This window comes from Pempheris klunzingeri, chromosome 13 (genome assembly GCF_042242105.1).
Source record: "Pempheris klunzingeri isolate RE-2024b chromosome 13, fPemKlu1.hap1, whole genome shotgun sequence".
Lineage (NCBI taxonomy): Eukaryota > Metazoa > Chordata > Actinopteri > Acropomatiformes > Pempheridae > Pempheris > Pempheris klunzingeri.
In genome coordinates this window covers 23132403-23254298 of record NC_092024.1, presented here as the reverse complement: position 1 = coordinate 23254298, position 121896 = coordinate 23132403, and the positions used below count along the sequence as shown (strand labels likewise).

General features: G+C 43.2%; 3 protein-coding genes across 5 annotated transcripts; all 3 read right to left on the bottom strand.

Annotated features, from left to right (window-relative positions):
- Nucleotides 1-322: 322 nt before the first annotated feature.
- Nucleotides 323-51228, bottom strand: LOC139211612 (protein jagged-2-like). 2 transcript variants are annotated; one of them, XM_070841883.1, is made up of 26 exons: nucleotides 51103-51228; nucleotides 49755-50078; nucleotides 34184-34241; nucleotides 27340-27600; nucleotides 26484-26544; nucleotides 20682-20812; nucleotides 19770-19889; nucleotides 19520-19633; nucleotides 19249-19362; nucleotides 17715-17828; nucleotides 16705-16751; nucleotides 16081-16254; nucleotides 15816-15966; nucleotides 15525-15689; nucleotides 14835-14948; nucleotides 14134-14247; nucleotides 13622-13735; nucleotides 13325-13441; nucleotides 12861-12888; nucleotides 10650-10735; nucleotides 9928-10041; nucleotides 9187-9302; nucleotides 8779-9042; nucleotides 7487-7618; nucleotides 4184-4343; nucleotides 323-3694 (listed from the first exon to the last, which is right to left on the bottom strand). In XM_070841883.1, exons 1-26 carry the CDS (start codon nucleotides 51169-51171, stop codon nucleotides 3183-3185), a joined length of 3774 nt encoding a protein of 1257 aa, XP_070697984.1. In that variant the 5' UTR covers nucleotides 51172-51228; the 3' UTR covers nucleotides 323-3182. The 2 variants fall into 2 exon arrangements, with proteins under 2 accessions (XP_070697984.1, XP_070697985.1); XM_070841884.1 differs by lacking the exon at nucleotides 17715-17828.
- A 28069-nt stretch (nucleotides 51229-79297) lies between these two features.
- On the bottom strand, nucleotides 79298-81643 carry LOC139211886 (E3 ubiquitin-protein ligase TRIM21-like). The gene is made up of 2 exons (XM_070842306.1): nucleotides 81554-81643; nucleotides 79298-81318 (listed from the first exon to the last, which is right to left on the bottom strand). The coding sequence occupies exon 2, from the start codon at nucleotides 81311-81313 to the stop codon at nucleotides 79733-79735; it is 1581 nt and encodes a 526-aa protein (XP_070698407.1). The 5' UTR covers nucleotides 81314-81318; nucleotides 81554-81643; the 3' UTR covers nucleotides 79298-79732.
- A 1655-nt stretch (nucleotides 81644-83298) lies between these two features.
- LOC139212210 (E3 ubiquitin-protein ligase TRIM21-like) lies at nucleotides 83299-85284 on the bottom strand. Of its 2 annotated transcripts, XM_070842702.1 has the most exons (3): nucleotides 84646-85284; nucleotides 84331-84528; nucleotides 83299-84282 (listed from the first exon to the last, which is right to left on the bottom strand). In XM_070842702.1, exons 1-3 carry the CDS (start codon nucleotides 85282-85284, stop codon nucleotides 83704-83706), a joined length of 1416 nt encoding a protein of 471 aa, XP_070698803.1. In that variant the 3' UTR covers nucleotides 83299-83703. The 2 variants fall into 2 exon arrangements, with proteins under 2 accessions (XP_070698803.1, XP_070698802.1); XM_070842701.1 differs by having other exon boundaries at nucleotides 83299-85284.
- Nucleotides 85285-121896: the final 36612 nt, after the last annotated feature.

The following is a 121896-nucleotide window of genomic DNA, read 5'->3' as shown; positions in this document are numbered from 1 at the left end:
GCCTTTCAGAAACCTAAAATATAATCATGCTACTATATTGGATTAGACTAATGTTAGCAGAGCTTCCTGATCTTTATTGGACTAATGACTCACACAGAAGTGTCAGTAACACTTTGTTTGAAAGTACTTATAGAAGAGTAAATCAATGTAACCTCTGTCCTGCTTGTCCAAGTTAGTGTAAGTTTTACATCTTTCATGATCTTATAATACTGTTCTGTAATGCTAGCACTAAGGGGGGGGGGGGGGTTAGTGAAGAGTCAGTTAATACCAACAACCAATAAAAACCTTTGCATCCACTGTACTAACATAGAAAAGACATAAACTTTGGTATAAAATACTTTAATAAATAATAGGATTGTTCTAAGAACAAACAAAAAAAAAAATTCCACTAACAAACCAAGACTTTTACCAAATTTTGTACAAAATAATTACAATGTTCTGCACATTCAGGCCCTCCTTTGGGACTAACACAATGTAAAATTTACTGACAGAATATGAATTTGGGTTTTACATGATTTGCATCAGAATTATTAACAAAAACATAAAATATTGAAAACATAATGTTCATCCACAAATAGTGACAATATTCAACTCTTTTTTTTTTATTTCACTACCGCTGTGGAGGTAATGCTGAACGTTTCTCTTCTCCTGTGTGTTCTTAGTGCAGAAACAGACTCTTTACAAACACTGGACAACAACCACGACAGTCAACATCAACAACAACAATACGACTTGTTCCCTTCATTACACCAGAATAGATACACGAGGAGAGGCGGGGCTAAACGGGGACAAAGCTTAGGATACACACTCATCCACCGCGCGTCCATTCCCATTCAAACCACACACTTTTTGATTCGTCTCTGATGGGGATTCAGTGTCTTGCATTAGGGCACTTCAGCAGAGGGGGAGGCGACTGCCATCATTAAAGCCGCTCCTGCAGCACAAGAAGGGTTTTCATACTCACAACGCACCCCGCTGCCCTGCGAGGCATCTCCACTGCTGACAGAAATTAAAATTTTAAATGTTTAAGGTACGAACAGGATAAAGAAAGGCTGGCAGCAGTGCTTTTAGCTTGTTTGGACCCTGTGACCCGTAAGTGTGTATTGAAAATAGAAATCAGAGGCATCAGCGCTGGTTTGCGACCTGACTCGACCTCTAATTAGGAGCCAGTTATGGATTAGGCAGCATGCAGCAGAACTTCTCAGAAAGTTTTGATCAGAAATTTGTATTTTTAACCGACTGAGATCTGAGAATTTAGAAAGGATAACAAACTATGAAAAAAGGAAGGAGAGAAAATGGTGATGCCGTGAAATCATATATTCAAACGTCAAAAAGCGGCGTCTAAATCTCTTCAATTTGCACCCTGATGCAGTCATGCTTCCCACAGTCTTATTTAAGTGCAGCATTAGTCCTGTAATAATTAAATGTTTTCTTAATTTAAAAATAATAATAATAATCCTGCTGGCTGCTGCCGGTCGCCCAGTGTTACCTGCCTGAGCACTGATGCTCTGCTGCTTTCCAACAGGATGCTAACAGGGTACAGCTAGTAGGATGTGAAACACCAGCATAAAATATTGAAAAAGAGGAAAAGATACACTGTCTATGCCAAAGAATTATCAGTGAACTGAGCTAAAACACAAGTGAGAGCCTGTCTTGCTAAAAACAGATTGCTTTTTGCAGGATTGGCCCACATCAGTTGAATATGTGGGTAGGATGGGTTGAGACGGTGGCCCATAAGACTTGGACTTGTAGGTGTGAAGGGTATTTTTTCCCAAAATACTTGAAATCCTGCAGCCCTCCAAATAGTTTTTTTTTTTTTTTAATGGGATCAAAAGTCCCTAAAACATGTGAACTTTCACTCTGATGAAATGAACAGGACCGTTGGAAAGGAGGCTGCCTCGGCTGTAGCACCGGCGGCTGAGCTGTACGAGCTCTCAGTCGACACTCCTCACATCCTGACGACCTCTCACAATGATTGACAGGCCTTACAAACAAAAAAAAAAAATTTTAAAAATCCTGACACAAAGACAAAACATATCATGATTTGCTTTCTTTTTAAACCAATGATCATGACTCAGTGGGACCCTGGACACAGTCCGAAAAATCAGTATAAAACCATAGTGTCATAGTGTCAACAGACACTAATAAACGGAATGACATCATTAAAAAAAAAAAAAACCAACCACAAAAACAGTCTTATTCTTTAGAATAACTATGATACAAAGCATCACTTAAGTTACTAAATTCAAATATACACAGCCATTTTTTCATATTTACATATGTACATCGCAAAGAAAATAACCTTTACTGTTGTAGAGTTGTTACTAGGACATCTTTCCCTTTATATGTATTTAAATTCTGCATAAACTCTATAGCAGTAGAGAAAAGGAGAAAAAATAAGGGCTGAAGGCACTTTTCTACCAAAGCAAATACTGAAAAATCATCATGTAGACTTGCAGGAAGCAGTAACACAATTATTTTAAAAGAATATACGTAAGAACCGTTTAGCCTCAACACAAAATGGAAAAGATGCTTATGAATGTAAACAAAAAAATGCTCATGCCAGGTATCATACAGTGGATTCTCTGTGCCAACTTTCGAGGACTTAAATGTATATAAAATCTTTTTTTGTTTGTTTTTTTTCCATAAAAAGACATCGAGATATCAAGACAGTGTAGAAAAGGCCCGTATGTTTGGGCTAAGGCAGACAGGAACCGAATGCACCAAACAGTAGAAACATTGTTAACAGCTGCCAGCCAATGACGCTCAGTTAGATCTCCAAGGTCAGAAGAAAAACAGGGAAGCGTTAGTTCTGATGAAGCAAAGTGGAAAAACAGCGACGGTTTGTAAACAGGAAAAAAAATCAGGAGCAGTAAAAAATAAAATCTTGATTCCAAAAGTGTGACGAGTAACTGAAGTCCAGAGATCCAGAAGCTGTGGTGTTTATTTTCCATGTTTTTTTTTTTTTGTTGGTTTTTCTGTATTTTTTTTTTGTTGGTTTTTGGTAAAATAAGCCTCTGCTGCAGGCGAAGAAGTTAAATACAGTGTGACAAACAAAAAATTAAAGAATTAAAGCATCTGTAATCTTCACTTTTGGTGCTTTTAAGAGTTGAAAAGTCAGTGACATTGAAGACATTGCAGTTTTTTTCTTTGACTCAGGAAGGTCCCTCCTCCTCTCGTGTTCATACATAGTGGTCTTTAATATCCTCGCTGAGCTTGGCGGCGTTCAGGTTTTTACACCGGTTGTCTTTGGGGCTGTACGCTGTCCGGTGCGGCGCCTTGACCGGACCGCTGTGCGACGTGCAGATGACCCCTCCCTTACCCATCATCCCCCTGTCCTGAACCCCCGCCATGGGGCACTTTTGTGGCGGACACTTCTCCCCCACGCCCAGCGCCTTCTCCTCGTCTTCCTCCTGCTCCCCCTCCTGCTCCCCATCCTGCTCGCCCTCGGCCCCATCGCACGTCCTGTCGGAGGGGCCCATCAGTTTCTGGCATTCGTACTGAATGTCTTTGTCGCGGTTGTCCTTGAGGGCGTTGCTCCGCAGCGGCTCCAGCTGGTTGTTGACCGTTGTGTCCTCGGATCGGGCCGCTCTCTCGCGCTCTTTCTTCCTCTTGCGGGTCCACCAAACGCAAACAACGATGCAGAAGATCCAGAGGACGCTAAAGACGACGCAGAGCACCGGCACCAGGTAACCTGGAAGAGACATTAGATGGGAATTTCCCTTTAAGAAAATAAACATCACTTGAAAAACTTGCAACATCCAGAACCCCCATCCACCACTTTAAAGATTTTCTTTCGGTCTGGACGACAGTAGATTTTCCCGAAGCCGGCGGTACTTGGTTTTCTTTCTTCTTCTCCAAGAGTCAGCGGGGTTGTTTTTAAAACTGTGTAAAAGCAGCAGCTTCTCTCCAAAGACACGACTTCACAGATGCTGCCTGCTGTCACTAAATCCTACTTTTGTTGGTCAGTCAATCGCTTCAATGGATCAGCTAATATCTGATTAACCTGCCACGTCTCTTTTTTCCTTCCACATGTGACACACACACACTAACCAGCTAGAAGTCCTCAATTACTTCTGGTCTTTTTTCTGATCTATGCTAAACACATCACCTCTGCACTCCAAGCAGCAAATAAACTAATTTGAATTTCTTTCCAAACATACGTGAGGAGCATGTGACTCACCTACAGCCGTCGGATCCACGTTTGTCTCCACTTTGACCTCCACCACGGCCAGCATGACCGTGCTGTTGTGGCGTTTGGACAGGGCTCCGATGATGGCGCTGGCCGCCTTCTGGATCTGTCCACGGTCGCCGTCTTTCGACCGACCATCTTGCTCGAAGGACTGCACAGAGAGAGAGAGAGAGACAGACGGACGGACATGGAGGACGAAGGTTGAATTGTTTTGCATCAATACTTGTTGCACTTCACGTGTTGAAAGAACCAGCTTGAGTGTTTTTCACATTTGAAATTGGGAGAAGTTGCAGGTCTGCACTGGGCAGGCAAGACTTCTCAGTGATCTTTGCTGTTTCTTGCCCACTACTTCAATCACAACATAACACTTTTTATTTTACACAAGCTTCCTACTTTCCAGGGAGATATTTGTTGCAGTGTCATTGTTTGCATTTCATTTATGGTACAAAAATCAACTTTATTGTCTTAATTGTCTAGTTAAAGTCACATTAACGCTGTGTGGTGATGTCGCTGCCTTAGGGGACCATTTTGTAAACTGCCCTTAAGATTATTAATATAATATATTGAACACTGACTGATGAGGAACTGAAAAACAGTGTGAATTTGGTGGTTTGCTGTCTGAGGATCCATAAACATACAGAAAAGAGTCCCTGTTCTCAAATGCACTGCTTGTTTTAAGCATGAAGGTTGATTTTTCTTACAGTGAATCCAAATGCTACCTAAAAACCTTGTCGTGCACTTTGAAAAAAGGTCTGAAATAATGTAAAGAAGAGCCGATCTACTGAGGAAACGGACAGCACGGATTCAATCAGTACAGTAGGGAAGGAAAACAAGACCCATTTGCCAAATAGTTAGATTCTTGCTTGAGGCAGGACAACAAAAAAGAGAAGAAGAAAAAACACACATTCATCAGTCGGAATAAAAGAGATTCTCATCCTAACATCTGGCAGGCTGCGGACCCCCCCCCCACTGAGACCACAGAGGGTGGAGTTAATTGCCTAATAAGGTGCTGAGGGTGAGGGCAGGGGGGTGGGGGTGGGGGGGGCAGAGGGGGATTAGCTGTGTGCTGTGCAGTTCAATTAGGACAAACAATAGAGAACAGGCCAGCTGTGCTCCCTGCCCGGCCGGGGACAAACACTCCTCTTTTCTTCTCCCGAGGAAATCAGCGGCTCATTCACACACGTCTAACCCCGCCCCCAACGTGACTGACAGGTCACATCACAGCGACGTACGGATCCAGATCAGATCACTGAAATTGTTGATTCAGATCACTGAAATCATTTATCGTTGAGGAAAGGTCGGCCGAACGTGGTGACGCTGACGTACGTCATAAACTGATAGTCGTTCCCCTTTGATGAGGACAAATAACAGAGTCTGAACTCTCTAAAGCGCTCTGTGTTTCATTCATCATCTTATCATTCACACCCCGTTACTCTTTGCACAAACTGCTGGCTACTGTGGTTTTCAGCAAACGGTCCTCAAACAGGGGAAATAGTGCGTTTGTTCAGGACTATTTTTAGTGGCGGATTCATCTAAATTTGGTGCTGTAGTGAGTATTTTGGACAGCAGGGCAGTGTGTGTGGGATTCTGTCTAAATAAAGTTCAGTGTGGCTCACTGATGTGTTTTGTTTTTTTTATAGTTTTTGGACAACAGTGGAGCTCTGTGGGTCTGAGGCAGAAGATTTATCAGGCTTTAGACACACACACACACACACACACACACTACTGATTAGCAGATATGTTAGCATTCAATTCATTGTTGCTCTTGTTTATTATATGGGATTTGTTGGCAGTGAGAAGAATACAGGATATCACCAGATTACAGATGCGTTCGGACTGAGGATGTGTTTTATTGCCTTAATTAAATCTGTACCAGGCCTTGCTCTGTTTAAAGAACTTCATGACTCATCTGCCTGATGAAAAATATTCAAACTTGGCACTCCGGGCTTCGAGCAGCACGTCTGAATGTTGCTTCCAAATATTTTGCTAAAACTACTTGAAGATCTCTTGATTTGCCCTCCAGCACACTCGACGCAGCCTCAGCATGACAAGATAAATCAGGGACGCCTCGCTCTCTCACACACGCTGAAACATATTGAACCACTTGTTTCTTGCTCAGGTTGGAGGCCTCGCAGCAGAGCCGAACACTTTCCGGGGTTAACAATCACACCCACAGACTTTGGAAGACAATAAATCGTCACAACTCGGCGGCTGAGAGCCGGCCGCGCTCCGCAAGCCTCGCTGACATTATAAAGATTTCACCCACACTTGGAAACGAGCGCTGACATTTTGCTGCAACACGAGTCAGCAACAAGTGGGAGTGAGTTTTTTTTATGAAAGCCTTGTTGTTGGGGGTTTGGTTGGATGTCAGGTTCGCCACTCCTTTTCCTGTATCTGTCGCTCAAAACAGGCCTGCAAACATCAGAGGAACAAGAACTAATCCCCTCCATTAAGAGCTTACAGCCCCAAAGTGACTGATTCCCCCTGAGTCTGGGTGGCCGAGAGAGAGAGAGAGAGAAGGAAGGAAGAGAGAGAAAAGAGGAGAGAGGAGCACAGAAAATGAAATAGATGGGTAGAAAGCATAGAAACAACGAAATGGGGTAAGGGGGGAAAAAGTTGGAGTGGTAAAAGAGACAGAGGGAACGAGAAAGAGAAAAAGAGAAAAGAGGAGATGAAGCAAACAGAGCATGGAGGAGGAGAAAAAGAGGAGAAGGAAGAAGAGGGAGAGCAGAGACAAGGATCAGCAAGGTGTTCCAACAGAACGGCTAAATATCATCCAGATGTTGTTAAAAGCTTCAAACGCCTCTCCCTCTTGTCTTCTCCCTTTTTCTTTCTTGTTTCTTTTTTAACACAAACAGAGAAGAAAAACGCTCAGATTCTGCTGAACTCCTCTGGAAACGATTTGAGTGTGACAAATTAAGTGTGATTTGATAAATTGGGAAGAGAAAAGAGGGACTATGAGGTGGAGAGAGGGAGAGAGGAGACGGCAGCTTCCAGCTCTGTAGGCACGTGTTGTTTTCTCCATATACTAATAAACCTCTGCTGGATGTGCCAAAGACTTTCTTAAGGTATTTGACTATATCAAACTCATTGATGTTCATTATTAATTGAAATTTCAGGTGTGTGAACCCTCAGTTCTGTCTCGAAATAAAATTAATCTAACTTTATAATTGTTAGACTCAATGAGGGACAAACCTACGAGACCAAAGTCAAATATAACTGTAAATGAAATGACGTGTGTGTGTGTGTGTGTGTGTGTGGACAGGTATGTGTGTGTTTGTGTGTAATAATCACCATGGCAACCTCCACGGCATCACTATTGGTGTAGGACAGGTCACAGAGGATGAGCAGCGGCCGCTCCTCAGCCAGCGTCTGAGTCACAGGGAGGTACCTCAGCTCGGAGCAGATGTTCTCTACAGTGGTGCCCTGTTGCACGCACACACACACACACACACACACACACACACACACACACACACACACAAACACACAGATAAGACAGATTAGTATCTGCACTGCTGGCGAGGAACAATCGGCTTTTAATTCCTCCTAAGTCTGTTTCAGATGCAGCCAATCACAAAGCCTTGCCCAGCGGGGGAGACTGCGGCTCAGATCTCAGATCAGTATCTTGTCACACGAATAGATTCATTTCCATTCATAAAACTTTATTCAGACCTGCTGCGGGGGGCCGGTTAAGGTTTCATGAGACAGTAGTAAACAACAAAAATACCATCTGGACTAACAAGAGAGGGGAGTTTCGTTAAGGACGGAGCTCGTCTGTCACTTTAACCGGAGGTTTAAGAACTTTATTTCTCACTGCATTTAAAGTCTTCCCTCCATAAAACGGCCCGTAAAACTAGTCCCTACTAACAATATATACATTTTTAAGACAACTGTCAAAGCTTTAAGACCCTCCATGGTTTGTTTTCACTGAGTCTTCATGGAGAAGTTACACGATGTGTGCTGGGGATATACAGTAAATACCACGAGCCACCGTGCCAACTGTAACCTGACGCTCATCTGTGCACAGTGAAGCTGCATCACTCCCCTCCCACCCTGGACGCTCCAGCAATTATCAAATGTTAACAATCCAGGGTGGGAGGAAAATGACTTAAATGCTTTGTTATGACATGAAGCATCAACTCGATCGGATAAAAGAGGCTTGCTGTTGGTTTTCAAGTGTCTCTTCAGCCTCAGACTTTTCTCACAGTCAGAATTCACACACTCTGGTCACAGCAGAGCTCCCGAGGCTGATAAAATCTTTGTCTCATTCCCAACAATGCTGCTCCCTCTGCATTAAGATTCTTGCTTTGACATAAAATGTCAAAACCACAAAGCATCATGTCTTGAATGGGATATTTTTAAAGAATGGTCTTGTTAAACAAGTCTCTTAAATGTTTTATCACTGCGGCCATTTTGACAGTTTTTTCCTCTTTTAAATTTCCTGCATTTCCTTTTTCATTACTGAGCATGAGGAAGAATTAAAAACACTTTTTTGCTTAATAACTTTTAATTGAGCCGTGATCTATTAATATTTTATTTCTGCACAACACACCATTAACAGCAGCACTTCTCCTGCCCCTCACCTGTGGCACTTTGTCTTTTTTGAAGATGAGGGTAATGCGAGCACAGCTGTTGTCAAAGTTGGCACTGTTGGGCTCACACTGAGTGTGCAGGGGTGTTGGGGGGTCCGGCGTTGAACACACCCCCCACTGGTGACATGGCGGCGAGAAGCAGGTGAGGAACTGATGCTCCACACACTCGTGACCTCCAGGGCAAGACGGAGGGTTTGTGTCTGCAGGAGGAGGCAGAGCCTTGGGGAGGAGGCAGGGCCGCCGACCACACCTCACCTGGAAGAACGCGGCTTAAGTCATTTACCAGCGTTAACTTGTACTTGTTATGCAAGCGCTCTTGTTAACCTAACAATGGTGAACAGATTAATTGTTGGATTGTTGGGTCATAATTATATATTGGTGCTTTTAGTAAAGCCTGACCTTGGAGCAGCGAACGTATCCGTTGACACACTGACAGGCGTTACACTCCTCCTCCCACCGGCTGCCGTGAGGAAACTGCAAGCCGGCATGACGACACGACTTCCCAAGTCCGATGACTGGAGAGAAGAAAAGAGAGAATAAGGACAAACAGAAGTGGTTCAGTTGGCAACCTTTCCATTTACATAACCAGTGCACTGCAGGAAATCCACCAAACCTCCTACAATATCACTAAATTAAAGTCGGGCTGATTTTGCCATCTACTCATTTGAAATGCCAACTCTAAAAAATGGCAAAAATGGATCTTGACATGCAAAAAAAGAATCATGTATGTAGGGATCTCAGAGTCTGGTCCTTCAGGATCACAGTGCTGCAGCTCTTTGTCCCATCCCTTCTTAAAGCTCCTGAAATCTACACTTTCCTGCCATTTTGCCCACTTTGCCTCAGTTTGTCATTGACTTCACAGCCAGAAACATTAAAAGTGGGAGCTGAGGAGGAGAAAGTGGAGCTAATATATCATGTGATCATGATCAGATCATGTGTGAAACAAAGAAGAAGACAGTCCCTAACATTACAAAATGTTAGGGACTGTCTATCTATTCACTAGATTCATTAAAGCAGAAAACACAAGCTGCAGATCAGCTGCCATTAAATAAGACTTGTTATTCTTCCCCCATACCTGACATGACATCATTCATAAACACGGCTGCAAATCCAAACCTCTGAACCACTTTACACACTCACACTCTTGACAGCGAGGTCCAGCGTGTCCTGGAGGACAAACACAGCGGTAGCCGTTGATTTCATCCATGCAGGTGGAACCTTCAGCACAAGGAGACGACTGACACTCATCTATGTCTGTAAAAGGAAACCACAGAGCTGTTTAACACTTCCCACCACAGACCGTAGGTAGGTACTCTAAGGAAACAACTATGATCCTATACAAAATAAATAATGCGGTTACAAAATGTGTCTAAGCACATGCAGAAAAAACATGGACTTAATTCAAACATTTCTCACAAGTCTTACTGGCATTGTTGATTGCTCCTTCGAGTCTTTCTGAAGCTTAACTTTAGCTGAGAAGAAAAACTGAGCTTTGAGAGGTTTGAATGTTACATTCAAACATCTTCAATCAGTGATGGAATCCAGAGAATCGCTCTTTGCACAATGGGTTTATAGCAGTTTGGTTTGAAGCGCTTGAATTGGATAACACTCTGGTTCTGAAAAGGCTTTTCTGAAGAGATTTCTCCCAGCAGGCCGCGGGAGAGCGCACTGACCCGTCTGACGAACCTCAGCTCTGACCTCGGCTCAGCGCAGAGGGGAGAGGTTAAGACCGTCTTCCTAAAAGGCTTCCTAATCTGTCGCCCTGAAACAATCGGCTCACGCTCCCCCGCCGCGGCCTTTCACCTCTGAACCCCCGCCCACCTGACCCCTGCACACGCCCCCTCCGGTTCCCAGGGACTCACTGATGCGGCAGTCGGGTCCAGCGAATCCTGGGGCGCATTCACAGCGGAACCAATTCACCCCATCGACGCAGATGCCGCCGTTGTAGCTGCAGAAAGGAAACAGAAGGAAACACGTGATATCACACCTGACAGAGGTTCAGAGACATAGTTTCTTCAAACTTCTTCCTGAATCTTCAAATCACGTCTAAGAAAGTCACAGTAATCTATTAAATCTGTAACAGAACAAGTATCACTACACCACCATTTCTGCGATATCTAGTGGCCTCTTAAACCAAAGGTCCTGCAGAAATTGATCCGTCTGTCTCATCCTGCTGCTAATCATGTCAACTCATACTGTCGACTATAACGCTTCAGCTTCCCTCACTGTCACACAATTCCTTAAAAGGAGTTCATATAGAACAAGAAGGTTTCATTTTAAGATCAACATCACAAATTCACCAACATAACTTCCTTTGTCTTTATGACAGCGAGCTAATTTTACATCGTAAATATATTAATATTATTTGATCAGAAAGAAGTTGCTTATAATATGTGTCAATAGAACTGTTCCAATTCACTACAATAACTAGTGAATACAATAACATAATGGTGCTTTCACAAAAACTTCTCAAGAAATGACCAGTTATATTCAGATCTTTGTGGGAAAATACCACCATTTTGCTGGTGACTTGCAGGTTCTGGATCAGTTCTTTAGTATCTTATGTTTTTAACACAGTAAAGATGACTTTCATGTCTTTAAGTTGTTGTTTTTTGCCTCTGCACTACTAAATAAGAGCCGTGTTAACACACTGAGCTCAGTCAGTGCGTAATGTCTGTCCAACGTTCGGCTCTTTGAGCTGCAGACAAACTATCAGACTTTTTTCCCGCAGAGTTTCCAGAGACTCTGAGCGTCAGCAGGCTGAAGCTGATCCCTGATCAATGTCCAGACTTCATATGTAAATCCCTGCTGACCACATACTGAGCCACCCCCACCCCTCCAACACCTCCACTTCTCACAACTACCCCCAGGTCGAGGCCGGTGAATGGTGAGAGGGGCGTCTCTTCACACTCTTGTGCCCCCTTCTCTCACCACCCCCTCTTCTAAAAACCAAAACCACCACTAATCCACCTGTCACTCATTGTAAAGGAGGGTGAGGAGGGAAAAAGGGGGGGAGGAAAGGGAAGGCTTTTGTCTAGGGTAGCTTCTCTGATCCAGAGAAGCTGTCAGGACTCCCTGCTTGTTCTCCACTTGTGTGTTGTTGTCAAAAAATACTATATTCTAAAACTTAAAAGTTGATGGCTTTAAATGCCTCATTTTGTTCAACCGAATGTTCAAAACTCTACGACAAAATTACATAAATATAAATCTGAGGAAAAGTAGCTCATTCTCACATGTGAGAAGCCAAAATCTGAGAATGTCTCACACCCAAATTCATAGAATACAAAAAGTGAGCACATGGCAGAAAAGAGAAATGGCACAAAAGCCTAAATCCACCAACAGACATATAAAAACACATATACCATTCTACTCGTATGCAAGCTCAAGTACATACACCTGGATGCACACGTCCACATCCTCAGTCTTTAGTGTGAAAATCCAGAGCATAAAATTGGATTTGCCGGATGAGAGCAAAGTGTGAGAATCGCTGGGAAATCCTGTAGCTGCTCCAACATCTCATATTCTCAAGTGGAAAGAATGCACCGCAGGTTGTTGGAGTCGGTCCAGCGAAGGTGAGGAACAAAAGTGCCGCACCGGCAGAGATTAATAGTCACTAAAGTTTAGTTAAAATCAGTTGAATCCCGAGGTCACATTCGGTCGAGTATATAAGGACTTAATTTAGAGTGATATTTAAAAGTAAATAAAAAGTTAATATGAAGAAGACACCATACAGAAGTTTCTGCAGGTGAAATCTGTGCTTCTGCACTTTGCTGCACTGGTCAGAAATATTCCCATTAAACCATAACAGTACCATTACCATAGCAGAAGAACAAAAGAACTCCAGTAAAAGCTATTTTCAAGAGATGAAATACAGATATTAAGAGGCCCTCACAGGCATGGTGAAAGTGTTGAGAGATTTTTGAAACCAGGCCAGAAAACTGCAGCCTTCAATAACTGTTAACTGTTGGACGTCTCCTGAACCAGCACTGGACTTTCTACACAGCCATGAAAGTAATACACAACCAATGCTAAGTGCATTTCAGTATGATAATGATAAAAGTAATCTGTCTTACCAGGGGTGTGGATTGCAGTCATCGACATCTGCAAGAGAGAAAAGGAGGATCGTAACTTTACATTTTTCAGTTCCCACCAAAACCTGAAACCTGGTTGGAGTGAGTGAGTGCAGTCTTAGTTACTTTATTTACTACTGTTAAAAAAGTAGACCTATTTAATGCTGTGTTCAGCCCTCACTACAATAGCCAAGTCATACTGATAACACAGAAACCAAACTTTTCAGGAAGCTGTATCTAACTTGGCTCTGAACGGTAGGGAGCTAAAGTCAGCCAAAGTTCTACCGTCACGGTGATTAATTATACAGCGCTATATTGTCGGTCGTATCTTTAACACTCATACGTCCAACTCCCCTATGCAACTGCCTCGACTTGTCCAATGACTTGAAAGTCCCTTAAGTAGTAAATACTGCATTCTATCCATCTATGGATCTATGGACATGACATGTGCTCCAGCAGTGACCTACTCTGTGCACAGGTGGGTCCCTCCCAGCCGTCCCGGCAGATGCAGGTGAAGGCGTCACCCCCTCCAACGCACGTCCCTCCATTCTCACATGGACCCGAGTCGCAAGTGCTGTTCTTGGCTACAAAATAAAAACCCAAGAGGTGGCCCTTTTATTAAAAAAAACCGTCTGACTGGCCCAACGTGAGAGCGGCTCTGTGATCACAGTCGAAAGGATGTAACAACGTAATATCACATCGTATTATTACACTATTATTACCAGAGCCGGGACAGTGTAATTACAGTGCGGTGAGTGCCTAACCTGTGTTGCAGGTGCTGCCACCCCAGCCTGAGGGGCAGCTACACAGGAAGGAGTCTCCGTGGTCGTAACACGTCCCTCCATTACTGCAGGTGGTGGAGTCACACTGGCTCTCACCTGGACCAAGAAAGCATGGGAAAAAGATTTCAAACATTTGACTGTGTGCCATTGTTGAATAGTGACTGACTCAGCTCCAATGCACAGTTCAGAGATGCCGTCAGAGGGCAAAAGCAAGCCTGCACAGCACCCAGTGAAGACATCATAGCTCAGGGAGAAGATTACGAGGCTGAGGTAGTCAAAGAAAATTTAAGACCTGACATGAAGGACACCATAGAAACTGAAGATAAAGATGCTGCTCTTTTCTCTACTTGAATTTTTGTTATTTCACTTATTTGTTCCACTAAAACAACTGAAATAATATTTTTATGACCATTGCAACACTCTACACATCTACGGACGCACATCATATGGTGACAGATGTCTTAAGACACACCCACACACATGTATTAACTTACGTGAGTGGCAGGTCTTTCCTTTCCAGTTGTCCACACAGTTGCAGTAGAAGTCATTAAGCAGATCGACACACTGGCCCCCATTCTGACAGGGATTTCTGTTGCACTCATTCACATCTGGAACAAAGTCAAACAAAAGGGTCGGCGCGGTTATTTTAGTGATTGATTCTATATCGCCTTCACGTCTGGTAACACAAACATAACACGATTATGTACGGATATTTGTTTGATATAGTTTTAATAATTAAATGCATCAAATGTTTCACGTAGTGTATTTATGTATAATTGTGTAAATGTATATGTATGTATTATACTAATTATTTCTGGTTTTGGATGAGGTCTAATATAAACAACAGTGTCATCTACAAATGTGCAAACTAACCAATGTAAGCAACAGTAGGCAAAGACTAGTTACAGATTTAGTATCGGTCTGCTGGATAAGTTGTTACATTCTCCCCTTTGGTTTAATCTCCAAAACAAATCCTCTACTGTTTTGTGTTCCATGAGCTTCTCAGACTGCTGATCTTTCCTCTGCTGTGATGGATTCTCCCTGCATATCTGACTCACAGACAGCAGGACTTGGCAAGGCTCTTCCCTAAAACTTGCATACCTATGCTGCTGCTCACATGGACTCCAGAAACCCAGTTTTCTCCGACATGAACACTCACACAGTTACACACACACACACACACACACACACTCACCGACATCGCATAGACGACCCTCCCAGCCGTCTGGGCAGAAACACTGGAAGGAGTTGATGCCATCGATGCAAGTGCCTCCGTTCTTACAGGGGGATGACGCACAGTCATTAATGTCTGCAGGCAGAGAGAGGAGAGATATTAACAGACATCAGATTATTACATTTTTTGGATATGATTATTCAAGTTTAGAAAAGAATCCGATCCAAAGAATTCCAAATAATTGCCCAAGAAATTTCTTTTCTAATTCCAAATTGCCTTTTTTGTTTTGTTTGTTCATGGATACATGTGCATTGTTATGTTTCTCGACATATTCAATATTGTAAATCTGTTTTTTGTCAGATTAACTCTGACCTGCAACACCTCATAGCACCAGCTTTGTGTCGAAAATGTGAATATGTCAAAATTACAACCACTCTGATTGGGTCTTTTAGACATTTACAAAACCTTAAAAATTCCAAGCAATCGGATGTGAAAGATTTTTTTGCCTGACAATGATCTCTGAGTGCTTCTTCCTGCTCACGTTTTCCTCTGGATTTCTTTTTTTTTTTCACTTCTGCAGCAAACTAAACTAAAAGAGTGATGACTATTGAAACTGGAGTCTCAATTACGGTAAGAATCATGCGGTTCCCAGTGTGGGTAACTGATGATAAATATAGTCTGTGTGTTGTGTATTGAGCTATAGTGACTCACTCTCGTGGCAGTAGGTGCCGGTGAACCCCGGCTCACAGGAACAGCTGAAGTTCCCGGCAGGCAGGCTGATGCAGCGACCGTGTGGTCCGCACACATTGGATGAGATGTGCCAAACCCGCTTTTGAGTGTCATTGGTTGCAACGGCAACAGTGCAACTGTCAATCACTTGGGGTGTAAGAAGAGAAAAAACAGTAATCAGCAGGGCAGATATTTGGAAGAGAAAGTTTGTGCCTCTTACGGCCGGCTGGTTAATTAAAACATATCTTGATATGGATTCTCTGGTGCTGTTACCCTGACAGTGGTTGGTCTTGCAGTGGTCTTTGAGCTCTGAACAGGTTTTGCCCTCGTAGTCGTCAGGGCAGCTGCAGTAGAAATCCCCCATCACACTGTGGCACTGGGCCTTATTGTGACATGGGTTTGGGCTGCATGGGTCATTCTGCACCTACAGATGGAAAACAGGGAGGTGGATGTGTGTGTGTTCTCACCGACAATGAAATGCAGTGTAAGCACCAAGCTGTTCTGACAGTGTATTCTTCCAGCTGGATCTAGTCCTCACCTCACAGGTTGTACCAGCGAAGCCCTGGGGGCATTCACACATGAATCCATCCAGCAGGGCGTGGCAGCGGCCACCGTTCCTACATGGACTGCTGGCACAGCGGTTTCTCTGCACCTCACAGTGCCGACCGACGAATCCTGCCTGGCAAACACACTGGTAGCCTCTGGCCACCTCCTGGAACATAAGCAAGAAGTTATGAAAAACTGCTGTCACTTTTCACCCTGCAGATGCAGATGATAAATGTGTCAGAGTTTTCACTTTATATTTAGAAACATCCTCCCAGCTAAGTGCAGTGGCATTTTCAAATTTACCTGAACATCTGTGAAAAGTCTGTGGAAACCTGACAGTCTCTCTCAATTAGTATTCTATTTTGTTCTTATTCACAAATGTTAGAAAAATAAACCCCCCTTTCAGGCAGTACAAGTCGATAATGATTCAAAAGAACCGAAAACACCCTTGAGTGTATTCTTTTATGTTCTGACAGGTACTTTGATCGGCAACAGTCTCGTTCCAACTCCATTACTGTGTCATGTTAAATCAAATAAAATGTGGATTCAACAAGGACGTCAGTGTTTTTTGAAAACCACAAATAACATCTCCACATGCGGCAGGTCTGAATCTTACCTTGCACGTCCCTCCATTCTGACACTGACCGTGGCAGCTGTTCACATCTGAGACGACAACAAACACAAAGAGAACATCAGATTTGACTTTGAAAAATTGGGAAGTGGAACATGCAGCTTCTACGGGAAAGTGGTCGATACAGCCAAAGCGAAGGAGCCTAGATGAAATGTCAGATGCAGATTCAGAGGTGCAGTGAAGAACATGCAATGAAACCAAACCGCAGAAGCCAAAATTACCCCTCAAGGTTTTCTCTAAAAGGTTTACAACAGTTGGGAAAAACTCATATTTTAGTTTCATAGCTTAGAAGAGTTAGGGTAAGCAGGTACAACCAGGCACCTTGGAGTCAAGAGAAAGGGGAATGAATGGAGAACCAGCGAGCCTCTGCCCCACCAGCATCTGTAACCTAACAGACTTCTTTCATCACTATCATGCTTAGCATGCCACCAATAAAGATATCTTCTGTCCATATTCTAAGATAAATTCGTTTATATGACTGTACTAGATGGTAAACTTGGGCACTGAGAGGACTTTATCTTTATCTATTTTACCCGTTTCATGCTTTACGATCATTTTATGGGTTGGATATTGCCCATCTGTTTGTTTAATGTATCATGTGCTTTATATGAGTGGGTGGTTTTACTATTTCTGTCTTTCTGTTTTTGAGATCTAACTAAGATGAAGTGCAATCAATCATGTTAGGCAATAAAGTATTAAATCTTGAATTTGGTCTGTTAAAACAAAGGTGTTCACTGCTAAAGATGTAAAGGTTGTTTGTCCTGGTTGAATTGAATGTACAAGTATACAAATGTAGAAACATAATTTATCTTAGGATACAGACCGATAACTCCAAAAACAAGTCTTTACCTTTTCAGAAAGACAAACATAAACAGATGAGTGAGGGCTACAGAAGCTACTGGAGCAGAGGCTAGCCAGAAAAGAGGACGTGAGCTCTAACAGGGCTACAGGTAGGAAGAGGCTGAAGACTAATGATCTGCTGGATTGATACTAACTGATGTCACAGCTCTGGCCCACCCATCCACGAAAGCAGGTACAGTGATATCCACCAATCAAGTTTTTGCAAGCGTAAGCATTGAGGCAAGGCCTCCCCGCACACTCATTAACGTCTGCAAAATGGAGACGAGAGACACAGAGAATGAATGAGAGAGCGAAGAACCTGCTCAAAGCACCGTCACCAAGTGTAGCTTCACGTCGTATAACAAACATTAGCGGTCGTCCAGTTATTTTCTGCTCCCTTTCAGACATCAAATCTATAATATAGCTGTTAAACAAACGGCTTTTGGGCTTTCACAGAACTCTCTGCTGCAGAAATGTTTCATAATGACTGTTATGGAAACAGCTTGCACAGTATTTGACTTTTGGCATTTTAAAATGAATAAAGGAATTCATATTTTCAAACTATGTCATGAGTTATTAATTGGTTTTATTTCCTTGTGCTTTAGGAATCATAATTAACAAATACATGCATTATAGTATAGAACATTTAAAGCCTCTGAAATGCATATCTAACCCGCTCCTCTGTACTATGTGGTCAGATTGCTTTCACAACTTTTATGGGTAAACGACTCGGGTCTTTTTCAAATGTGTAAAATTGCCAGAACATTTACAGGGTGAAGTTCATGTCTGACAGGGTTTCATTTCTTCCCCTGCTTTCGCCTTCCCAGGGTTAATGTCTCTCTGTTGCATTCCCTCAAGGCCAACCTGCGGCATTCTAAGTGGTCAGTTTCAGACGCAGCTATCGCCGCCCCGCCTCGCTCACTATATACCGACACAGTGCATTAATACTACTCCCAGGAGGTAAGTGGCACCTGTTGGCCTGCTGAAACTAAACACCCCCAACCCCTTCCCAAAAACCCAACCTCCACTGACTGGCACTGCCCCACCTCCTCACCCTCCTTCCTCACAGGTACCTCCCCGCTCCCTGAAAGGGGAAGTGCTCTGAAAATAACAGAATCTGTAACACAAACCGAAGCGTTACAGTTGCTCCCCGCACATGTTTACAGGTTATAAAGTGCTTCCTGATTGAAGTGGAAGGGGCTGAGAGCTCCGCTATGCCGGGCGCCGCCTCACCGTAGCATACATACTCGCCTGATACGCCCAGTCTGGAGCCAAAGATAACCCCCCGGTGGAGTATATTTGGTCCCAAGGCTAGCAGTTGCCAGGCGGGAGGTTATTTTTAGCTTTACTCAAGTCACCTGGCTCAAGTTGCAGATGATACCACGCAAGTGTCACCGTCGGGCGAGTGTATACACAAACACGTACACGCAAATGAAATTAGTGTCCCTCCTGCAGTAATACTACTGGTTAAACTACACGGCAGGATAAACATACAGACAGATACGCTGCAACTCTGCAAGCAAATGGGATTCTTGGAATGAATTTGGACGCATGGCATTTACTGTAGGTGCAAAACACACACAAACACATCTGCTTCATCACAGCACAATATCATCCAACATGCAACAATGCTTTGAATCAGGGTGTAAAAGGCATCTTATGCAATTATCTTTGTGCAGTGAGACGTACCTATCTGGCAGGTCTTGCCCGTCCACTGTGGAGGGCAGAGGCATTCGAAGCCGTTCTCCATGTCGATGCAGGTTCCCCCCTGAGCACAGGGGCTGGAGGCACATTCATCTGTGTCTGAAATAAACACGACTGATGTTAAAGCTAGTATCACTTGGAAAAAGGGAATCAGACTGACTCTCTCTGGAGTCTTCTCTATGCTCTGGATCTATGGTAGGTCTTCTCATCAGTGGAAGAGTTAATTAGGCTTTAGACTAGTTTGGACCCCCGTCACCTTTAGCACAGGTTGGCCCAGACCAGCCTGACGGACAGTGACACTCAAAGCCCGATGGGACTTCATGGCACGTCCCTCCGTTGGCACAGGGGTTGGACACACAGGCGTGCTCCGCTAGAGAGAACAACCAGGAGAAGCGTAAGCATAAATCAGATTTATCAAATTCCTCAGTACTTTTCCCTGAATGTTTTGTGGCACGAAAACCTGGATTCTGAATCTGATTTATGGTGCATCTGATTTAGAGACTCACCAATCTCACAGTTTTTGCCAGAGTAGCCGTCTGGACAGGCGCAGTTATACTCGTCTGGCTCTGTGTTCATACACGTTCCTCCATTCGTACAGGGCCGGTTGGTCCCACAGTAGTTCAGATCTGCACAGCAAACAACACTCATGTGACCTCCTGCGTGTGTGTCCATGGAAAAGACATGATTAACACATGATACACAACTTGCCACAGGGACATTTAGGAGTGAGGATACCTGACCGCTGAGTTAAGAGATGCAGCTTTGTGCTGTTTGACCTCTAAAATATAACAATAACTTGTTGTTACAGGCTCCATTTCATTCTTTTTCATCTAAAAACAACCGATTGTGGGTTACAAGGAGCACAATGAAAGAACATATTTAAAGAAAATGTAATTTCTACTTAAGTTTCCTGCATCTTGACCAATCACATTGTGTCCTCAAGTGACTTGTGTTGTGCAAGGCAGTAAAAGCTTAGAAAGGCCACATCGGTGATTCAGCATGTTTCAGCCCACATACTGGAAATCAAAAATACGTGACTGGTTTTGCAAGTCATGCTGTAGTGTTTCAGATGTGTGACCGTGCTTCCCTTACAGGACGCCACTGGCTTCCATTCAATCCCATTCAGCATGATAGTCTAACAGAAGTGACGTTCTTACACATCAGAACAACTCAAGCTGATTTCTACTCATTGATTTTCAGACTGCGTGGACAAGAAGTGAAATCTGAGAATAGAATATTAATGATATAAGAGCTAAGCTTTTAAACACAGAGTGAATAATCTTTATAGCAGAATGAACTTTTAGATTAGAGAGTCTAAAGGAAGTCCAGCTGCACAGATAATACGTGGATATCTCAGATGTCACTTTGTTTTCTCACGTAAACACTGTGCAGTAGAATAAGAGCTTAAAACATCTGACCTTTGTCGCAGAGCAGACCCCCCCAGTTCTTCTCACAGGTGCACTGCCAGGGCTCGTTGCAGGTTCCGTGAACACAGCCGGGATACGGCAGGCACTCGTCACAGAGCGGTCCCTGCCAGCCGTAGCTGCACCTGCAACACACAGCGGGGAGGCTCGTTGGTTTTTAAGCTTCAAACAGCAATACATACTGTACACCTGGGGGGCACTGGGCGATGCTGGTGGTCCCATGTTCCATCTTTGTCCCTTTCTTTCCTACTATATGTCATATTTTCCTTCCTTCTTTTCAATCGCTCTTCTCCACTTCCTTCCCTCTTGGCGTGGGGTGAAACCCTTGAGTGCCCCCCCCGCCCCCCGAGGGCAAAACTAAATGTGCGTCTTCATCTGTATTCGTATTCTCAAGAACTAAAAGTCATCTACGTTTAATTATGGGGTAATTTTAAGATACCTGAATACACATGTGCCACCACTGGCAACCAAACAGCACGCAAGAGTTCAGCAGGTGAAAAAGTGGCTGAGTCGATCTTTTGGTAAAGTAAGTGCCTCTTATTTCACAACCACACTCTTCTTATTTACCTCTCAGGCCTGAGAGAATATCAGGCACTCGCATGCAGTTCATAACGCAGAGGGAGTTGGCCATGAAAAAACATAATTACATAGCGATAACAAGTACGTTATTTCATACATTTACAATGTGTGAAAACACAGAGGAAGCGCGCCACTTAAACATCTCAGTTCTTCATGTCAGGACACATGCTGTGTGGAAAGCTCCAGAAAACACAGGAGTGTTGATTGAGCTACAGCAGTAATTTGCTAGATGAAAGGTCTTCATTAAGGTGAATGACACTTTTACTGCTGTGTGTGTGTGTGTGTGTGTGTGTGTGTGTGTGTGTGTGTGTGTGTGTGTGTGTGTGTGTGTGTGTGTGTGTGTGTGTGTGTGTGTGTGTGTATGTGTGTGTGTCCTACCATGCTGCTTACAACACATGCAAGCATTCAGGTTCATGTGTCTTTTATTGTAGAGTTGCTGCCTTGCAATTATTCATTTCTTTCCCAAACTGAGTTCCAACAACTGTTTTCTCATGATTTTCTTTTTTCAATAAAAAAAAAAAAAGATCCAATCCATCAGTCCAGTAAGAACATTTCAACATGTAGTAGAAGTCAACTTTCTTCAAGAATACCTAGAAATGAATGTTACAATCATGGAAAATTAAGCTTGAAACAGGCTGCAGTGGGATATTTCTTATTCCTACATGAAACGGGGCAGCTGCTAAAGATTGTTCTCATTATTGATTACTATTATTTTTCATGTAATCTCAGGTTTTCATCCAAGATCAACATCTTTAAATGACTTAGTTTGTCTCATAATGATAAACAAACAGTAATATGATATAAAACAGCAAATCATTTTTGCTTCATAAATGACTTAAACAATTAACTGATTATCAAGAATATTGTAATCTCCTAATTGTTTCAGCACTATTCACAAAACATTAGACATTCGGCAGATTCGTTTAGTTGCTCAAAGCCATTTTTTGCACATGCATTTCTTCCCGTGTCATGTGTTGCGTGTCTTCTCCTGGCCCTCTTCCTGTGTCGTGAGCTCGCTCGAGGTCAAACTCGGAATGAGCGGCGGGTTTGTGGAACGAGGGCTAGTCGTCTCGAAGGAGAGGCCAGTGAAGGGTTAGCTAATCTGTTGGTTTATGGCAGCACTCTGTTATTCCAAGGCCAGTGGTAACCTTGCCCCACCTGTCCTGTCATTTCTCTGTCGGGGCTATTTTAGGGAGCAACCCACCCCCTCCCTCCACTCCGACTCACAAACACTTCAAAATGGATGCCGACCAAACACTTCTCTTACTGGCAGTGATATACTGCTCTGTAGTGAGCTGTAATGTGCTGTAGTACGCTGGGTAGCTGAGGACAGCCACAGACTGGAGGCACCACGCTGGTGGGGCTGAGTATTGAACCTCGGTCCTTTTTTGGACTCAACCAATATGTGTCTGTGGCACAGAGTCAAACAGTAAAAGTGTCTGATCACTTTTGTGATCTTGTTTACTCATTCTTTGATCAGCTTCAGGTTTAAATCAAGATTTTACCAGTTTCAGACTCAGCAAAAGTCCTTTCATTGGTATTCTGGTTCCTTCAGGTAAATAAAAAAAGGGTTTTATAGAAAAAAAAGTTTCTTGAAAAAAGATATGTTGCTAAATATATTGTTTTGGTATTGGTACCAACACTGGGATGTTATATCTGCACCTTCTATAACAAGACTCAAAGACCAGAGCCATGCTAGAGGCTCTGTGAGGCTGTACTTTCAGCTAAATGCAAACATCTGCATGCCAACATGTTTAGCATTATATCCCTGATTAGGCTCACCTTAGCCTTTGAGCATGCTTACATTTACCAAGTTGCTCTAAAAGTGCAGCTCAGGCTCATCAGATTGTCATTAGTTTTGCAGGCAAAGTGACCAGACTGATTAGGATTTGTAACTTGGGTGAACTGACCCTTTAAAGGGGGTGCTACATGCATGAAAAGCCCAGGAATGAGTTTGTGCGTCAGATGGCTAAAAGGTCTGTAATGTATATATAATTCTATGATTAGACAAATATGTAGAGTTCATGCATCACATGCTGATAATCAAAGATCCACATGATACAAATGCAGCCAGGAATAAGTTCAGGTTGTGTTCAAACATTAACAGCAAGTTTTGTTTCATGCACAGTGTGTAAGCTGAAACGTCTTTCTGTGCAGGCACGACCACAATAACTTTAATCTGACCTCGCTCTGTGAGAGAAACCCAGTCCTGTGCATGTGTTTGTGTGTGTGTGTGTGTGTGTGTGTGTGTGTGTGTGACAGTGCTGTGTATTGTTTACTACAGTATGTGGTGCTGTCCAGCGCTGCGGTCGGCGGCGGTGCCCTGCACACTGTCAGCCATGCAGCAGCGGCGGCAGCGCGGACAGTCTGTCTGGCTGCAGTGTGGGAGAGCAGGGAAATGGTTTCGAGCAGCCACAGGCCAAGGGTGGCATTACCCACAAGCCCCATCGCCAGGCTGCTGCCGTCCCATCAATGGAAGGGGCCGCAGGGGCCAGCCGGAGCCGAAAATATCATGCCTGCCCACAACCCCCGCTCCGCCGCTGCCCCTCAGACAAACCACACCCAGAGGACGGGACGGTGGGCAGGGGTAGAGATAGAGGGGGCTGTGTGTGTGTGTGTGTGTGTGTGTGTGTGTGGGACCACTGAATTATTTACAGGCAAGCCTCGCGCCCAAATCCAGCGGACGGACTTAGCCCGCTGTTGCCTAGCTACATGTTTAGTAGAGTCACATGAGGGAGCGTAGGTTGTGAATGCGCCGTGTGTAAGAAACAAGATACCAAACACACATTTTTAGTTGAGGCTGAGACACTTTTTTTTTCCTGTTTCTCTCTCTCTTTCTTTTTCTCAGTGCCTTTTCTTTGTCCTTAACCCTTCAGCCTCCTTTTCATTCTCTGTCATTCCCTGTTTATTTCTCTCTTTCACTTTTTCTGACGCCAAATTCACCTATTGGCCATCAACATCCATCACTTTATATATTTAATCTTGACAGAAACGAGGTCGGTTCTTTGACAAAATAATCGTCACTTAAGGTCCACTTACTGGCTTTTACTGGAGTTACTAAGGTGTAACAATCTTGCCTCCTTATTTGACTAACTGTTGTCACATGGCTGAAGTTGGATACTTAGGTCACATGATAACACCCTGGCCATCTCCATGACAACTGAGCAAACTCCATCTGCTGATGAAATGCAGTTGAAAGCTTCAAAAACTCCAGAGGGAAGACTTTGAATCCAGATTATTGCAGCTATTTGAGGGAAATTTGATCTTCATGACCATAGTTATATAATCCATAGTCCAGTCCAGTCCAGTCCACATTTGATTACTTTAAGACTTTCCATTGGCAACACTTATTCCAATAAGAGGGTCTTCTTTTTGTCCATCAGCTAAACCACTTTATTTGGAGGTAAAACCCAAAGTGGGAGCACCTGACATGCGGCTTTGACACGGACCATTTAGTCCGGTTTGATTCATGTGGACTTCCCTCTTTTTAAACTGATGACAAAAAAGCTTTTATTCTCTCCGTATCCACCTCCCTGTTGCTTGGATGTTATTCATCGTCTCCCTCTTTCTCAGCGGCGGGTGTACGTATGTGTGTGCGTGTGTGCCCCTGATTGCGATGAAGCTCCAAATCACATGTTGAGGCACATTCCAGGGTGTTCCTCTCTTCCAATCCTCCGGCCATTTCCAATGAGAAATGTCAGCTTTTTTTTACTTTTCTTCAGTGCCATGAGATCTTCACCAAGTCAGACCTGCCTCAGTATAAAACCCTCACCTCCCTCCCCTGTGCCACCTCCCCTCGACTCCCCTTCTGTTTCCAAAAACATCCCACTCTGTGTGTGTGTGTGTGTGTGCGTGTGTGTGTGTGCAGAGTTTGGCTTTTTAAAGCTCTCGTGCTCCACTGTGTCTGAATGTACAGTTTAGTTCCACATGTAATCAAATCTAAATTTCCCTCTGCTGCCTCCTCTCCTGTTCACATAGCTGCTGCAGCAAACGCCTGGTCAGCCTTTTTCTGTGAAGTGCTCACAGTCCACCATGTTACAGTTCTGTGTGCGACTGTGCTGCCACTTCAGCTCCTCAGTGCTGTGAAATCCAAAGACTGAGCTCCATTCACCTCCGTTGCCCTGAGGTGGCAGCACAAGTTTTGGAATTAAATACCTCCAAAGTGTTGCACATAAAACCTGAATTATCTGCGAGGCCAGAGGTGAACTTTGGGTGAAGATCTGGAGCTAAATGAGAGATGATTTGTGTCCTACTTCATATGTTTTGGCAAGTTCTCTTCTCTTTGGCTTTTATTATTACTTAAAACTTAAAATTACTCTGTCTGTGCATATGCACGTTTATGGTCCTTATGATTAATAGTTCTATTGATCTGAACATAGCTGCAGCACACATACTGATGCATCTTTTGATTTGATTTCCTGGTATTATAAGAATATGTTTCACCCTCATTCCACCCATTCATCAGGATTTATGATGTCCAGTTGCCACATTACTTGCTGTCAGTCACCAGATTTCTCCACATGGAGAAATATCGTGCTGCTGAAGCGGGATGATGATGTTCCATATATGTCGGTCCCTTAACATGACTGCCTTCTTGTGTTCGTTAGTATTCATTTACAGTTGATGTATTAACTTTCAGACTTTTCTGTCAGTTTTTCTTTTTGTTGAATATTCAAAAGGTGTCAGTTTATCTGGGTCTGCCCCCCCCCACCCACCCACCCCACCTCCACACTTCCCAACAGTCGAGTGGCAGCCATAACAAAGCCCAGGATAGGAAGAGGTGATGTGGGCTGCAGACATAAGAGAGGGGGGCACAGTGCCCCTCTGCTGCTGGGGAAAAACAAGGGAGGAAACTTCAGGCCCCTCTATCGGTGTGTGTGTGTGTGTGTGTGTGTGTGTGTGTGTGTGTGTGGGCAGGAGCAGGCCAGCTTTAGAACAGGAAGCAGAACAATGGCTTCTGGATCAGAGTGGAGCTGAGGGCTGGAGGTGGAGGGATGGGGGGGCATTACACAGAGCTAGGATGAGGGGAGGCAGGGGGTTAGGCTGCTTGGTATGTTATCAACAACACCCCATCACTCTGTTGTGTCACCACTGTTATCCTCATTAGACTCTTACAGTGGGGGGGGGCATGGCATATTTTACATCACGTGTCCTGTGAGGAGCAACAAAGTGGAAGAAACAAACAACACAACATTAAGAACAGGGGAGGAGACTCACTTGCATTCCCCCGGCACGCTGCACGTCCCATGCTGGGGGCTGCATCCTTGTTTGCAGATGGCTTTTGAGAAACAAGAAGAAAAGCGACAAATTTTGTGTTAGTTCCTGTCCTGAAACTCAGCGACTGAATCATCAGCATTTTTAAACTTTAAACATCACTTCCAAACTCTCGTCTGGCACCGCGTTTCGCAGACGGTCAAACCATTAAAATCTCATTTCCTGTGTTTTCATGTTTGCGAAAAAGGCAGAGAATTGCTGCCGCGGTAACAATGGATGGTAAAGTCATTGTTGGAAAATTAAAGGTGTCTCCACAAGAGAGGAGACTTTCCAAACATTCTTTGAATTCTTGCAGAGTGACACTTGACACGAACTTCAACCGACTTCCAAACATTATCCCAAAAGAGCAGTACGGGGTTAAAAACTGAGGAAGCTATCGTGATCACAGATATAAAGGTGAAAATGAGATACACTGAGTAAGAATTATGAATATCTGAGAGAAATTCTGACTTTTAAAACCACTATTTACAGCACAAGTGGTCTGTAGTTTAAATTTCTATTACTTTCATTTCCTTTTTTACTTTTACTTTATTAGAGAAAATCTGTTCCATAATGAGCAGCTCATTTGTGCTGTCTGAACTGAAAGGTTATTAGATTAGAGAGTCAAAAATATAACTCAACCTTAATAAATAATCTTGTTAGTTAACTAAGAAACAGAAAAGTAAACTGAGACAGTAAAGAACAAGTACAATACTAAAAGAAAAACTATTATTATTGTTGGAAGGACAGGAACAGTGTTTCCTCAACACTCACTGTGTGTCACTGTGTATTCGTGCATGTGTTCACGTCTTCTCTGTACCTGATTTGCAGCTCAGCGACAGGTTTGTCCAGCCCTCCATGCATTCTCTGTTCCCAAACTGGTCACACACGTAATGGCCGAAGTAGTCGTCGCGTGGGCGGCAGACTTTGTTGCACTTGCTGCCGTAGTAGTGTTCGTCGCAGCGCACACGGATGGTGAACTCCAGGCTGGCGACCGAGCTCTTATACTCCACCGTCTGCTTCTCCTCTCCGGGGTTGATCATCCCTTTGTAGATGCTGCGCTCTATCAGCAGCTCATCATCTGGACAGGTGACACACAGATCAATACAAAGCGGTTAAGGAAGTGATATTTTCAATTAGCTCTCCTATTAATATACAAGCAAACAATGGCTGCAGCGACATATTATGTTCCATGAATCCAGTTCTGAGTGGGGCAGTTTGCAATGTAGAAATATGCTAGTTGGCTAATGACGCCTTGGAAATAAGAGGCAGTGGTGTTACTACTGAGGCATTAAGCCAGCTAACCTGATATGCTAAAGTTTGCAGCTAACATGAGAGCAGACAAACACATTGTTTCATCCAGTTCTTAGATTTTCACTTAGATCCATTTCTTCGAGGACACCCAGGATCAGTCTGACTGCAGCCCAGCGTGCACCACCTGACGACGTGCCTGACGGCTGTGTGGTGCTGGTTATGGTTGCTAAGCTATGATTCAACAGTCAACCTTCTGGAGAGGACTTTTATTACTTTAGTCAACTGACTAATCAACTGCTTTTTCGGCATTACAGGAAAAAGAAAAATTCTTTGACGGGTCAAGTATTTGGGTCAGTTAGATAGGAAAGTCTAAACAACAGAAATTCTGAATGACATTCCAAGGAGCGGGGCTGATTCCGGTTACGGGATTTGACCCAACAACCCGGTGTTTAGTGAGATAAGACAGTCCATGAGGCTTCGGCGAATGCCTGTGGTTAACACACATCAGAGGGAAGGTGGAAGCTCCACTCAGCCCTCACTCTGCTCCACCAAGAATGTGGAAGAAGAAAAAAAAAAGAGAAGAGGAAAAAGGGGGAAAGAATAGGAAAATTAAGCAAGCACAAACAGAAGTCTGCCAGGGCTTGATAACCCGAATGCTTTTTCAGTTTTCCTGCTTAGTGAAATGCTTTTCTGTCCCCTCCTCCCTCGCTTCCCCCTCTCAGGATATCCAGCCCCGACTCCATCGGAGCCAGGCCGGAAATAATAAGAGACGGGGAACAGACGAGGAAGGGCGACATAGGAAAGACCCTTTAGCTTGTTCTCAAGGAACAGCAGAACCGTGACCCAGCAGGCTTCGCTGCTGTGGCTCGCAGAGCCGAGCGTGACCCGGACAGAGAGACAGAGCTGGAAGGAAGAACGCATCCTCACAGCTCAGCGTCGCTGTTGTTGTTGTGATGGTTTCAATCCACAGAGAAGAACGAGGGAACGCTGCACTGGCCACAGTTTGACAACCAGGGTCGACTACAAGGAGACAGAGCCCAGTTTTCAGCCTCATGGCAAAGCATTTTAAATGGTTTATTTAGCTTAAGAGGTATTTAGAATTTTGTCAACCCATTAACAAACTGGACATCAATGGTTTACGCTCGACAGGGACACAGTGTGACAATCATTCGGCAGACCGGGAATGTTGTAGATTCATTGAAGTTCAATTTTATCCATTTATCTTTTACATTTAGTTAAAAAATACTTGGCAACAATTTCACACAGTAGCCTTTTTGGAGATTTAACACACATCCCTTTGAATTATCTCTTATCATCATCATCATCATAACTGCCAAAGTTTGACACTGTGGAGAAGAATCCATTTTCACGCTGTCCTAATTTACTGAGTCTCTTTGCGAGCTAACACACTGCCACAGATTTCAGTCCCACACCCACCACCTGAAACACCCAGGCACTCACTCACTGCTGTTCATCTCCAGCAATTAGATATAAAAATATAGACCAATCATGAGCGCTCTCTGTACTAGAGGAGACACGCTAAGAGAGGCCGTTGTTACTAGGGAGAGCAGGAGAGAGTGGGCCATATAAAACCAGCTTACATAAACAACGAGGGGCTTCAGATCTGAGCAGCTGATCGTGTCAAGAGCAGCATGATTGTGTGAAGAGAAGATTCATTTTAAAGCGTGACCGTTTTGGGGTTTTTTTTTGGCTCCATGCAACAAGCTGCTTGTAAATGGAGCGTTGTGTCGGCGGTCTGTGGGACTTGTGCTTTGACCTCTGACCTCTTTACAGCTTGTCGCTTATAACAGTGGTGATCTTTGAACTGAAGTCAAAGCTGCGTTCATGCCGCCAGTTAATCTTGTTTTGGTTCACCTGACATCTGATGGCTTTCAGAAAGATGCACAGTCACATTTTGTCTAGTTCCCATCTGGACCACATGGATGAGTTAAAAAAAGAAAAAAAAAAAATCTACAAAAGAGCTTCACTTAAATGCTCAAATTAAAACTTGCCAGCATTTCAACACCCGTGACTTATTCTGAGGAAGAAAGCAACATTTTAAAATGTGACATGTTGGCTGAACACAAGCAGCAAAATAAATATATATATATATAAAATTATATCAAACTGGTATAAAGTTTTATTTAAATCAGGAACAATCTGACAATAATATAAGACAAGTTTACAAATCCAAGCAGATATTCAGCTGCAGCTTTCTGTACTTGCTAGTTTTCAATATTCAGTGCTGCAGACACATTTAGGAAGACATTTTTTCTCCAATAATCATCTGATCTTTCACAAAAATTGTCAAAACTGCAACCAGAAATAAAAAAAGTGCAACACTATAGATTTTTGAATGAGTAAATTTAATAACTAAGAGGAAATATCAAATATTGAAAGTGGTTCCCAAACTTTGTAGTTTAAAACCCCATGAAATCAACCAAAAGCCGAGCGTGACCCCATTACAGGGTGGGAATAATATATTAAAACTCATAAGTAGTAACTTTATGTCCCCTAAGACTTCCTGGTTATAAATAATGGAAGCACGGAAGGATAAAGCACACCTGACATAAAGAAGTGTGCCAGAACATGTCACACTAACAGTGATTCAGCAACAATAACCTCAAGGACGTCTTCTGATTTGGGAAGCATCTTCTTCCAGGTGGCTCTAAGCCACCTGCACAAACAAGGCCAAGGTAGTAAACTCAGCATTTGATAAATGGTTAGATATAAAATATATCAAAGAGGCCAAAATGGCCAACAGTTCCCATCTTCTCTCTGTGGATTTGTTTTAACCTGCTCGGCGTTCCAATCAGGTACATTCATGACGCCTCCGATAACGTTACACACACACACACACACACACACACACACACACACACACACACACACACACACAGTACCAGAGCGATGGTGCCAATCACTTCGTTTAACTACATATATCGAATCTGTCCGTGCATGAGTGTTTATCATGTGTTTTGACATCCCGACGCTGCCTTTGGCTCCATTGGTTCCACCTGAAGACCGAAATCTTTAAAAATGGCTGACAGATGTTTTGTTTCACCTTTAAAGAAACTAAATCGTCTCCTAAAATCATCCCTGGTCATGCTAGTTTTTTGCAAACGCTACTCAAAGAGGAGGACGTTTCTTGGGGACTATTTTCAGCCGCAGCTTAATACACATTCGCATGAGGGATTGAGTCAAAATAAACTACAGTTTGTGTGTTAATGGTGGTGAAGAAACATTTGACATGTTTTCATAGATCACAATGGAGCTCTATGGCTCAGAGGAAGACATTGATAGACACACAATACTGATTAGTTGGATACATTCTATGCTGGTTATGTCTTTTTCATGGGATTTGTTAAGAAAACATAAAGTATGAGCAGACTGTAACCCCTGGTTTATAATGGGGGGGTCTAAAGCACAACATGTGACACACATACCCAGTATTGGTATATCTCTACCCTCCACTGAGGCTCCACACCAGCCAACAATCAACCAGCCCACAGAGTCAACAACAGCTCCCTCCTCTTTTCTCCTGCCATGTCTGTTTTGTTTTTAAACAGGCGGGGGCTTCCTGAAGCATAAACAGCCTTCACAAAGCCTTCTTTTTTCCTGAGGCCTCTCCAACCTGCTCACAGACCTGTTCACACTGGGCTCCAGCAGCACAGACTATTATATTCCTTAGTGGGATGTCCCAAGCTCCATTTTTTAAATGGATCACTATTTGTTGGATCGTTTAATCTAGAAAAAGTCACAAAATTGCGCCCCCAGCCCGACCAACTGTACAGCATGTACGGCATCCTCAATACAGCAAGCACTTCTAGAGAAATCTGCAATACCAGAGGCCAAGCAATCGGCCCGTTCAGCAATCGGCCCGTTCAGCAATCGGCCCGTTCCTAGTAGGGACATTTCGAAAAGGCACTGCAGTTAATTAACTGTCAATGTTGATGTCAAATGAATTTTCTGCCGACTGACTAACAAATTACAAACTTCAAAGAATGTATGACACTGCTTGATCGCTGTCCAACTTGGTTTTACTAACTTTAATTAACTGTAGGTGTACTTTGGATTAAATGTGCGCGGTGCAGCTGTATTACATAGAAAAATAAAGGGCAGACTACTGAGGGCTTTTGTTGGCAGACAATCAGAGGACTCATGTGGGCTCTCAGGCAAACCACCACTTGATTGGAACATCCCTAGATTGTTATTCGTGTGCACACCTGTAACAGATAACAACTGTCTCTCTCTCTCTCTCTCTCTCTCTAATTATGCTACAGTATCACTAATGCTCGCTCCTCCTGAATGTAACACCCACAGCTGAATGCAACAGGTTGGTGCCTGCTTTCTGATGTTTTCTTAGAGTAATTCCCAAAAAATGTAGGAAATCCCAAAGTGAGGCAAAAACAGATGAGTGAAAGTAGATGCCTATTATATACCTAGTAGATGCCCATAATTTTAGCGTATCCAGTATGATTTATAATGAAGCTCACAGGTAAGGTTTCACGTTGACAGGACACTTGGCTGCTGATAGACTTACTGACAGATTCCGGGATCAAACTTGTGATCACGGAATGAGAAAATACGCAGTCCAAGTCTACAAGACAGGACACGGCGGTCGAGACGTCAGCGGCTCCTGCCAGCCTGTCACTGCCGACCAGCTTTGCCCCAACGAGGATTAACAAAGCATTGCTCCAGCCAGCACATCTACAGCTGGTTGAACAAGCAAAGACTTAAGTGTCCCACCACCAGATCTGCCGTGCGGGCCGAGGCACGGCAGTCTGAATGCCAGCCTGTCACACTGTTTCAGGATAATGAAGAGGCGTGCGGTAGCCCAACAGCTGCTGGGATGCTAATTAGGAGACAGATATCAGAGGAAAGAGGGGGGACAAAAAAAGAGAGCCCCGGTCCGTAATTAATGGCTTAACGATGCAATGCTCTCACAGGCTTATTATAGAGGAGAGCTGAAAACAGTCTGAGTGACCCTGAAGAGGGTGAGAAAAGGGGAGATGGAGGAGGAGGAGCTCAAATAAGCTACCAGTAAGACATCTGCACGGGAAAGTCCAAGCCTCAACTCATAGGTGACTTTCTGGATGGTTGTTGGTTGGTTGTCTGTATGAACGTGATATATAAAGAAAAACATGGCAAACATGTCCCATTCCTTTTATTTGAGTGTTTAGAGAGAAGTGATTGGCTTCCTTTTCATCGTTGATTCTTACCGCTGCTGTAAGTTCCTACTGTTCCCAGTTATCCACATTTGTAAACTAGATCCTTGAGGCGTTTAAGATGTGACGAAATGTAAAAAGGGGAGTAGCGGTGCACACCTCTGTATATTGTTTGGGATTTATCTGAAAGGGAAAGTCAGATGCAAAGGGAAGCCGAGAAGATGAAAAAAAAAAAACAGCCTCAGAAGAGTTATTGTTGGAGGCCTTTTTTTTTTAAAGGTAAAAAAACAACACAGGAGGTGCAATCAAAAACAAGATAGCTTACGTTAGATTATGTTTTTAACGATCTGGGCCTGAAATCGGCTTGTGCAGAAGGTGTGCCAACACCTAAGAAAGTGAATCTTGCATCGTTTAATCACGTAGATTTCACCGCTCAATTAACCTTTCTTCCTCCCAGTGGTGTTGGACAACATAGCCAAACAGGGCCGGGACGAGAAGAGCATGTATAAACAGGATACAGCTGTATGCTAGGCAGCAGGCAGGTTGGAACCAAACTTATTGGCCTCACAAATTGATCCAACACTCGTTCACACGCTCAACACTGGTGACGACAGGCAACAGAAAATGTTACTGACTCTGTGATTGGTCGGCTGTGTGGAGGTGAGACAGGAGCCACAGTCTGAACTCGACTTTCTAGCTCGTTTTTTATTTGTTGTACAACTTTTTTTTCTGTCAGCTGAACCGAGTGCAACGCGTAGAATGTCCTCCAGGAGATCCTGAATATGTGCACAAACAATTTGCATCTCCCCCGTCTCTATGACAGCCGGCTTTTCACGCCGCCTTCAAGTACGGCAAAGGTGTGTTGACATCCATGAACACTTTTGATTTTAAACTTGGACAGAAAAGATGCTTCTGGTCTCATGTAGCCTTGGTCTTGATGGACGATCTAACCAATTTAGAATTTGCAAGCTAGGTCTGGTTAACTCATCACCGTCACCAGTATAATGGCAAATAAACGGGACTCTTGAGAAATAAAGCAACCTACTGGTGCTGTGCACAAGTCAAGGCCAAAGTCACCTGCCAGGCAAGTCAGAATGTGAAACAAATGCTGTGAGCTGAGCATAATCACATTAGATAGAGCTCTGACATGAGGATGCATTGTAAAGCAGGATGAGAGTGTGAGAAAGAATATTAACTTTCTATATCACTGCGTTTAAAACAGTACAGAGGGGTGATCCTTACCACTGCTGTGTGTGCCATTGTCCCTGTCCCACGCCTCCACTATCACAGTGTACGCTCGCTGAAACAGAGAGAGAGAAAGGGGGGCGAAGGTTATCATAGTGCACGCTAATACAGAAACACAGCGCCCACACACACACAAACACTAAAAAAAAAAAACCCACATACACAGAAACTCAGGCATGCCCAAGACGTGCACATGCACATGATGTGGAGTTTGCACAGAAACTCAGATAGGAGCTGCCATGAACAGTCACTCATAAACAGACACATGAGTGCTTTCAAACACACGCACAGGTATTTTGCATAAAAGGTGAGTAACGATGGGAGAGTGAGTTCTGTTCCCACACTGCTGTCACTGATTAGTTTCCATCTGCCTGAGGCTTGTTAACTAATGCAGCCGCTGTTCTGTTCGAAGAGCAGAGCATTCACCTGGAGACCAACACAACACATTTTTCATATTTCACCAGGCTGCTTCGCTTTATTATGATAATCGGATTTCAGAGCCAAAAAAACTAAATCATTTTTTTTTTTTCTTTTGTCATTTCTGGATCAGACAGGGATTTCTTCTCTCCATCACCTTTTCTGTGACACTGCATTGATCCCAGAGGGCAGGCGCTCGTCTTTTGCTCGGTTCCACGGGGAGGTCAGCGCCCCTGGAACTGGAGCAGGGATTTGATGACTTGCCTAAGGGCACTTTGTGTGGTAATGTATTGATTCACGATGGGGAAATTCATTTTCTCTGCAGAGATCTGGTAGGGACTCAACGTGCCTTTTAATTCAAGTGGCAGAAAAAACACTTAGGATGATGGAATCAATAATGTTCAGGGTTTCTAGTGATCTCACCTAATACCCAAGTAATACTATGAAATCTAAAAATACTTGCATTTAACTGTGTGTTTGCGTGTGCATGATGACACTTTGGTTGTATGCACCCCCCAGAAATTATCACCACATGCTCACTAGATGAATGTAGGTATGCCAGAATGTGACGTAAGCTCTGCAGCAGAGTTACTACAACTACAACAGTCTTTTCCAGTGTGATTGTTTACGACGCGTCCAAACTGACCACTCAACAAAGAATGTAGGCGTCGGCCAGGCCACGATCTGCCCTCCTCAGGTCATATGTTCAATAAGTGAGGAGATAAATTAATATACCTCAATTATCACACAGCAGCAATTCTTTCTTCAATACACTTTCAATGGATTGTCTTTATTGTTTCACTTAAATATCACGTGTGCTGTATTCTTTGTATCTCTACAGTTAAATGTGAATTGCCTCATTCAACAAAATATGCCAAATTGCTCTAATAAACCACAAAACTATTCATCTGTCTATGCCAACTATATATGCTTGGCACCTTTTGGTATCAGTCGATCATGTGCGGTGCCGCTGGTCAAAAGCCAGGCTGGGATTTGATCGTTTTTCCAGTTTGACCGTCATCTGTTTGGCACACATTCTGCATAAAGCATTGACCTGAAACACAATTAAAGTCGACCAGATGTGTCTTAGTGTCAATACGTCCATTTGTTGTCTTAAATACCGATGTTAAATAAATTACGGTATGTTATTCAGTGCAATAATGCAGCATTTTGTGGATATTGTGCGTAAAAGCCCAGCATGCCTGCACACTATGCCCTACTTTCCAGAGGAGACCGACTCGGCCATCCCACAGCAACAAACTCAAACTCTGGATTGTTTCAGGTGCAGGGCTATTTTTTTCCTTTTTTCACGGGCATCAGCAAACAAACCAAAATGGAGCTCGCTGTCCGTCAACTGCATGGGGTCGGACGAGCAGCTGTGAGTTCCCATGACCCAAGTCTGACTCAGAGGGACTGAGGGCTGCAGGGAAGATTACAGGGGAGGTTACAAAGTGGTGCTGGGAGAGATTAGAGACACGGAGAGGACGGGACATGAAACAAAAAGGTAGAGAGCCAAAGTGCTTTATGGTCCTTTAAAGGCCATTTTATGATACTCAGATTTTTGAGGGGTTGTTCAGAGTTTGGAGAGACAGAAAAGACGGAGGAGAGAGAAAATCACGAGTTATATGTGAGACCATGTTGTTACAAGTATTTGGTGGTTGCCTCTGGCTGTGTTCGCAACAAGCAGGTTTGGAGCTGTTGATTCACATGAGGCAGTATTTGGCTATGATCAGGTGGGAACCATGACATTCAAAGCTTCATAAAACTGTAGAAACAGAGCTCCAAAAGGCCTCTGTCCAACCAAATGTAAATTACATCATCTACAAGAAACAGAGCCACAGTAAAACAGCTGTGACTAATGATCAGTCTCGCTTTCAAACCAATTGTTTAACGTATAAACTGTCAGAACATAGTAGAACCTCCCAGAGTGCAGGGTGACATCTGTAAACTGCTCGATCAACAGTTCAACATCCAAAGACATGATGAAAACCAGGGAAGAGCATTAAAAAGCTCACAATCCAGAAACTTTAACCAAAGAAGCTCAAAATGTTCTCGGATGTGTTGTTCCTAATTAAGTCATATTCAGCTGGTTCTTTGATTTTCCTCAGATGTGACTTTTGTTCAGAAGCTCTGGGTCACAGACCAGTTACACTAACTTTTTAGTCCATTAAACAACATGGACAAATGTACCATAATGTGGATTTAAAGTATTTAATAACAGTTTACTTAACAGTGGAGAGCGAGCTATACCCAAATCATATTGTCTCATTGCTTTGTCTTTTGAACTGACATCAACTTGTATTTTACACATTTCTGTCAGATGCTATGTATAAAATCCATACATAGTTTATTTCTTTGATTTATTCATAATGTCTCATAGATTTGCCACACTGGGAGATACAGTATACCAGCATCAATCAACCTCACAGCACAGAGGTGCTTCCTTAAAGTGACTGAATTAGATTAAACGTCAAAACTACTAAAAGACACCAAAAGAGAACTAATATATCTGTGTAGAAAAGTGACACATGATGAACAAAACAGAGGGATATAAAGCAGCAGGTAATTTACAAAGGAACAAAGAGAAAGTGTGTCGATGGACGAGGATTTGGTGTCAAAGCTATTTGGAAATATTTGAAATTTAAAAAGGAGGATCTACAGGTCTAACGTTGAAGATCAGAGGAAGTGATCTACAGATATTCAGCGTCATACGCAAATTTCTCTTCTTGTGAAATTCGTGAATCTCTACACTGTGCTCATATCATTAATAACCCAAAAATCACAACGTCAGCCTGAGGACGATCTTGCTGACAACACAAACGACATCACGCTCCTCGTGACCAGGCTCCATCAGTTGGAGGTGACGGAGCAGTGATTTATGAGCCCAGCGAGCAGCCACAACCCTGTAATGAGTGAGAATAAGTGGATATCATCATAATCAATCTTTCCTTTTGTAATCAATTTTAAATGTCATAGCCACCGGCTCCCAGACAGATGGGGCTGTCCCACGGCCTCAGAGGAACCTAAACATGAGTATGAGTGTGTGTGTGTGTGCGTGCATGTACGTATCTGAGGGTGTGTGACTGAACTCAAGTGTAGGTTTGCATGCAGGATGAACGTCCTTGGAGCTGGAGGATCGAAGTGTCACGTCCCTGCTGTCTGCGGAGAGACGACCTTATGAGTCAACTCGGCGTGCATGTGTGTGTGTGTGTGTGTGTGTGCTCTTTAAGCAAGTGTGTGTGTGTGTGTGTGTGTGCGAGACGGGGGGTTTGCTGGGAGGGAGGGGAGGGTGGGGATGTGTTAGGAGACACTTGACACCTCCTAACCAATTTACAGGAGTCAGAGGGATTTGAGTTTTCATTAGGCAAGGAGAAACCAGTGCACTCCTCACCGCCTTCACCTGTTCAATGAATAAATTACTGCTTCACTGTGGCAGGAACAGCCGCCAGCAACACACAACTCTACTGAGAATATACTGTACAGTCTGGAGCTGCTCCTGTGCACCTCATTCTTCTACACGTGCTCCTAAGATTTATTATAAATAGGATCCATTCTTCTCTTCAGCTTTACTTGACTTTGAAGTCTAGTTTCTGGCCTTTTCTTTCTTAACATGTCATCATTAATACAAATACAAATCTAAGCTAGCAGCACATACAGTATACGCTGCATACAATAATTGGTAAAGTAATTAATAAAGAAATAACCATTAGTTGCAGCTCTGGCACTCACATGTGTTCGCTAAGTGTTTATGTACAACAGCAGCAGTACACACATGTTCTCACATGTGAAGTGCATATGGTTCATTTCTTTCTGTCCTCGCAGCCACACAGTCATGGAAAGTTTAAATTTGTAATGACTGATGATTATTTTGGCTTCCTGGCAGCACAAACTAGTGACAAACCCTCACTTTTAAAGTTGGAAAACTTTTTTACACACCCAGCAGTCATAGAGAAACACGATCACTAAGTTGGGGGGGTCGTGTTAGTGTCGACCAATATTCCCTGGTTTTGTTTTCTTTGAGCTAAATGACCCACTATAGTTTGTCCGCTGCTAGGTGCTGAGCAGGTAGGGTACATTAGGTCTGAGCAGCTGTTTCTCCGGAAACAATGCTGTGAGAGCAGTGAGAGTGAAACAGCAACACAGTTAAGGCCAAGACAGATCAACAACGCTGCATCAGGCTTCAGGTGATTCATCACTATCAGCGTCATTTGATACGTAGTCAGAATAACATGTATTATAGCGGCTTTAAGTCAAAGTATAAAGTGAACAGAGTCATTTTACCCCCCAGAAAACTCAGTGTGGAGGTGGTATAAGGACATCTTAAGGTTTAACTGATCAGTTCAACATTGGAATATATGTGTATCTGACAGTTTAAATAAAAAGGCAGTGGCGCTTCGGAAGAATCAAAGAAATGAGCATCACTTCCAGATACTGAACTCCCACAGTAAGAAGCAGTTCCAGTATTAAACACACTGCCGACTAAATAAAAGTCAATGTGTGCAAAAATATCAGCCACATTTTAAGGTGGATTAAAATTAAGAGGAACGATCCTTTAATTGAAAATTCACAACAGCAGGGAATTGTTAATGAAAAAAAAAGAAAAAGCCTGAGACCCAATTAACAACTTTTCTAGAGTTGTGATCAGAGGATGAAAAAAAAAAAAAAAAAAGCAGCGACAACACCTGTCACGTCACACCTGTTAGTCTGTTGACATGAATAAAACATGTCGCTCCCGGCAGAGAAGAGCTGGGATGGTTAATTTAGCACATTATTAACAGAACAAGCCCACCGCCGCTCCACCCCTCCACCCACCACCACCACCTCTTCCCTCTAAGGAGGCCTCACTGCACCAACCCCACCCCAGGAGGCCTCGTTCAGACAGCAAATCTAATCAAAGCTAATCTAATCAGGTCTTTATACTGAGCTGCAGAATGGAAAAATGACCCAATTCACTTTTCCCACACCAAACACATGAAAAGCTATTTCTGTCGCTCCGGGTTACGCCGGCTCCTCCAGCGACGAAGAGGAATTCTGGGAATTTTTCTTCTATAGTAAATCGATGCCATGTATGCTCTGTAAAGGGAGCAGTGGGGTGAAATACCACCTTAAATCCATTAGTTAGCCCTCAGATTCAGTGACAGAACCGAAAAGACACACGATGATTTGCACTGCATGATGGACTTGTTTCATTTGATCTTTTTTTAAACGAAGACTCCAAACAATAAATCTGAGTAAGTCACAGTATGTACAGCTCAGAGATAAAATCTGAGTACAACGTTGTGTTCACTTCTTTATTACCTCCTCGTCAAATCGTCTGTAATCAGATGCTGCCACTGGGAATCTGGCTGCACTGGCTCAGCCTACACTCCCACTGTTACACTCTCTCCACCACTGCACATATACTGTGCAGCACACTGTGGCGGGATGTCGGGATGTCTTGTCCTTTGGTACTTTACTTTGTATCGTAACCACAATCGCTTATCGCTCATCTCCTCACTCATAAACGTAGACTCTTTGTTTTATGATCTACATGCGGTACAAGAGGTAACATGCTTTCATGTGTTTGGTTCTTGCATCTGTGCTTCATAAGAAGGTGATAGGGCACGTAAAGATAGTAAAGAAACCCTGCGAGGTTGTCAGAAAGGAGACAGAAAATTACTTGCTACCAAAGATATGAGCAATTACACTCATTATTTAACAAAAACATCAGCCCACTGCAGCACTAATTCTAAGAATAGGCTAACTTTATTGCCTTTATTAGAGCAAAATCCTGTCAACATCACGGTAATCCTCGTGATCCAAGTGTCTTGTAGATATTTAAGGCTAAACGTGGACCGTCTGACAGATTTTCTACAAACTCATGCACATGTAATACTGGGAATGAAGTCTGTGACCAGTTCAAATGTTTGGCTCAAGCTACTGATTCGATAACAGGCTATAAACAGAGTGAAGTGGAAGAAAGAGACCAGAGAGGGAGAGTGGAAAGCCAGAGACGGCCAATTTCAGACCAACCATGACCGTAAAAGTCCACAGTGGCTCACTGAGGAAATTTAGTAGGTTTTCACAACCTGGGTGAGACTGATTTCAAAAGTTTGACATGTTGTGATTGAGAAGATGTGGACATGTGCTAGTGGGTAGAATGGTGAGTGAGTGTGTATTCAAACAGCGGCTCAAGGCGACACATCAATGGTGTACAACTTAAAACAAGCATTGATCTATCAGGAGTGTATGATGGCTCATGTCTGACAATTGACTGACGGGAGTTTTAACCAAGAAGGTTTAGCTGTCTAAATTTAACTAGACGGCCAAAACACTCCCAGAAGGAGCACGTATGAGTCGTTCTTGGACAAGTCCAGATGTGAGGACTGGTCAGTTTATCTTTATCCTACGAATGACCAATCAGCTGATGAATATGTAAAAAGCACTTCCATCTTCTCCGGTGTGAGGATATGGAGCTTTTCTATACTATCAAATTAATTAAATCCCTTTAGGGTTTGTGACTGGAGGTCACATAAAATGATTGGAAGATGACACATTGGGCTCAGGGAAGAGAAATGAAATGTCACCACAAAGCTAGTGGGACTCATCATTTGATCCCTGATGCTGTGGATGTTATTACATTTTCCCCTGACTGCTCTAGTTTCTTTAAAGTTTGGAAAGATCAGCAAATCAGGTGGACGGGGCACTCTGGGAGGTCCAGCGGGGAATAGAAGAATACCATCAGTTCCTGAGATGAATCCTAAATATGACTGTTCATCCTCGTCCTCTAACAACTGGATGCAGCTCTGAGTTCGGAGCTCCGTGTGAAAGCGAGGAGCCAACACCTGAAGCAGGCGTGAATACCAGATTCAGCATGTTGCACTCCAGAGAGCAGCACAAGAGAGGCCTTATGTAAACGCTCTCAAATCCACTCCTGACATTTTGCCCGGTGCAGCTGCCCTCCTCTATCTCCGTTTCTCTCTGTTTCCATCTCTCCCTTAAAGCTCTCCGTTTTCCCCTTCCTACACTCGCCTTGATAACTCAATATCTGGGCACAAAAGATGAGGTATAAAGTCATTGTTCCCGCTGAAAGGTGCGGTGACAAAGAGGTTAAGGCAGCCCTCGTTTCCACAGTGCCGCCGGGAAAGTGATATTCACGCCGTGGGAAAGCCCCGGACGGCTCCTGCATCACACATCCACCTGAGCACAGACGTGACGAATACATGGCCCGACGGCACCCAACGGCAAACATAATAACAGTCTTTAATGTCAATACGAGGTGGAAGGGGAGAAACGAGTTTGCTGTTTGCAACTCTGACTGTTGTTTTTAAGCTAAACTCCTCAGTGGGAGGAGAAACTTTTTCTGTCTACAGGAGACTGTAGACAGAAAAACACAAACAAGACCCGAGTTGTAATAAACTAAAACTGCAGAATGACCCTTTAACATTGACCTAACTGCCATATATCACCCTAGAACACAAACAACACATCTCACAGACGTCATTTTCGACATGTTGTGAATTCAGAAATGTGTGAGAGTGTTACAGGGGTGTCTCCATGAAGTGGGAGGTTGGGTAACTGAGGTTACTGACAGAGATTTTGGCCCCAGATTTGTTGAGAAACCCTGGTGAACCTTCACCGAATCCCTCTGGAGAGGACGGTTACAACAGGCTGCACGACATCCATGTTGCAGCAGCATTCAGAGGACGAAGAGGAAAGTTGTAGTAACTCTCGTCAGGGACAGTTTCCATCAGATTTGTCCCGTTTGATTTCTTCGGCATACTTGTGGACGGCCAAATGATGAGTCAGGGTGTGTTCATACCAAGCGTGTTTGCAGCGGTTTACTTGAACTCTTGAGCGTTTACTCCTTTAAAGCGGTTTATTTGTCCATGAAAAGAATGACAGTCATGTCAGAAAGTCATTCTTTCCCAGCAGCTACTTCGTGTGCTCTTTACTTTGATGAACACCAGAGAAGAAAGATTTGCAAGAAGCCTGTCATTCTTAGCTGAAAGCACACTGCAAGAAATCTCCCTCAAACACAGATCTGCCAGTTGGATTAGCAGAAATGGCTTTCGTGAAAACGGCCATACAAATGTTAGAAATCAGGCCATGACTTAGAAATCCTCAAACCTCCGTGTAACTTTGGTTTCCAAAGGTTGGTGCACAGTGTGAGCCCCAGTGAGCAAAATACAAAAATACAGCACCAATGATCTTTTCCCACTCTGTTTCGGACCAAAGAAAGCAAACTGTAGGTGTGATCACACCCTCAAAGCTAGCAAAACAAGCTAACAAAAATGGAACACAGAGGCCAAATGATTTCTAATGCACAAAATATGTAGCTACAGGGTTTTCTCCCGGTGGGTACCCTGAGAGAGAGAGAGGGAAAGATGGACAAGATAAACACAGGATTCATCGTGAGACATTAGCAGATAAACAAATACAGCAGTAATGGATGATTTGGTCATTTACGACCTCCTCCTCCCTTTTTCTATTTCCCATCCTGCCCTCCTTCTCTTTCAGCCTTTCATAGCCTCTCTCTCGTCTCTCAGTGAGGCCCAGCTGAGCTCCATTAGCCCTGTGAATGGCTACAGGGAGTCAAGTGGGAAATTAAGCTCTATGTGTGTGTTTCATGCTTTAATCACCACTGTTCACTTCAGGGCTCATGATGCATGTATTTTATCACCTTTGCCTCCCCTAAAAACACACACACACACACACACACACACACACACGGGTGAAAAAGTGTGTTTATACAAGGTATAAGTGCAGGCAGAGTGCATTGTAACTAAGCCTCCATTGGTGGACTGACTTGCACTGTGATCAGATCTCACTAAGACATTTGGAACCAAACATTTTTTAGCTCAACCTCCCTAATTTGCTCATTGAGGTCCATCCATAATGACACATTTCCAAAATCACAGCATGAACGGGATTGAGAGCGGCTCGGAACAGCACATGGCTACGTCTAACACTTATTTCTGATTGCCGGGCTCAAACATGGTTCAATAACCTACAGGCAACCATAGCAACCACACCAATGCTTCACACTAGATTAGCAGTTGTCCCGATAGAAGCGTGGTGGTCTAGTCTGAGGTTTTCTACGTTCCCAGAACCAACTTGACAAAACAATCTCAAGTCAACTTCCACTTCCAACTTTTTCATAGTTCTCAATCATATCTCATGGTCTTCAACATGCACGCTTAGGAGCCGTTACAATTCTCTTCTTTATCCCTTTTAGGGATTCTCCTCTGCTCACAAGCTAATGTCAGGAAAAAGCTAGTAAGTGGGCCTTTAGCACAGACTGTTCTGTGTGACTACTAGGGATAATTCTCATCGACCAGAGAATAGCTGGTGTTACTGTCATAACAATAAAAACCTTCTTAATCCATTGTTTCTGTGCATTTATTATGCTGCAATACTGTAATTCACCACTAGTGGAGGACTGGTGCTGAATCAAAGGGAGCGATTGATAGGAGAGGGTGGAAGGAGAACATGGAGCAGAAGAAGAAAACACGAGTTCCTCGTAACATTTACTTCTCAGCGTAGTGGTGAAATAATCGAGGGACAGTGGGACGACTGTTCCTCTGTCATGCTAATTCACTGCGCTGTCACCACACACACACACACACACACACGTTCTTCTTCTGCTACGTGTACGTCTTCATGCACCTCTCGTGCTTCTTCAGTGAATGAATTAGTAGAACGGTGGAATAATCAGAACCAGAACTAATCTGTCCGACACGGTGCAATCGACCAATCGATTGGTTGAAGAGTTGGCAGAATATATCATATCACTATCATGCACACACACAATCAACTTGCATTCATTCTCTTCCTAAAACCAAGTTTTAACCCTGAAATCAACTTTTTGTCCCCATGATGTAACCGTGAGAACAGATTTGCGTCCCCAAGATGTGATTAATACATGCACACAAAGCCGCCACTATAAACACATCAGTCACACATAAAACCAAAACCAGCAGCAGCACTGACAATCGATCAAGCCGGACAGATGGAGCAGCTAATCACATATTTACACGCCTCAGAACCAGGTCAGCTGACATGGAACCAGCGGCAGCGTGGGAAAGATGAGCAGGCCCATCCTGACCGCAGTTAACCGAGCAGAGCGCTTTCAAACCGCCTTGCCTGGCCAGCACACGCCACGTAACAGAGCCCTGCTGTGGCCATCCTGCAGGCTTTTAGGCTTATTAAAGACACACAGAGCAGAGAGGGGCTGCGGAGGGAGCGCCGGGGTGCACTATGTGGTCTGAGTTTGTTATTTTACTAAGAGAAACATGTTGCAGGTCAACGTGTATAATTGATGAGACGTAACTTTTAGTTTTGATGTTCCAGAGCCGTGTACGCATGAAGAAAAGGAAAACCTCGCTCTTCAGTCTCAACGCTCTGCACTGCAGTTCACCGCTTTCCTGGCTGACAGTGCCAATAAAGTCTGTTCAAACTAGAACCGTTGCACACAAAGTGAAGTAAACATGACAGCAAGTAATTAACTATGGAGGATCTGGTCGTTGGGAGACTGTGTAACTGAGTTACCTAGCTGGCTGTTCGCAGCGACAGACAATGTCTCATTTGTATCTTTGGATGCTTCATCTGTGTTACAGCTTCAACATGACCTCAGGCACTTCACACCAGCAGCATGCAGAGAATTATGAATTTCAGCTTTATGTAAAAACAATCACTAGCCTCTTGTGTCATTGCATAATCATTGCATTCCAGTCACAGAGAAAATCATCTGATATCCTGAAAGATAAACTCTTGATGATCTTTCATAGTCCAGAAGATTGTCTAACAATATATTATACGACAAGTACCGAGCTTATTGGTGACATATTAGCTGTGACACAAGAGGTGGAGCAGCAGGAGTGGACTCTTCTCGGCTCAGTCTGTACCTACCTGCCACATAGCTGGGTAGCTAATGCTAAGTAGCTGTCTGCAGATATCAGGCTGCAGGCTCAGGAGCGGGTACACTGGAGAGCAGACTTTATCAAACCAGATATCAGGGTTTTGTTTGGTGGCAGCATCTGGTACTGATGGTGCATAACTAGGACTTTTAAAAAAAAAAATTTATAGTTTTACACATGTAGGTCTAGAAATTTTGATATTTTAGGCTTTTAAAATGATGCAGGATCATCCCTGGACCCAAAAAATAATACCTCACCCAAACACCTCCATCAACATGAGCATCACACCCTCTTTTTCCCCCAAAACTAATCAACCATAAAGCATCACCAAACGGAGAAGAGCTCCTGATGGAAGAGTAGGCGAGCGTGCCAGGGACGCACTCGGCAAATGAGCCAAATGAGCCAACCGCCGGCAGTGACTTCATCGAGAAAACAAGCGAAGAAGACGACGACAACTCGCCATCATCCAACATTGCACTTTGTGATTGCTCACTGATACTGCTCCGAGAGAGGTGATCTTACGCTGGGCGCGCTGTAATCATAGCCTGTTTTCCTAATGCTATTTCACTAAAACATTTATTCTAGGAGGAGGAGGTCTCTAAACAACAGCTGTTCCACCTCTGTCCCCTCAGATCTGCCAGGCTGAGGGGGAAATTCTGGCAAGAGTGGGGGCTGAGGGGAGGGGAAAAGGGGCTATGAAACTGAAGGAGTACGCACCCTTGATCCTTGATTTACTCATAGAGGGGTGAGGGGAGGACAGCAGCTCTAAAAATACCCCATAAGGAGAGAGGGAGAGGGAGATGGAGAGACGAGGGAAGCTTTAGTTGAGAGGGGGGCAGCAGAGGAGGAAGAGGAGAAGAAGTAAATGCTTGTTTTTGCTCCAGTCGCTACTGTAAAAAAAAAAAAACAACACGACATCTGGGTGGAGGGTTTTTTATTTTTAAAAGAGGGGGCTTAAACTCTCTTCCCCATCATCCCGTCTTCCTTCGCCTCATGGGTCAATCCCTTCCCCCTCCACCCCCACCCATCCCATTCATGGAAAAAGATGCCAATAAAGACCAAAACAGCCCGAGGGGTTAACATGAAGGGGAAGTGATCATTGAAGGGCAGAACAATGTCCCTCTTTTTTTATTTTTTTTTCAGCAGCTAATTCATGTCAGGACCAGTGGCCCAGATACTGGGGCCGACCGAAGGAGTCCACTATAGCAGCACCAGAGGCTACAGGCCACCGCTTCGTACAAACACACTCTGTTAGTGACTGTCAGAGCACAAGCTGCAGTCTGTGGGAGAAGGAGGACATGGTTTGGCCCTGCAAAATATGAGGAGGGTGAGACATCTGTCAAAAATCTTAATTCCACTTTCTTATTCTCCATGACAACAGAGCCAACGATATCCACAGAGACCAACTGTGAGATGTTATAAAGCTCTTGAAAAAGCTATAAGTTCCCTTTTGGTTTTTGTGCAAACACAATTAATGTCTGATAATAGATGAAAAAGGATGCCATGCCTCTGAAAAGAAAATATTGGACTCATTATTTTAATCATTATTATTTAATTAACGGTCATTTCTTTCACTTCAAAATATCCTAGAAGTGGACAAAAGCTCAGAGGTCACACTGAAACACTGAAACTAATCTGCTTACCAGCATCTTTAGAATTACAAGTCAAGATCACTCAATTACATAAAATCATTTAATTCATGAATTTGTTAGAGAGGGCTTTGTAATACATAACACCCTCGGTCCTTAGACACTTGATTTGGAGACAGAAAACCTCAGAATGAGCAACAGAGGAGGAATCGCTCTCCCAGGATAAGAAGCCGTACGTACACAGGAGACACAACAGTGGTACAATTACAATATTCTGACTATTTAAGTCATTTATCATGCAAAAATACCAAACATTCACCTTCTCAGACGTGATGCTCCTCATTAGTATATCATTTTAAATCAAACATACTATAACAAGACATGTTATAGATTAATAGATGACTTAATTGACCAAAACATAGTGGTTAGACCCTGAGTCACAGCCTACAGCAGGTATGCAGAGGTGCTGCTGCACAGAGAGCTTAACACCACAGAAATTAAACAGCCCATGAAAACTGAGACGTCAGGAGGCCTGATTAAAGAATATGATGTCTAATGGCATTTCTGAAAAGCTCTCAACTGCTTCGACCTTGACAGCCTCATCAGGAGAAACTGCTGAACACTGATACCCCCCTTCCTTTGTGCCCCCCCTCACACACACACACTCATACACTCCCTCCCGGGTGGATAGTGGAAAATACTGACCCCACACACGCCGAGTGAGACAATGACCCAATAACGGATAGAGCGTGAACCTGAGAGGCGGCGAGGTAAAGGCATCCCCCGGCCCAGATTGACCGGGGATCTTCACTTGTTTGAGTAGTTGGTGACACTGATATCCACCGCCTGTGTCACACACAACTTAGTGGTAACCGTATCCGCCCGCAGGGCCCCAACTTACTACTTCCATCTTCCCCTCTGCTGACAGCTGACCATGGGGAGTGATGAATGGAGAGGTCACATAGCCAGCCGAGCACACAAAGCACCAGATATGTACGATATGTATCTGACATGGACACACAGATGGGCTTTCTGCCATTTCACACCAAGTATGTCTGAAATTTGTAGAATGATTGTCAATTGTTTTAGCAAACTTGGAGCATTTTGGATGTACACATTCACTGATATCAAACAGCAATGAAATGTTTTGCTGTTACAGGTCTGCAGTAAGTATCAGGGTTGCAGCTACTGCTTATTTTATATTTCTATACTGGTTATATTGTATTTTTCTATTAATAAATTCTGATCATTTTTACATTTCACAGACTAAAAAGTGTCCATCACACATTCCCAGCATCCAGCTGAAGTCTTCCACCTGTTTATTTTATTACAATATTCAAATTACAAGAACAAATCTTTAAATTAAGAGAGCTGCAGGCACATTTCTTCTTCATGCACACCTCAAGCACGTGTCTCCAAGTCATCACTGAGCCCTAAAAGTCTTATTTTCTTCAAACATGTAAAAGAATCTTCCACTGCAATGACATTATTTCAACCTAGTTCCATTAAAAACAAATCTCATTCACGATTTGTCTGAAAACTAGTTACAGTGTCAGGAAACAACAGCACATTTAGACATGCAGACACAACATGTCATTCTAGTTAAGCCTTTAAACAAGCCTCTTTTATTCTGAAAAATGTTACCGTGCCCCTTGTATTACAGAAAATCTGACTTTTACCACTCCATTTTAACTGGCAATCACTGAAAACTCTTATTTTGACAGCTCACTCAGCTGTTGCAGGAATCAAACCTGTGACGTTTCCTCCACGGGACGTCACTCTCACCATTAACCTCCCTGATACAGATCTCTCAGTGTAACAGCAGCTCCTTCAGCCTAACAGAAGCTGTCATAAAGCACTGATTGCCAGCACTGTTCCTGTTTCCCACGCTGGCTCTCTAAATAAGGAGCAGGGGCGTGTTCTGATTGGCTCCTCTGCTGTGTTTAGATTAGATAATAAGTTACCTGCCACTTCTTAATCAACACTGGCTTGGAAATCCTTATTTTTCCCCCTTGATACACTGGGCGCCACACCCCCTGCTCTCCCCTCCACACTGTAACTGAAGCCACAAACAGCAGCTTGTTTGGTAACTGAACAAACCGAGACACAACTGCACCTCCACTGTGCGTAAAAGTCATGCGTCATGCGCGCACAGAGCTCTGGCTTGTGCAAAAAAAACACACATACATCCACTCAAGAGCTCAAAGACAGGAATTTAACGTCCCTCTTAAGTTGTTTTGATTTAACAAAAAAGCTGCCAGCTGGACACGCGAAGGGAGGAATGAGCAGCACGCACAGACATAAATAGGATGAGAGACTTGTTTAAGAAAACTGTGCCAAAATGTGCCAAATTACTCTTTGTGCGAGCTGGGAAAACAGATTTAAGGCCGTGGCATGATTCACCACCAATACATCCAAACTCCCTTTCATAAGTCTACATTTTTGAGATTATTAACATGAAATCATGCTTTATTATGTGGTGAAATGATGAAGATCTGGACGGATCAGAGTCGGCTCTGCTTCCAGGATGACGCATCCAGGTAAATATTTCAAAATGTTTAACGCAATCTTTCCTCTGAATACAATTTTTAACAACAGTTACCCATCAAATCTAAAAGATTTCCACATAAAACTGATGACAAAGCGACCCCACGATCCACTTACCGGCCACGCAAACTGGAAGGGGATGATGATCTTCCCGGCGTCGTTGTTCCGGTTCTGTCCGGTTTTCTGGCCGCCTTTGAACTGAAAAGTATTCCCACCGATAACCTTAGTAGTTTCCGAGCCGTAGGTGCACGGTCCATTGGTCGTGACCTCCGTTTGGTATTCCTTTAAACACACTCTGAAGTAGGTGTCACACTCGTCCGCGCCACAGTGGCCCTCCGCCGCGCTCTTCTCTGCGTCGCAGCAGTCGCCGTTCAGGAGCTGACCTTTGGGGTTTTCCACCGAAATCAGCTGCAGCTCAAAGTAACCCGTGGACTGAGACACCTGGGGAGAACATGAGAGAGTGAGAAGGGCTGAAAAACGCACGCAGGAGGTGGCTCCACTACGATAATGTCCATTTTCAGCTTCTAAAGTATCATTCAGTGTCAATTTATGCCATAAAGTGGCTATTTGCTTCTCTAGTGCAGATTGTGTGAGTGGGCGCCGCATGGTTTTCACAACCGGTTCAACAAAATGCCACTTGGTTACTGAAATTGTGCATTTCTGTTGGAAACAAGTGGGATTATCTCACGCCATGAGCAGATTTAAGGGGAAAGTAGGACATAATCTTATTTTTTGCAGTGGACAGTCACTCAGCAGCCCACACTACTGTACATTTTGGCACAGCTGAAGTTCAGAGCTGGATAACAGGACCCACTACTCCAATTTAGCTCACTCTGCATAACAAGACCTGGAGTCTGAGTTTGAGCCAGAATCAGTTTTTTCTCCAAAATAGTGGGAAAAACGGGCAGGAAATATCGATCAAAGTGCTAAAATATTGAAGATCTGACCTCTACGACTTCTTTTTGGTCAGAGTGTTCCCATGCAGGTGAAGCTGCATGGGAACACTCTACAGCAAACAGTTTTTTTTCCAAGCCAAGCTCCCAAGAGTCCGCGTGAAACATTAATCAGCGCACTAAATACTGACATCGACCCTTCAGTGATGAAACTTTATGGATAAATACAAAACTTTCACCAAACAATGTCATAACTTTTGGGTTCATATCCCTGAGAAGCAGCTGATTCCAACATTTGCACACAAACTCACACCTCATGACACAGCAGATGTTTTTTTTAAAAATGCATGCAAGCTGCAAACTTCGTTTATCTCCTCTGAAGGACGCGCACATTTGGACATTTCGACATCACATGATTCAACTGTCGCACAGACAATTCAATTAAGGCTGGAATTTAATCTCCTCCAAAAAAACAACAACAAAAAAAAAGCCCAAACGTCCAGTCGACTAATAAGTGAACCCCCCATTAGCACATCACCAGCCCCTCCTGAGCAGCACAATAAAGTTCTCACCTCAGCCCGCAGCGTCAGGAGAAGACACACTAGTGAGAAGCGCTGCAGTTTCCCCAGATAATTCCACATGTCTCCGGCTGCTCAGTGTTGGTTACCATGAGGGAAATGAAAAAATATCTATGTCTCAATCAGTCAAAATAAGAATGAAGAGTGCAGTATCCTCCTCCTCCTGGTGTCCGCGGCATGCACGGCGTGGCTGCTCCCCGGGATGCCTGCGGCTCTGGAGGAGGAAAAGCGCACCGCTGCTGCTGCTGCTGCTGCTGTTTGGTCCACGGACGCACAACAAGACGCGCGAACTCCACTTCCCTCCGCCGCTCAACGCACTAAACAGCAGAGGAGAGGAGCAGCGGCGCGTCTCTGCTTCCCAAAGCCAGAGCCGGGCGCACCCGGGCTGACGGACAGCTGCGTGGACCAATCACAGGCCGCGGGGACGGAACGTTTGTTGGCCGAGAGCCAATCAGGGAGAGGGGCGGGAGAAGGAGTAAGGGGAGGACCGCTGATGGATTTATTACTGAAGTTTGCTCAACTGGGAGCTTGTATTTGTATTTTTTTTACTACTTTACTGCACGTTATCGAAAAACACGTCTCTCTACGATGAAATAAGAGTTTTTTTCTCGATTAAATCCAAGTCTGTACATTTTTCAGCCGCATGCTTCATGCATAATTGTAATTCAGAAGATTTAGATAAACACAATAACACAAAATGCAGTTAAGCTGCAAGTGTGAGCCGTGAATAAAAAGCTAGAGCATGCAGGATGCAGAGCATGGGGTGTTTGCTGAGGGACACCGGAGCTGCTGCTCACTGACCTGCAGGCAGAGGAAACATGGCTGTCAGCGCCCTCTACTGACCGGATACAGGGAAGTGGAGAGAGGCCTGAGATCAGAGCCACTAAGGGTGATCACATCCTGCACAACACCTTCAGACTTTTTCTCCACTAGATTTCAGATAAGACATTTATTTCTATACTTTTGAATCACAATAAATTTGTAGTTTCTTTGCATTATTTCTTTCTTTAGATTTCTATTAAAACTCTATAATTTTACTTGTCTTTGGTGCGTCTGCAGCTGTGAACTGGTGTCTGCAGTTTCAGAAAAACAGCTGCTTGCTCTGTCCCTTCACTGTCTGTCAGTCAGAGCAATTTAAATCAAAGAATAGCCTTTTTATTAGTAGATAAAGATATTCGAGGTATTCGAAATCTGTATGGGTTTGAGAATACAAGGTTGCAGCACTTTCCTCTGCCAGATGAGCTCCTTAACTTGTTGATGAGGTTATATTTTTGGAATTGATACCACGTTGGGAAATCTAACTTATGGCAGCAACCCTAGAATTGACAGAAATTTTGAAATTACGATAGAAGACACAATCATGCTAACATGCTAATGTTTAGCAGGTTTAGTACGCTCACCATCTTAGTGAAGCGTGTTAGCATGCTAACATTCGGTTAGCACTGAAATCAAAGTAGAACTGACGTTAAAACCCACTAATCTTAACCTGATAGCGGCGCTAGAGGAAAAGTCAGGGCATCACGTCAAGGTATCAAGTCAGTAGGATTCATCCTCTGGGCGCCATGAATACATGTACGAAATGTGGTGCCAATGCATCTGAGAGATGTTGAGATATTTTAGTATGACTGATATAACCATTCAACAACACAGAGCCCAGCGTTCAAATAAGTGAATCAAAAACCCTTTACGTAATAGTCTGGAATCGGTCTCATTGTTCTCAAGTGAGCTGTGAGAATTTTTGGCAATTTCGCCACATTTCAGACCATTTCAATTTCAGTTTCAGCAGTCCAGCATGCATGAAAACCCTGTCAATCTGTTACTTCCAGCGTGCAGGGAGGATTTCCTGTCGCTTCCATATTCCACAGACCACGCTTTCATTTGGGCAAATCCACACTTTCTCAGATGGCGGGCCACGGGACGGTCTGATAAGACAGCTGTTTCTCCTCACACACATCTTCCTGCTGCAGCTTTAGCTCGTGCAGACAGTAGATCAGTTCTGCAGGCGGGTCAGTCAGCGGCTGCTGTGTTTCTGCAGGACGGAGTCAGACAGGTGGCCTCTGACACCCTGCAGCAGATGTTTCCTTCCAGGGAAGCAGGTGCAGACACACACACACACACACACACTTTGTCATTTGCACATACTTGTGTACATATGACTAATTCACATGCCTCCACACAGACACAAATGTCTTGTGTTCATCTCTTTACGGCGGCTCTTATCAGCAGCGATAAGGAAGTATGGGAAACTCTGCTCAGACAGATAAACTGGGGAAGCAATGAGGCTAATTAGAGGCATAAAACCTACCCGACTGTTTGCAGCAGAGATATTTGTATTTTATGCAAGTATTTCTCTTTTGGGAGACTTCTGTCACTCCACAACATTTCACATCAAGTATTGCACCATTTATCCCACTGACGGTTGCAGTAAAACAAACATCAGCTTTGCAGACTGAGTGGGTTAATTTGCTAATGTTTAGTGCATACCCTCAAGCGTAACATTAGCTTTGCTCTAAAAGAACAGCTGAGGCCACCAGGACCAAGTCTTTGACACAAGGGATAACCCAGGTTACTGCAGTTCATCCAGAGGGGAGCATGAATGTTTGCACCAAATTTCATGCGGGTCCATCTAATAGATAGTTAGACAGACGAAGGTTAGTCTCAGGGTGGAGCTGGAGGAAAAGTTACCAAAGTCAGTAAGGTTTATTCTACAAATGTCTGCGCCAGATCGTGTGCCAATGCATGCAGCAGATACGGAGATATTTCACCGGATAAGTGAAAATTCATCTGATCTGAAGGTGAAAAATCGTTGCCTAAGTCAACAGAATTCATCATCTGAGGATCACGAATGTCTGTACATAAATGTCATGCCACTCCATCAAATAGTTGGTGTGACATTTCACTCTGGAACCACCACGGTTTGGCAGCGTGTGCTGTACAGTATGTGAAGACCTACTGTACATGTTGACTTGTCACATGGAGATGGACACAAACAAAAGCCTGTTTTCATATTCGGCAGCTGAACGTTTGAAGGATTAAGACATTCAGCGGGAGATAAAGTCCCATCTTGCATTGCTGGGGCCTCTAATGCGGAACAAAGACTAAACAAGAGCGCTGCTGAAGTCTCCACACGCTGATCTGATATGTCCTGCAGCGTAGATATGATGCTGCTGTTTACCAGCACCGTGCCACTCAAATAACACTTCTCCAAGGATATGCAAATTTAAAAAAAAAAAAAAAACTATAAATGTTTCAATACAGAAACTCTCACTTCTCTCTCTCACAGCGTGCAGTCTATATATAGCTATATTCACTATTTACTGTCTATTTATGTATTCTGTCTCCATGTCTTCCGTAACACACACTAAACAAGCTCAGGACTGTCCCTGCACGGCTCCTAAAGACTCAGATTCCTGCACATTTATCACACCTGGTGGTTAAGGTAATTGTGCTGCTGATGGCTGTTTTTTATGATCTGAGAGGACATGAAATATTCAGACTTATCTCTCCGTCACTGTCAGCGTGTGCCAACCTGCACAGGAGTCACTCCGTCTCACTTTTTATTGCTCCTTTTTTTTCCTATCTGATGGCTTCATTTGAATACTGTACTAATTCCCACATGTGAAGGCATTTCTTTCGGAAGTGGCTTCATGCTTACATTCCTGAATCAAACATGCAATCTGAGATCCACAAGCAAATAAGCACACCACTGAAACATGATTGTACAGTTGGAGCCAGTTATTAGGTCTTCATCTTTTTGACAGAGCATGAAACTCAGATATCAATGAATCAATAATACAGTTATCAAAACATTTCTGAATGGGCCTGTACTGTTTCCATGAACACACACACACACACACACACACACGAGGGTAAAGACTTATTCTGCTTGTATGATTAAAACTGAGATGTTCTGACAGCAAAGAATGAAATGTTATTTATCAGAGCTGCAGATTTCTAATCTTACAGCCAAAAATTATTTAATCGTTACCTGCAAATCACAGACGACCACCGAAACCAGCTGAATGAACTTTTCAGTGAAGATCATCAGTTCCACAGATTAGTAAAGTAAAGGCCTTGATTGAACTTCTGAACACAACAGAGGTCTTTAACTTACAGCCGAGGGACAGAAACAGATTTATAGAGTAACGAAGGTATCAGAATCTCATATGTACACAATCAAACTTCCAGTCTGGACAGACGGCTGCTTTCAGTAATCTGGTTTTAGTGTCTTGGCAGAACGTCTGTTTTCTCCTTCTGATCTCTTCCCCTCTTTCTTTATGACTCACGAGCTACTGTTTTTCAATGATCTTGTTGAAAATCAAAGACTGATGTGTTCTTAGGGAGGAATATGCCCACAAACATAATCACTTTCACCTCCACACACATCTCCTGCACACAATGTCGAGCGCAGCAGCACACAAACAGGCCGAGGGCGGAGGGAGCTGCCATAGAAACGTTTACAAGTCCCGTCCTGAAGAATGCAAACAGAACTGAGTAGAGCTCTTATCTGACAAAAGAGTAAACTTTAGACAGTCTTGTTTCGGCTTGCCTGTGTGGTCTTTCGACTACAATACGGCACACAGGAGGATCACCTCCTCAGACTGGATGATTGTCTTCGTTCCTCAGTCCCTGTATAACCAAGCAACTTGCATTCACGCTCTCACAGCAGCAGCTCCTGAGGGGGTCATTCCTGGAGGGGGATTACACACAATCAAGAGCACGTGAAGGCGGTTATGATGTAGTTCAGGGAGTGGAGAGAGTTAGTGATTCATTCTCCTGCTTCCCAGCAGGGATTTGAACTTGTGGTGTTCAATTCCCAAAGCAGTGACTACCTCTCTGACGGATCACTGTTGCTCATCGCAGGGTGGGGCGAGGGTGACGGTCTGGGTCACACAGGAGCTGTGAGCCGATTGGAGGAGCACGCAGGTTTTCACAGATCAGGAATCCTCAGGTTGGGTCGGGTAAGTTATCAGGCAGCGTGGGACAAACGTGTCAGATGTGGATCAGTGTCTGGAAGCTTTACTGTCTGCTCTGCATCCCTGTCTGTGGTGCATTTATGTGTAAGCGCAAACCCCCTGAGCACCTGAGTGTTGTGGCTAAGAGCATTACACCCACAAGCTGCATAGTCAGAAAATCAAAGCAGGATATCAAACAGTAAGCAAGCAGAGGCAGGCACGAGTGCAGATAACCAAGAACACAACACAACTTATCATGAATTCATATCCCATCAGTACCTGAGGCCACTTTGTTATCCATCAGCTGCAAAATCTGTTGATGATGGCAACTAATTGAGCTCCATAACTTCAGTTACACCTCCTTCCCATCCCAGCCTACATGGGTGTATCTAACCCTTCCTCCTCCATCTTTGATAAACCAAACATTAAACTTCCCAATGGTGTGGTTATTTTAACCATGGAGCGACTGGAGCGAGGATATATATACGAGGACAACATGACAGACTGCCTGACATGCCGATCACGTATCTGATTTATTATCAGATCAGATTATCAGATGATGATGATTTAGAGATCATTTTAGAAAGAAAAAAAGAATTCAAAGCAGTAATGTTAGGTAATGACAGCTAATGCTAGCTGCATCAAAAATACTTCACAAAATTATTACCAAATTTTAGTTTTTAAAAGAACATATTGATGCACACACACGAGTCAGTGTGTGGTACAAAGCTCTGTCTGTCTGTATTAATACATCCACCACAAATGGTCCACAAAGAACTTATTGGAGTCACTGGAGTCTCCCTGAATCACATGATGATCGAGCGCTTTGACAGCTCTTAACTTGAAGGGGTCTGGTTGCACCCAGATAAACAGTGCATGAGAACGGCAGAAGAGGCTAAATGAATTGGCCGACATCCAATCCAAACCCAGTGGTTATCATCTGAAGCCAAAGCTTTGCAGAAACTTCTTTATTTATTTATCTGCATTCATATGTAGGCATCTGTTTACAGCGATAAGCCAAAAAGTCTTAGCTCAGATATCAGTTATCCGGATATCCGCTAGCCCTGAAACGTTGGCCTTTGAGGCTAAATTGTCGTCAGACGACATCCGATGAGCTCCAAGACTGAGAAAGTACAAACCCTCTTTGACCTTAATCTGCAGCTCCTCTCCTCTCCGCTTTAAAAGTTCACACCTTCAGACCTGTCAGACCACCTGACAGCTCGCCGACGGGCTGGAGGCCCAAACTGTGCCTCTGTACATACTGACCACCACCCACACACACACACACACACACACACACACACACACACTCTCTCTCTTATCTCTTTACTTTAGTGGAGCAGGTTTTTCCAGATTAAGCATTATTCACCACTTTAACCTTCTTCCTCTTACCTCTTGTGTGTTTGAATCACACCCCCGCCCAACACTCATATTTCCCCTGTTCTCATGCAGACTGCAGAAACGTTCCTCATAATGCACTACACTGGGATTATGTGTCATTTTTTAATGATTATGGCCTGATCCACCAGCTCCAGCCTGGTGTGGATCTACCTTCAAAATGCAGGTTTAAGTGGATTAAATCTGTTTACACTGAATATAACACATTCAGTCTGGAGCAGAGCTGCTTTGTGGGAAATGCGGCGTCATTGTATCAGCGTGTTAAATGATCTTAATGCTCCGTATGTAACGGTCAGGAAACAAAAGGGACGGTTGTGATGGACGTCTTCAGCGGAGGATTTATAGTTAGGATGGGCTCAATGCAAGCACAGCGACATGAAATCACTTTTAAAACAAATGTTTTCAAATGCAGGAGGGGAAAAGGTGGAGAAAATATCACAGCATGATTGAGCTCCATCCAATAAACTCTCCAATAACTGAGTCCCCAATCCTTATTCTATTCTAACATACTAACTTTGGAATATCACTGCTGAGTAAACTTTAAAAACCATCACTAATTTATTCTGATTCTTATTTCTCCTCCATTTCCTTTGCACATGGCATCAACAGCCCACTCGTGTCCAACATGTTGTCTGCATGCACGATGAGTGTGGCCTCATGTCGGTCGTAGTGTCGACATAGAAGAGACACATCATGCACTTTATCAGCAGGTGTCTTTAAAATCTATCGACAATCTACCAAAATGACACACATTTACATTTATAACTAGCAGGCGCTGATCAGCTGATCAGATAACACCCGCATTGATCAACTTAACAAAATAAACCCAGAGTTTAATCAGCTCTGATGGATGTGACAAATATTTATCCATCTATAAAAGTGATAGTTCCACAGAAAGAGCCTTGAAAGGCAGGAATCAAATGTTCATGATTTTGCAGTTGCTGGGCTGAGGAGCTTTGTGATTATGAGAGAAAGAAAACCCGCCATGGTAACGAGGAGCATTCGGCCAAGCTCTGCTGATACACTACACAGAAAGTATCACACTTCTACCGAGCTGCTCATCATGTTGAGGCACAGGTCATTTCTCTATGTTGTGTTTTTAATATAAAGTGTCCAAAATAAAGCACGAATTAGATCACCTCAAAAAAAGATGCTAACTAATGGAACGTAGCACAAACCACGTTTCCCACAGTTACCTGCAGGACTATCATTAATCTGTTGATGTTATGACAGCCAATCAGAATGCGCTCCATTTCTGTGTGTACAAGTTTTCTGACATTCACAGGAATTGTTGATTACAGCAATGGTACAGTATGATTTTACAATTACTGTGTGGTTTGCGATACCAGTTTTGCATAAGAGCCCCAATGATCCAACACGAATGTAAATTAAGGGAGATGTGACTCCGTGACAAAGTGGGTGTGTGGGGGGGGGTGTTTTTCCACTGAACAGCGTCACTCTGCAGAAATCTGGAAGCACTCCTGACAACCACAATTTAACCTCAAATCAATCACAATACTTCTCCTCGTTTAACACGTCCACACACACACACCCCAAAATATCTTCACACAAACATACAAACACAGACGCTCCCGCCCATCTCCACCCACACGCCTTCACACGCCTTCACACACACATACTTAACACAGATGCCCTTACAGAGCAGGTGGCAGGTGAGCAGGTGCTCACAGACGGGCGGATTCAGTTCCTCTGATCTGAGGTCAGTGTGTGTGAGCAGCAGCAGCAGCAGCAGCAGCAGGTGCAGCCGCTCTAATCCAAAGGTGTGTGTCTGATAACGCTGGAGCCGTGATGCTTTACTGCCCTTATCAGCAGCAGCAAGCAGGAGGACTGAAACCTTTACACCTGTCTGTCTGTCTGTCTGTCTGTCTGTCTGTCTACATGTTCTAACCAGGTGAATTTAAAAGTAGCGACACCAAAGTGGGTGAATTCACCACCTGAAATGTCCTGCACTCAGCTCATTGCTTTGTCAGCCACTTCATGCAGTGAAGAATCTAAGCACAGGTTATACGAACCACTTCTTGTCAAGAATAACTCGGCCCTTGCACATCCCACCCTCTCCTAGTGAGAGGGATGCATGGGCTACCTCAGCATGACCCATGACTGCTTTTTGCATGGGTGAGTCTGTCTATTGTGGTTGGAGAAGTATCAACTAAACTGTGTCCTCAGCACTGAGTGTCAAAACTGTCTAGAGAAATCAGATTCTAACATTTGTCTGCATAACCTGTGATCAAACTTTTCCACTTCAAAATCCGTGCTGGCGTCCTTTGCCGCTGCGCAAAAATGCCCCCGGATATTGTGGCTGCAGTCTAGATTAGAAGAGGAATATACAAGATGGGTAATACAAATGTCTGGACAAGAAAGAAAAGAGCTAGTCAGATCATCAGGAACAAACCACATGTGAAGAGGCTTCGTCTGGGTTTGAATCCAGCCTAAAGCTCTTTGCACCTTTCTTACAGCTGTATTGAAAATGCAAAAAAACAACTATTTTGTTCAACCATAACTATAAATGGTAAATGCATGAAGGCCAAGAAGGATCATATTATGTAACACATGTGTAGCATCATCTCCGACAGCAGCACTGTACATCACATCGCTGTATCTGTAATTTCTGGTACAACTTCATTCTTATTTCCCCTCTAAGAGAGAGAAGACCACTGTGAGTCTAATTTTGATGCACAGATTTGTACATTAGCAGGAACATAGTACAACACTGAAGAGCAATAAATATATTGGCCCCTAAAATCAATGAATAATTGTGATAAAAAATTTATTTTGCCATCAGTCTAAAGTTCAGGTAGTGTATTGAGTGTGTCCCAGAGTCAGCCTACATACTAGAAGCCAGATCCTAATCTGTCTCTGACGTGGGCTTTACCTGGATTTTCATAAGGGGACACCTTTTCTTCTATTGTGCTTTGGCACTTTGACCGACAGCAGATGTTACGTGAGTGTCTCTCACCTCGCTGCAGCTCGGTGGCGGCCGAAGGCTCTGATTTCAGCACTAAAACCTCTTAACAAGGCCAAAAACACAAAGCAGGTCCCTGTCATCTTACATAGCAGCATATGGGCCCCTGTTCCCACACCCAGCTCCATGTAAACATCTCATTAAGCTCTGCAGGGCGGGGAGCCCTCAGCTCCAAAAAAAAAAAAAAAAAGAAGGAACAAAAAGACAGAACCCCCCCCCCAAACACACACACACACACACACACACACAGTGTCAATTAGGCCCCTGTCTGAGATTGCTGGCTGAAGGTGCTGCAGCTCCTGTGAAGCTCCAGGTAATCACTGCAAATGAATACCTGCGCAGGCTCAAGGGCCTTTCTGTGAACTCTGTGAGAGCTTTCAAAAAGGACTGAGTGAGACTCCCTCCTGCGTCCTGCACACCTGAGAGCGGAGATCAGTGAGCATGTGGAGCAAACGTACAGAAATCTGTCTCATCAAGTGTTTTCTAATGAGTAAACAGCTGCACACATGAAGATGTTAGAGACAACGGCAAGTACCAACAAGACCTGAGAGGGTAATAAATGTGTTTTGTCCCTTTTCTAAGCAGGCTTGGGTGTCACGATGGGTCAAAGGTTCAACAGAGGGGGCGGACAGATCAGGACTTTGGTCTCTGTGACCCATAGAGCGTCTCTCTGCTGGGATCTCAGAGGAGACACAACACTGAGCACAAAGACCTGCAGGTCTGAGAATGGGGGGGGGGGTCCAACCTTCATCGTTACCACCAGGAATATTACAGAGGTGTTAACATGTACCCTTCAAAATAAAGGTCTCTGTTTAATCCACGTCCCAGTGGAAGGCACGCATGGTCCGTATCTCAGTCACATCTCTGCCTTTGTGTTCTTCACCTGACGGCACACACTGGTGGAGGGGAGCAGCACTTTCTCTGCTTTATCAACACGCTGCCATGGAGTGTGAGTGTGAATGAACGCTTTGCATTCTTTGATGCAAGGATGAACATCTCAGTGGGGCTGAGGGAAAACCTCACAGGTGGAGAAGAATTCAAAAAGAATTTAAAAAATGGGCTGAGGCTTTATTATCTGTGGTCATTTTAAATGGATTTGGGAATCATTTAAATCATTTTAATCATTCAAGGCCAGTTGTTTTCAGCCTCTATTCATTTTTACAGGAAAATACCTAAACAATCAAGATACATTTACACAGTCCACAGTAAATTAGGTCCTTTGGAGAAAGTCAGAGAGAAAAGTGGGTAGAAAATACAAACAAGCTCGTCATTGCAACGACGCGTTTCAGTTTTATGGTTAAGATTACAATTGTTCTGCGATAAATCTGTACTGAAGTATCACAAGTAAACTACTCATGGTTAAAACGATCTCTTTTGGAGTGTTTAAAGTTCACCAAAGTTAAGAGGTAATGATCAGTAACTTTCTACACAATATCAGCATCGTTGTGAAGCTAAACTGAGACTTTTACCTGACGACAATATTCATATTTTAGGAGTTTATCTCGTGGTTAATGCAAAAATCTGAATCTGAAAAGTGCAATAAATAAAACATGACATATATTTCCGAAAAGAAAATTATCAGCTAAAATATAATTACTGTCCTTTCCATCTCCGAGCTGAGGCAACAGCAGAGGCACCAGCATGTTGGAGCTTAATAAAGACCGACTTCCTGACCTAAAGAATGCCATTCGGTCTAAACATGTTAGTTTTCTGACAAACACTCGCATTGGCCTACATTCTGCCTTGATTTCTTTTTCTTTTTTTGCACAACATCCTCGGGTGGGAGGCGGCTGGGATGCGGGAGAGGCTTCACTCTCACCGCCATCACCACAACCTCAACCAGGAGCGACATGTGTGTGCTTGACTGCATATTTGTGGAGGTGGGCATGTTTGTCCTGGCTCACACGAATATTTCTGGTTAAGTACAGTAGGTGATATCCCACACTGGCTGAATTCACAGGAATACACGCAGGCCTCTCTTCACACTGAAACTATACGCTGTGGCCTGCAGTATCTTTGAGAAGATCTCTCTTTTTTTTGCTTTTATCAGCAGAAATGGGAGGGGTTTAGAAACATGGCGCCCTGTTGCTTGATGGGGAACACTGTGAATGCCACTTGCAGTTCACTGTATTGTATTCAGATGAAAAAGCGGGGGCTATGCTCATATCTAAATTATGATTCATTACGTGGACTGTCGGCTCAGGCTGCGATCAAGTGACAGCGCAGGGGGAAAAATACATATTGTCTCAGGACAACAGAGCTGTATGCGTCTGCGTTTACAGCCTAGTGGTAAATGATTGAGGTGTCCTTTCAAAGCGAAACACACCATTGTTTCGCTAACAATCCACAATCTGACGCAGGAAGTGATACACAGGACACAAATACAATGACCAGCTCGGCTGCTGGTTCACGACAACAGAACGGCGGCTCCATGGAGCAGTGGGAAAATGTTCCTGTGTGCTCTCTGGAGCACCCAAAAACACACTAATACACAAACACATAGAGTACAGATGTGGAAAGGACAAGCAAGCAAGCAGACACTGAACAAAAAGACATCTCATTTCCAAACCTGCAGTCTTTATGCTCAGACAAAATAAAGATGATTGCATGCTGAGTCTCTGTGTTTGGTGCTGCCAGGTAACATGTGGGGCTAATTGGAGAAAACAAAAAGCCAAAGCCAAGATGATTTAAGGCTGCAGAGATAGACATCACAGGTATTGTAGGAAAAGACCTGAAGCTCTGGAGTTGATCCAAGCAAATGCTTTCTTCTCAAAACACTTGACATTTCCCTCTGAACAACCTTCCTCCTGAACTTGGACCTGATCCGACTGTTGTCTTAAAAAAAAAAAAACTCTTTTCCTGCCAGCTTATTATGGCTTCATTTAGTTTTTCTCTATCCTGGTGGTCTAGGATTTGCATCACAGTTTACTAGAAGTTATCTGGTGCAGTCAGTTTCTCTGGTGAAATCTTGTCATGTCTAATTGTGGATGCAGGATAGTTGTGGGCTTTTTTTTTTAAGCCAAAACTGTTCTTGATTTGAATCAACTTACAACAGGTTAAAATGAATCACATCAGCAGAAGAGAAGGAAGAGGAGACTTTTATTCTTCCTGTACTGACACACTGCTTACCTGAGCAGCGTGCATGTATTGTAGAATCTGTTGGGTTTTTTTTTTTGCCTATCTTGACAAGTTAGAGCAGCCGCATAACCTGTGTGAGCAGTGTGGTTCACACACACCTCAGCTGCCAATCATCTACCGAGTCAGAGTCTCCGTTTTTTGTTTTTTTTTTTACACCCAACACGAGGAAATGAACGTGATAATCATATTTACAAAAGCAGCATTACATATCTTTCACTACAGTTTCAGTGTCTGTACCTGTACAATATGATACAAACATGAAAAACCTTTTTTTTTTTTTTATTTCATGGACATTATCAAAGGAAAGCCTAATGTAGAAAGACAAGCAGCTCAGCGAGGTAGCCGCCACACACAGGTAGAGGGAGACACTCTGGGTCAAAGTCATATTTGTAGTCCCGCAAAAGTCTTTCTCCTTTCCTGGTTTCCTGTCACAATAATGCACACATGAAGAGCTACAGAGAAGTCGCCTGTGGATAATATCAAAAAGATGTGCTGAATGTAGGTTAGCTATATTAGCTCCCTCAGGATGGGGCATCTGATTCTCTTTTATCACAGTTCATTTGGCTGTCACTTGGAAAAGTAAGTGACATTTATCTATATCCGTAGCTTCAACGCTATCACTATCCTGTAGTACTTGTGTCTGTGACTGATGATTTGGTAAATGGGAGGATGGTTGGATGATCAGAAGCAGTGACAGACAGCTGGATTTGGCTTTTGAGTCTTTTGAGTCAAACCAAGCAGCGCCGGGTAAACACAGCGACCTCCTCCATCATCGGACCAACGGCACTGAACCCGACCCGGCGTCGCTGCTCCTCCATTACCGCACGCTCTCTGTTCTCTGTTTACTGTCAACACACATGAGAGGCCTTTTCAAACTGTGATTCTGTTTGTTCTTTTGTCTCCTTTTCCTTCTTTGGATAATGAGATCTCCAACAGAGAAGTGGTATTATTTGTAGGCACTTTGTTGGAGGATTTTTGTTCAAATCGCTCTGAAACTCGATGCCGGCAGGTTCTCTCATGGCTGCATGATCCTCTGAAAATACTTGAAGTGTTTAGGGTTTGTACTTAAAGTGTGTGTTTGGGAAAACAGAAGCATAAAGAGTCCTTTCCTAAGTACTGCTCCCGTTCCTTTTACATTTTAAATCAATTAAAGAAAATGTTCCACTCGGGTGAAATCTATTTATATCAAACTAGTTTTTCACATTTGCAGTTTTGCTGTTTAAATACTTTGATTTACTTCTTCTGATCCTTCTTTATTTAGATGCTCATCAAACCGCCAAAATGTGCAAGTTCCTGTTAATATCGTGTGTCGAGCGCAGATATCTGGCATGGCCTTGACACCGCGGAGGTGCACTGATTATGCTGACAGAAAAAAAGAAAGAGCGAGGAAGGCAATCTGATAGGAATGCCGCTGGAATTCCCCGGAATCTCCCCCTTTCCCTCCCTCCACGTTCCCCCATCACTGTTCACGAATCCATAAGGAGTCTTAATGTGCAGCACAATGGACAAGGGGAGCTATTCTGCGACCATAATGCAAGGAAACGTTACCTCAGTGCAAAAAATGTCAGGACTATAGAGGCCCCCCGGTCCTGGAAACAATCAGTGAGGAAGCTGAGGCAGGTGCCCACCTCCTGTGAAAATATCCTACTGCAACGTGCAGAGGGAAGGGCCGGGCGTGTCGCTGTCGACAGCAGCAAGAGTAGCGGGGCAGAGGAGCAATTAAACCATAAAGTCAGAACTGCATTGCACCATAAATCACTGCACTGAACATCACGCTGTGGATCACAAAACACAGGCGCTCACATGCCAAGAAACACTGATGCGTGGACAGGCTCACAGTTCACAGCAGGGGTTCAGCACTAGAATGCACATTGTTATACTCCTGGATAGATCAGTTATGCAGACTGATGCAGCAGATGCCATCAGAGGTGGGAAAAGTATACAAGATCAATGTGTGAGCCCTGATCCAGGAGCATCATACCACGATTTATAATCATGCAAGCTGTTTGATGGAATCATCTGAGTCTGAGGAGAATGAGGAGAATATTCCTCTCGTCTGAAATGTCAGGATGAAGAAAAGTCTTATTACCTGAACCAGTTGGATTTCTATGTCAGTCCTGGGCCACTTCATGGTCCCTGGGATGAAAACACTCTATTAATAAATAGGTAAAGTGTGTAGTCACCAGCATATGGAGTCAGCAGGTGTTTGGAACCATTATAAGATACTGTACCTGCATAAATACATATTTTCTCACTAATGATATCCAGCATGTACTATGGAGCGTTACTAGGTTTCACGTCTTTGAGGTCTGGAGATCTACTTCTCTAAGACTTCTGCTACGACCTCAGTACCACAGAGATCAATGGAATTTAATTTCTGATGCTCAAAGCATTGGACATTTAAACAGCTTTATCTCCTGAGGCCTGTCTCAGTCTGTCCTGTTCTTGGGTTCTTTTGGAAACGTGAAACTTGGTCTTGAAAAAACAGTCCAAAGTCATTCTTGACTCATTTCAGAGGAGAACTTGGGGTATAAAATTGAAATTGGGTTATAAAAGCATCCCAGCATGCATTTAACATCAACCAGAGGCAACTGTCATAATTATTATCCATCACCTTATTATTAAAGCGTCTGCAGCAGCTGCTGTGTCGTGTTATTCAAACCCACCAGACTCCATTGACAAAAACTGTAATTTTACCCGACAGTAGCTGATCTGCTGCTGCCTCAAACACTTACAAACAAATACAGAGTAGGATCTGAAGTACCCCTTTACATCACCACAGTCACACAATAACGCAAACTAACTAATAAAAACCGAGTTTAGCAGCTTTGAACCCAGTTAGTTAGAGAAAAAGGATCTTATTTCTGTAGGGATCCTTCCCGTGATGTTGTCAGACACTTTGAATAATAAACTGAGTGTCAGTGGCCGACATACTCTGATCTGGCACAATTGCCCGTCAGGTTACATGACAGCCATTGGAGCTTCTTCAGTGCCGGCTGAGCCGATCTACTGGACTGATTCCACAAGGTTTAGTATTTTTTTTAAAATAGTTTTTCTGTTAACATTAATCACTATCACAGTACAAACAATGTATATCAGCAGAATCCAGCTGAGCCGGTGTGCAACACACAGACACACTCCCTCCACGCTGCCTGTCTGAGACACGATACTTGATGACGATCTCGACTCCATGCCATGTGTGTCTTTCAATAAATTACAGGACGTTAAAAGCGCAGTATAGTGTATTTTCTTCTTTCTCGTCCTGGTTTTTTATCTGCCATAATGAGCGGCCGGCCATCCCATGAGAGGCGGCGGGGATCAAAACTCTGTGGCCTCCCGGAGGACTTCCTTTAATGTCTTTGTGCGCGTGGATTTGATACCCTCCCTCCTTTAAATTAGATCCCACTACATCCATTAGTCACAGAAGCCAGTTAATATGTCTCTACAGAGGGAGGAGAAGCCCACATAAAGGTCTATACCAACCTATTGTGCTGGATTGAATCTCCATTAGGTTGTGATAGACAGTGGGCAGGCCCAGAAATAAAACAGTAAGTAAACGGACGAGTATTTTTCCTTTTCTTTCTTTATTTCTCCTCATGTTTTACTGTGAAAGGATCATTTCGCTGTATGTCTCTTACTGAAAAACCTTCCCATTAATAAAGATACACGCCAGAACATGTGCGTACCTAATCATTTACATATCTGTGACCTATTTGGTTGCCTAATCATCTCCTCACAGAGTTGTGACTTCATTCGTGAGCCCTTATTGGTTCATGTTTAAATGTGTTATGAGTGAGTGTGGTCAGTGGTTATCCATCTAAATGGGTGATGAAAGAATCTATCATTTCTGTCTCACCTCCTCCCTCCTCTCGTCTTCCTGGGTGCGTTACTAATCCTCAACTGTATTTTTGGAGTTGCTTACTCGCCACACCTTAAATGAGTCACCCCTTTTCTCTCTTTTTTTTCACAGCAGGTCATTTCATCCCTTTGGTGAAATGGTGACATCATGCAGGGTTATTCAGGGTGTTAATCAGAACAGTTCGTACGGCGGCACTCCCTTCTCCACCTCACAGTCTCATGGCAGGTGCTTATCAGGACCGCCAGCCGGACCACTCCTTCGGCTCGGAACCGGGCCGGCCGTGGGAGGATAACGTGTCCCGCTCCCATTTTCAACACGGCATTGTTGTGGCTGGCAGCGTGCTGTGCCAGATTGAGATCTTACGGGAGAAAATGTTTCCTCAAGCTAAGCCCACCCGAGCGCGGCCCGCTGCCACCTTCCTAAGAAAGCCGGGAACGCACATTTCCAGCCCGTCTGTCACTCAATGCAACACAAAATGACCATGTATTAACAATACTGCTGCAACCTCTTGAGATCCTGGCCAGAGATAAACACACATGTACACACCCATGAACACATGCAGTCACAGTTTTGGCTTTTTGACCTTCAGCTCCCACAAGTTCTTCTCAAATGCTGAGTGAAGTTATTTTTGACTTTTTATCTGTTCTGAGTGACAAAAGAGAACAGGACCGAAATGCTTCATGATAACTGGTTGAATTAAATGCGGACAACAAATGTGGACACATTGACGACCAAATGTGAGCCAGCTTAGGCCCGTACATGAAAACTGGACCTCCTGAGGCTTTGAGGGTGTGGACTTGCGTGGGTGTGGATATTCAGCTACAGTCGGGAGCACTCAGGCCACCTTTGGGCCACCGTCCACATCCAGAATCCAACCAGTGCCCTTTATGACTGGTAACTTGTACACTATCTGTATCTTTTTTCCCTCAGCAATGAAACTAAACTCTGCAGGTCATGTAACGTCAAAGATGGCAGAGGATTAGGAGCGCTTCTAAGCAGCAACTTGACCTTCTCCAAACTTCACAGTCACACTCGCAGTGTGATGTGATCCCTTGAAGCTCAGAGCAAACAAACACAGCAATGGTTCGATTCATATCACATTAAGTTATTGTAATTATCATTTTTTAACGAAAACAGTCACGTAAACTTATAATAGGTAAAGACTGTCACACTTCAATCAGTGTCTGAAAAGCAAACAAATAAGATCATCTTATGGTCCAGCATCTCACAGACCGGCATCAAGCTTAAACCCCATTTTAATTCCACCTCCAACATTCATGTAACACCCAAAATCATCCAGAGTTCCTGCCTTCAAAGACAACGCATGAGGATAAAATCTAACGTGGGGAAATGAACCGACAATATGCCTGGACAATGACAAGACGATGCAAAGTTGAATTAAATCAACGAACACCTTAATACCTTAAAAACACAACTAGTGAATCAGAAAACCTCTAAGACGTATAGCACAGCTGTGGGTCGTTCACATAAGGGGCCATCAGTAACATCTGCAATCGCTGTTCCCGTCACCGCCTTCAGCTTATGTCACATGCTGTCACCACAACAAACCAAACCATTAAACCTGAACACGACGGCTTGTTGATCCTGATGTTCTCACCATTACTTATTGTGCGAGTGGACTTCATCAGCATCTGGAGGCAACTTTATCCTCCACATGTCAGAACTGTGGAGGGAGTGTGTTGGACGGTGGAGCAGAGGGACTTTACCCTCTCAGGTCCTAATTACAGAGGCAGACTGTGGCACACACAGAGCAGGAGACGTGCCTGGACATGTGGACCCAGTCCAAAGCTTGGGCCCCCTCACACACACACACACACACACACACACACACACACATAACTGGGCATCCTACACTCAGTCGCTGCAGTGAGTCTCTGTCAGTCACTCTGCCTTTGAGAGCGCAAAAAGCATTTCATGGTTTATTTAAGCCTTTTGAATAACTAAATGGGTGTGGTTCACCACATTAGAGAATACAATGAGCAGTGAAGTGTTCTTTCACAGGAAAATATTGTTTCAGTTCACCTTCCTGTGAGTGACAACACACTTTCAAAACTGTAAACCCCCACCCATGTGGTTTTAAGCTACATGATCGATCTAACTGTGAATATTCTGCAGGATTTGGTCGCTTGCAGGTGATTTTTACTTTCAGCGTGAAGCTGCTCAGAACCTGTGAGGTGACAAAATGTACTTGCAAGGTCCAAAATGTTTCCTCAAGAATGGAGCATAGCTGAGAACATAACGTTTGTCGGTCCACCGAAAAAGAAAACCTACAGACGCTGGTGATTCCCAGACAGTTTACACAGGCATCCAGTGAAACATGGATAATATTGCAGGTGTGCAGTCATAAACCAACGTATTATACAACATAAAATTCTGCCCTGATGATGGCGCTACAGGAGAAGTCAGCCGATCACCAAAGTCAATCAATTCATCCGGAGGGGAACGTAATGTTTGTACCAAATGTTATTACAATCCATCCAACAGTTGCTGGGACGTCTCAGTCTAAGCCGCAAATGTCCTCCTCTAATGCTACCATGAGGTTAAGTCGGGGGATCACCAAAGTCTGCAGCATTTGTTCTCTGAGGACCACGAATGTCGGAGCAACATTTCGTAGTAATCCGTCCAACAGTTTTTCAGCTATTTCAGTCTGAACCAGCAAAGTGGTGCAGCAACGGACTCATGTGAGCCATCCTGCCAGCCTGGTTAGTAGAAATAATAAGATAATGAAATAATGTGAAAGTGGCCTTTTCCTTGTCTCCTGCAGCCTAACATGATATGATCTGTTGTGATCTTATTTATGATTTTATTATATTTATTGTTTTTATTTTACCCAGTAAAGCTCTTTGTTCTGTGAAAAGTGCTCCACTACATAAACTTTGTTTTACTTCTCTCATAAATGGTTACAGCTTAAGTCAGGATCAGGATGAATTGGGAAATGAATAAAAGTCCTCACAAGTAGACTTCTATAAAGTTTTAGTGCACGTGTTTGTCTGGGTGTGTGTGTGTATGTGTGTGTGTGTGTGTGTGTGTGTGTGTGCCGTCCTGCTGCCTGCGTGCCTCACATGAGCCATGCAGGCTGGACACAGACGAGCGGCTTCTGACAGGCATTTCAAGCCCCTCCTGCCCTCTCCACCGTGTGGCCTCGCCGATAATGGGAACCTGATCGGAGGGAGAGCAGCGCAGGCAGCGGAGGTGGGGCGGGAGGCATGGGGGAGGAGGGGGGGGAGTGTGTGGTCCGTCTTTTGTGAGAAACTCTTCAAAGCGCTGGCCCTCCTATTTGTCCACTGGAGCTCTTTGTAACGGTATCTTCCACTGTCATTTTGTCCCTTTTATTTTTAGGCAGGGCTATTATTGCTCCCATACCCCTCACATACCCCGAGGCTTTGTGTGCAGGGACAGGGTCAGGTTTTAACTTTTTTTTTTTTTCTCCACCCTGTTCAGAACCGTCTTTTCTCCCCCTCCCCCACATGTTGTGCACACAGAGTAATGGATCACACTGACAACAAGCGCTCGGCTAATTCCAGATCTCACTGGGAGCTCAGGAGGGTTTGGTCTGGTCGGACCTGTTATTGGTCTCCAGTCCGCTGCTAAATACTGTGACACTAATACAATGATAATGATAATGGCCCTCTCTTCTCTGGTCGCCTGCTGACCACATCGCATTGAAATGCACGCGAGAATGGAAGTGCACAGTGTTTTTCTGTATAGCTTGGTCTTGGCATCTTCATTTTTAAAGGCAAAATCTAGTGATTTATCTTTACCATTTGATAAAGCTGGTGCCATGACCTTGGAGAATAATTACAGCAGACTTGCATGATTTAAAAAAAAACAATGTTCACGTTATTTAACTAGATTATCAGCATTATTGGGTAAAAATGAAGTAGCCACCTTAGGGCCCCTCACTACTTCTGTGACTGCCAAAAAGGGAACCTCATGCCTTCATGGTAGGTAAATAAATGCAGAATAATGAGACCTGATTAAGAACACCAACACTGGCAGCAGCGTGATGCTCTATAAATAAACAGCCAGCTCTGGATAAACAGCAGCAGAGATGGAGATGATGTGATCAGAAGTGATACCAGCCACTCAGATATCAGACATACTGACACACAGGCCTGCAGCACTACACTTGGATCTGGCCCGACTCTTAGCTGGGGTAACTGGACTGGAGAGACCTGTAGCACAGAGAAAATGACCCTTGTCTTTGATATGTGGAAGTTCTCATTGTATATGCCTCAGGGATTTAGTGTTTAATGAACTTACAGTGAAGGTTACAGCCTGAGAGCAACAACAGGGAACAGATGGGACGACAGTGTTGTCAGGGACACTGTGACAGATGCGTCGGAAGGCACAGAGGCCTACAGTCCCTCCCTGGCTGCCTGTTGGTCGATCCGGTTGCCAGCCTGCTCACTTGCCAGTCCGTCTGTGTCCACTTCCTGACCCTGTGGTGCAGCGGTGCATGCCGCCCCCTCCCCACGTCACCCTGTTCCCCTGTAATATCTGACATGAGTAGATGAATAATAGATCAGAGGCTTTAGCTGCCCAGTAACTCTACCCGAGTCCCAGGACAGGAGGCAGGCCGGCAGCTTCAGCCAACAGAGGACACGTGACCGCAGCAGAATAGCCATTCAGTGTGACCGCTGATGAGTAGAAGCCGTATTATTACCGCCAGTCAAACACCATGTGGTCGATATGAACGCTTAACTGGCTAGTGCCTACAAGTGAAGCCTGTGTGTGCGTCCAGCTGCTCTGGTGCACACAGCTGTGGAGGGCCAGCGATGTGTGTGATCTGCTGGACTGCCAGTTTGGACTTTATATGAGGTATCTGTTGTTTGACCTTGTGTTTCAATAAATGTCTGTGACTATATAGGTCTGGACAAATGTTTATAATGCTATTTATCCCCTGGCAGGACTATGGCAGCATTTATCTGGTCGGGCTTCCACACAATTTGTTTGAATTATGTCTAAACCAAATTATTTCTAAACTGCATTCCACATGTTACTTTACAGTGCAGCCCTTTGACTTTTCAAAAGGACTTCACAGGAAGTTTATACTCTCGCTGAAGCATCTCTGTGAGATTCTCTCTTTCCGTTTAGTTTTGATCTCTGGTGCTCATCAGCGATGGCTCTGTGACTGTGAGGCTTTAATCTTTGAAAATATTCTACCAATACTACAGTTTGACTTTCTGTACGTGGGACTATGGTTGTTATCATGCACAGACATTGAGCAGAACATATATACTGTATATATAGAAATGTTCTGTAGAACACAATGTGTGTATCCTTGAGCTCTAACAAATGTGCTGAATGGATTTCCTTCTAAAACATTTGCATAGCTGATTTTTGCAGCATTTTAATCCTGTATTGTGTACATCCATGTGTACCTGCCACAAGTCTTCTTCCTCTCTGCTGGTGCTGGTGCACTGCTGCATATCTTAGCATGTTTCCACCACCTGTGGATCAGGGGAAGAACTGTGACTACTCTGGTACAATAAAAGCTCCACAGCGAACCTTTAAGGATGTCATGTCTTCAACACCTTTCACACCCTCGCTGAACAGCTCACATACAACCACATACCTGTGGTCACATGACTAAAGTTCCATATTTAGGACATAAGTTCACTTCTGAAGACCTCGAGGTGCAACTGAAAGCACCAGAGAAAGCTACTGTCTTCACGGTCAACAATGAACTTTGCATTCTCTGCTGAGAAAATTATTTCAAGTAATCTAATGTGGATAAGAATGGTGCACCGTGCTACTGTGTGAGAGTCTAGCTACTGTATTTAGCTACCAACAGCATGGTGTTACGTTTAGTGATTCTGCCAATGCTAAAGAAGCCCAAGGCTGAGAAACTTACTGAAGATTTGAAAGCAGCCATTTTTACTGCAAACAAATAAAAAGGAGGTGCAGACAGATCCAAAGGAGGGGATATGATTCATTTGAGAAGGACCCTGCGGCAGGAGAGGGGAAGCAAATGTCTTTCAACTGGCATGAGAGGGTTGTTCCACTGATGAGGATGAAACAATAAAAGAGGATTCCATGAATTATAAAAAGGGGGGCTGTGATGAATGGTAAAACCATAAACGCGATGAGTCAACCTGCAGCTGCTGGAAATCAGTTTTCAGTTTTCACTGGCAGGATGGAAGTCAGCTCTTAACGAGTTAGGCAGCCAAACGTCATTTATTCCTGTTTTTATTTTCATTTGAAGTCATAAAAGTAATGAAAGTTCCTCTGCAGATTACTTTTATTTTTATTGCGCACTAAAGGACGTGGCGCCAACATGTTTTTGGCCACTAGGGGGCAAAAGAACCTCAAATCCAGCAGACAGACAGCCCTGAAACATTGGATAACACATTAGCATTAACAGATTATTATTCATTATTCATTCATCAGCCTGCTTTGCATGTGGCCAGGGAAAGAAGGACTGGAATCCTATTTGTGATCTGGCAAACAGAGATGTTAAAAGTGGCTAAATGTAGAACACCTCATTTAGGTTTCATCCGAACATGAGACACTTGACATGACAACCGAGGCTGTAGGTGACCTTTCCTTGGACAGATGTCATGTATATATCTGGGTAAGATCCAGTCACAATACCAACCAGACCACCTCCAGATGTGGTCTGCCCAAACCATTACCATTCTGATGCTGCTGCACTCACACCTCTCATTAAAGCTCTTCATCCAGATATGGACTGTATGTTAACAGCAGGTGTCAATGGGGTCTTACATGTGCAGTAAAGCTAAAAGAGCTGCCGAGTTAGTGATCACTTACTGCAGGTTAATCAAAACAAGCTTTCGCTGTCATTTGATGTCACGTTCATAAAAATATCAACCACCGAGCTTTAAAAAGACAAAAAGAGAAAGGAGTTTCGTGCTTTGTCAGGAGCTGTGAGGAGAAACACTAGCCGGCCTCCAGTTGAATAAAGAGTCGATTACAACGGAGCCCAATCAACACAGTGCATGTGATTCACACATTGACCAGAGAATAATACAGCACGCCTGGATACTCACACAACAAATGCAAGGAGAGGGCACACACACACATACACAAACACAAAAACACACACACACACGCCACCCTCTCTGGAGGGGATCGGGTTTCCTTCTGTGTCCAGTGGCTTATTAAACATTAAGCTCAACAGCTTCCCTACAGGAGGGGAAAAAGGCCTCCCCCCCCATCCCTGCCTCCCCTCTCTCATTACAGCTGTTGAGGTATGAGACAACAGAAGCGCGGCCACAACAATGGAGCCGGAGGCCGATAGCCAATCAGTACGTTCGCCGTTGCGCTCGCCCGGCGACAGCAGGTAGGCCTGAGTGGGTGAGATTAACTCTGTTGTCCTTTTTTCACAAAAGAACAGAAATTCAGCTTTTCATGTGCTGGTCAACAGTAGAAAAGTGAATGACACTCCACAGCACACTCTCTAATTCACTCAAACAGGAAGTGTACTGCAAACACAGATACACACATGCACTGATCAATAACAGGTGGAATTTCAAAATAAAGTCCTGTGCACCACAGGACGTTACAATAACTTTCTTAGTGAGCGAGTTAGTTGTATCATTATGCTTTATACTTCTACATGCATACGTTACTGAGCAGCCTCTACAGTGTTTTCAGGTGTAACAGGTATTTCCATTATTTCACATCAAACAACTAATAATGATGACAGAAAATAAGAGTTGCAGCATCTCTAACCTCTTCGAGCCCCTCTGGCCCACCGCTGCATCAGTACAAACTCATCCGCTGCAGCCAAAACTTGTTCAAACCCATAACGTGAGATGGAACAAGATTATTTGACTTTAAACGGGGCTTTAAATGTTTGATTTACTATCACATGGGCTATGATTCAGCCCACATTAATGAGCACGTTAACTGTTATATATGTTGTGGTGAACCCTAAAATGAATCTGGCAACATTCGTTTCTAAACAATAAAGAGAAGAAGTGAGCTTTAAACTGATGAGAGCAGAAAACAGACAGAGGAAGACTTCTGAGCAGCTCTAACAGTGACTGACAGGTGAACACAAACATGGGTGTAAAACTGAATGAAGCGACTCAATCACGAAAAATAAATCTCAAGGAAGTTTCTTCAAAATGTTCTGCGAAAAATAATCTCAAATATGTTTTATTCTAATATCTAATTCCTCTCTGATATAGTTTCTCATCCAGTTTGGACTTTTCTCAACTTATTATTGTGATTGTGTTTTTAAAAAAGGCCTAAATAAGTAAAGTTTATTCTTCTGGGTCCTGTTCTCCTCTCTGAGGGGGTTTCTCAGCTTCTCAGGTGTTGTGGCGACACTCCCTCAAGTGTGTGTGGTTGGTAGTTTGACACCTGATACCTGACAACAAGCAAGCTGTGTGTGTGTGTGTGTGTGTGTGTGTGCAATAGATGGATTCACACAGGCTGAATAAAGTAAAAAACTAATCAGCTCCACATGATCAGACAACAGTGCCACCTGCTGCTGCACAATGAAATGTACAATCACCACCAACTACATTAACAATGACCATAATTGATGTATATATATGGTACCAGTGGTGGAACTGAGCTAAATGTACTGAAGTATTGTATTTAAGTACAGTTCTCAGGTACAGGTCTATACATATCTGAGTATTTCCACTTCCACTGCAGAAGGTAAAGACTGTACTGTTTACTTCACTCTGTTTCATACGTTCACATCAGAAATGATAAGTAAGAGTATTTGTAGACTATCAAAATGATAAATCATAATCAATTCAAGGGAGTTCAATTTTTAAAATAAACTTCACGCAAGTTAAACTTCACCCGAACGTGAGAGACACAGCAGAGAAGCTCTGACGTACCTCAGAGCGTCAAAAACCTTCAAGCCCTCCACTGCACGTGTTTGTCTTCTGGCCAAATGAATCACCAGCCTGCATCTAAGTATTCTCACTGTTCAAGCACCAATATCCAGAATACCAATAAGATCTGTAGCTGCTGTGCAGCCAAAGCCACCGAACTTTAAAGTAACTTTATATAACTTTTAAGACACCAAACATGTCTGTCAGGCTGAATTTGGGGGAAACGTGTATAAAAATCATGAACAAGAAACCAACAATGTTTTCATATGATAGAATGGTGCAGCTATAAAAAGAAACATGGAGCTTTGGATTTGAATGTTTCACTTGGTGTAACCGTCATTTAGCTTCACTGTACAGTTGGAACGAGGCGATAAGACCATATATAGAGTGTGTGATCCAGTCAGCCATGTCAGTCATGAGAGGATTAAGGTGGTTTGTCCAATCTTAAGGCTGGAAGAGGAGGAAGAGGGGAGAAAACTGTATGTCAGGGGGTTAAAACCACATATCAACGAAGCCCTAAAGCTGGAGAAAGAGCATGCACAATCACAAGCACTGCCAGGATTAGAGAGAGAGCGACACGTCACCCTGATATGAAACCTCAGGTCTTCCCCCGGCCTCTGAAGATATCACAGACACTTCAGGGCTCACTCTCTGACAGCTGCACGGCTGCTTAAGACCCTCGGCTTCACTTAAAATCTCTCAGCCATCATGTGACTCTGATCTTCATCTTCGCTACATCTAATTCCAGGAAACCTCTTCCTCCTCCTCCTCCCCCCCTCTTCCGCAGCTCCTGACATGTTTCAAAGAGACCCGTCATCTCTCCCGTTTCCTGTCGTCACAGAGGCGCTCCTTCATCCCATCAGGCGAGACAGGTATGGGTAATGCATTAGCAGGCCGCAGACACTCCAATTATCTAATTAGCAGTCATATTTGATTAGTCTGACTCGGAAGAGACGAGACAAGCCTCCTTGAGGGCCCCTCGTCGTCCTCTTCGAGTCTTTGGGGGGATATTCAAGATTAACCGACCACTTCCTTTCTCTGAAGAGCACTAACAAGAGTGAAGGGGGGGAGGGGGGGGAGGAAAAAGTAACCTAACATTGCATCCATCAGGGAAATACGTATGCTAATTAAATATGTGATACAGTTTGTGAATTATTCTGAAGTTATATGAGTTTGCCTCTCTTCCACAGAGAAATCTGAGCAGTGGGACATTAAAAACAACCAAAAAAACTAGATTAAATCTTCTAATCAGTGGCACTTCAGTGAAGGAGCATCCACAGCACGTTCCTTTGTGGCCGTACTCACACACTAAAGAGTATCATTGCCTGTATTACACCACTGATACAGTAGGACTGTACTGAATGTCCAGTCGTGAGGTTAAAACTGAACTGCTTCCCTGACACTACCTGCCCCGCTGGGTCGTTGTTCTGTAACGCTCCACTCAGATGCTAGCTGGTTAATTCAGTGACATCCATTCTTTTGAGTTTCCTAAAGTCTGTGTGTTGTGTCAGACGTGATCACGGAGAGATGAATTTCAAGTTAACTTAACTGAAGGGTGCTGGGGTCGTTCTCATTGGTTTAAACAGAACAAACAGAAAAAAGAAACATTCAAATGCTGATTTTAAATACCAACAGGCTGCTTGGTACAGCCCTCCAATCTGTATGCTTGGTGAAAACAAAACAGCTTTCAATACCTGAAGTATATTAGTAACGCTAATGATTCACTAACTCTACAGTTTAGAGAAATTAGCTTAAAAACAACACAACAATGAGGGGATTCTCTCAAACACCTGCAGACCTGCTGCACAGAGCAACCAATTCTTTAAAGTCCAGGTGATATAATGCAAATTATTTACAATTATAGCTTACAATCTACTCCTGTGTCAATAGTGTGTAGAATAATCTGCATTACTTTACATTTCTGACTACTTATTACTGACTTCATGAGATGAAACATGAGGAAACACTTTGACTTTTAGAGAAGAACTGTAGAAATGTGTCCCCACACTGAACTCTGAGCTGAAAGCTGAGACAGGAGGACCTCTGGCGGCTCTACAGCTCACAGCAGCTGGGTTTCCACTGGACATCAGGGAAGTGTAAACCTCAACAGTGGGGTTAAGAATCCAAATCTATCTGCAGGAGGAAACACTCCATATTCAATCAGCATTAACCCATTTTTAAAAATGCATTTTCTAATCTTGATTAGAATGAGCACTGTGGGAAGAATAAGCTAGTTTGAGAGCTTTGCTGTGAAATTGTGGGGACATTTTATTTACTTTAATTTCTAATTAAACATGTTATATTATATATTGTATAAAATGCTTCATGGTGTTTTTGCAAACTTACACTGAAGCAAAGACATTTGCTTGAGAAAGTTTCTGAAATGTTTTGTTTCACAGCCAAAGAGAAATGTTACCATCAGGAGAGAAACCAGTGAGCAGACAGACAGGCAGGCAGACAGGCAGACAGACAGACAGACAGACATAAGATATATTCCACTCACATTATTAGATGTCTGAGTCCAGTCTCCTCTCTGCCAGGAGGTAAAGTGTCCTCAGCTCATAGCTAACAGCTGCCATCTTCCCCCACAGATAATATCTAATAAAACAGCACTGAAACAAGCTCCTCTGCAGTTTCTTTCATGTAAACACACTTACTGTTACTCTCTCCTGTTGGTTGGCAGTCTGAGCACCCACCTACTCATGTTTGACCCGGAGATACAAACACCACCTGTTCACCTCTGGGTGCTCTGCGCGGGTGCAGCGCCATGTTTGACCGCACACACCGGATAACATGTAGGAGCCGCTGCATCCCAGAGGGGCGCTGTTTCCCCCATTTGAGGAAAAGTGGGGGAGACATTAAGGGAAAAACAGATGAACCCTGTCATCTTGCTTCATGTGTTCATCCATGTTCCTACTAAATGTGTATTCATCTCACTCTATGTTTACTGCTATCAGATTCAGATCCTTGTTTTCTCTATTATTGTCTGATTAAAAGACAACACGACAGAAAGTGAAACCAAAGTCTTTATTTCAGTATGAGCACAGTATCAACATTATTTAGAGGCACAATAATCCCACTTTTCCCACTCAAGAACATTTTCTTTTGTACATGCATACTAGTAATGAGAGAACCAGAGTGTCCAGTAGATATTTAGAGGCAGAACACACACACGTATTCACCACAAATGAACAGACTGATGTACATGGTTGTTGCACGGTTGATGAGCCCACTGCATGCTTAGTTTGAATTTTTGCACTTAAAATGTTAAAATTAGAAGTCAGACGCCCGCCGCATTTAAGAGATGTTACCTACAGAAGTTTGTATTTAAAAAAACCAAACAATTGAATCCTTAAATTGTATGTAATTAAATATAATCTGAAGAACACAAGTACACACCGTGCAGACAAAAACAGTGAGTCTTTTCCCAGAAAATCACACGGTGGTTCTACTCAGTCTGGTCGACAGGACAGATGATCAGAGGGGCAGAGTTTTTACCTCCATCATTAAGACCAGGGCTGAAGAATGGAAAGAGTCTCTCAGTGAAGGAGCAGTTAGAAAAGCAAAACATAAGAGTAGCAGCATCCACATCATAAAACCAAACCAGGCCCTCCTCATAATCCACAAACACCCCCACCTTCTCAGGCTTTGACTTCAGACTGTGACACACAGTCCAGTAACCGTTCTGTGGGTTAATAGCGGATGTTCCTTTTCTATTGACTGACTCGTTGGCAACTCCTACAATCCAAGTAGATTTCCCTTTAACCTGAACCTCAAAGTAAAATCTTCCAGAGGAAACCATCTGCTTCCCTAAGACACGGGCACAGGCAGAAAATCTCTCAGGGTTGTCTGGGAGATTCCTGTTCGTGGCACCATGATGCACTTGCTTCCCATCATCAGACAAGATGAGTTGGGGATGTGCTGTATGAGGATCAAGTGTCACATCCACTGCAAACTGCCGGACTGTCTTGAGCTCGTCCTCTGTGAACGACATCTTCTTAATCACATTTGTGAGTGTCTTCCACAACTGAGCATAAGCTGCCTTCACAGTGCCCCCATATAACGGAGGATAGACTCTGACGCCTGTCCAGTCTTTGGTGGGTGGTGTAACATTCAGGGACGAGAAGTTTTGGAGGAGGTGGAGGTGATCTTCTGACTGTGACATCTGCTCCAGCTCAGCACTTCTCCTCTGCAGCTCAGAGATTTCCTGTTCCATTTCTCTGATGAAGTCTTCAGCCTTTGTCTTTATCCTTCTGTGCTTTTCTCTAATCATCTCAATAACTTCAGCCTGTTGTCTCTCAATACTCTCCTTCAGCTTCATGTACATTTCAACACTAGCTGCTATCTCTCTGTCTGCACTTTCTCTGCTGACCTCGACTGACTGTTGGACCTCTTTAATCTTCAGTTGTCTCTGCTGGATCATCTGCTGAAGTTCAGCCTCTGTTTTCCCAAGCTCAGCCTTCTTCCCTTCATACTCTTCTTGAAGACAAACAACATCGTGTGCCTTGTGGTCTGAAATAGTGCAGAGGATGCAGATACATGTCTGGTCAGCCTTGCAGAACAGCTCCAGAGGTTTATTGTGCTTCGTACACATCCTGCCTTCCAGGTTCTCCACAGGGTCGATCAGCTGGTGTCTCTTCAGGCTTGACACGGTCAGATGAGTCTCCAGGTGAGTCTCACAGTAGGAGACAAAACACACCAGGCAGGACTTCAGGGCCTTCAGTTTGGTTCCTGTGCAGACGTCACAGGGAACCTCTCCTGGTTTGGCAGCTTGTGGCTCTGAGCTGCTGCTGGCTCGAAAGTGAGAAACCATCTCAGACACTAAAGTATTGACCTGCATCTCAGGTCTCGTGTTGTAAATCTTGTTACAGTTGGGACACTTGCAAAGGACATTATCCTCCCAGTGTTTGTTGATGCAGCTTTTGCAGAAGTTGTGTCCACACGGTGTGCTGACTGGATCAGTGAACACGTCCAGACAGATGGGGCACAGAAACTGGTCTTCAGACAGCAAACTGCTGGCAGCCCACATTTTCACTGAGAACAAAAGTGAAAGTGTGAAGAAGCAACACTATAACTAAGAATCACTATTTCTTTAGAAAAAGCAGACTATGATTACTAGAATGTTAGGAGGTCATTTTGTGTTACATATCTACATTACAAATATGTGGAAGTGGTTTTTCTAATGACCAAAGCAGCAGACATACGTAATACATAAGCATGTGTCCACGCTGGATGTTCAAACACAGTAGATATGATCTGCTGTACTCACCAGGGTTTGTCAGAGACTGCTGTGTAGCTAAGAAAGACTCAGTGAACTTAGTTTAGGTCTCACTATGTAGAGAGAAACAACGACGACTCCTCTCAACTGCAGAACTCTCCTCACTTTCACTTTCATTTCAGGAGTCTGGAGTCGAGGATGTGGAAATGTGTCTCCACACTGAACTCTGAGCTGAAAGCTGAGACAGGAGGACCTCTGGTGGTTCCTACAGCTCACAGCAGCTGGGTTTCCACTGACCATCAGGGAAGTTTAAACCACAACAGTGGGGTTAAGAATCCAAATCTATCTGCAGGAGGAAACACTCCATATTTAATGAGCATTAACCCGGCCAGCAGCGCTGCAACATAACTGCTGCTCACTAGAACAGACAGAAATGTTTTTATCTAATGTCACAGTACTGTAAATTATGGTTTCATGTTATTTGATTTGTAGTACAGAAAAATGACACCACTGCAGCTTATAGTATTTTAGAAAATTGAAATTACAAGTTATTCAAAGATTTCAAATTTGGTTTCTTGAATTAAAAAAAACTACTTTGTTGTCAGATAGACGCCATTTTGTCTTGTATGAATGAATGTTGGACTCTAGACCCCATTTTCAGCTATAACACTGACTCCTGCAATCAATCAATCAATCAATCAATTTTTAAAAATGTATTCTCTTCATTTTTAGAATCTTGATTCAAATGAGCACTGTGATAAGAATAAGCTAGCTGGAGAGCTGTGCTGTCTACCTGTGGGTACGGTTTATTCACTTAACTTGTCATTTCTAATTAAACATGTTATATTATATGTTGTATAAAATGCTTCATGGTGTTTTTGCAAACTTACACTGAAGCAAAGACATTTGCTTGAGAAAGTTTCTGAAATGTTTTGTTTCACAGCCAAAGAGAAATGTTACCATCAGGAGAGAAACCAGTGAGCAGACAGACAGGCAGACAGACAGGCAGACAGACAGAAGATATATTCCACTCACTTCATTAGATGTCTGAGTCCAGTCTCCTCTCTGTCAGGAGGTGAAGTGTCTTTAGACTTTAGACTTTTCTTTATTTGATCCCCCATAGGGGGAAATTCTCATGTTACAGCAGCAACAATAGAACAGGGAGAGTGAAAAGAAGCAATAGTAAAAGAAAAAATAGCAACAGCAAAATAAATATAAATATAAATATATGGCTGTGATGAAATAAATATTTACACTATGGGATATTTACACTTTGGTTCAGAAATGTACAGGTATGGACAGGAATGAAGGAATGGAATGACATGGATGGAAAAACAGTCCTAATCTAATCTAATAAAACAGCACTGAAACAAGCTCCTCTGCAGTTTCTTTCATGTAAACACACTTACTGTTACTCTCTCCTGTTGGTTGGCAGTCTGAGCACCCACCTACTCATGTTTGACCCGGAGATACAAACACCACCTGTTCACCTCTGGGTGCTCTGCGCGGGTGCAGCGCCATGTTTGACCGCACACACCGGATAACATGTAGGAGCCGCTGCATCCCAGAGGGGCGCTGTTTCCCCCATTTGAGGAAAAGTGGGGGAGACATTAAGGAAGAAACAGATGAACCCTGTCATCTTGCTTCATGTGTTCATCCATGTTCCTACTAAATGTGTATTCATCTCACTCTATGTTTACTGCTATCAGATTCAGATCCTTGTTTTCTCTATTATTGTCTGATTAAAAGACAACACGACAGAAAGTGAAACCAAAGTCTTTATTTCAGTATGAGCACAGTATCAACATTATTTAGAGGCACAATAATCCCACTTTTCCCACTCAAGAACATTTTCTTTTGTACATGCATACTAGTAATGAGAGAACCAGAGTGTCCAGCAGATATTTAGAGGCAGAACACACACACGTATTCACCACAAATGAACAGACTGATGTACATGGTTGTTGCACGGTTGATGAGCCCACTGCATGCTTAGTTTGAATTTTTGCACCTAAAATGTTAAAATTAGAAGTCAGACGCCCGCCGCATTTAAGAGATGTTACCTACAGAAGTTTGCATTTTAAAAAAACCAAACAATTGAATCCTTAAATTGTATGTAATTAAATATAATCTGAAGAACACAAGTACACACCGTGCAGACAAAAACAGTGAGTCTTTTCCCAGAAAATCACACGGTGGTTCTACTCAGTCTGGTCGACAGGACAGATGATCAGAGGGGCAGAGTTTTTACCTCCATCATTAAGACCAGGGCTGAAGAATGGAAAGAGTCTCTCAGTGAAGGAGCAGTTAGAAAAGCCAAACATAAGAGTAGCAGCATCCACATCATAAAAGCAAACCAGGCCCTCCTCATAATCCACAAACACCCCCACCTTCTCAAGCTTTGACTTCAGACTGTGACACACAGTCCAGTAACCGTTCTGTGGGTTAATTACGGATGTTCCTTTTCTATTGACTGACTCGTTGGCAACTCCTACAATCCAAGCAGATTTCCCTTTAACCTGAACCTCAAAGTAAAATCTTCCAGAGGAAACCATCTGCTTCCCAAAGACACTGCCATAGGCAGAAAATCTCTCAGGGTTGTCTGGGTGATTCCTCTTTACGCCACCATGATGCACTTGCTTCCCATCATCAGACAAGATGAGTTGGGGATGTGCTGTATGAGGATCAAGTGTCACATCCACTGCAAACTGCCGGACTGTCTTGAGCTCGGCCTCTGTGAACAACATCTTCTTAATGGCCTTTCTGAGTGCCTTCCCCAACTGAGCAAAAGCTGCCTTCACAGCCACCCCATGTAACGGAGGATAGACTCTGACGCCTGTCCAGTCTTTGGTGGGTGGTGTAACATTCAGGGACGAGAAGTTTTGGAGGAGGTGGAGTTGATCTTCTGACTGTGACATCTGCTCCAGCTCAGCACTTCTCCTCTGCAGCTCAGAGATTTCCTGTTCCATTTCTCTGATGAAGTCTTCAGCCTTTGTCTTTATCCCTCTGTGCTTTTCTCTAATGATCTCAATAACTTCAGCCTGTTGTCTCTCAATACTCTCCTTCAGCTTCATCCACGTTGCAACACTAGCTGCTATCTGTCTGTCTGCACTTTCTCTGCTGACCTCGACTGACTGTTGGACCTCTTCAATCTTCAGTTGTCTCTGCTGGATCATCTGCTGAAGTTCAGCCTCTGTTTTCCCAAGCTCAGCCTTCTTCCCTTCATACTCTTCTTGAAGACAAACAACATTGTGTGCCTTGTGGTCTGAAATAGAGCAGAGGATGCAGATACATGTCTGGTCAGCCTTGCAGAACAGCTCCAGAGGTTTATTGTGCTTCGTACACATCCTGCCTTCCAGGTTCTCCACAGGGTCGATCAGCTGGTGTCTCTTCAGGCTTGACACGGTCAGATGAGGCTCCAGGTGAGTCTCACAGTAGGAGACCAAACACACCAGGCAGGACTTCAGGGCCTTCAGTTTGGTTCCTGTGCAGACGTCACAGGGAACCTCTCCTGGTTTGGCAGCTTGTGGCTCTGAGCTGCTGCTGGCTCGAAAGTGAGAAACCATCTCAGACACTAAAGTATTGACCTGCATCTCAGGTCTCGTGTTGTAAATCTTGTCACAGTTGGGACACTTGCAAAGGACATTATCCTCCCAGTGTTTGTTGATGCAGCTTTTGCAGAAGTTGTGTCCACACGGTGTGCTGACTGGATCAGTGAACACGTCCAGACAGATGGGGCACAGAAACTGGTCTTCAGACAGCAAACAGCTGGCAGCCGACATTTTCACTGAGAACAAAGGTGAAAGTGTGAAGAAGCAACACCATAACTAAGAATCACTGTTTCTTTTGAAAAAGCAGACTATGATTACTAGAATGTTAGGAGGTCATTTTGTGTTACATATCTACATTACAAATATGTGGAAGTGGTTTTTTTAATGACCAAAGCAGCAGACATACGTAATACATAAGCATGTGTCCACGCTGGATGTTCAAACACAGTAGATATGATCTGCTGTACTCACCAGGGTTTGTCAGAGACTGCTGTGTAGCTAAGAAAGACTCAGTGAACTTAGTTTAGGTCTCACTATGTAGAGAGAAACAACGACGACTCCTCTCAACTGCAGCACTCCAGGAGTCTGGAGTCGAAGTCTTTCCACTGTTGCTCCACCTCCTCTTTCAGCTTCCTTCAGGTTGATCATAGTGACATATTTTTGGCACAAGATACAAGTATATTATCGGAGCGAAGCACCAAAGCTTTATATGTGCACCATGAAGCTATTGGACACTTTTTTAGGCTAATTCTAAATGAGCAATGAGCATCTCTAGCAGCCAACAGAACAGAAATGTATAAAACAGCCAGTCTAAGACATACAACGCCATATTGCATCTTTGTGTTAACAGGGTACAACTAACTAATTAACTTACAACTTTAACTAATAATGTGACTAAAAGCAATTTCCTAATTATCCAAAGGAGGCAAACTGTTACCACCCTCCACTGAGGTCTCACAGTCGGGGTGGACGTGAGAGGTACAATGTTTTCTACTGGTATTTACATCCTGAAACCCCCATGTGGTTTATCTACGGCTACAAAACGTCAGGAGGTCACATGCTGCGTAACCTTGTCCCAGGTTAACAACAGTGTTAAACGATTCTTGCTGCTTCTGGTTGTAACTTCAGTATCTTTGGGGTTTGGACTGTCGAGCTGACAAAACTGGCAAATTGAAAACGACAGAGCGTCGGCTGTGTTAACGATCAGATTCCATGGAGGTTGATTACGAAAGTTAATTCACTGCTTCCCAGAAGAGGAATGTGTGTGAACAGGCTGCTTCCTGAATGACTGGTTTTACATGTCCAACTATGCTCTAAAGGTGTTCTAAAGGGTGTCTTCTGATCACACCACAAAGAGATTCAACAAATGAGTTCATTCCCTGAGTCAAAAAGTAGATTTATTTAGGAGCTGTCTTCACTGACACATTTTCGATCTTGTGTTTGCTGTGATGTGCTTGTGTGTGTTTCGGTGTATCACACGGTGCATGACTGGGCTTTTTTTTTAGATTTTTCAAAGAAAGCATGAAAACATTAGAGAGAAACTGTAGGAAACAGAAAACCTGTTAACTTCATTTCTTCCTCAGTGAGTGTGAGTGGCCCCAAGGTCCACTCAGCCAGCACTTAGCAAGAGCTCCAAATGAGCTACACACACACACACACACACACACACACACACACACACACACACACACACACACACACCTCTTACCATGCAAATGACATGAACTACAATACACACTCAGACCATCTCACTCACTTAATCACTCTCAGTTGGTCAGCTCTTAATGAGCACCGCAGAGTGTAAATCACTATCACGCACAAAATATGTTCAACGAGACACTTGTTAAGCTGGGACACACACACACACACACACACACACACACACACACACACACACACACACACACACACACACACACACACACACACACACATTACCTGCAAATGATCATACAGAGCTACATTAATAATGTATGAGGGAGAAAATGCTCTCTCTCCCAGCAGAGAAAGGGTTATTAGTGCTTTTAATTAATTGGTCTTCCTGCAGCCTGAGGAGGTGCTTGAGTGCTCCTGATGTGTGTGTATATATATATATATATATATATATATATATGTATGTATACACACACACCGAGAGAGGAGGAGGAGGAGGAGGAGGAAGAGGAGGAGGCTGGGAAGGTCAAGTGCGAAAAGAAAGAAAAGGAGAAGTACAGTTTACAGGGAGGAGGGGGAGGAGGAACAAAGAGGAAGAGGTGTGTGAGGGATATAGAGAGGAAAAGCAAAGAAAGAAAGAAAGAGGGGCGAAGGAGGGGAGGAGTGTGAGGAAAAGAGAGAGGGCGGGAGACAAAGGGAGAATATATCACTTTTCCTTTGACACAATGTCTGTCACCCAAACCTTGTTCTAATTGAGATGAATTATTGGAAAGTAAGAAGGAGGCAAAGGGACCAGACGGGGTGCAGTCTTGTCTTTGCACCACTGGATGGCGCTGGTTGACCATCCATGTTATATTACTGGGGGGGTGTGTAGGTCGACCATCTCTCTGATTCTCCCCACAAAGATACACTGAGGATTTATCATTCATAAATAATGGGTTAGTTCTCACTTTCACTGATATGATGCAGAGAAATGTGTCACTTTTTATCAGTTATTTAAGGACGAAGTAGTAAAAAAAGAAAAGCTTCCACTTGTGTTCGTGGCTCAGCTTTGACCAGTGTGACGTTTTGCTTCGGTCATTTTGGACCGATGCTGTAGGTAGATCTGATAGATTTGTTGTGTTGATGTTCAGCTTTTGCTCATTTGAATGTTTCCACAGCAAATAACACCATAAAATAACATGTTTCCTGGGTTTTGTCTCATGAACTGAATCCTGAAGAGGCTCATGATCGTGACCACGTCGGCGGACACAGATTCCCTCGTGTGCTTTTATACCACATCTGCTGAAGGTGCTATTAAGCGTCACAAGTACATAAGTGTGATTACAATTACTCCTCCTGCTGCAGCTTCTGCTTTTACTGCAGGACCAGCCGGGGGCCTCTTTAGGGCCTTTGGCAAGACGTGACAACCCCGAGTAAAGTAGTGTCCCATAACCGCAACTTAAGAAATATATAATATGCATTTTATAGGCTGATTCGAGTTTAAACAGACAAAATACTTAAACATAACGACAAAAAAACCAAAAGCGGTCAGGTTTGAGGGGACTGGTGGCTGAGCAGCCTCCTGCATCATAACTGCTGCTACCACTAATAGTAGTATTTCTACATCTGGCACCACCAGTACGAATGTAATTGTCTGAGACACAAGAAGTAGGCTGTGGGTGTAAAGTCTATTTCAACCAGAGTCTTCCTCCCTTCCCCCACATGTGTGTTTCAAAGTCCCCGTCACTACATGAAACAACAGCATCAGCATCTGAGGGAGCATCGTACACGGTGAAAATGTTAAGTTGGGACTTGGATGGTGCAATAAGGCAAAGATATATAAAGAATATCTGACATGAGTTGATTTGACTTGACCAACGTACAGATCGACTCACTTCACATGAGCTTCTGCGATGTCTCTTTTAAGACTAAGATTAATAAATCCACTGAGTTTCTCCAGAGCGAAGTCCAGACAGTCTGTCCTCATGGGCTCCACACACACAGAACAAGACACACACTTTACCTTTAGGGCTATGATGGCCAAGTCGACATACATCTTTTACTGTGTTGTGTTCTGTTTTCTCAATACCACCTCCCCACACACAAAAACCAAAAACATGTCCCCCACCCAACAGCTACAACAGCACCGTTGCTGCATCCTGGGCTTCGTGCCACCCAAGAAGACAGGGATTGGTTTAAAGAAACACAAAACTGTTTTTTTCCCCCTCTATGCCAGAATGCTAATGGGTTCAGGCAGACGTTTGTCCAACGCTGGCAAATCGCTCAAATGAAGTGTAGCGACAGACCTGGCTATGGAAGAGCACTGTGAAATAAAATACAGCTACACAATAAGGCTGCCTCGCTATGATGCTCCTCATACAGGTATTCATTCATTCTCTTTCATCCAACCAAATAAATGCTCGCTTTTATATGCTTAATAGCTGTATGGTTCAAGGAGAAGGTGAGCTCAGTCACTGGTTTGTGCACTTCCACCTGTTCTTCATTACTGTATTGACCACTTCAGCCCTACACTGTTGTAGAGACCCACTATTATAGATGATCAAACGTATAGAAACTCTCTATGTTCACCTTATTGCTCCACTTCCTCCCTCTCCACCAGCACTGGAGTCCAGGACCTGGTCTGGATCAGGGATCAGATCAAGTCCTTCGTCCCATCTACGTGACCTCACCTGCACCATCACTCACTTATTACATGTAGAACATTTAAACCTGTATGACAACTAAAATCATGAATAAATCAATATAAATGAATCTATGTGGCCTATATTTCAATAATTGCAATAACAGCTCAAACTAAATCATCTTTCCTGTATTGTGCAGGATAATATTTGATTTTAATCAAAACTCCCAGTATCCAGTTTCCCCTGAATGTGACACAAAGACTAGATTTCTTCTTTTTTGTTGCCTTCCCTGAGGTATAAAAACTGTGAAGTGAGCTGTTTGTCTCCACTTTTTGATCATAAGACCACTGTGGTATCATTATAAAATAAAAACATATATACTGTGATATAACTTGGCCTCTTGGGATTCAAGTTTCCATGGTAACAAAACATAATCTGTGTTAACATTTGGACGGGTCTGAAAATTTAATTACAGCCGTGCGTTATCATTAAATAATACCAGTGTAGAACTGACTCTTGGTCCATCAAGGGCAACTCCTTCCTCCATCGTTGTTGTCTCAAAGAGGAAAGATTGAATCTCTGATTCATTCTGTGGGATACAAAAAAAAACCTTAATGCAGCCTTTCACAGTCCCTCCTCCTCCTCCTCCTCCTCCTCCCCTCTCCATCTTCATCATGACACCTCGCTCTCATGTTCCAGGTTAACTCAATTACACAGAATAATCCCCCTCCTCCCCGGCTCCTCACGTGTGAGCTGCCGAGGCCATTCCTCTAATCGCTGCCATTAGAAAGTAAAACCCAGATCCTGGAAGTCCAGCCTGAAACCTGAACGCTCAAGTGGTCCTTCCAGCACCATGGGTCTTTATTCTTAGTTTAACAAATTACTACAGTTTCCCAAAGAATTACCACCAAACCTGCAGCAGTGAAGAGCTTTTAGCTTCCCGAGTACAGAAAGCTTTGTTAAAGGTGTTTTGTTCCCTCATTGTAGGAATTGTTCAGACTGTTTTAATACAACAGTGTTGATTGGCATTGAGGACTCGTATCTGCTGCTTTTGAATTCCCTGCAGACATGCTCCACCGTTGGGCCACAGCCACAAGGACAAGCAGCCCATCTCTCTTCCACCAAAGAGTCGGACAAATTTCACATTTTTACCCGACGATGCCCGTTAAAAAGCTGAGGGATCACCAAAGTTATAGCAAGTGACTGTGAGCGGAACATGAATGTGCTTCATGGAAATCAATACTTGTTGAGACAAGTTATTCAACACTACAGATGTCAACCTGCGAGTGGCACTGGAGGAAAAGTCAGGGGCACCAAAATGAATAGCATTCATCCTCTGAAGGCCACGAACGTCTGTACAAAATATAAAACAGTCCGTCCCTTTGTTGTTCAGGTATTTCTGGACTGAAGCGGTTGATTGAACAACAGACTGTCAGGCCACGTTTCCTTCATATCTGAGGTTTGTTTGTCGTGTTGTTGCAGCTTCTTCTTCTGCAGTTACTCATGGTGCGATGAAGGCCGCCAGCTGTTTGTGTCGACACAACCAACTCCTGCTATTCACATAACAGCTGTAGATGGTACATCTTCTATCAGATTACATTTGGATGGACATGTGACTACCGAGGCAGCGTGCGCAATAGCTGTCTTCTTATTTATATCTGTGCTTTTCTTATTGCGATATGTCAAGTGAAAAAGGCCTGTTTGAAGCAATTCCACTGAAATGTTGTTGATAGAAAGGTCTGAACAGACCAAACACCACTTGTCCAAAGTCTCCTCTTAGTGTTCAGCAGGATGATGACCTCCTCAGCATTTCTATACATGTCACACAACAGCAGAGGATGAGAACAATAGCATCATCTGTGCTTGATGTGTTTTTTTAATTCATTTAATCAGATTTTTCCTTTAATTCGGCACTGTGTGAACTGAGCAGGATCCTTCATCACATTGGAGAGAGAAAACAGCAAACCATAATCAGTCCATCCCTAGTTTAGTGGAGGAAAACTTTTAATATGGCCCTAGAATCGTCTTGAGAATAATGAGATAGCAGAACGTCCTAGCTTAATGTAGCATTTAGCATAATAAAACATGTGAGTGATGACCAGGTCTGCACACGAGACCACGTGACTAATGAGACCCCCCCCCCCTCCACTGCTGGAGAGCACTGTGAAGTGGCAGATGAAATATTAATCTTTCTGAATTTATGATGGAGGACAGCAGGAGGGGGGAGAGAGGAAGAAGAGGGAGATTGGCTGATGAACAGAGAGATATTAAACCAAGAGATCACGAGCAGAGGTAGAGGTGAAGGAGGAAGAGGAAGAGGAGAGGAAAGACGAGTAGAAAGAGCGAGAGGCTACTCCTTTACCTGTTTAATGGACTAAAATCTCCATCTTATCATTTTTATCTACTCTTTACTCCTTTTCTTGAAACATGTGACAAAGTCAGTCGGTAAAATTAGAATCAAGAGCAAAATAAAGGGTGAACTAATTCAAACAGCTGGATGATTTCATGAATGAGTACCTTTTAACACTTTTGTGCTTTGTAATAGGATGTTTCTCATTCAAATGTCCTTTGGGAATCTTACCACAGTAACTTCTCTGTGTAGAGTTTTATGTGCCCAGACATCTTTGATTTTTTTTCATTAAAAGATTCAGATATTTTCAGCACAGCTAATCTTTTATACTAACAATTCAATTTGGAGAGTTTCATAGCCAGCCAGGCTTTGAAGCGCTCCGTCAGTCACCTATAACACTTTCTTATTGTTCGAGACATGATTCGTACAAAAGGCCTGAGCCACTGGAGAAAACTATTGAACTGCAAATTAGTGGCACGTACGGGTGATTTAAATCTGCAGACACAGAAGATGATCATCAGGGTTGAACTCAGGCGGAGGAGGCTCATGCTACACTTTCTCTGCAGCAAGGAATATACAGGAGGAGATTTGTTTTACATCTACTGGCCTTGAAAAGTGAAGCGACTCAGATGAACCGGCTCGTGTCCATATTGTACCCTTCTGGTTAGCAGGCAGGGTGGAGTTGTGATCATGAGGCAAAGAGGAGACAAAGAGAAGCACCTGAACCCCATTAATCGCCTCCCACAGTGTAGATTTCTCTTGGTTTGTGTCAGCGGGAGCAGCAGAGTGGAAAGAGAGGACACGGGGAGGAAGTGTTGGAGTCCAAGTCTTGACAGGACGGAGGGAGTATTACAGTGACCAGGGCAAACAAAGGAGCACAGAGCAGACTCACTGTGTGTAAAAAAAAAAAAGGCTGAGGTGTAGAGACATTGTCAGATTTGTTAATTCGTCGTCTCTGTATAACTGTGAAAAGCTCCATATCAGACAGTAGCTGATTCAATGTGAAATAAAGCAAATACTCAACACGTTTTGAGCCCTGTGGCTGACTGGTGTACCCCGACTCTCGTCCAATGGCAGCTGGGATTGGCTCCCCGCGTTGATCTCTTGGTTCGAATTTAAATCTAAGTTTTGGTCACCAAAAGGTAGACAGACAAAGTTAGCAATTAGCTGGTGGACACAGGAGAGCTATTTAGCAGCTAAGCAGCCAGATTTTCCCCACAGGAGCTGGTGGAGACCAAAGACAGAGCTAAAAGAGAGTGAGTTTTGGACATGCATTCATCAGGGAGACACAAACATGACTTCAAGTGAATGATAATTTTGCTCCGTAACTGCTGGATATGTATATATTGCAGGTAATTCTATGTTAACATGTCGACCTTATCAACTCTAGCTTTACTAGCTGCCTTCAAGAGGCCACAACACCTCCAACAGCAAAAGAAAAATCATTAATGGATCTTTAACAAACAATTGTAGTCGTTCTGTGAGTCAAACAAGATTCATTGTTTTAATGAAACATGAGTGTAAGTGTACATGTTTGCATGAGAAAGTGTGTTTTGTGCATGCGTCATTGTATTGTGTGTGAGGATGTCATGGTGAAAATACACAGGTGTCCATCTATCTATCTATCTATCTATCTATCTATCTATCTATCTTAATGTGAATATATGCAGTTATATGACTGACGCTAAGTGCTGGTTCCCCAGTCAATCAGCAACAACTGATTATTGCCCTATCGAGTAATGCATTAATACATATTTCCCACGAGTCAAACTGAAAGTAAAATGGCTTGTAGTATTGTATATGTGTAGTATTGTCTGTGTGTAGTATTGTATATGTGTAGTATTGTATGTGTAGTATTGTATGTGTGTAGTATTGTGTGTGTGTAGTATTGTATGTGTGTAGTATTGTATGTGTGTAGTATTGTATGTGTGTAGTACTGTATGTGTGTAGTATTGTATGTGTGTAGTACTGTATGTGTGTAGTATTGTCTGTGTGTAGTATTGTCTGTGTGTAGTATTGTGTGTGTGTAGTACTGTATGTGTGTAGTATTGTATATGTGAGACTATCTGTGTGCTTCCTGACAGTGTGTACATTTTATGAGCTCATTTACAGCCTGCGGATGGGAATGATTTCTGTGATGTTGTTGCTCATTAGAGTAATTTATACACAAACGCCTACATCTGGGATCTGCCCGGTGCAGCCAGAGTTGTGTGCTGTTGACCACTGAGCAGATGCACAGCAGCAGTGGGGGGTTAAGCACCTTGCTCAAGGGCACCTTGATGGTAGTTAATTGGAGGGGGTAAATGCTTCAGTCTCCTGTTGTGGACTGAAAGCCTGTTCAGGCCAGTTAAAATCCTATTTCTCAATCATAAATGTGTGTAAAAGTTGCTATTTTGGTGAGTTACAAGTAATAATCCATGCTGTTCTGCTCAAAAGGCACCGTTATTATTTCAGAATAACTATAATTATCCATCAGTGGCTTTGTTTTACCTTTTAACTCAGTTGAGGCTGTGCAGGAAAGTCCTATTAACGACAACAACGATGGAAGAAATTAATAAAAAAAGCAAATAAATATACAGCAGAGACAAAGAAACACAGCCATCTTGTTAGACGCCTCTTTGGAGGGATGCTGAGAAAGGAGGGGGGTCATAAATTAAAAGGGTTAACTCGAGGTTTTCCAGCAAAAAAGTGAATCCTGGCTCGACGTTCATTCTCTTGTAATGCACTGCTTTGGCCAAACACACACAAATACCTTTCCATTTCCACTGCAAGCACTGAGATGAGACGTTACGTCAGAGTAAAATACTGCAAAACGCTGCATCTTTGTGTCTGATAGCTTTCAAACTGAAATCCTTGGTGCATATTCAATGCTCTCACCTGTACCTCATTTCACCAGGTTTCCAGCCCTTAAAGGTTACATAAATGTTTTGAGTCAAAACTAAAAATGGACGTTTATACATTGAGATTCTATTCAGCAGCAACACTGGTTCAGGAAAATACCAATACAAGAATCCTCACACATTTAAATCGAACCCAAACAACAAATCAGGCCATTTGGCACAGCAGACTGTTCCAACAAGTGTGAATGATGCGTTTCCCGACCTGCTGCCTCTGAAGTTTAGCTGGTTTACCGTGAGTGACTGAAAATACTTGGTTTCCTCAAACACCGAAGGCAGTCTTTCTCCGACCTTAACCAACATTGGCTTGGAGACGGACAGAAGAATCAGCCTTCAGTCCCAGGAAGAACATGATGTACAGCAAACCGAGCCCCACAGCCTCCCCCATCCGAGGTTTGGCGGTGATGTAACGACATCAGGCCGCTTCAGGCTTTGCTACTTGGAGACGGCGGTAAGACATAAACCTATGTAGGTCATTATCAGCACTTGAACAAAATGCCAGTGCTGTACAGTATTCACAGAGCGGCTCAGCTGCAGAGACCACCGGATAATAATGGGTGATGGATTGAGGATTGATCCAAAGAGAGTGTGGGAGGGAGAAAATGAAGACTGTTTAAATGGTTCATTCTGTGTGCTGCACTATGTACGCAGAGAAGTGTTTTTGTGACTAAAACAGACCCCGAAGCAGCACCTCCTCCTGTTCAATCAATAAAAACAATAAATGTTAACAATGTAAATCGTACTATAGTGCAGGTGCAGCTCCCTGTGGGTCGCTGCCCTCCCCCTCGGCCCCCTAACGTACCCTCCCACGCGCCTTGCCTTCTGGGTCACTGCTACAAGGCGGGTCACCAGAAATTGATTTGCTCCGTATCCCTGCCACATTAATCACCCATTCATCACTTCACACGGTGAGAGCTGACGTCTGGTGAAAATCAATTCATCAAAAAAGAAAAAAGAAAAGAGACCATTGGCTCTGGTGCACACACTTCCTAGTTTGTAGTTGCCTACTGTTGTCTGGATGCATGTTTTTAGGCCTTTGTTGCCTATAAGCTCGCTTACACATTAACTGTCAGGCTGTCAGAGTCGATCACGAGGGACGGCGGTGAATGAAGGCTGGCGTGGTCGTGCGGCTGGGAGGCGGATGGTGTTTTGACAGATGAAGCCGGCGGTGAAGTCCTGAAAACGACAGCGTGCTTCCCAACACTAAACAGGACGGTGCCGCTCTGTCAGGAAATTCTACGCCGTGATTAAGTGATGAAAGTGTTTTCGTAGCACAATATGCTTTTTGCTATGCTTGTGCACTTTTACATCACAGCCCTTTAGCTCACACTCTCATAATTGAGCCGACTTTAAAGCTGCATTACAGCTGTTAACGTAATAGAGTCATAATAGTGTAATGAACCATGAAGGTAATGGGAATCGACATCTAATATTGTCTTAATCAAATTAATGCGATGAATTCCCCATCGGTATACCAAGACTAAGTGTTTCAAATGTCTATTGTTGAGCCACCATCTGTAAACAGAGACAGACGACACACTATTATGTGGTCATACAGTGTAAAAGCTTATTTTCAAGTAGCAACAATAAATACACTTGATATTTGGGTGAAATGTCTCAACGACCATGAAATTCAGCACACAGATTCATGGTTTCTAACTTATTTTAGATGATTCTCTGTTTCTCTTTCCTCACGCACCATTAAAACTGTAATGTGGGACAATAGCAAGTGTTTTAATATGTAAAGTGAGTTTACTTTTCCAGCATCAGTGTTCCACATACTGAAAACCTGAGAAGAACTGATGTGTAGCATACTGACTTCTGTCCAGTAAAGAAGTTGTGTGTGAATTCATGTGATTTTGCTGCCAAACTCTGGTTGACTGCAAAAGTTCATACAGAAAAATGCCTGAAAGACTTAAAACACACACACACACACACTCCCACAGATGTGTAACCATCATCCCATCAGCTGCCGGTTCAGATTTGGGACAAACAATGAAGTTCTTACCGAGGCTGTGTGCTTTTCTCCCTCAGCTGATTAAATTAGAGGGGTGGAGGGGTGAGGACGGTGGCTGCCAGCACGGGGGAGGCTGAGCAGGGCGAGCACAAAGAAATTCCTGGTGCCATTCCACTGATGCCGATGTGGTCATTCCTACGAACCGGAGGGGCGAACGGAGGCATCTGGGCTGTGGGGGGAGACAAAAGAGCAGACTGTCGGGCCACCGGGGGCTCGTCTTAACCTCGGACACGCTTGTTACCCCGAAAGCTTTTTTAAAAAGGGAGATGTGGAGAAGAGAAAGAGAGTCGGGATAAAGTAGACAGAGGAAGGTATAATGAGGCTTTGAGGGGGGGGGGCAGAGAAGCAGAAGACAGATTGGGCAAAGCCAGTGACTGTTGAAGCTAGACTAATCAATGGCTTTTAGAATTAGCAATGGATCAAAGTGTGTAAGGTGACAGGGGCTCTTAATTGTGATAAACCCACAGAAAATGACCAGCAGCTCCTTCATTGTTTCCTGTTATCCAGAACACTGTCTTCACAGTAGTTAACCAAAACACACATTTAAGGTAAATAATTATACAAGATGACAGCAAGAGAGCTTGTTTATCATGATTACCGATGGTTGTTATTGGTTTTGGTCTAAAAGTGCTGTTTAACTCGTGCACTGATGTCACTCGTGGCTCGTGAGCAGCTCTGCCTCTGAGGAAAGGTTTTATATGAGCTGGTTTTACGATGGAAAGGCTGAAGAACGGTCGCTGGAAAAGGGGAAAAAAAGTTCATGGAGATTAAGAAGAGGAATAAGGGAGCAGTTATTGAATGAAGATAGAGGAAAAGATGGAGTGAACCGACAGAAAAGTGACGTGAGAAGATTGAAGATCAGCAATTATTCCAGGCGAGAGCTCCAGAACAGCTGAGGGCCAAAACTGACTGAGTCTCAGTCATTTAACAGCCTGTTGAAACCGAACATGAACTTTATGAAACACACTCTGATAAACATCCAGACGCACGCATGCCAACACTGGAGGGGGGGCAAGACACAACAGCTGTCCTTTTTGAGAGGGACCCACAATGGAGAAGCTCTGCAGGGGTTGGGGGGTGGTTCGCACCTGCCTCTGCTCCCTCCTTCCCCCTCCATACTCACCCACAGGACACGACTGGCGGGGAGAGCGAAGGCGTGCGTGCCTCCAGTTGGGAGTCGTCTATTCAGCCCGTTCAGCTGCCTCATCTGCATACTGTTTGACTTGCTGCTTCTAATTTGGGTGCCTTCCCCTTTGAAGGCAGATGTATGTAAACAATGTCTCTTTTCATCTCAACGAGGATTAGAAGATGACGAATTCTAGGTCATTAACCTCCCCCCCCGAGGACCGACGGCTAACAAAGGCAAACCTGACGTGGGTTCGCAACTCGGCCGCATAATCACCCACAACAGTTGAGACTGGCTGTTCAAAGTATGTAGAGATATGCAGGGCGGCGTGCAACCAGGCTAATGAACGCCGCACGGCTGAGATGTTTGACCAGTAACTGGTTTCAGACGGCAGATACCAAGGTTGTGAGGATTTGTTCGAGGATCTTATTCTCAGTTTTGGTAATTACAACATAGACTAGGATTTTAACACTGAGGTTTGTTCTAAAAGTCTATATTCAAGTAAAAAGCACTTTTATTACTCTTTATTAATCTTTTATTAGTATTAAAAAAAACTACCTGGTTAATAAATCAGTTACTTTCTATTCTAATATAATGGAAAAATAGAAAACTGTTTGATTAAATAGTGCAGGTAGGCCATAGCGCGCTGCAGCATTACTTTCACACACCATTCACACCCTGACGACAGGGCGAGCACCGTGCAAAGGGCTCATCAGAGATGAAACATGCAGTACATTAGTCTAACCTGATGTAGTGTTAGGAAAACCAGGAACTTAGTGTTGTTTTATTTATCAAACGGTGATCAGTCCACTGCTTCCTCTGAGTCTGAGCTACAGTATGTACAGTGTATGCTGTGCTTCTGGTGGCAGAGATTGTTTGCCTTGTGGCGATCCCACAAGATAAAACTTCATAGTTCACCAGTGAGTACATCACTACACACACACACACACACACACACACACACATACACACACCTCTATTTCACACTATCACTTGCGCTGTGACCCTGCGTATTCCCCCGCAGCGATACTCTGCATATTTATAGGCAACACGTGTATGTGGGTATTTCTGATGTAGTATTTATGAGTACTCTTCTGTGTGAAATGAGTACCTCTTCACACAGGCGTGTGTGTGTGTGTGTGTGTGAGAGAGAGAGAGAGAGAATGATGAAAAAAGAATAGAGAAAAAGCATGCCTATGTACAGTATGATATAAGTTGTGTATTCATACATGTATGTGTGCATATCTGAGATGTTTCACTACAAAACACCAAACATGTTCACCTGATCATGTTTAAACTAATAATAATAATGATCCATCACATGTAATACATATAATCTACACGTGTGGATGAACTGCATCTACAGCCATGCAGATGGATCTGTGATGCTTTACTTCACTTTGAACTAAATGCTAACGTTAGCATGCTAACATTTGCATAGTAACAATCCTGACATGCAGCTGTTTAGCCAGTATAATTTTGTTATCATCATTATTAGCATATTTACATTTGCTGATTAGCACTAAACAAAGTCGAGGCTGATGGGAATGCCATTAGTTTTGCAGGTATTTGCTCATAAATCAAAGTATTGAGGAACCAACTGGCCGACTGACCAACGGTGAGCCTGAATTTGTATTCAGCAAGCAGGTTGAAACAGGAAAGTTGTTGTTTTGGCACCTTTATGACAGCTGAGTGAAGTTTTAGCAATTAAACTCATCCTGACAGCCTTGGTTTGACGGAATCGAACTGCACGAATATGAAGCAGCAGAGCATGCAGGCTCAGTTCAGCACCTGGCAAACGAGGTCTAAAAATAAACGACACACACTCATCACTGTGAAATCCAAATGAAAGAGTTGGTTGAACCTTCAACAAGAATCCAGTTAGGCTCTACCGACCCAAACAGGAGGCAGAGAAACACAAAGCATCATGGGGTGGCTGGCTTTTGTGTGAGGGTGTGTCATTGAGGTTAGCCGGGGTTACAGGGGGTGAAAGTGTGTGTGTTTGCAGGGTGTGTGCTTGAGTCAGAGGGCAACACACACACACACACACACACACAGCATATAAATAGACATCTGCAGCCTGAACTCTCTTTTTGAGGTCGTGTGTGTGCATGTGGACACGTGCATGCATGGGAGGGTGCATGAGCATGTATAAAAACTCAGAGTGCATGTGTGTGTGTGTGTGTGTGTGTGTGTGTGTGTGTACCAAGTGTGCCGTCATGAACAAGGCCTGAGGGGGCGTCTCCTGAATTTATGACCCATTGTGAGACACACAACAGAGCACTTACACCCAGTGTCCACACAGAACACACACACCTTTATATATATATCAGACAGGAGTCTCCCGAATCCTCCCCAACATGCCTAAATATGCCTGAATCTTTAGTTGCCATGGACACGGACCAAATGCCCGGCGCCTCCACTGAGCGTGTGCTGGCCGATCAGACCCAGAGCTGAAGACCGTTTGGCTGAACCTGCCACAACTTTTAGTAAGCAGTCAAACTACATTTGTGCGGCAGGATTCGTGCAAAAAGTCGGCCCTGTGATCTGTTCTGCAACACAAACCTCCCTCCCAGGAAACATTAAGATAAGAATGTTCCCATTTGATCAGGAGCTGAAGCTGCGAGGCAGATTAAAGTCAGTTTTGAAACATAAAGAACACCTGCTCTTCTCGTGAAACACAACTGACCAGGGGAATCTGAGTGAAAGCTGTGATCTCCCATTGATTCCAGAGGAGGAGTGCATCCACGGCTGCCATTTAGGACAGAGGAAAGACGGGGAGGAGTTAAAGAAGACTTCTGTTCTGCTTTGATGCTTCTCAGACGTGGGTTGCAAAGGTTAGCAAACTTATGAGCTACACCTTAAAAAAAAAAAGAGCTTAAAGCAGTACTGAAAGGGAACAGGGGAAAAATCTTCCTCTTCTAACAATCCTACTCTGACTCTAGATGTACTCCATGCAGTACACAACATTTATGTCTTTCTAGATAGTCACGACAACCCCATTTGTACCTTTTATGAACAAGTCTGTGGATATTAATGCTGGCATAGATGCCCTCAGAACACACTGCAGTTGGAAGGTGATCCTTGTGAGGTGTCCTGAACATTAAATTATCTCCCGCTATGACACACGTCACGGGATAAAACGATTAACTGTCATGCCAGACACTCGTTTTCTTTCCCAGTGCCCTGCATCTGATGGGCCATCTTCAGGCTGATATTAGCTGACATTTAGACATTAAGCTTTCTCGTCTTGTTTTGAGATGTAGTTTGAAAGATAACCAAAACTCAGTGCACCAAAACAAGTCCAATAGGCAATTACAACAGCAAGGAAGTAAGAAAGTTTGATATTTTAAGGTTGAGGACTGTGTTGTTTGTCCTAAAGTTGTAGCATTGGCTCTGCAACTTTCTCTACTTTAAGACATTTAAAAGTAATAAAAGTGCTCTTTAAATAACAGACATGATAAAATCATAATCTGACCTCGCTCCCAGAGCCGCTTTAAACTGCCTCCTCTCAGATTAGAGATGCCTAATGTGAAGTGCTGTGTGTAGTCAGCGTGCCTCCTACAACACTAAGTAAATATTGTGCAATATGTTATTGAGCAAAACCCCCAAAGGCCTCCATAATAAGCAAATCCGTTGTTCCCAAAGGCCTCAAAACTATCAGGTACTTGGCCAAATCCTCTGAGGCATCCCACCAGCCTGCAGGAGACAGCTGGGAGGTGATGAATAAAAAATACACTGGTGGGAGCAGAGAAACACTTTGGAGCCACATTTACATTTTAAGCATTTGGCTGACACCGTTCTCCAAAGCAGGCAGGTAAGGGATTCAGAGTGCTGCCACGGGGCCTTTTTGAAGGTAAAGAGAGCTGCTGATGGACTCAAATGAGCCGTGTGCAGTGATCAGCGCTATCACTTAAGTGATATTATGGGAGATTCTTCTCATCACAAGTCCACCCTCGATTGTTTTTCATTTTAGAATCAGAGCCACATACACAGCTTTTCCTTTCTGCAACAACCGTTTCATTTACGAAGATCACAAAGAGGGGGATTTGTTTCAAAGTGCCAAAGCAGACGTCCAGACTGATCCATAGATCCACGTCGGCATGCTAACATGCTCACAGTGACAATGCTGACATGCTGACGTTTAGCAGGTGTGATTATTATGTTAACCAACCTAAAAAATTGAGGGGTTTCCAGAAAGTTATTACAACTAATCCTCTGAAGAACTTGAATGTTTTCACCAAATTTCATGGCAATCCACTCAAAATATCAACCTGCTGGTGGCGCTATAGGCATCTGGAGATTGTCTGGAGTTATTAGGTTCATCCTCTGGGAATCCTGAATATTTGTATCAACTTTTATGGCAATCCATCCACAGCTGTGGAAATAGTCCACTAAAAAACAAAAACGTTAACCTTATAGTGACACTCAGTGATTGACTGATTAGGATTCCTCCTCTGGGCATCATGCATGTCTGTACAAACTTTCATGGCAATTCAGTTCTTAGTTACTGAGACATTTCAGTTTAGATGAAAGTGGTGGTCACACTTACGTCAGTTAACTGGGGTTTAAGAGCCACGCTAGTCTGCAGAATCATGAATGCAGATGGTGAGATGGTGATATTGGCTCTTATTGTGAAGTGCCAAAAGCTTTCAGATGCTTCAAGTTACCAACCTGAATTTACATACTTCTGCAGACTTTCCAGACCTGCGTGTGAACCCTGTGAGGATAAAGCCACGATGTGATGTGCCCGTCTCATTTCCTCTGCAGACTCTTTATGCGTCAGCTTGATTTTCTTCATTGTGATGTTCAGATAAGGGAGGCGTGGGAGGCAAATGTCGTCTCTGAAATGGCCCAATTCTTCCCCATTCATTTTACACTGTCGCCATTTTGCTGACACATTTACCCAGAGTGGCTTATGTTGAGTAAAAAAACTGAATAAGATCTGATTCCTAGATCATCAGCAGCATAAGGAGCCTCTGATGAGGAGTTGAAGGGTCAGTAAGACGTGTGTTCTTGCTAGAAAAGCATCAGATAAGAGAAAGAAAAAGCTGAATGTGGAAGTAAAACTTGATGATTGTGTGTGCTTGTTATTGGTGGTGTTATGCATGTTGGGTGCTTTGTATGCTCACCCAGTGTTTGGCTGCCCGACTTCACTGAACTTGAACAACCTTGTTGTTGTTTGGCTGTAATGCTTCGACTGCCTTCACTGAGGCAAACGCAGAAACGGCACTTAGTGTCATGATCCCATCGACTGTATTGTCTTAATTCTGTTTACAAAGTCTAAAACAAATAGTTAAATGTCGAGAGGAAAAACTGACGGTAATATCAAAAGACATATTTAACTAACTAGTCGGGTAATCAGTATTTATTCCAGGTGATATCCTGCACACCTATAACTCTTATGCTCAGGTCCCAATACGGTGATGAGTTTGGAGCTTTTCTTTTCTCATCCTGCAACCCAAAATGCATCACTACAACCCCAGTGGGAACGTTCAGTTTCCTTATTAGTCAGATGTACTTTGGGGGGGCAAGAAAGTAAATACCGGAAGAAGGTCCTGTGTTCTGGACTGGTGCATATTTCTGTGAGAAGAACATCGCTATGCAGGTTAACATTGACCTCTGTTCATTCTTCTCACAAACCGCTTGGCTCAAACTTGCAGAGTCCACCTGGTAGTTGCCACCATAAGCGAACCGCTCCAGAGAGAGACCACCTCCTCTAAGGGGTCTTGTGGTTGTTTAGGTCCACACCCACGTGCGATTACTGTGTTCACACCCGCCCAAACAAACAGCATGTGAACACCCATAACGGCACAGATATCATCTGAAAACTGTCTGAGATAGAAACAGGAGCAGCAGGACTTAAAAAAAGGTTGATAGCGGTCCCCTCTATCGTAGCCTCTGATGCCTGAAGCAGCTCTCCACAACACACAGTTCAGTCTAAACAAAGTCGAGTCAAGTCCATTAGTGCAGCGCTGATCACCACACAGCAGATAAACTCTGCTCCTCCTCTCTAAGTTACTTTATATCTCGTACTCTACCGTAGGCTGAATGTGAGGCCTTGTTGTCGCACCAGTGCAAATCTGTGACAACTGAAACAATTCAGCCTCTGACCTTACGTTTCATAGAATAAAACATCCCCCCAGATTGACACTGTTCTGTGATTTTATTAAGAGAGCCAGTTGAGAGCGGAGAAACACAGAAATGGATGTGTTTTCAATATATCTCAGCCTTTTGGGCTCTGCTTTCCCCAATTCCACTTTAGGTCGACATGCATTATTAAGAGCTGCATCTCTGAGAAAGTACCAGCGCCGTGTCGAATGAATAAATTGTGATGGCAAATAGGATGTGAGTGAGAACTGGGTCAGAACGACTTGGTACAATATGACTCAGCATTATCGCCCATCTCTCCATTTCCCTCCCCCCTGACTAAGCCCCCGCTCACACACAAACACACTCACTCCATTAAAACTTCTAAAGCTTCCATTTCCTACATTTAGATGCTCAGCATGTAACGGCCTCGCTCTCACCCTGCTGCAGCATGCTAATTGAGCCACAGTGAGGAGGGAAAAAAGCCACAGTTGTGATATTCTCTTGCTATAAATCAGGCTTTTCTTTGTTCCTACATTTCTCTCCCACACAGACATTAAATAACATCAGCTCTTCACTTACATGCTGTTCCTCCTTTAAGCCTCTTTACAAGACTATTAGTGCATGTATTTTCAGCATGGTTAGCCCCAGTGGGACATGAACCCTTGCAACATTAATACAAATCTTAACGCCACCCAGGGAATTGAACTCTTAAAGCAACAACCACACACACGACTTCACTCTCTTCAATTTTTCCAAATGCTTTGGATGTGGCGGATGAATTACCTCTACTCAATATTCACATTTTAGACTTTTTCAGCACCCTCTGCAGCACAACTTAAAGCTGTTAAATCTTTGCCACCATCCTCAGTTTCACAAGCCGAACTGCTTCGCGGCATCAGGCAGAAATAGACCTCAAAGTGGCTGTTATGTGGGTGAAGTCTTTGACGAGATGATAAATGTCTGCTGGATGAGATGATAAATGTCTCAGTGCTCTGTTCTCCCCAAGAGAACATCATGTACCCACATCCTTTTATTTTCAGAAAGGCTCCAAGCTCATTTGCCTCTTCAACAACAAGTGGAGCAATCATTATTTATATTATCATAGCAACAAGTTAGGAACACATAGTTACACTATTGCTTGTTTCGACTGCAGTTTTTGTTGTTTGTGGGTTTGAATCACTCTGGTTTGGTAAGGTGCAACTTCCCAACATGCATTTGTGCGAGCCCTGATTTGCTCCAGAATGGACGATGGCAGCTTATACAGTACGCTCCACACATGGGCTGCATAAATCAAAATGGCGACCTCTCAACAACTGTCCATTTTGCTTTTGTAAACACATGTGGAGTTGGTGCATTTATAGGCCTGTGCGTAGGAGTAGCTGTACATTTTGGGAGCTGCAGCAGATGGTTTGTTGCACAGAATCATCTGGGAAGTTGTCCGTAGAAACTGTAAAGTAGCAAGCATGTTAAAAAATTGAATTGAGATTGGAGGAACCATCTTTCTATCACCATCACCTGGCTAATTTCAGATCAACGAACCTTGATCTTGTTGATCTCCCACTGTCTTAATCAGTTAGTTTGTTGGTGTTTTATTGGGTTACTTCAAATCCAATTATAACACAGATAAACTAACTGATTGAGGCAGCAGTAGACCTGCCACTCATGGACTCTGCAGGGTAAAATTGCTGTTTTTGCCAAAGGAGTCTGGTGGGTGTGAACAGCACGAAACAATGGTTGTTTTTGTTTAAACCAAAAGGATCTTCCAGGTCTCGCTCTCTAGAGATCCTTTCCATGATGCTGTCAGACACTCAGAATAACAATCTGAGCCTGTCAGGGGCAAAAAAACAAGCATTTTAGTGGATGTAGTTCGATCCGGCGCAATTACCCCAAAGGATTGTGTTACAGCCCTCAGCCTAAAGCCCATTTACTGCCCATTCTGAGCTGTAATATCAGGTGATGTCCTGGACCAATGCCAAAAGCTTTCTACCCCAAAATATGTAGAAGTTATTTATATAGTTATTCTTAACCACTGTAGGTATATTAAGTATACATTTGATCTCGTTGAATTTACTGAAAATACAAAAAATTAGCAAATTAACTGCCAATCACACTGTCCAGACTGTCTCTAAGTAATAAAAGTTAAACTAAACAACTGACATGTTGGCAAACTAATGTCCATTTAGACATGTAGCAGACACAGAGCAGCATTAGCATCATTTGGAGCTTGTTTCTGGCAAATGGACAAATATTCACTCTCCTTTTGGCTCCGGTTTAGTTATTCTAAAAACCTACATTATTATTTGAACTTAATCTCTGAGCTATTTTTTATATCTCTGACTTTGAGCTCCTTTAATTCTGTAGCTCTTCTCTGCTCTTCTGGTCACAATCAGGAACATTACATTTCGTTGAGGAGTGAGAGGAAAGAAGCTCTACTGAATCACCTGTTAATGTGTTCGGACTGGACGTCGGCTGTTAATCACCGATCAGTTTGTCGGAACATGATCCAACTCATAGCTGACAAGTTAAATGAGATATCAGGTCCCCATCTGAACCTATTAATGCCAAAGTCAATGTATGTGATCTGTATCTCAGCAGTGTGTGTGTGTGTGTGCACATGCAGCACTGTGGAGGAAGAGAGTGTGACCTCAATATTCAGACCCAGCTAAGAAGTCCTGGCTTTGCATCGCGGCCTTTTCCTGGTTTCTAATAATGCCTGCGACGTGGGATCTGGGGGAGGCAACAAAATGAAGGGAGGACAGGGGAGGGAGGAGGTGATGGTGTGTTGGCGAGAGGAGGAGGAGGAGGAGGAGGAGAGCTGACTGTGAATCGCTTTAATTGCTTTTCTTGGCTGAGTGGGAGGGACTGATTGACTTATGAGGTATGAAAAGGACAAACCTGCGGGCAGCAGGAGTGTGTGTGTGTGTGTGTGTGTGTGTGTGTGTGTGTGTGCGCACACCTGTGAAAGCATGTATGTAATCTCTCTGTGTGTTTCCACATACACACACTATGTGTGTGTGTGTGTGTAGGAGGTCTCTATCGAGAGTGTGTGTGCATGTGTGTGTCTGTGTGTGTGTAGGAGGTCTCTGTCAGGAGCATCTGTTGAGGCACGGGCCAGATGGAGTGTGTGTCAGGAGTCTTGTGTGGAGGCACGAGCTCTATTCTTCCTCCTCATCCTCCTCCTCCTCCTCTCCTGCCTTCTGCTCCGCCGCTCCAATAAAGAGGAGGCTCGGCCAGGGGCCCGACAGATGTGTCAGTTTAACACCAGGGGCCCCTGGAGGAGACAAAAGGGGGCGGGAGAAGGCAGAGTAACTGGCTGACCAGGCCGGGCTCACCTCTGACCTCAGCTGTAGATATACACGCTTCATGTGTAGGCAGGGATTTGCAACATTGGGCTGAAAGGGCTGAATGGAAACACCCTGCCAGGTCACTGATAGCCTCCGTTTGTTTGAGCCGGTAGGAGAGTTGCTGCAGATACTCCAGAGGGAACAAGGCTCAGTTTAAGAGGGGCAAACTGTCAATAAAGTGTTATTAAAGAAACAGAAGGTGTGACATGAATATAATCAAATTATCTCATTTGGACGACATCAATAATGTAACTTCTGTTTGGGTTAATTGACTTCTGAACGTCACCTGTCCCCGTGGTGGAGCACCACTACAGACATAATTCAAGCCTGCCAATCACATGTAAAGGTGCAGTTACAATAGAAAGCATCTTGGTTACAGTATTGAAATGAATCCTCACATTACAGCGTGTGCATTTGTCAGATAAAATGAATTACGGGGATACTTAGACGTGTGGACGGGAGGGGCCGGATCAAAGTGAGAAATACAAAAGGTCAGCCGGTTAATAAAAGTCACTTATCTGCAGGATGTGGAGGATTTAGTGGGCAAACTGTAGGAATTTACTGGTAGCAAAAAGGTCAGGATAACAAAGGGTAAGTAAGCTTTACAGACTTTTTCCACAGCGGACATTCTGACTGGGTCAGACTATAGAAAGAAGTGGACGGATCTGTAAAGTGAAGCCAACGCAGACGTACCTTCAACCTGCATTCTTACAAATGACCACCAGGGGGCGACTCTGCTGGTTGCAAAAAGACTTCAGGTTGTATGGAAGTCTATGGGAAAATGACCCCACTTCTCACTTGATTTATTAGCTCAGTAAACACTTTCCTAACGGGTTTATGGTCCCAGGCACTAGTTTACAGTCATGATGTTCATTTAGTGAATCAGTACATTTGGTCCCATGTAGAAGAAAATAGATAATAAAGCAGGATGTGCTTTATGGTGGGACTGCGCTGTGCCTAACCAACCAGAGGTGGTTTTCATGGTTCCAAATGAAACCAAGATGGCGACGCCCGTAAAGCTGAACTCAAGGCTTCATAACGGCAAACGTCCACTTCTTTTATACAGTCTATGGTCAGACCAGGACCAGGACTCCAGTCAGGCAGCATGATGTTACAGTAGGTTTGTCAAAATGTTGGCAAATTATAAAACAGATGCCATTTATTTAGCCCGCTGGTAGCTAAAGGGATGTGGCTAAAAACAAATCGGCAGTCAGACGAAGGACACGATGCCTGAGAGTGGCTGGTTTCTTCTTTTTCTTTTTCAAGTTGTAGACTTAATTATCACATTGTCTCAATATCGCAAATGATTCTCATATTTAATGTCGAAGTCGATTTCCCCAAAATAACAATTACAAGCCCAGAACATCTTTTCTCGTTATGGCATCTAAAATCTTTCATTATCTCCGAACACTTATGGTCTATATTGGTTTTACTGTGCTGTTCCTCTTACCTCTACCTAAGGCATCCCAAGTCATGAGGTAAGTAAGGCCTGTATATAATATTACGGTTACAGTTATGACCTCCAATAGTGTCCAGTAGTGTCCATCTTATTGTCCCGTCAGGACAACAGGCCTAAGAATGAACCGTCACGGCTGCTCTCAGCTTCCATTGTGGGTTTTGTTTTGTTCCTTTCAGCAGCAGAGTGAACACGGCCACCAGCACCCTCAGTGCAGTTAATAATATACCACCTTACAGCATGCTGGGCTTACTAGAATATATGTGGAGTGTTTATTTAGTGGTTGGTCCAGAGAGGAGCGGTGAGTCATTTGTAGAAGGTGAAATGTTCAGCTGCCTTATTTATTTTGTTCTTTGGCTTTTAGTGGGTGTGATGCCTGTTTATTCTGATCAGGTATGTGCCAATTGTTCTACTGCTGCCATTAAACAAATCCCACTTTACTCATTGGGCCGAAACATAATTAGCATCAGAAAGACACTTTCATTATGAATATTATTTTCAGGGTTTATTAGGTTTTATATTGCGATTCTCATTACGTTTCTATTTTCAGTTGTCCAAATCGCTCATCTATTGTCTGCTGCTGCAATGACTGAATTTTCCTTTAGGGATCAATAAAGTTAATCGTATCTCATTGTATCTTATTCTATCTCACATACACGGGACCCCCAGCGGGTACTTCAGGCCTGCAGCTGACAAGCTAGTGGTCTCTTGATGCTCATTAGCATTACAAAGCTATCAGACGTACAGTATCTGTTTTGTATTTGCTTGACACATGTAAAGTTACTCTGACAGTTATGAGCAGATACAAAATAGATGTTTACAATATAGTTCACATTTTCATCTGCAAAGGGTGTTTCTACATATTTGTGTGCTCCACTGTGTTTTTCTTTCTACATTGGTGCACACTCATGTCAATTTATCCAAATTGGGTTGCAAAAGTAGACGTGTTCTGTCTCGTCTTGTGTTATTGTGGTTGTACTAGAGACCGTGTGTCATTCTGATAATATATCCGGGTGATGATCGTTTCGTTAAATGTCAGATTTCAGATGATTCATGTTGTAAAGCACCTGTGATGACCGACAGTCCTCCGTACAAGTAATGTAAAAGTACCACACTGTTAAAATACTCCATTACAAGTTAAAGTCCTGCATTGAAAATGTAATTTCAGCATACATGTATGCAAGTATAATCAGAAAAATGTATATTTAAAGTGTTAAAAGTAAAAGTATTCAAAGCAGAAATGCTATGAATTATATCATTAGATTATTATTACTTGGACTTTAATCTAAAAGCTGGATTTTAGTGTTGTAGTTCATTATTAAATTAGAATAATTGAATGAAAAAGCAGCAAATCTGCATATTTGAGAAGCTGGAAACATGAAATGCTTTTACAGGAAACATGACTTTATTATTACGATTATTAGAGTAACTGGCAATTTATTTCTGTCATTGATCATCTATCTATATAGCGATCGTTTGCTTCAATCCTGTCATCTATGAAAAGCTTCTTCAGCTATACCGCTTTACTGCTTCACACAGAGAAAAACATCCAGTTGTAAAATGTCTGCAGTAAATGTTTTGCAGGTAATTGGATCACTCTGTCTGATACGCTGCCTCATTCAGGCATCCTTTCCAAGCAAATTGTATTTTGCTACTGAAAAATATCTGCATATTAATGAAGTGTGCAGATGAGAATGTTGAACTGATTTGATTGCACATGTGGCACAGATTGCACGGACTCAAACCAGCAGCAGCAGCAGCAGCAGCAGCAGCAGCACTGTAATGTAATAAGTGTCCTCAATATAACACACAGCAGTTCTGGTAAATGTAGGAGAGAACGAGCTCTCAGTGTGTGTGTGACTCATCCTGAGCACATCTGTTTGTACTGGAGGTAGGACAATGACCTGTGTGTGTGTGTGTGTGTGTGTGTGTGTGTGTGTGTGTGAGCTCACGTGAGTGTAGACTAATTACATGAGCTTGTGTGTGTTTGAAATTCTGCATGCATGGCGTTATGTGTGTGTAAGTGTGAGTGTGTGTGTGTGTGTGTGTGTGTGTGTTGGGCTCATGCTGTGCTCAGTGTAACCTTTGTTTACCATAAACACAGGAGACAGATGCTGTGGGCTCTGGCTCTGTTGTGGATTGTTCTGTTTAACTTCACAGAGTGGAGGCACAATAGAGCGCTGAGGACATATTCCCTCCAATTAAACCGCAAACTTCAGCTGCTCAACATGTGCGTGTGTTTTAAAAAACATGACGACAGAAGCAGAAGACAACAGAGGACATTTTGGCTGCTTTTTACCTTTTTACTTTTTGCAGGTTCATGCTACTGCACAAATGACGGAGCATCTAATGTGGCGCTAGAGAAGCTGCTTCACCTCATTGTTGTTGGTGCTCAGTCAACAAAATGGTATATTACCAGCTCCTGCCATCATACAGTTATATTAGGATAGTGGTTCCCAAAGGTGCCATGACGACAAACTAAGGGTGACACAAGATTTATCATGACATTGCTCATTTATTGGGCATTAGTTGGTTTTATTCTTCCCTCTTCAACAGAACCTACTTGGTCACCATAGGTAATTACTCTTCTCCTAAAACACCTGTGCTGTACTGCAAGACTCGATGCTAGGTCTACTTTTACATGCTCCCATTTGGTCCAATCATCCAACGTCATAATGTCTTATTTCGTCGCTATGCAGACGACACACAGATATACCTTCCCCTGAGGCCTGGTGATCCAAAAAGCCTTGCTGCTTCTTAGAGTGTCTCAACGATGTCAACTTTGTTCAATTTAACAACCCAAGATCAGAAATCGTATTGTTCAACCCTCCAAACCCCACCAGTTTAACTGAAGATGACCTTGGCCCCCTAATTTCCAATATGACGCCCATTGCCAGAAATCTGGGAGTACTACTCGATTCTGATCTAAGCTTCCAACCACAAATCAATAAATTAGTCCGGTCCTGTTTCCTCCAAATGAGAAATATTACCAAGATCAAACCAATGCTTTCATAGCCTGACCTGGAGAAAAGTCATTCATGCCCTTGTTTTCTCTGGACTAGTTACTGAAACCTCTCTGGTATAAGTCACACATCACTCCCTCACCTCCAACTAGTTCACAAAGCAGCAGCTAGACATCACACCAGCCCAGTCCTGGCTTCTCTCCATTGATTAAGATTTTACTGATCACGTTTAAGGCGCATATGGGTCTGGCCCCAAGCTAAATTGAAGAAATGTTGACCCCGTATGAGCCAGTTTGCAGCCTTAGATCCTCAGACGGGGCCCTGCTGGCTGTTCCAGAGTCGAGGCTTAAATCTGAAGGTGACCATGCTTTTGCCATCAGGACTTTGGAACAACCTGCCTGAGGAGATAAGGCAGAGACTTCTTTTAAATCACTTCTTAAAACCCATTTTTCAGACTGTCTTACTTACTTACTCAGTACCAGTCTCTTTTATTCATTCATTCATTTCATTTTATTTGTCATTGTTTTTATTACTGCTCTTATTTTTGCATGTCGGTATTTATATTTGCAATTTGTAATGCTCTAATGTCTTCTCACTCCCAATCTCTTTCTCCTGCTTTTGTCTTTTCCCATTTTCCTCTTGTTCTAAATTCATTGTAATCTTTGCTTTTGTTTGGCCTCACTGTGCATTTCTGCAAATGGAGTTGGGGATTTGGTCGGGATTAATAGTGTCTTCAGTGCTGAGAAATACAGGCATATATTTATCCATCGTGCAAAACCATCAGGGAGTTCCTTCAAAAACTGTGTGCAAGTATACCAAGAAGAATTGAAGGCAAAGGGTGGTCGCACCAAATATTGATTTGATTTAGATTTTTCCTCTGTTTGCTCACTTTGCATTTTGTAAATTGATTAAAAACAAACAATTACATTTTATATTTTGGAAACATTCTTACTTACAGCATTTCTTCTCACCTTTTGCGCAGCACTGTACTTCGTTTTAAGATTGTTTTTAAAAAGGTGAATGAATATTTTGTCAAGCTCACAGTGGTTATAAGTTTAACTAGTACTGTGGACTTTTTTTTAATCATGGTACGATCATACTGTACATTGCTAATAGCTGGAGGACAAAGTGGAGCACTGAGCAGCTAAAGAGCCAAATATTTCCCTCATGGCTTGGTGGAGACCAAACACAGAGCTAAAAGAGAGAGAATATTGTGCTTACATTCATCAGTTGGACACAAACACGACTCAGAAAGAAAATGCTAATGCAGCTTTTAACTTTGTCGTCTAGTGACAAACCTGGTCTGAAAAGTGATTAGTCCTACAGTGGTGGTCACATGAGACCAAAATGGAGATGGATCCATTTCTTACTCTTTTGTCTCTGTAAAAATAATCACTGCAATGTCAAACCGCGTGGGATAGTTTCCCGTCAGTCACAATAAAGCGCTGAGTAGAAGGTGGAACTGTGTGAGCTTTATTTTTAGTTGGCTAGCTTATGTGCTGCCTATAATCCTGACAATTCTCAAAGGCATTTTGCTTTGCTACTTTTCAATGTGACCAAGCACTTAAAAGCCTCTGTTTATTCTTGCTGACGAGAAGCAGAGCACAAAGTCCACTGTGTGCTGTTCTGGGCATTTTACTTTGTGTGTCTGCATGAGTTAGTGCTTTTACAAGTCCCAGTCGCTTGTCATTTGCTGCCATTGTGACGCTCTGCTCTGTTGCAAGTCTAATCACAGAGCTGCTCAGTTAATTATCATGCAAGCAACCAGGGACAAGGACCAGCCAGCGCATGTATGCACACACAAAAACACACACAATATTTTCCATTCATTCCTCTCTGATGACTGTGTCCTCAAACGTCTTTCTTCTTTTTATCTCTTTCTCATTTTCCCTCTCCCGCCCTCAGTGAGGCAGCTGCTGAGGTGATTGTGTCATGTCTGAAGGGTGTCGAGGGTGGGCTTGTGCGTGTGTGTGTGAGAGTGTGTAACCCAGGTGAAACACCTTGCGGTCGGGCCGCACTGTGAGTCAACATGAGATAAGGCAAAGACGTCTTAGAGAGAGTCGTCACTTGGACAGGAAAATATACGCAAGCTGACTCGCTTGCTCTGTGACCCCCCCCCCCACACACACACACACACACACACACACACACACACACTCAGACGCAGGTGCAGACATACACAAACACACTCATTCACACACACCCACACCTTTAAAAAAAAACACAAACAAGGACTGATTTTCACACTGATTTCCTCCTCATCAGTCGGCCCCACTCACACAAACACATTCCTAAAGTTAAGGATCATCAGCTCGGAGGGCCGCAAGGTGGAGGTTTTAAAACGTATTCTGTCAACCTGGTTTCACTGTGAGACAGGTCACAAGTCTTTGTCAAGACAAAGTCAGTTAAGACAAACCAGGGTGAGGATCAAGTCATTCATATACGATATGGACGTGTCGGGACAGTAAGCATGTTCAAATCAAATCGGAAGCCTGTCATAGCGAGTGTCAAGTCAAATCTCAAGTCTTTCAAAGTGAGTTTCTAGTCTCAAAGTCGATTGTGCCAAGTTCAAGTCAAATTTTAAGTAATTTAAGTATTCAGTATTTAGGACAAGACAGAATCAAACGGGGTGAGACAAAGACAAACTTAGTAATAGTCAGCTCTGGTGTGTCCAAGTCAAGTCTCAAGTCACCCAAAACAAGCTCAAGTGTCAAAATCAGTTAAGATAAAACCAAGTCAAGCATGAAGTCATAGATATGAGATATTTTATTACATGATGTATAATGCTTATTTGCAACATAAATTCAAGGAGTCACCCCTACCCAGCCCCGCCACCAACATATTATGTTCATGCACAACTAATTTGCATGGGCTAATATGTTTTATGTTTTTTTTTAACACCATAAAAAACGGAATGTGTTTGCACAACTTTTTTTGTTTTGCCCTCAAAATCCAGTCCTTATTTTTACAGCCACAAGGTTTAAGCAATCCGAAACACTTTGATTACAGTGAGTTCAGTAAATCAACACGTGGTGGCCTGTTTCTTAAGTGAACAAAAGGAAAACATGTGTTTCGTCATGTGTTTTTGAACATGACAAATCAGATTTGTGTTGACACTGGATGCCAAACCACATCCTTAGATAACCTTCCCCCTTTAATTAAATCACCATCAGCTGTTCTCCAAATGGCTTTCCAATATAACCCACTGCTCAGCGCACACAATTTCCTCTTACACTCAATTACCTCATCTGTAATGCAGCAAACAACAAGAAAACACATCCTCCCTCCTCTTAATTGACTTGCTGAATATTAGCTCACTGCTACCTCTAAACCTTGTAGTGCTAAAATTATGTTTTCTTACAAACAATAACGTCATTATGGCCAATTCTTTCCAAATGAGACAGAAAATACAAGCTGCACACAAACTAAAACCGGCTGAAATCAAATTAAGCCTGGTGTTGTGATAAAAAAAAAGATGCACCGCATTAGAAGTAAATACTGTTTTACATTTGTGACTGACTGCACGTGGAGGCTCATGCTGCCAAAAACCTGCTGCTGAACCAGCACAGAAAGCACGCTGGAGGTTCAGGCCAAAAACACTCTGACAGGCTCAAACACATCGTGTGCTGCAGTAGTTGAACCCCTGACCCTGTGTTTTTTCGGTCAGTCTCATACCACCAGACCATCCTGCCTCTGCAACCACCCACAGCATAGCTGCAACCAATAAAGCCATCAGAGATCTTGCCTGAAACTGTGTTGTAAAGTAAAATGATGGTGCATGTGAGCAGAATGTACAAGTACAGAAGCCCTACTACGAATTTAATTTACTGAAATCGTCCTTGATTAGGTAATACAAACAATATTTTTTGCCATGTGGGGAAATACCCGGTCTAATTCTTTATAACTTTATTATTCACCCTTATTGGAGGCAGCAGAAATCCTGCAGTAAGAGAGTCAGTGTTGGATCAGAGGGTCTCTGCTTTGATGGGTGGGTAAGATTATTCATGCTGAGTCAACCTACCAGGGATCTGTCAACTGTAAATTATGCACAGTTTATCTCTTAAATCTCCTCTTTTAACACACTTTGCTTTAATGCTGCCATGTTTAATCCTGCTCACTTTAATCTGACAGTCTATCTTGTGTTTGCTATAAGGATTTAGCCTATTATTTCTTCCTTTAATGTACCTTCTTTGATTATTCACGTTTTATCTCCTCCGATACAGCACTTTGATTTGTCAGTGCTTACATAAATGATTAAGTTTGTGCTTAAAACTTTGTTTCTTAGGAATAACACAAAGAGTCCATAATAATGCAAACAGCTCTGCGAGGCTGCACTGTAGCACGCTAGCATCCTCAAAATGACAGTAATGCTGATGCTTAGCAGGTGTGATGTTCCCCATCTTTGTTTGGCATGTTAGCATGCTAACATTTGCTAATTGCTACTAAAGATGATGTACAGCTGAGGCTGATGGGAATGTTTTAGTTTAGTTTAATGTATTTGGTCATAAAACAAAGTAATGACTTCATTGCATCTTTGACCTGATGACGGCGCTACAGGAAAAGTTATTACAGTTCATCCTGAAGAGATCATGAACGTCCAAACCAAATATCATTACAGACCAATAACTGAAGCCATTTAGCTAAAAACCACAAGTGTGGCTCTCAGGATCCGTCCTCTGAAGGAGACAAACACTGGTCAGCATGTTATTTGTCCTCAAACTACTAGTATAGTACTACTACTACTGTTAAACTAATGTTTTCATTATGACACAGCTTTAACGGACTGGATATTGAATATATTTGAAAAGGGATAATAACCTTTAGAACGTCTACAAAGAGCTTTGAAGGTAAACTGGACTCAGACAGGGGACTTCCTAGTTTCTTCCTCTGTTTGTTTCATTTGTTCAGGTGGTATCACTGCACATACTGAGTGAAATGCAGTGGCTCACAGCAAGAGGAGCTCCAAGCTGGTAGGTAATTAAAATACAGTCACTGCTTTTGGATGGAGATCTAAAAACTTCACTTCAAGCCATTTATGTTTATAATCTCTCTCTCCTTTACTTACTGTATGTGCGTGCTTTTCTTAATTTCTGCATGTGTTCCTCCCTCCTTTACCCCCCCCCCCCCCCCCCCTCTACTGAACCCCCTACGTCTGCATCCAGGTCTGTTTTAATGAGCCAGTCATGGCCTAGTTACCATCAGGCCCAGGCAGGTCTGATTTCTCTGTAAACTCCAGGGACAAGCAGGCCGGGGCACATCCCGCCCCCGACAGCAAATTAGAGGCGATCATTTAGCCAGTTTTTATAAGGTGAGTGATTGTTTTCATGTGCAGGATTACGCTGTTAGAGCCCCGGCAGGCAAACATCTCCCAGTAGCTAATAAGCAGCTGTGTTAGGGGAAAAAAAAAAGACATTGTGCCGTGACCACATCTAAAGTCAGAAATAACAGAGCAAAGAAAACGATTTCTCCTCTGACCGAGTCTGCCGATATTTCCAGGCAGCTTGTCAAAACGTTCAGGCAGCAGATCTCATGAGAGTCAAAACCACACAAGTGATGTTTGAGCGCTCGACGTCAGCTGGTCCTGCAGAAACCTTTCATCTACGATTTTACTTTTAATCTTTTTTTTTTTTCCCCTGCTGCACTGTAATATGTTGGTCCTTGTCCTCACTGTGGGGAATCCCCCTCTTATGAGAAAGAATTAATAATGTAGAAGTGAAAGATGATTTATAGGAGATAAAAATAACTCCAATACACATTATATATACAGAAACTCTTAACTCCGTCAGCAGTGTTGTGTTTTCACTCTTCACTTGTTCCAAAAGTTTGATTAGTTTAATATTTCAATTCACTTCAATCATTTTATTGCCATATGTGCAGGTAAAAACAGGTTTCATGGCACAATAGTGAGGAGATGTTCTCACCACAATCAGCAGGACCTCCGATTTACAGTCGCACACTGTATTTGAAATATTGTTTAATTGTCAAAAAGCATCTCGTAGTTATGAATGATAGGAACAGGAATGTTAATAGTGGAAATGTTGGAACTAAGGTGACAGGCTGTCACTTAAAGCCGGACAGATAAATAGTTAAACATTATTAAGAAATATGCTTATTACGGGAAGATCATTCTCACTCTCATGCCTGTACAATAAATATAAAGACTATAAAGAATATAAAGACTCCAGGAAGTTACATGTTCTAGTCTGGTCCATTATTTCCAATGAAAAATGGCAGATTGTTTTTGTACTTGTGGATTGTGTTACTATAATCGCTGAGCTTTAGAAGAGCCGGTGGGTGGATTTTGTTGCCTTTAGAAGAGCGATGCTGCTCGTTTCCAGTCTTAATGCTAAGCTAAGCTAACTGCTGCTGCTGCAGTATTTACTGTACAGCCACAAGAGAACCATCAGTCTCCTCCGCCAACTCTAACATCAGTCTCTAGCATGGAAGTCAACTGTTCCTCTCCTTTCTTTAAACCACGACCACCATTTTTTTCAAACCTTAACAAAAGTGGTTCATTATTGTAACCGTGACAACAAGCGTACCCTATCCTTAACGAAGTAGTTATTGTGACCCAAACCGTGCTTCTGCAACATTAACTGACTAGTTGTTTTAATCCAAACCATGCCCCTTCATTAAAACCTAACCACGTTATTTTTGTGGCTGAACCAACCCAAACCTCAATCACAGACACGTTCAGATCAGAAAAAAACGGTTTTCTGGTTTTTACAACAGTGATTCACAGGATGTTGTCCTGAAGATAAATGCTGCTATGTGTTGTCCCTTTGAGTCAATTTAATATAATAAGATGCTAGAGATCGTAAACTCTTCTTTTTATCTTTGATGAATGCCTCCTTTGGAATCGTAACCATGTAAAGTTTTGTGTTTTAGCTGATCCTGATGAGGTCTGTCATCTGAGTATTTCAGGTCAACTGCTCACCAGTAAGTTATTCAAACGGTTTATTCAGCGGTCGGAGAGAGAAGAGCTTATTATCTTTTAGATTATTCACCATCCACTGATGTCAAAGGAAGTTTGAACAGTGGAAGTTTAGCAAAGGATAAAAGGAGGGGCTGTAACGCTTTGGCCTCTTCCTGCCTGATCGTTCTCCCCTTTGATAAGCAGTAGAATCGGTTTAATCACCAAGTACAAAGGCTGCATGCAGAAGCAGACTTGCTTAATTATTCCTGACACATTACAAGACAGTTACACAACACAGAATTGACAGTGCAACACGGCACAGAGCGCTCTGTGGTCGTGCAGATAAAATGCACGGTAGAATAGTCCACAAAACACTGACAACCTACTGCAATATATATAAAGACCACGGAAATGAAACTCACAAGCTAATGCTTTTCGCCAAATCAAACAATAAATGGGATGCGACTTACATGAAAGAACATCCCGCTTATTATTGGAGCATCCAATAAAAGCATCCAATAAAAGTCAATCAACTGTTCAAGATTTTACAATCTGTCAGACTGGTTTTTGGAAAGGAAATCATAAGGTTTCTGCTGAAAATCCATTGAGGGGATTTAATAGATTCCACTGTGCTCCTCAGCCTTCATGAGTGAAGCAGCATGTCTGTGAAGAAATGGAAAATGATCACGCAGCTACAACTGAGGCTGAATCGAGATGGAACACAGTGGATCACATAAGCACACTCTGCACGTCAGAGTTTTACTTAAAGCTAGTGCTTTCTTCCACAGTCAGTCACTGTATCAGCTTAGTTTTCCTCGTCAGGGTCTAAACACCATCATTTTATTAAATTAGAGCAGCAAAATCGATTCAACACTGTGTTTTCTCTGTGTGGCCATTTGGCATCTCCTCTATGGTTTAACCAAGTTTGGGAAATATTTGCAGGATGTTTTTATCTGCTGATTATATTATTATATTATAGTATATAACAGAAAACTAGACTGAAAGTCAACAGCCATGCTTACGGCTCTGCAAGGCTGTATTCAGACACAACAGTGTTTTCAGCTAAATGCTAACAGCAGCAGGCTAATTCAGAATGAGTTTAATTTAGTGTGTTAGCATGGTAGCTCTAGTACAGCTGATGGGAATACTTTACAGATACCACTGGGTTTCAGTTCATCCTGAGGGGATCATTAAGGTTAAAGCTGTTGAGATAAAACCAGACGTGTGAACCTGATGGTGGCGCTAGAACAGAAGGTAAATGGTCTTAATCGGTGCTTTGCTTTCACCATCTTATTTTATCTGGAATTTGTACCAAGTTACATTGTTCTTTTCTGGAAAAATGCAATTTATGGCACTGCAGAATTATAATAGTTTTTCACCATCACTATCTAATAAAAGCTGAACCACTACATACTGTACTGAAGTCAGCCTGCGGCAATCACACAGCCTGTAGTGATATCAATGATGTTTCTGGCAAACTGCAGCGCGGCTCATCTCCAGTCTAATCAGCAAAATGTACAACATGGTTTGTTTGTGGCTTCATTTTCTCTTTATTCTATTACAAATGACATAAAAGACATGAGTGACTGTGTGTGTGAGGTCAGGCTGGATCGCTCTTATCTTGTTATGTTGTTGGCGGTGCCTCTGCTCCGTCAAAACCTGTTGTGTGTGGGCTTCAAGAACTAAAAGAGCAACACCAGGTCTTGTGTTGTGTGATTAGAACCAAAAGCTTCTCCGCTCCATTAAATTTACTTTGCATAAGTCCATTTTCAGCTGCTACATAGTCCCACTGATGGAGTGTAACGAACCCTCTCTGGCAAATTGTCCCAACAGTTTAAGAGTGCTCGGAGCCAAACTCAGGAAGTAAATCAGGAACTAAAAATTCCTTTGGCACATATCTTTTAGCATTTCCACTGCATGTGATGAACCCTGAAGAAAAGAAAGCAAATCTACTATATGAAGCAGATATTTTTTGTAATAAAAAAGGACAAGAGGACATCAGGACAACACTGACACTCTCACCTTTCTGGAAAATTAGCGATTGTGAGACTTAGAGGTGCGCTGAGTTTAATGGGCCCAGTAAGCAACGATCATTTCAGTTCCTCACAGCAGAATTAAACTTTATTCCTGTTCAACTAGTATTGGTTAAAAAGTCACATCTCTGTGATAAAAAAGTGATGAATGGCTAAATTGAATATAATGTTATCCAAAAGACGTTTTTCATTACTGTAAACATGGTTTTGGCTTCGTCTAATTAAACAAAACAAAACAAAGGACCAGAGGGGCGTTTTAGGACAGGATATTTCTCCAGTCCAAGCACATTGTGTTATTAAGGTGGACATATTTATTGTAAGGAAATAAAACACAATAGACTTTAAAAGAATACAAACAACAAACACTGATAAGATACTTTTGTGATGATTTGGTGGTTTTGAGGGTCAGTTGATGTCACGCTGCCTCTGCAGCAGCAAACAATGGAAACAATGGCTAAAGCCCAGGAACTAGATGTCGAGCCTCAAGTTAAAATACGGGGTAAGTTCCCCAAGTCCATACTGAGGTGTGTGTGTGTACTGGGGGGGCAGAGTTATGAAAGCTTTATAAGCTTTTGGAGGCACTGGAGGTTGTGGCATGACCGCAGCCTGATTGCCCCTGAGGTCAGCTCAGCTGCCCTTTTGCCGTGACCTTAAGACTTAGAATTTAACTTTCCCATTTCTGCGTGTTTCACTCTGTGCACACCACTGATTAGTTGTCAGCTGGATAATCAAATCCGTCTTCCTCCGGTCAAAAATCAAGTTAAACTTTTTTGGACTTTAGGGAGGGAGGGGGGGGGGTTGTCCTGTTTTTTTCACCAGAGATGCCGCTCTCCATTAAAGCAATGCTCTCATTGTGACAGTGATGTGGGAATTGAACGGGACAGTCTACAGTCCACGCTCTGTCACTTCGTCCCAGGGTCTCTGTTTGGCTCTTCACCATGTGTGTGTGTGTGTGTGTGTCTATGCAGTCGTCTCATTGGGGAACACAGACATAAAGTGAGGATACATTTACAGTGTCAGACAGGACTGTGGGTGGAGGAGAGGACAGCCGTGTGCCAGCTCTCTGCATGCTGTCAGGGCCTATCCATGTCACACACACACACACACACACACACACACACACATTAAAAAAAACTCACACAAAAACAGATGCACAGACACGGTAATAAAACACACACACATTCTCAGACACAGACTCATTTCCATGTCACATTTACAGACACATGCATAAACATCACAAAAACACACTTCTCTCCTGTCACACACTGTTACAAACACACACACACACACTGTCAGACCACATGTGCGCCTGCAAAAACACACCACCCATCCTCACACACACACACACACACACACACACGAGCCCGGACA

Coding starts and splice junctions, on each gene's coding strand:
- LOC139211886 (XM_070842306.1), bottom strand. CDS start 81,313: ATGTGGGCTGCCAGCAGTTTGCTGTCTGAAGACCAGTTTCTGTGCCCC.
- LOC139211612 (XM_070841883.1), bottom strand. CDS start 51,171: ATGTGGAATTATCTGGGGAAACTGCAGCGCTTCTCACTAGTGTGTCTT. Junction 19,363..19,519: donor TGGGCCAACCTGTGCTAAAG/GTGACGGGGGTC, acceptor TGTTTATTTCAG/ACACAGATGAATGTGCCTCC. Junction 7,619..8,778: donor AAAAAGACAAAGTGCCACAG/GTGAGGGGCAGG, acceptor TGCGTGCAACAG/GGCACCACTGTAGAGAACAT.
- LOC139212210 (XM_070842701.1), bottom strand. CDS start 85,284: ATGTCGGCTGCCAGCTGTTTGCTGTCTGAAGACCAGTTTCTGTGCCCC.